Source organism: Orussus abietinus, unplaced genomic scaffold (assembly GCF_000612105.2).
Source record: "Orussus abietinus isolate OABI.00-Male unplaced genomic scaffold, Oabi_2.0 scaffold22, whole genome shotgun sequence".
NCBI lineage: Eukaryota > Metazoa > Arthropoda > Insecta > Hymenoptera > Orussidae > Orussus > Orussus abietinus.
Window position 1 is genome coordinate 577,157 of NW_019394596.1, and position 106,312 is coordinate 683,468.

General features: G+C 46.2%; 12 protein-coding genes and 1 long non-coding RNA gene across 22 annotated transcripts; 4 read left to right on the forward strand and 9 right to left on the reverse strand.

Annotated features, from left to right (window-relative positions):
* Nucleotides 1–2,062: 2,062 nt before the first annotated feature.
* LOC105702046 lies at nt 2,063–8,670 on the reverse strand. 3 transcript variants are annotated; one of them, XR_001104269.2, is made up of 7 exons: nt 8,582–8,670; nt 6,289–6,525; nt 5,841–5,987; nt 5,425–5,769; nt 3,985–4,904; nt 3,605–3,903; nt 2,063–3,505 (listed from the first exon to the last, which is right to left on the reverse strand). It is a non-coding gene; the product is annotated as an uncharacterized LOC105702046 (long non-coding RNA). The 3 variants fall into 3 exon arrangements; XR_001104270.2 differs by having other exon boundaries at nt 3,985–4,135; nt 4,780–4,904; nt 5,425–5,987; XR_001104268.2 differs by having other exon boundaries at nt 5,425–5,987.
* On the forward strand, nt 8,091–10,062 carry LOC105702045. Its single transcript, XM_012429275.2, has 2 exons — nt 8,091–8,555; nt 8,982–10,062. Exons 1-2 carry the CDS (start codon nt 8,410–8,412, stop codon nt 9,664–9,666), a joined length of 831 nt encoding a protein of 276 aa, XP_012284698.1. The 5' UTR covers nt 8,091–8,409; the 3' UTR covers nt 9,667–10,062.
* Nucleotides 10,063–10,357: 295 nt separating this feature from the next.
* On the reverse strand, nt 10,358–48,560 carry LOC105702044 (tyrosine-protein kinase Src64B). Of its 4 annotated transcripts, none has more exons than XM_012429272.1 (7): nt 48,245–48,560; nt 19,835–20,084; nt 18,724–18,915; nt 18,132–18,342; nt 17,543–17,796; nt 16,702–17,412; nt 10,358–16,216 (listed from the first exon to the last, which is right to left on the reverse strand). In XM_012429272.1, exons 2-7 carry the CDS (start codon nt 19,875–19,877, stop codon nt 16,002–16,004), a joined length of 1,626 nt encoding a protein of 541 aa, XP_012284695.1. In that variant the 5' UTR covers nt 19,878–20,084; nt 48,245–48,560; the 3' UTR covers nt 10,358–16,001. The 4 variants fall into 4 exon arrangements, with proteins under 4 accessions (XP_012284695.1, XP_012284696.1, XP_012284694.1 ...); XM_012429273.1 differs by having other exon boundaries at nt 18,784–18,924; XM_012429271.1 differs by having other exon boundaries at nt 18,724–18,924.
* Nucleotides 48,561–49,631: 1,071 nt separating this feature from the next.
* LOC105702049 (ubiquitin-conjugating enzyme E2 variant 2) lies at nt 49,632–52,235 on the forward strand. Its single transcript, XM_012429277.2, has 4 exons — nt 49,632–49,866; nt 50,297–50,439; nt 50,561–50,686; nt 50,756–52,235. Exons 1-4 carry the CDS (start codon nt 49,842–49,844, stop codon nt 50,894–50,896), a joined length of 435 nt encoding a protein of 144 aa, XP_012284700.1. The 5' UTR covers nt 49,632–49,841; the 3' UTR covers nt 50,897–52,235.
* Nucleotides 52,236–52,688: 453 nt separating this feature from the next.
* Nucleotides 52,689–55,379, reverse strand: LOC105702048 (cytochrome c1, heme protein, mitochondrial). The gene is made up of 9 exons (XM_012429276.2): nt 55,290–55,379; nt 55,093–55,210; nt 54,492–54,539; nt 54,164–54,312; nt 53,914–54,046; nt 53,651–53,815; nt 53,445–53,558; nt 53,162–53,296; nt 52,689–53,085 (listed from the first exon to the last, which is right to left on the reverse strand). Exons 2-9 carry the CDS (start codon nt 55,162–55,164, stop codon nt 52,981–52,983), a joined length of 921 nt encoding a protein of 306 aa, XP_012284699.1. The 5' UTR covers nt 55,165–55,210; nt 55,290–55,379; the 3' UTR covers nt 52,689–52,980.
* A 494-nt stretch (nt 55,380–55,873) lies between these two features.
* LOC105702038 (protein LSM14 homolog A) lies at nt 55,874–63,183 on the forward strand. Of its 2 annotated transcripts, none has more exons than XM_012429261.1 (7): nt 55,874–56,084; nt 57,092–57,246; nt 57,371–57,671; nt 58,477–58,711; nt 58,831–59,121; nt 59,451–59,627; nt 59,826–63,183. In XM_012429261.1, the coding sequence occupies exons 1-7, from the start codon at nt 55,964–55,966 to the stop codon at nt 60,148–60,150; spliced, it is 1,605 nt and encodes a 534-aa protein (XP_012284684.1). In that variant the 5' UTR covers nt 55,874–55,963; the 3' UTR covers nt 60,151–63,183. The 2 variants fall into 2 exon arrangements, with proteins under 2 accessions (XP_012284684.1, XP_012284685.1); XM_012429262.1 differs by having other exon boundaries at nt 57,371–57,566.
* A 181-nt stretch (nt 63,184–63,364) lies between these two features.
* Nucleotides 63,365–66,660, reverse strand: LOC105702041 (15-hydroxyprostaglandin dehydrogenase [NAD(+)]-like). Of its 2 annotated transcripts, none has more exons than XM_012429264.2 (7): nt 65,887–66,660; nt 65,118–65,284; nt 64,878–65,004; nt 64,665–64,771; nt 64,414–64,587; nt 64,163–64,317; nt 63,365–64,050 (listed from the first exon to the last, which is right to left on the reverse strand). In XM_012429264.2, exons 1-7 carry the CDS (start codon nt 65,888–65,890, stop codon nt 63,813–63,815), a joined length of 972 nt encoding a protein of 323 aa, XP_012284687.1. In that variant the 5' UTR covers nt 65,891–66,660; the 3' UTR covers nt 63,365–63,812. The 2 variants fall into 2 exon arrangements, with proteins under 2 accessions (XP_012284687.1, XP_012284688.1); XM_012429265.2 differs by lacking the exon at nt 65,887–66,660 and adding an exon at nt 65,471–65,868.
* Nucleotides 66,661–68,775: 2,115 nt separating this feature from the next.
* Nucleotides 68,776–71,820, reverse strand: LOC105702042 (15-hydroxyprostaglandin dehydrogenase [NAD(+)]). Of its 3 annotated transcripts, none has more exons than XM_012429267.2 (7): nt 71,551–71,820; nt 71,362–71,477; nt 70,999–71,125; nt 70,804–70,910; nt 70,376–70,549; nt 69,938–70,086; nt 69,690–69,834 (listed from the first exon to the last, which is right to left on the reverse strand). In XM_012429267.2, the coding sequence occupies exons 2-7, from the start codon at nt 71,452–71,454 to the stop codon at nt 69,690–69,692; spliced, it is 795 nt and encodes a 264-aa protein (XP_012284690.1). In that variant the 5' UTR covers nt 71,455–71,477; nt 71,551–71,820. The 3 variants fall into 3 exon arrangements, with proteins under 3 accessions (XP_012284689.1, XP_012284690.1, XP_012284692.1); XM_012429269.2 differs by having other exon boundaries at nt 71,592–71,819; XM_012429266.2 differs by having other exon boundaries at nt 68,776–69,834; nt 71,362–71,814.
* Nucleotides 71,821–72,324: 504 nt separating this feature from the next.
* LOC105702039 (15-hydroxyprostaglandin dehydrogenase [NAD(+)]) lies at nt 72,325–75,129 on the reverse strand. Its single transcript, XM_012429263.1, has 7 exons — nt 74,724–75,129; nt 74,333–74,456; nt 74,115–74,235; nt 73,857–73,963; nt 73,596–73,769; nt 73,302–73,453; nt 72,325–73,221 (listed from the first exon to the last, which is right to left on the reverse strand). The coding sequence occupies exons 1-7, from the start codon at nt 74,894–74,896 to the stop codon at nt 73,077–73,079; spliced, it is 996 nt and encodes a 331-aa protein (XP_012284686.1). The 5' UTR covers nt 74,897–75,129; the 3' UTR covers nt 72,325–73,076.
* An 80-nt stretch (nt 75,130–75,209) lies between these two features.
* On the reverse strand, nt 75,210–77,601 carry LOC105701934 (alcohol dehydrogenase 2-like). The gene is made up of 7 exons (XM_023432836.1): nt 77,439–77,601; nt 77,104–77,230; nt 76,917–77,035; nt 76,576–76,752; nt 76,347–76,510; nt 76,075–76,237; nt 75,210–75,921 (listed from the first exon to the last, which is right to left on the reverse strand). Exons 1-7 carry the CDS (start codon nt 77,544–77,546, stop codon nt 75,817–75,819), a joined length of 963 nt encoding a protein of 320 aa, XP_023288604.1. The 5' UTR covers nt 77,547–77,601; the 3' UTR covers nt 75,210–75,816.
* A 210-nt stretch (nt 77,602–77,811) lies between these two features.
* On the reverse strand, nt 77,812–94,565 carry LOC105702043 (15-hydroxyprostaglandin dehydrogenase [NAD(+)]). The gene is made up of 9 exons (XM_012429270.2): nt 93,114–94,565; nt 83,365–83,551; nt 82,660–82,775; nt 81,536–81,659; nt 81,309–81,415; nt 80,840–81,013; nt 80,593–80,747; nt 78,094–80,366; nt 77,812–77,841 (listed from the first exon to the last, which is right to left on the reverse strand). The coding sequence occupies exons 3-8, from the start codon at nt 82,750–82,752 to the stop codon at nt 80,252–80,254; spliced, it is 768 nt and encodes a 255-aa protein (XP_012284693.1). The 5' UTR covers nt 82,753–82,775; nt 83,365–83,551; nt 93,114–94,565; the 3' UTR covers nt 77,812–77,841; nt 78,094–80,251.
* Nucleotides 85,573–89,981, forward strand: LOC105702037 (kelch-like protein 10). The gene is made up of 10 exons (XM_012429260.2): nt 85,573–85,577; nt 85,907–86,110; nt 86,492–86,829; nt 86,980–87,311; nt 87,383–87,564; nt 87,922–88,133; nt 88,274–88,609; nt 88,682–88,804; nt 89,003–89,170; nt 89,503–89,981. The coding sequence occupies exons 1-10, from the start codon at nt 85,573–85,575 to the stop codon at nt 89,715–89,717; spliced, it is 2,115 nt and encodes a 704-aa protein (XP_012284683.2). The 3' UTR covers nt 89,718–89,981.
* An 893-nt stretch (nt 94,566–95,458) lies between the features above and the next one.
* Nucleotides 95,459–105,620, reverse strand: LOC105701935. Its single transcript, XM_012429095.1, has 16 exons — nt 105,538–105,620; nt 105,146–105,222; nt 103,591–103,804; nt 103,342–103,476; nt 101,743–101,772; nt 101,576–101,657; nt 101,282–101,476; nt 101,030–101,164; nt 100,718–100,958; nt 99,881–100,549; nt 98,954–99,795; nt 97,921–98,828; nt 97,293–97,494; nt 96,863–97,112; nt 96,548–96,775; nt 95,459–96,359 (listed from the first exon to the last, which is right to left on the reverse strand). Exons 1-16 carry the CDS (start codon nt 105,612–105,614, stop codon nt 96,154–96,156), a joined length of 4,491 nt encoding a protein of 1,496 aa, XP_012284518.1. The 5' UTR covers nt 105,615–105,620; the 3' UTR covers nt 95,459–96,153.
* Between the last annotated feature and the right edge of the window lie 692 nt (nt 105,621–106,312).

Below are 106,312 nucleotides of genomic sequence, written 5' to 3' on the forward strand. Positions count from 1 at the left end.
TTGGAAAGGAACTAGCCACGCGTCCGATAACAAACCTCCACCTCCTCCTCTTCCATCTATTGATAAGAAAAATCATTACCGGGAATAATCCTCGACAAGGCTAACTTGTATGCAATTAAGAATTCTCATTAAAACACATTGCATTTACCAAATTAAACATCCAGGGGTAGTCCTCAAGTTCCACGTTTGCGTCTCGTCATCCACCTACAAATCAATTCCATAGTTACTTATTTTTTTACGTCCGGCTCCGGCATTTCCCTTTAATATACGTGCTATAGAGGCCTACCTTTTCCTGCCATTGATCCCGGCATTTAACGTAGGTAGATCACATTTCTTCCCTAAATGCTCACCTTGGCTCAATGAAACCGACGGCGCCACCTTCGACTCGCTCCCCCGACTCGCAGGACACGCATCGTTCAGGGAACGCAGCACCCACTCGGTTATTTCCGTTTCCACCGAGCCGTCTAATATGTTTGTTGACAATAGGTCTGCGTTCTTCGGGAGCTGAAACAAAGCAAAACAGCCAGGCGTCTCGTTGAACCCGAACCCGAGAAAGTGTGTACCCACCGGCGCCGCTGGCGCCCCTGGCGGTGGCGTCGGTGAACCTCCCCCTGTCATCGGTCGTTGGCTCCGCATTCTCAGGAATCCATTACGTCCCTACTTCGGTCATTTAATAATTCCCTTATTCCGTCGACTCGCCACCTCCATTCCGGCAGATCGTGCTCTAACTTTCCTCCCCTTCCCGTAACTCGTTATACGGTTCACACGCCGTTAACCGCGAAGCCTCTTAAATAAGCCTCCGTTAACCCTGGAAAACAGCGATTTGCATATAATTTCGTTATTTAACCGTCCTCGGAAGCCGCTCGTCCCGTCAAGGGTAGTTCCCCTCGGTTATGCTTGCAAGTGCTCATTCAACGTTTAGCCGTGTGCTTTACCTTTCATAAGCCGTAAACCATAAATTACTTTCTTCTCGTCCACCTTTCCCCACTCGGCTCGTTTAACGCGCAGTCTCGTTCCCGTAACGTATGGACGCCGCGCGTGAAGAATCTCTTACAATGTTGTCGCAACTGTCCAAGGCGCTCGTGTGTCACCGTCGTGGACCACGACCGTTCTTAAGGGCGGGCAAGCCTTAGAGATTCGCCAACCGTGGCCATTAATACCATCGCAGATGCTCGGTTACGATTCCGCGAGGCGCAAAACCTCCCCGGATGGTCCTGGAGTCGTCCACCTTCCTAGAGACGAGCTCGTCCACTTTAAGGTGATACCAAAGTGTCATCTGGGCCGCGTGTATGAAACTTTCCTCCGAATAATTTCAAACTTTACAATGCGAATACGAAGACTATAAGGAAGGTCTTGCCACCCGTGAATTTCAATTGTTCTTTATTTAATTTATAAACATTTCTTTAAATCTAGCACAAAAATGTGAGATTTCATGAGTGTCAGGCGCTTCCTCACAACCTTCGTATTTCATGTGGTAATGTATGAAACGACTCGGTACGCCCAGTTCAGAGAAGAGTTTCATGAACGATCAATTCCTCGGGCGCCACTTTCGTACCGCCTTAAGGCCTCATTTAACTCCCTTAACGACGATCCTTGTACGATAGATGCGCTTTCTATAAAAGTATCACATACGTGACACCGCTGAACTCGATGTTGGGCTAATGAAACGGATCTTTAACGACCGGCTATCGTTCCCAATAACGACTTCGTAATAGCGCGGCGCCGTTAAATCGGGAAGACGTGGCCCTGTCCGTTTGAATGATATAATAACGAAACGCGCGAAAGGCGCGCGCATGCGCCTCGCGTAAACCGTCGACGACGTCGCCAGCTTGAGCGGTCCGAGCGATTTACGGCTAGTGACAAAATCCAGGATTCACGGGTATATGCCGACTCGAAGCTACGAATAGATCGCGGATGTTCTCGCCGACCGAGGAATCAATTCCGAGAGGACGTTGCGAATCCGCCTGAAGATCGACTGGGCGGGTTCGCTCTCTCATTGTTCGAAGCGGATTTCTTGCGGCGCTTCGATTGGATCTTAATGGGAATTTAAATGCAGTTAAAATAAGAATACGAATTTAAATGCATTTAGAATAAAATGGGAATTTCATACGATGGAGATTAACTGCCAAATGGCCATCGCAAAATCATATTTCGGATACTACATAATCAGTCTGCGGGCATAGGACGTCATTCCCACTTTAGAAGTAAATAACAGTGGACGTGGGAGCACGTTACTTAAATGCGATTAAAGTAAGATATAACGCAGGTAATTATGGTCAGTAGCGAAAGCCTGGACTCGTGGTCATCGGAAATTTTATCACAGGGACAGGACTAGAACATGATACAATAGGTCTGACGTATGCACGTGGTCTAAGGAAGTTCCAGCTTTCGCATCAGTTCGACAAAACCAAACGAGGAGGACGATGACTATGGTTTGCTGTGTGCATAGTCAGTTTCCAGTGCTCGCGTTGCACTTGTCTAAATATAATACGCCAGTTCCTTTTGTATTGGATGATTGCCCCGGTTCCAGTATCCGAACTATCGCGGCCAGCCCGCGAACCGAAACAACCGTCGAGCACGACGTCGTTTGTCTTTGGATTCGCTCCCAGAGATCACACTCTCGTTGGCCCAACGTCGTAGAGCCATTCGTACGGTACTAACATTCTGGCGTAACTTTCATTCTTCAAGGTGTCAGGAAATGGCATTAGACCGACGCGAGTAACGAGCAAGGCGCCGTTAGGTCCGCGTCTGGGAGAGTTCTGGCGTCTCATTGTTCCAAGCATAAATCCGATTCTGGGGATTCCGAGTGGCCTCTGAAGAGGATCGATGGGACCGTCCGGTCGGTCCCGGGCACGCGAGATGCACCGAGCCGCAATATTTCATAAAGGGGCCATCTTCGAGCAGGCTTGGCGTCTTAATAATTGGAACAAAGAGAATAATGCCCCGGCGTCTGGCGTCGGTTAGCGTACCCGTGGAACCTTTGTGCTCGGCTCGCTGCACTTCGAAATTGGCTCGGACTCTTTCTCGCTCCCGACGCCCCCGACGCACCTCCACCTAGAGGGCCGGTCGATCGTAAAATCGAAGTCAAAGGCGGGATTTACGCGTTCTAAAATTATGGACAGCCATGGTGTGTCGCCGAACGGCGCGAGCTCGCGCGTCGTTCCCGGTGGGTCCGACCTGGATCGCATTTCGGGGAACGACGGGCCTTCTTCTCGCTAGGAATCGCCTCAACGAGGTCTGCCGATGTCTCCCTCGCGGGAGGAATTCCTCCCGTCGTTCCCAGACCTCCATATGAGACTACATCCCGAACTGGCCGAGTGCCGATCGGGCCACCCGAAGAAAGTCCATCCGTCAGGTTTGCCCGGATGACTGTTGTTCTCCGAGACGCGTGACGATCTCCATCTCCAGGTGGACCCTCGTAAGTGCTACTGCGTGAATGATGCCATTACGTGCTTCGAGCTCGAGGTGGTCTTTCCTATATGCCGCCGAGCTTGGCACGTTCTCCCTGTAAATCCATACCCGAGTCCCCGTTGATCGAGATGGTATTACTTATTCCATGCAAGCTATGAACAATTCATTTTAATATGGAAATTAGAATAAATACCGGCCAACTTCGCTTTTTAATCCTGAGTGCTGGCATCCACCGACATCGTCCTGCCCACCGGGCGACCCTGTCCAGCTTCTCTCGGATATCCCTCAGGCTCCATCGGGGTCGCTCTTCTGCGAGTCTGGGAGTCGTCAGCTGGAAGGACCTGGGATTTCTTTACGTCTTCTTCTTCCTTTTCTTCCGCTTCTATGATGTCTCGTGGTCGAGAACGAATAACGAAGTGCCGGGAGGGGTCGCACTTCGGACACGCGTGGCTTCTCTTCAGGGCGTTCAGCTTCGAGTGGAAATTCGGGTAGCTGAGGAAACGAGAGTTGACGGCGTTAATTTGGGAAGGCAAGCGGCTCGTGTATTTGGAATTGCAGACATTTGACGTTTACCATGCGCCGAGGACTCCGCACCAAAGGCAGGCCGCGTATGCGCAGCTGAGGAGGGCCAGAATGTCGAACATTTCCTTATTGGATCGTCAGGTTCCATCTCGACATTGAACGGCGAATTTTGATCCGTGGGGCCGCGGGACTCTTATGGAATCTGAAGGAATAACCCACCGGAATTACAGCGAATCGCAAACAAACGAAATGCTCGAGCCTCGTTCATACCGTGATCCACACAGTCCCAACACTTAAGTTAACACCGACGACCGCTCCATCGCGTTCATACGGACAGTAATTCCTCCCGTATAATTTCTCACAACTCTATGACGATATGCCTCCTGCGCTCTTTTTGCATGGACGTGAAAGTATAAATTTAAGTATTCTCACAAGGTTAACGATGGAATTTCAGGCGTCTAGTAATGACTTCCTAAGGTACAGGAATTGTTTAAATTCTGGTCTTCTAGATTGGGATAAATTTAACACCATTGTCTCGCCGAAATAATTGCGCACAGTGGCGAACAGTGCAGGCAATATTAAGGAGACTCGAGTAAACAATCGTCCGCTCGTAAGGAGGCTAAATAGAAAATATATAATACAGTCGCAGGAGGTATTTGTTAGGTTAATGCGCATGATGAGGGCAGGGATCGAGCGTGTAACTATTCGCGTTACGGTTTCGCCTCTCGAGGCTGTAATTACGCGAAGATTCGTGCCAACGACTGCGGCCAGAATCTCGCGCCTCGCGGGAAGATGGCGCCGAATCTACAAAGTCTTAGACGGAAGTCGGGCCGTTCCGCTCGCTACCTCGCCTTCTCTTTGCTCTCGTGGTCCTCGTCCAATAAATCTTCCTCGCCGATGGTAATCCTCCGTGGAATTCCTCAGAGGGCGAATTCCATTGTCGCCATTGAGGATGATCTCGCGTCCCATGTCTAGAAAGAAAATCCAAAACGGTCAGTACAAGTCTTTCGTAAAAGTTCCGAAGACTTTACAATTTCTAAATATAAATTCTCCTTAATGTAAAGCAGAGACAGAGCATCGAGGAAATAGTCCCGAGTTTCGTGGAGCACCCGAAATACGCGAGACTCGCTCTGGAGCTTTCTTTTCTCATTTCTTCTTGCTCGCGGGTCTCTTTACGGTATCTAAATGACATAGACAAAGTTTATAATCCACTGTCATACATGCGCGCTGGGAAGTCGTTACAAAAGGTCGACTTTGTTCCGCGATACGTCAGCGACTTCCGGTACGGGTTAACCGCGTGAGCCAAAATGGCGGCCGCGTCGTCTCCTGAATTCGGCTCGAGTTCCGAATTCGCCTCGCCGGCGGTTCGAGGCACGACTCGCGGATTCTCGGTGATCCTATTCGTCGTTTCCTGCCGGATTACCAAGGAGAGGGCGCTCTCGGGCCGGATGCGATTAAATATAAATTTCGCATCGAGGAGAGGAAGCTCACCTTCCTCGCCCCGCCCGATCGGGCCATGGAGACCGCTTATTTTTATATTAAAGCTTGCGTCGCTGCCCCATGATGTCACGACGCCCTTTCCGAGACGCGCGACTTAAATCGGGCTGCGCCGGCGAGAAAGCTCTCCTGCGAGAAATTTACGATCCCTCCCTAGCCCGCATTTTGTCCGGTGCTCGTCGCCGTGCCACGACATCGGAGTAATTGCGTTAATGTAAGAGCCCCACGTTGACGGCTTTAAGTACAGCGGTGACTCGCCACACCGACGACGGGTCCATCCACGCCCAGAAATTCTCGGGAGAAGCTTCCGCGGCTTTCCGGCATCCTCCTCGCGCGTATCTGAAAAGTCGACCCCATAAATCGTACGATGCATCAACAATATTCTCAAAATGTATAAATAATAGATACACCTTCAGTACATAGCGTCGTGGTGAAGCAATAATTTTCAAGTCTTGAATATAAATTAGCAGACATTTTTTATCGACGAGGGGTCCATCCACGCCAAGAAATTCTCGAGAGAAGCTTCAGCGGCTTTCCGGCATCCTCCTCGCGCGTACCTGAAAAGTCGACCCCATAAATCGTACGATACATCAACAATATTCCCAAAATGTATAAATAATAGATACACTTTCAGTACATAACGTTGTGGTGAAGCAATCATTTTCAAGTCTTGAATACAAATTAGCAGACATTTTTTATCAATCTCTGAACGGCTTTCAGAATTCTACGGTATCATGCCGGAGTTTTGGAAAAAGTGAGCAAAAACATTCGTTCGCTTGTGTGTGTCAAATTTACGATGTACGGTGAAAATATTTTCTAATATACTGGCATATCTGAATAAAACTTCCACATACGAACCTGAGATTTCTCGCTGAGAAACTCGATCCCTGGCTGGCAGTGGTTTCAATCATATCTCGCTCTCGAAGCTCTTCGCTTTATCTAGGAAGTTGCCGTGACTGGCGAGTAGCTCTCAAGGAATTCGTAAATATTCCGCAGCTCGCTAAAATAAGGTACGGCCGAGAGTGCGGGGTTGAATCATCCGATATTCCGTGAGCCTTGCACGTAGCTTTTTTCATGGAGGATGGCGAAGGTACCCTAGAAAGATTAACATTAGCTTTTTGCATTAAATACCTATCCTGCTCCAGGCGAAACATTCGCGTCCACGCGATCGTGGAAAGTCTGTTTGCCACATATCGTAGCGATTAAAAAACCTTTTAACACGTGTACTAACATAGAAAAACAATATTCCGCATACGTGCATATCCATCTAAAAGTGAAGCTAAGCTTTCTTTGGCTTCGCTTTCGATGTTTGCATTTCGACTTAGTCTCAAATTTGATTTACTACATCCCGATAGCTCGCTCGCGAACCGTTTAGTAAGTAAAAAAAGGGGCGAAAGTTGCATATTGGCAAACGAAACGACCGCATGAAAATTTCGGCAATTCGTTTGCCAGGGTCTAAATCTGGACTTTGATGATGGACCCGACTGCCAATCTGTCGCCATTAAATCCTCTACGGATGGTTAAGAGGGATACGTCGTTTACTATCTGACTATTTGCGGTTGACGCTTAAAGCGCTAGTTTTGGACGCTCGTTGTGAACGGACCAGGTGTCCATCTCTTTGGGAGGCCGCTGTCACCCTCGAGATTTATGTCACTCAAGATTCTTTAACGAATTATCAGCATCTGGCTGCGGGACGATCTTCGTTACGCGTTTGGAATCCGCGATCCTCTGCAGAGTCTGCGATCTGGAATCCGCGAGCATTCCAGGTGTTGTATAAGAATGACGCACGCTGGAACATATATACGGCGGAGTAAAAAAATAGGATTTAGCGCTTCCGTCAGAAACTCCTTTGCCCCCCTAGATATTAATATCGTTGCTATTAAATGTAATATTCGTAGGACGTTACCGGTGTCATTCAAAAAGCTTCCTCGGATCCAAGTGGCATATCAACAGAGTATAAACTGTAGTTACGTAGGTTATTTAGGAACGCTTTTGGTATACATTACGGAAGTACTTAACGAATACTTCTAATAATACCCACATCCTCTTTTACTTTAGCGTTCTTTGACTTTTGAAAGTTGTCTGGCGCAACGCCACGATGCATCACATGGTGCTCTGGTAGGCGTCACTTCCGGTTAATTCGTTCTTGATATAGAATCGATAGAAATAATCGCAAATAAAGCACGATGTTTGAACTTAATGCTTTACTTCCTAAGGGGGTAATTATAACAACGATCTGGAAACCCGTATCGAATATGTAAAAGCATTTGTACTCTGATGTTGCCGTTAGCAAATAAAGGTTATACCAAATTCGAAGTTTAGCGCGTCGCCATGATGCCGAGGGCGCGCGCATGCGCCGCCCGCGAGGCTTTCTGGAATCAAACAGAAAGAAAATGACGGTGACGCGCAGTTACAGAGTTGAGTTGGGAGATTGCTCACGGGCAGGATCGTGCGATTATGGCGGGCTCGGTGGCTTAAAGCCACCACCGTCAACTGCCGCATGGTATTACCAGAGATGCTGGTATTACCATTACGAGTACGTGAGCCGCCAACGGCGACTGGTAGATGGTACCGCCATCGCGAGTGCGCGAGCTCCTATCAGAAATTCGTTGCGCCGCCCTTGGGGGCAAAAAACGATGAAAGCTAACGTACGAAACCAGAGGGCAGCACAGGATGCGATCGCACGATCCTGCCCGTAAGCAATCTCCCAACTCATCTCTGGCAGTTATCCGACGTCTCTTCGATAATCGATTGATTGCATAAAGTGTAGTCTTTCAAACCTTTCGGAAGGATCTTGTTCGAGCACGCGTGATATAATGTAACGGTGGTGGTGTGAGAGAGGATTAGTCCGGCAACTCAAAAGCAGTCCCAAGAGGCACGCGCCGTCGCGGCGACGCGACATTTGGCGCGTCCTCCATTCTAACCTATTTCGCGCGCTCGCCACTTCTCGAATCTTCGGGTAAGCTGTCAACGGCCCTAATGTCAACAGTACCCGAATGTCAGTACGTCATGTTTCGGCATGCTGTGAACCCCGGCTCGGTGAAATTTGCTATGATGGTCGACGACGTGCTCCCGGCAAGCTTGGAAAAACTGGAAATTGATCGGCTCGCTTCGACCTGCACTCAGTAAGTTGTCGAGTTCAATTACCAACCTTAGTGCGTCGCAATGCTCCCTTTTTACACGTTCCGGAGCCACTAAGCGACCACGACTGTATCTCTTCAGTAAGTGTTCTTTGATGAAATACTCATTATGTGAGGGATTGTAAACGGTATACGGTGACTTTACAAATTTTCGAGCGATTGATGTCAGGGATTGTTGGCTGTCCTAGTGTTTACGTAAATGAGTTGCCTTTTGTACTCTCCGTCCAATAATTATATTTAGATCCCTGGGTATAGGTAATCGTGTAGCGTCGATGTATCTGGAAAGCAATCGTCTTTGTTCGGGCTGGGTTATTTTAGTTTCCGTCTGTATTTGAAGTATGTTGTGAATATGTTTAGAGCTCATTTGAAGTACTTATGGGATTCGTAAGAAAATTTTCATTATTGTTTCAGTAAAGCCAAGAACGACGAGTCCAAGCCCTTGAATCCATTTAAAATGAACAGTAAAGGTCTTTCTACCGACTGCAGCCACCTGTTCCAACGAAGATCGATGCGCAATAAGCCGGTATCATCGATCGACGTCCCCCGTGGTGTCAAAAATACAACGAATTTCAAGCTACCTAAAAATGAAGTTCTAGACAAACCGAAGAAGAACTCTATCCTCAAAGAAGCTATCCTGAAATTAAACGATTCTAGTTCTTCCTGTCTGAGTGAAAATTTGGCGAGTACTTTACTTCAAGAAGCTTGTAAACTCAGTATTACAAGTAGAACTTCTAAAACGTTCGGTCATGGCTCTGTCACAAAGGACTTTAAAGCACTGAATATAAGCCAAGATTCTAGAAGGGTTAAAGACGACGCTAGCATTCAGGACACCTATTATTCGATTAGCTTCCAACGAGCACGTAGTAATACAATGCCAAGTTTAAAAAGAGGACCTGGTCCTGGTGGAGGCTCTAATAGTCAAGCAGACTTACAAAATGCAGTCGGTCAGCCCTCCAGTTCAAATACCTGTTCCGTACAAGCAAGAATATCGACTCCATCGTGTGACGTGACCATCGACGAGCTTGCAAGTTATTTCGACATTTTTGTCCATATTCCAAAGAAAATGTCGCACATGGCTGAAATGATGTACATTTAATTCTAATCCCTGAATGTCCTTAATGAGTTGATTGTATTGTGTGAGGTGCCAATCGCTCGTGTTACCTCTCATTGTCTTTATCCCAGAGCTAATACACATTTGCTATGATTTCTTTTTCTCTCTTATTTTGTACAAAAAAATTATACTTGATATCGAAGAAGTTGTACAAATGTCACTTGTGATAACATGGAAGTCAAATATCTGAAACTGACACAAATTAATTTGTCTTCGATAGTTGGTAACGTCGAATATCGATATGAACCTTTAGTTGTGGCACACTTTAGTAGTTCTTTACGTCTGTTCGTTCTCCTATATTTCTTTTCCCTAAAACAAAATAAGGGTCTTTATTTAAACAAATTTTGTATAATGAAATAAACATAAGCAATCTCGCAAGAAGTTCTGTGGATAGTTAGTCTTTTTTACATCTGATATATACATATCCCTACAGTAAAATCAAATACGGAATTAATGGCGAGTTGCTGTTAATCAATGCGATTCCTAGTATCGAAGGGAGCTCAAATCAGGGACTGGATTCTAAGGCGATAATTTCTTAGCAATTCGATAGAAAGTAAAAGTCCTAGAAAATATTCTCACGAGGTAAAGATCTGTCCCATAATCATAGTAGATCTCTGAACGATACTTTGTTATAGATATAAACTTTTTACTCGGATACCGAATAAAGATCATGCTGTAATATGATACATAATATATTGATCTGTATAGACTTATAATAATACAATAATACAAAGTAATCATTAAATTACTTAATAAGCTTTGGTACATAAACAATGACGACAGCATATATCGATCTTTATCTTAAGTATTAGTAAACCGCGCGCGTTGACACTAGGGACACTCTCGAGCTCGTAATTCAATGGAAAATATGTATAAGAACAATCGGATATCCAAGCGCTTCCAAAATGTTCATTATTTCGAAAACACAAGACTGCTCTTTACATTTTCAATTACCTTACGAGTCTCGAAATCGGGCAAACGCGGCCAAAATATTCTCTCCGCGTCTCTGACGTGCACGCCGTATGACGACCTCTATATATTGAAGAAGAATTATACAGCGAAACACGAGTACTTTGTGCTAAACGCCCCGACATATTATTATCCTCGTCGTAGGCCCCTCAATTAGAACGTCGGTATCAAAACTTGAGGTCTGTTTGCTATATATATCACACATTTGTCAAAATTTATCATTGAGCGAGCCCACGCCGAGACGGCCCTTGAACCGAAGACAGAGAGCTCGGTGTAGACTCGCGTCATTAAACGACGTTAATTGCCCACCAAACAATTAGTAACACCAGAGACTTCGGCACCTTGGAGACTCAGAGAAATCCCAAACGAGTCCCTCCACGGCTGGCGTGATTTAAAATGCATCCAAAATATTTTTCTATTCCGTAGAAGCGATACGAAACGTGGCCCGAGCGTTTGACAAAGACGGATCCGTTCGTTCCAAATTTCTGCTAGTATCTCCTCGGCGTGCCGAGTCTTATCTGGCCTATTTTTTTTTTTTAGTTCCTTTCTCTTTTCTTTTTCTCTTACACTCATTCATCGATTAACTCCACGAAAACGCTCACCCGAGTCTACACCTCCGAGTTCGGTATCAGGCTGTATATTGTTAATGTTAATACAGAGAGAGATATCAGCTTCTCTTAGATACGCCAAACGCGATTTATAAGTACTCTAGGTATGCGGTTTAGAATTTCCTTTTCTTTTCCTCTATTCTCGCCCTCGATGAAGGTCTCTTTCATCCCAAGGGACTCGCGACCGCGGGGAGTTTCGAGCACTTTGAGAATTTTTTTCGTCGGCTATTCTAAAAATGGCAGTAGAAACGTCGCTCCCTGGGATGAAGTTCGCCTTTTTACCTCTGTTTCTTTTTTTTTTTCCTTCGTTAAGAGAGAAAATCGCCTCGAAAAATTTGTCTGCTAGGTGCAACGGGGACTTCGGGTCGCCGGTCGTGACGATTGCGGTCATCGTCCTTATTTGTTGACGTGGAAAGATCAAAGGCGTATGCAAATGCGGTCGCGACTCGAAAGAACAGAGGCTCGATTCTTTAACTCGTCCGCCTCGCCATCCCTCCTGGCTTGTCCTTATATAATATCTATTTTTATCTGGGCACACGTTTCTCCGCGGATTATTTTCTCACTACGTCCTCAACAACTCAGCTGTCATGGACACCGTACATACATATATACGAATGCACAAAAACGGAGCGTATAAGGGAGATCGGTGCGAAAGACTCAACCCAAATCGATTCGATTGTACATAAATAATTACCTGGCGTATAAATTAGTCGAGTTAAATTTATAACCACAGCCTACGGTACCTAATGTTCGTAGGTAATGTTCAAGTAACGAGGCACTGTTCACTCGGCGTTAGAATAGCTACCTGAACGTTTGCATAAACACGCGCGGTAGTTATTACTTGTACTTTGATTCAATACCAGGAGGGAGGGGGTCATGAGCTCAAGATTTAAATGACAAGGGCCTTGGCTTTTCTCTCTTGACTTGGTATCTCTTCTGCGTTCACACATTTTTGTTCATCGAGTCGCTACTTCCGTTATACACTCTCTGTCATCGCCAACGCGTAGAAATTTTTGCGTTTTCCTGTATATACATAAAAAAAGAAAAAACATGTCGCCTTCGAGATTCTACATGAATGGGTGAAATGTGTCCTTAGATATATTAAAAACTGGGCGTCAAACGGCTGCCGGAAGGACGCGTCGAGTATATAACACAGCAACATCATTTTGGTCGGTATAAAACGTTCTTTCCTTCTCTCTTTTTTTTTTTTTCTTCCTTTCTTTTTATAGAAAAATTCTTATTGGACGTACGACTATTCTCTAATTGGCTACGCAGCCGCTGCGTAACGCGTCTTTTGTTTTTTCCCTCGACTCCGGAGATGGGCACACCGCTACTCCAGGAATTAACTTATAGAATGAAATAAAAAGCTTCAGAGGTAGCTGCTTGCCAATTTTTCCTAACAACTTTACATCACAGGACAGGCAACAATTCCGATTGTCTACTGAGGAGAATGATCTTTGATTACAAGTCGGATGGACGTATCTCACCGGAGGTCTTTACAGCGGGTTTCCTCGGGATGACACATCACGAGTAGAATCGACTTGGCAATATATCTCTCTGACAAAAGCGTCGCATCGATGGTCCCGCAATTGTTATCAGGTCCTCGGTAACAATGTACAAGTGCGCTCGCCTTGAGACTCATCGAGTAGAAATATTCCCATCTCCGCGTTAACCCCGCACAAACGATTAGTTCGTTAAGATCGTCATTCCACGTGGTGGGAATCTCTCGTCGGTCATCGAGAAAATTTCGGTCGATGGTCCTTGGAAGGACTTCTCTCGAGATCGAGCTTGGGCGCTCCTATCTCTCAACAAAGACCTCGTTTTCATCCGCGAAGGCTCCACACGTATTACCTATCCTACGACCTGCCCTAATCCTTATTATTCTTTTTTTTCCTCTGTTATTCCCTCGAGTAGAAAATGTACAATTCTTCGGATACTTTGTACGAGTAACATCGATGACTTAAGTTATTACGTTTTACGTTACCCAAGCGGCCCGAGGTGTACGGCATTGTTCGGACCTCCTTTACAGTGACACACGCACGCACACTTGCCCATTCACGCATTGCTCATCATTGCTCGTTATCAATCGGCTTCTAGTAACTCAATGTCTCGGCTCGCTCGGACGCAACGAACGAACCCACTTTTTCTGTTTTCTTCCCCCCCATTTTAATTTATGAATATCTCTTTTCCCATCCACAAGACGTCCCCGGAAAATGCTCTTACAGAGGCTGCGCCTTCCCCTGTTGGGAATATGTCTCAGGGAAACTGGGTCTATTTAAGCGAAACTGGGAAAGGAAAGTAGGAAACACGTAGGGAGCAGATATGTACTTTTTACACGGGATTAATTAGAGACTTCTGAACTCACGGAGTTTGCTCCCAATTGCTTTTTTGTTTCGGTTTTTCTTTTTCCTTTCGAAAAGTTTCCCCCGGTATTTTCCTGCCTCTGGCGGGAGATTCTGAACCGAGACGAGAAGGCCTACCAAAGGCGATCGGGGATTATACTCGGGGCAGTTATTAATTAATATTTCGGCGCGAGGCATCCTCTTAAAGGTTTGATTAAAAAGAAAAGAAAAGAAAAGAATTAAAATGATGTCTTTCGAGCTCTTCGATCAAACTGCTCTCTGCACCTGCGAGAGACAATCACAGCGTGGAATCGTATGGATATAATCTCTATGATAATTCATATTGTAAATGTTAAACTGGTAAAGAAAGAGAGGGAGAGAATGGGAATACCTCGGAAGAAACGCGGGTAAAGCGTTAAAACTAAAGGAGGCAGGCAAGAGCTGACGAAAAATCGGAGTAAAGGAAGTCTTCTTCGACGCCGACGAAGGGTGGTAGTTCGCGTTTTAATTGCCGAACAATCATCAACAACAGGCGTGAGACACGATCTCGCAGTCGCGTTAACTATTTTCATTTAGATTTACTTATTAAAATTGTAATTGTAATTAACGAGATCCTTTTAAATACAATGTACACTCGAAACGGTTCGTTGTTCGGCACTTAAATGACGAATACCACCGACGCTGTCCGTTGTCTGGCCAAAATCGGCGAAACAACTCAGAGAAACACGCCGAGCACGGATTCGATGTTTCCGCACGATTTTCATAACGAGTTAAGAGTTAATCGAATATTTCTATAATTTTCTAACGGCATGAAAATCGTGAAAATCCCGTTCAAAGTGCTTCTGGGGTGTTTTCTGAGGCGCTTTGCTTGTTTCACGTGCGATGTTTGTATGCAACGATACAAGCAGGCATTTCCCACGCGACATTTTTTTTTTTTTTTTTTTCCGCTGCCGGATCGGCCCCTCAGTCTCGAACGATTTTATCAACGGACTATCGGGAGTCCGATTGCTTCGAATAAAAAAATCATCGGCCCCGGCCGCCGCGAGATCAATGTAAAGTGGCTACGGGTTTACAATATGTATAATACGTAGACTTTACGCGAAATGTCGTCTTCATATATATACAGTGGCCGCCGTCTACTTGGCTAGAGCGCGGCCACGGCAACTAGTTTAATCTCTTATCAGTTAAAACGCTACGTTATCCATCGCCGGCTACTGCCGACTCTACTTTCTAAACACCATCTTACAATTAACAACTCTTCGCCCGAAGACCTTCGACTTCTCGCGCGAGATATTAAAAAAGGGAGACGCGGAATCGCCCTTGACAGTGCACTTTACATTAACTCTACCATCAAGGAACTCATTAAGTTCTGGATTATCATCGACGACCGATCGAAGAGTACTCCTCGGCCCTCCGTTAAATAAATCCAAGGCACCCGCGAGGGCCGTAAAATTCCTACAAAAGTCGAATTCCCAATATCCGGAAATTCCCTGACCCTGGAATTTAATATCTCAATCGACAGGGGTGCATCGATCGCGAAGGGGGCGGCATCCGAAAACTCGCCCTCCCGGGCGGTTCTCCAAATTTCCCAAAGAATTTCGATACGACGGAACCCGACCAGGGTGAACATCCTCTAGCTTAATTTCCAGTTAATCTAGAGACTACCTAGAGTATATCCTGGTATCCCAAAATGGCTGTACAGTCCGAAAGGTATCCCTGGCGACATTTCTCCTTAACCGAGGGTCTCCGTTTTTCCGTGTTCTTCCCTTTCCTTCTTTTTCTTTCAATAGCCTGCCGCCTCGGCTCGGCGGATACTCACGTCGGCTACGCGAAGAGTACTCCTGATGGCACCCTGGAACTAAATGTCGAGAACGTCAGCAAGGATCCCGGGACAGGTACCGAAGTCGATCCTCGATTTCTCCTCTTGTGTACGCTCTTCCGAGATATCCAAGGTCTTCGTCGACAAGGCTTACGGAGTTTACAAAGTGAATGGCACGCAACGTTTCGCCCTTCGACCTGCTCGCCGGAAGTGGTATTTCGTTAGAGTCCGGACCATCGATATCGGGTGCTCGAAGGCGAGGGGCGGATCTTCCATCCCCGGCTAATCCGGGGACCACCCTCCTGGAGCGATCCGGCATGTTCCAATTATGCTCCTGGTAGAGTCCGGGGATTGGGCTAGATTCTGGCAGCGTCTCGACGTCTTCGTCGCGCTCCCGGCGATGGGGTTTTGGGTCCCTTTGGCATCGCGCGACTCGGCGCGGCTTTAAGCGGCTCGGCCGAGAGCTGCCCCACTTGGTGCCCTTATTTAACAATAAATACCGTAGAACTCCATCGCACAGTTTACGTGCGCTGGATGGAAATGACCGTGCGGCACCAGATGGGTTTGCATGTGGACCGTGTATCAGTCCGTCGGCGGCTCGAGGTACGGTATCTCGCTGGTCACGTTGAACGACTCGAAGTAGTGGTTCAGGAACTCGAAGGTGGGCCTCTTCTCCGGACAGGCGTCCCAGCATTGCAGCATCAACCGGAAGATGCTGTCGGGCAGGGGGTGGTTAAGCGGCTTCGGCATCCGGTAGCCCTTGCCCACTTGCTCGATCACTTCTCGGCTGTGCATCCCTGAAACAAGGAACAAAGTTTAGGCAAATATTCCCCAGATGCGACCAGAAGAGAACATACTCTGAACTACTCCGCGTCAATTCAATGATTCGATTATTCAATTCGCAGGCCTAGGTTGTTCACACACACGCCAACGTTCTCGCCAAGGTAAGAGTCACTTAATCTACGAATATGTACATTCATGCGTGATACTCTTATATCAATGTGATATGAAAGGATCATTCTAGGATATATATACAAACGTTAAAATATCGATTTCATTTATCCCTAAGTGGAACCAAGGATAGATATTTTTTTTAAGAAGTGAAAATTCATGGGCATCGCGTTCTTCCTTGGGGCCTTCGTAATCACGTGCCGAAGTTTCGAATGATTCGGTCCACCCGGCTTGAGTTTTATAAATATTTTCACGTTGTATGTGTTTAAAATGACCCTTTCGTATCACCTTGATGAGCGGAATTCGACTCGACAGGTAACTCCGATCTTACCCGGGTAGGGGACCTGCCCATACGTGAAGAGCTCCATGAGGAGGATCCCGTACGACCAGACGTCGCTCTTGATGCTGAATCTACCATAGACGATAGCTTCCGGAGCGGTCCACTTGACCGGGAACCTGCTGCCCTGCTTTGGACAGTACTCGTCGTCCTCGATCACCCTGGCGAGCCCGAAATCGCAGATCTTGGCCTTGTTCTTCTCGCCTATGAGGACGTTCCTCGCGGCCAGGTCTCTGTGTATGAGCTGTTTGCTCTCCAGGTGCTCCATCCCGGAAGCTACCTGGGCGGCTATGTAGATGAGGTCCTCGAACTGCATGAACTTCCCGTCCCCGGTCCTCAGGAAGTCCAGGAGGCTCCCGTTGCACATGTACTCCTGGACTATGTAGATCGGCTCCTCCTTCGAGCAGACCGCGTAAAGCGCGACCAAGTGCCTGTGCCTGAACTGCTTCATTATGGTCGCCTCCTGGAGGAAGGCCTCCGAGGACATCGTCCCAGGTCGCAGCGTCTTCACCGCTACCTCGATCTTGTTCCGCCACTTCCCGTAGTAGACTTCGCCGAAGTTACCGTGGCCCAGCTTCCTGATCAGCTGGATCTCGTTCCTGTTGATCTCCCATTTGTCCCGCAGCTCTGGACCTAGGTCCCACATGTCCGGCTGCGGCTTCGGACAGGGCTTCGAGAGGACGTGGCACAGTCCTAGGGCGTTTTCTGAGGAAAATCGATCGAATCGGTCGCACCAGTTACCATTGTCTCTTTCATAAATCTATTAATATGTCATTAATCTCTTATAGAAACGGTGCGTCGAAGGATTGCGCCCCGGATAGTGGGATCTACTAACTACTGTACGCCATGACGAGGGCGGGTAACGTGGGGAATGTTTGATTGGTGGCGATGAAGAAGCCGCCGTTGTCCAGGGGCTTGATCTTGTAGTGCTTTACGTGATGTCCTCTGCCTTCTTCCCAGTCCTTCACCGACAAGCTGTATCCCCTGGGATTGTGCTCGCTCGGCCTCACCAGGAAGGTCCCACGGGGGTTCTCGTCCACCAGAAGAAGTTTCCCCGCCTCCTTTCGGGACACGTTCTCGAAGAACCAGCTGAAATGAGGACGTTACAAATTATTCCCACGAATGCACCCTTCCATGCATACGTATATGTACGCACGCAAGGGGATAGATTTGGCGCGGAACTCTACCGAGTTTCCGTGGAAAGGTCCAGCGCAAAACTGCAGAGGAGGGTTTCTTTGCCACCATCTAGGAGTTTAATCGCCTCTTAACATTCCCCTTGGCTAAGTTTCGTTCGACTTGGCGCTTTAACGCCGGGAAACTTCCTCTTAGGCACTTCGAGGTTCATTGCGTGGGCCTCAACTTTGGCACTTCAGGACCTTTCGGCCGCGATTCTTCAATTAACGCGGAGGCAGGGGGGCACTTACTCTTCGCTCTCGACGGATCGTTCCACGGCTACGAAGTTCCATGGTATCAGACCTTCCTGAAGAGTCGTCAAGTGCAGCACTTTCCACCAGTCCAGCTCCGTGTCGTCCAACACTTCCATTCGGTCCCCTTTGACGAAGCTGACGTCGGTGCTTTCCCGAGCGGTGTAATTGTACAGAGCGACGACGATTTTGTTAGCCCTCTGAGAGTGCGCTATATACGAGAGGGGAAATGCCAATAAAAATGTACTCCAAATCCTCTCGGTACCGATATCCATATAACGTTAGGTCGCTCCTAGACTAAGCTTACTGCCACTGTGCCCCGCTCGGTAATTTTCATTACGTGGCACTAATGTCTTAGGAATTAAACGCACGTGTAGCTGGGCTTCGGGTACATCGCGAACAAGTGCCGAACGAGGGACACTGGAAGCGTCTATGTGCAAAAGCTGTTCGACATATTTTTGCCCGATTAATTTAATCAAATCGGCGCGCTGTCGGGTAATGCGAAATTAAACAAAATCGACACGTTTACGTTTACAGCTGGACGGTGAAGTATTAGGGGCATAACGTTAACGTAAAAGAACTTAATACACACATGCAGACACAACAACAGGCGAGCTTGCTTTACGGGGTTGATGCGGTATCTGTATCTTACAGGGGGTAGGCCTCGGTCGGATAATATCCGCCCTGGCCTGAACTCCTCTCTGATTAGGATCGGCCGTGTACCGATCCAAGGACCCGCCATTGCTGTGCTTCGAGCTGAGTCCTGTATCCGCTTTCTTGTAACCTGAACACACTTCGATTCATTATGAGTTCGTTACAGGATCGTGCATCGTAACGTTGTCTATCCTAAACTCCCCCGAGAATTTTTCCCCGAAAACGCGGGCAAGCTCAATTTCCTACGACGCTACAAACGACAAAGAGATATCAAGGGGATGTAAAATTGTCACCTGACACACAATAGTTCATGAAACTTTTTTCTGAACCAGATACGGTGAATCGCTTCCGACATTGCTACCTGAAGGCGGCGACTATAAGGAAGGTCCTGACGCTCATGAAATTAAATCTTGTATACGAGATGTAAAAAATGTTTATGAACATATTTAACAAAAGTTGAAGTTCCTGGGTATTAGATCCTTTTGTTTTGTAGCCTCTGTATTAACATCGAGAGGCTTGAAACGATCTGGCGCACCTTGTTCGGAGAAAAGTTTCATCAATGAGACATCTTCGGCGTCACTTTTACGTCGATTATGCATTTAATTTAGGTAGACGGCGAAGATGAAAACCATGCCGTCAATTTAACTTGCCTACATTTTCTCTCCCTCTTCCTCGAGTCAAAGCCCAGGAAATGGTCGGCACCGATCCTGAGAGCAGGGATCTTATTCAGGGTCGATAAGAGAGTCATACACTCGGTACAAGTAATTCGTATTAAAAATGAGAGGAAGTCATGTTATCCACATTAGGTGAATTAAATATCGGAAAGTTAACTACCCCATAGAATTAGTAGTTTTAGTGTGCTTTCCATTACCCTAGACGTTTGCTCTTCCTTTTTTGGGGGGTTATTATCACCAGGATCGTCGAGCGAAAGGACTCGCGGAATCCTCCCCGTGATAAGGATAACCCCCCAGGAGCTTCGGAACTGGCCAGTCAAGCGATGTTAGGGTCAAAACCGAGTGCATTAAAGGGAAGAAAAGTGTAATCCTCACCAATGGGCTGTGGGTCTTGCCGTTTGCTGCAACACTTGCCCATCTTGAAGGAGGGTTTCTCTTCCCAGCCAGTCTTCTCCCCCGGATTCTGGAGCGGAGCTCTATCAGCGCGTCCGCGGTGGAGTCGCCTCGTTTCGCGACATCCTCCGAGGATTGACCTGATTACAGGAAGATGGGATCAGGGCTGGACCAAGACCGAAGGAAGTCCTAAAGCCTCCGGATCTCCATCTCCGAGAATGCTCCTCGGCACCTGTAAAAGGGAAACCCTTGATTGCAGCGATCTTAGCCTGCGATTTTGCCGAGCCGCTCGTAACTCCCCGGTGATTTCGCGCCAGGGTGCCTCCGAGCCCTGCGGCTCTACAAAGTACTTTTTACCCTCGACAATGATAAACAACAACCGTAAAATAACATCTCTCGTGCGAGTGCACTACGATTTAGCCTGCCAGGCCGGAGATATTCCGGTAATCGCGAGAACCGCTCTTATAACCAGATATGCCAACTCTACGGAGGAATATCGTATAACGTTGCATTTTATATATCGTCGCCTTAAAAAAAAAAATTGGACTCTAGTGAAAGGTGGGCTCAACATTTTTTTTCTTGTTTTTTTTTTTTGGTTTTTAAAAGCTCGTAGATCTCGGTCGATCCATAATTCTGGACACGGTGGAGGTGGTGGCTTTAACGACCTTCCGCGTTTGTTCGAGCTTTTCCGAAACTTTCGACTTGTCGCCGCTCCCGGTGCTCAATGAAACCACCCCTTTCATTCGCAGGTGGTCGGGGGTGGCGGAGCCGTATAATTCCCCGAACGAAACCAGGACGAAAACGGGAACGCTCCCGTTTCCAGGGCGACTTTTAATCATCGCCCCCACCTCGGCGAGGAATTTCTATCTAGGGGAGGAAACGATGCGACGAATCGTGGCGCATCCCTCGGTTCACTTTCGGGGAATCCCTCGCGAGATTCTCGATTTTTCCTATTTTTTTTTTCGCCCGAAAGAAGAAAAAAAAAGGGGGTACCATCAGGGAGAATTCTCGGGAGAATGAAATTTTTTCCGTGTACACCTGTGCAAGAGTGTCTTCTTGCCGCACCCCTGGCGGCACTTTCGTTGGACGATGCTCTCTCATGAGAGGTGAAAGATACCGACAATACCGGGGTGGATACCTCCGGGTCCTCCTCTGTTGCGCCCCGTTCAAGAGCGCTCGGGAGAGCGAGACAAGGAAAGCCGCATGCGGCTCTGCGGGCTCAAGAGAGAGAGGGCGAACGCGGCAGAGGGAAAGGAGCCGCGAAGGGCTTGGAGCGTTTCTGAAGAATCAATCGAGCGACCTCGCGTACGAGGGTTGCTCGTCCCCGAGTTTCGTTGGCACAAAGCCGAGGACTCGACCGGCCGGGGTGGAGGAGCTTTGACTACTTTGACTTTTTTAACAGCCGCCGAAATGCGCGCGAGAATCCCGCCGCTTTCTAAGGAAGAAGAAAAAAAAATTATATAAAAAGAAAAAGAAAAAAAAGGGAAATCAAAGGGCGCGGCTGTTCCGCCAGCCAAGAAGAGACTGGCAATAGTGGAGGGATAAATTAAATGACCCGGTGAAATATTAATGTGAATATCGAGATTTGCGATCGTAGATTAATGGTAGATGCTCCTTTTTTGTTTCAAGGGGAGAGATTCGAGGATTGGGGTTTTTTTTTTGTTACGTTTCACTCTCGGAAGATTTTATTCGGAAGAGGTACCGCTTTACGTGGGGCACGTTTCTTCGTCCTTGTTTCAATGGGAAGGGCCGGGAGTTCGTGTTTCAATAGTCAAAGGCACCCTCGGTTTCGTCGGTGCAACCCTCGGCAGAACTCGAGCGGGAACGGAGAAAAGGACTGCGATCGATTCCCAAATATTTGCCCCATTCTCATCCCCCAGTTGCGTGAACTTTAAGCTCTTAAAGCGCGACGCCCTCGACGTGGGGGAGGAGGACGTGGAGGACCCGGAGGATCCGCTTCCTCTGCGCACCGTCCGGGGGCTTCATCTTCGAGCAGGGATATATATCCGACAGCCAATACCTGCCCATAATAAAAATCTGCAAAAATACGTGCCCACTCGTACTACCACTAACAGGAGAGACAGCGATACCGATAAAAATGACGTTTCTCTCCCATAAATTCCTAAACCCAGACTCCTTACTTTGTGACTGAAAATGAAGAAAATAATTCCAAGTAACTCGTGATAGGATAACACTTTTCTTTTCCTTTTCTTAACCAGGAGAACGGCTCGAACTTCGGGCCAGGGTGGGTTCGTAAAAAAATTCCAACATTTTCCACCCCGGGGGGAATTTCTTTTTTATCCCATTGTTTCCACCGTATAGCGCTCCTTTTAAACGGTGCCCCGTCCTGGGAGGCATTTCCCTCGGAAAAAGGCTTTTACTCCTCCCCCGGGAACCCTTGGTTCCCACGTCGGCTCGAGTTTATGATTTTATAAGCGCACCGTGTCAGTGAGTCATCGGGGATGTCCTGCGATTTTCCCTGGCACGGCAACCTGCAATTTCGAGGTCGTAAGATCCTTTTCAAGGACCCGAACTGGTGGGGGCAGAGACAAAGGATCGTCCACCGGAAATAGGTGGCGACGATTACGCCTCGGAAGTCCTTTACATGGGATATCCTGTGGTCGAGGCACGCGAATCTTCCAGGAGGATTCATCCGAGCGAGTAGAATCTCCGCTCCATCGAGAGGATTTAAATAAAAGAGGAAAGTAAAGGGGAAAATTGTCCTAAAAGGAACCAATTTCTAGATCGATCTTTCCCTTTGCTCCAGCAAAATTCCACTCCCATAGACATTAACATCCTTAATCCACCCGGAGTATCTTCGAGTCCGCCGCATCGGATTTTCCGGAGCTTCCAATTAAATCCAGCTATCGAATACTCGATAGCTGGATTTAAGTGTCCACGAAGCAGTATGGACGTTTCATCGATGCAAACTAACCCTCCGTGGATTCGTTAGATTTTTTTCTCTCTCTCTTTTTTTATTTAAACGGGGTAATGTCAGTCCGCCATATTTGCATCCTTTTTAATTCACGTTTCTCGCGGTGCCTCCCCATGATTACGTTCTCGTGTTCCCTGGGTGTCCCGTTAATATCGACCTGACCGATCGATATTATTCCGATAGAAAAGGGTATAATAAATAGAAAAGTAAACAGAGTTGCGGAATAAAATAAATAGAGTGGAGTTTGGGCATGCAGGGGCAGGGCGGTCGATATCCATGGCGGTCCCCGCTTGCGTTTCTCGCTCCGCACCCGATGGGGCTTTTATGCGCCGGACAATACGCAGCATCGAACCACCGCCAGGGACAAAGGGAAATTCAAATTCGGTCCCGGGGCTCCTCGGGCTCTTCCCGAGCTCTTTCGCCGCAATTAAACGCGCGGAGTGGCCGCGCCACTGGAACGAGGTTAAGCCTCTTCTTCGAGCAACGCAGACCCCGCCGATCGCGCCTGGTCTCGTTGTCCTTTCCCAATGTTTGTTTGTCTCGCAACTAGCCGGGAAAACGATACCAGGGAAAAATCCAGAATCTAGGGAAACCGCCGATAACGGCGCTCCTTGATAAAAGCATATTTCAACCAGAAGGGGTGCAATCGAAAGGGGGAAATCGGGCGAACCGAGATCTTACGTAGCCTGGGATTTAATAATAAGAAAATATGATAAAATAAATAATAATGCGTACAACTAATTGTGTTAAATCGTAAGGGGTTACCGCGAGTGTCCGAGTCCTTTGAAAAATATTAACCCCAGGAGGCAGGCAGGTACACCCTGGAAATGAAATTCCCGACTCTCGGGTAATTTCCGGGAGTTTACTTGGATAATATCGTCAAATTGGAATTTTTCACCTAGATGAATGTTGTAGGGTTTACTGAGACGATTCCAATGACCTATGATTAAGTACGGTTTAGATGAACCGTTTAGGAGATAATGCGAGTCTAAGCAGAAGAGATCAGGTACCGAGGTGGAGTAGCACTCTTTCGCGGTCGGCGTTTCGATTCCACTCAAGGGCGAAAGTTTCAACGCGAGGCTCGGGGAAAACATTTACTCGGGCCACGTGGGAGGATGTCTACATAAATTGGAGGATCGCATTTCGCGGATATTAACAAAAATGCAGGCCTCTTTTTTTTTTTCAACGAGCTTGCACCGCTTGTACTCGCTCCAGGCGCTGCAATAATGCACTTTCTAACTTCCTCCCCACTCTCGAGTAGTCCGTGCAATTTGTGTCACGCGATGGTCTGTGACATACGATTTTCTCAGTCACGGCCTTCATTATCCTACAATGCGCGGTCCGTTGTCCGGACTAACGTGCCCTCGCATTGCGTGACCACTCGATTGATTATTGGACATTAGAACCTAATTGTTGCCTCTCGGTCGAGCTCGGACAGACCCATTGAACGAGTCCAAGAAATTCATTTTTCTCCCCCCCTCCAAGAAATATTAATAATAATATCCAAGACCCCCTTGAGAGTTGACAAAACCCTCCAGTTCTCTCTTCTACCATTTTTATTTACCGTGTAACTTTTCCCAAAACGTCCCCCACCAAGTTAATCCCATTTAATCGGCTTTATTGATTGCCTCGTAAAATCGACGTTTACAAAGGAAGATCCGCCCTGTAGATTTTCCAGGATCTTCCTTTCCGAAGCTCGGCTACAAGTGCAACGGCGATAAATCCCCAGGAGTTTTTCGATTTCGGTGGGGAGAAAAAACTGGGCCACCGTCAAGGATTGGATTTACGACGATTCCCTGAGAGTTTGGGTGGAGTTTCGGGAGGAGGGGGAAGGAAAGCACCCGGAAAAGGGAGCTCTTTTGCTTTCGGCTCCTAGACGAACTCGGGGAATTGCTGGAATCTTTCGACACGGGGTGGGCAAGCTCGAGGGATCGAAACGTCTCCAATTGGTCGAGAGCTTTGTTCTCAGGACTTCTGGGCCCTTTTCCTCGACGCTTCTCCGAGGCAAGAGTGCAGAAGCTGCGAAGGACTCTTTGTCCGCGAAGGAAGTCATTTCGCTTAGTGACACAAAGGGGAGAATTTTTAGGGGAAACGACCTCTCCTATGGGTTAAGCCCTCGATTTCGGGGCTGCACCCTCCTAGGGATATTCACCCCTAAGAACTGTTTCAGGGGCGGATCAGACATTATTGCTATCCAAGGCCGTCTATAGGTTCGACGCACCCTGCGCCTCCATTCCCAATTCCGCCACGTTTGGCTCCTCGAAGAAAAAAAAAAAAAAACATCCATTCGAATCGGAAGAGCGTTCTCCAAAATTGCGAAAAAGAAAAGAACGCGAGAAAATAATTAAGATATCCGCGAAGTAAAATCGACGTATATTCATCAGAGATATTTTAGTTTCCCCATTTAATATCCTACATCTCTGAGGTAGGGAATTAATTGTAATTTTAAGGAAATCTTATTCACCTAGCGGATTAATTTCGGTAACGAGGAGAAGTTGTAGAAAATCTCGCGTTATTTTCCCTCGTCCTTTCGGCCCTTAACACATTTATGGCATCGATCTTCCATCCGGCACGATTTATAAGTCCGCCGTTTCTGGGTCGAGTTTTCCCTTCGCGCAGTTTTTTCCCGATTTCCTTTTCCGAGCGGATGGATCGAGGCTGGGCGGAAAATGAGGCTCATTGGACGATTAACCTTCCAGGACGAGAGGACGCGCCTGGAGGTAGGGCTCTTAATTCCCCGAAAATTCCCTTTAAAATCCGCCAGGACAGCGAGCCGATTTCCCGGGGTATTTCGAGCCTCGGCCCGGCTTTCCCGAATCGGGCTCTCAAGTGACTTGCTCCAATTCGCCGAGGAGTTAAACGCTCCGATTCGAACCCTTTCCCCTAGATTACCCCGAGGTTCCAGCGAATCCCACCCGTTCGATCCACCCTAAAGTCTTCATTTCCCCCAGCCCCCGATAGAAGCCACTTATCACATCTGGATTAAAAACCCCTCCCTCGAAAAAAAAAAAAAAAAGAAAAAGAAACTTCCAAATTTACTCGGTATCTCGAGCTTACCTCCCAAACCCCTTCGATTTAACGAACGACGTGGTGATTTCAATTCCAGAAAGCGAATTGGGTCGTCGCCCACGAGGAGACGTCATCCCGCGAGACTCTCCAAGTAGGATATATCTCTCTTATTTTTTTTTCTCGGACTTTTGTATCGGTTTCCGATCGACCACGGTAGACAACGGAGGGTTAATTGAAATTCTACCGGCTCGAATCGAATTCGGTTGATTTAACAGTGATAGGTTCTGCCGTGCCTTTTCCCGCTATGTGGAATTTTCCTCGGGCCGGAATGGCGCCTCTTGCGCCTCCTCGATTATATGGAAATATGGGATTGTATGGTAATGTCCAGAAATATACGGTAATGCGGGGTAATATCTACCCGAGGGTCAATACGGAACCTGCGAGCCCGAAGAGCTGCGTTAATATCGGCCGGCTTGCAAATTACGTTTCTGTCCCCTCGGCGAGGGTTTCCTCCCGACTAGGAAGGCTCGAGGGGTTGGAACACCATGCCGTGCTTTCCCCGCAACCCCTAATTTTAGTCGAGCCCGGGGGGTATCCGAGAATACGAATATAGTCGGAAGCCGCTCCGAGTCGCCGTGGGGCGTCGCGACGCCCTTCTCGCTCCCCGTGAAAAATGAATCCCGCCGAGCGGACGGTAAGACTTCCCTCCTAACCCTCTGCGATCGACGGCGTAAGCGATATATTTTTTTTTTTTCCCTTAACTTTTTATATCTACCGACGAACGATCCTTAATAAAAGTAAATAAAATCCCTCGAGAGAAAGAAAAAATAAAATACCGATTTCTCCTACCAGAAGGAAACGGACATTTGATATCACCGTATCGATAAGGACACGTCCATCGTCCCTGTCTACAATGAACGCTGTGTCTCCCTCTCTAATTCCCCATGATAGTGCGAGCGATATGTTTATAGAACGTCGTTACTGATGAACAAACGTCGGATAAATAAAATCCCCCGAAGAAATACCGATTTCTATCCTGAGGGGAAGTATGAATTTAATATCACCTTAACGATGAAGTGATTTCGGAACGATAATTCGTTGAGTCTGACAGAGGGGAGTATTTCTTTTAAGGAAAAGGGAAACTTTCGCGGAATAATCTGCGCTACCTTCTGACCAATTTTCAGCCACTTTGAACGAGGTAGGTTTTATTCTGTCACCGTATCGACACACATCGATAGACCGAGTTCATCGGCTCTTGACGAGAGAGAAGCGCCGAAAAACTCACCCCGGAGGGCGAAAACGCTTCAGTGAAAATCCGATCGAGCTTTTCCACTAAAAATACAAAATTCGCGCGGCGACCGGGTTCTAAAAAAAGCACCTTCGCCGATAGCTACGACCATAACCGGGGCGGAACGGGGCCTGAAATATTTAAAGGCGACCCGAGAAGTACGCATTTCCCCCTTGGACTGACACGAGTATCTCGTACAGAAATACAGACACGGATCGATGGGAGATCTTCTGCCACTTCGAAGAATAAATCCGTGCCGTCGCGTCCGGAGGAAAATGGATGCTTGATACCACTCAATGATCCACAAAGATTATTCTAAGAGGTAATTTTTTCGCGGCTTAATATCCTTCGTATCCTGGATGTAATGCCTTGAGGAGCCGGAACAGCTTCTCTCAAAAAATTCCCCACGGGGTAAAGAGGTGTAAAGAGAAAGAAAAACAGCGAAGTCGCAGGAAGGTCCATTTCCCTGCAAGTCGGAATTTACGCCGGTCTGGCGAAATGGCAGCGAGATTGAAAATATCCTTTACCCTCGTTACGACCGATTATTACCGGTTGCCCTGTTCACGGTGATTCACGGCAGGGTTACTCTCTCGCCTTGGGCAGTTTCCCCTCGGGGAGCGGAATTAAACGTGCAAAGTGTACACTGCAAGGTGCACTCTCGGTAGCACAGGTATCCAGAGCCTATGAGAATCCCCGTGACGAAGGTGAGGAGGAATAAAAAGAAAAGGAAAAAAAAAAGAAAAAGAATTGGGCCGTTGCGCGAGATGAGTCACGAGGAGCCCTTAGGGACGTGAGAATAGCGCTAGTCGGTTCGTGACGTCGGAGCACCGGGACTTCACCTGGATGTACCTGGTTGTTACACCCATTCGGTTGTTCCATGCATCGAAAGGGGTAAAAATGAGAGGTAGGGATAAATTGAGGGGTAGGAAATTGCCACGAGACACTTTCCACGCCGCGGCATGCAACAGAGGCTCCGAAGGGACGCTATTCTCACGGCGCTTTTGGCGGGATAATTCCGATCGGCTACGAGGTAAGATGATGGGACGTCCAATAATTCGGCGGGCCATTTCTCCCTCGAAGGGGTTAAGTGTCGCTTTAAGGCCGCATTGACCCCTTAGGCCGACTAACGACGTCTATTCTTCGCCTCGGGAGAGCGAGCCTCCGTGACTCACGGATGTTCCGTGACTTAGTCACGTACCTCGTGCCGTCTTACCACACCTTACCGCACCTTCTCGCAGGTACAGAGTACCGACAAAGTGCCGACCGGGTACCCCGGCTCGGTACCCTTCAGGCACCCTCCGTCCCCTCGACTATGAGGCGATAAATAATAAATAAAAAAAGGAAGGAAGTATGAAACGTTTGCGGAAAAATTTAGAATACTAAGATACGAAGTGTAATTACAAAGGGGATCATTTTTTTTTCTGAGGAAATGATCGTAACGATTATTCTAAATCTATCCCGATATAGCTCGGCCGGTCCACTTTACTTTGGCCTACGTCACTTTGGAATCGATGCTCTCTTTCAGCGCGTGTCGCCCTATTTATAAGTTACACCGGTGTGTGACTACTTCTATCCCCCGTGGTGTGTCCGACTATCGTGAACGCGGTCTCGAAATATTCCCCGGACCGAAACAGCCCAGTTAACGCACTTGCAGCGTCCACATAACACCGACGTAAATGCAAGACAGCCCGACATGTACTTATCAACTCCGCACCCGACGTACCTTAAAATGTACGTCATGAAATTCGTTGCCGCTCCTCAATGGCGTTATCAATTCTCTGTATCGATAAGGTCGATCAAACGAAATTAACAACATTAATTTAATACCTAGAGCACTCGAAATAGGGAATCCGGGACCGCGGCTTTAATCAAAGAGCAAGACCTCCCACGTGCTCTCCACCCCTCTAGAGGAGATAAGGAGATAAGGAGTCGGCAGAGGATTTTTTACGAAGCATCCTCCAGCACCTCTGTAAACAATCCCCGGAAGAAAGTGGAAGGAACGAAAGAAAGTGTGGGGGAGAGGGGCAAAGGAGGCTTAACGACGCGAAAAAGGGCCACGCAAGGAGTCAAAGGGTGAGCCTCGTTTCTCGCGCGACTCCCCGGAGGGTAAAATCTTTTTAAAGCACTCCTTCGAGGGACTCACCGAAAGGGCTTGAGAGAAGGAGAGACTCCCACGCCGGGAACGCGAGAGCGAGAGAGACCGCGCGACGTGGAGCGACGTCGAGAGGCACCGTCGCCGTCGCGACATTCGTCGCTGTATATTTCCCCGAGGATGTTCCTCTCCCCCTGACAGCTCGTGTCTACACCCCAGGGAACTCCTCGTATATATTCGACGAGGTTACCCCGGAAAAGTTTACGGCGAGGCGTCATGGATTTCGTTAAATTTGACTCGTCGATCCCGACCCAAGAGAGTTAAGTTATCTCTCGAGGTCGCCGCCATCTTTTTCCTTTCTTTTTTAATTTTTCCCTCGAAAGAAAAAATCCTCTTGTCTCCCGAAAAATCTTCCCTGGCGATGATCGTTTCAATTTTTAGCGTAATCCAAGACTGGTCGGATGGCAAAAAATGATTAATTTTTCAATATTTTGCTTTTTGTTCAATCCTTGGACTTTTGTCAAAGAAACATGTCGACATCAATTGATACGCACTGGGAGAAAGAAAATGTCGAACCGATGAGACATTTGTCTGAACAGTGTCGAAGAAATATTTTCATAATTCAAAGAATAAAGATTAGACTCAGATATAGAAAACAAACTTGACTCGCGATGGAATTAATGTATTCATAGACGGGGCATTGTGCGTGCATGAATAGGTAGGTGCAAATTCCGGATGTACATACATATGGGTACACCTGGGATTACCACGTAACCCATGGGCATCCCTCTTCGGTTTAAGAGCCCCATCGTGGGTCCATTATGAATGCAAACGACGGAACAACCGTGGAAGGAGACGCTTCCTCGTCAGGTACGAGACTCAAGGTGTCTCATAGAGAGTACATCCATAAAGATCCCGTGAAAAGTGCGACACCGGTGAAGGTGCACGCTCTTAGAGTGGCGCATTGCGATTCACCTTTCGCCTGCATTTTTAAACCGCCCTTCACGTCCACACTTAACATACGTATCGAGGAAACTTCCTCTACGCATGTCTATACACATTGGACAAAAAAAAGGAAAAAAGAAAAAAAAATTCCCCCGATTCATCCAATCTATTGGATATGCCATTCACGTGGCTCGAGTATTTCCTTCGTACTCCTGCAACTGCCCCCTTCTACCAACGCTGATAAGTGATAACGAGTGCTCTCGGTTGCGCCAGTTTGGACACTCGAGATGTATGGGTCGATTACGTCAGGATCGAAATTGCAAGATGCGCAATTCGGAGCCAGATTTGCAGGAATTAAATTCCCCGAAATTATGGTTACATTTTTTTTTTCCCTTTTATATAAGCAGAGCAATTTTATATAGGACACTTGTACGGACGATAAAATTGGGGAAGTGTCGCTAGGCATGGTTGCAATTACAACGTTTACTGTAAAATATGTACCAGCTGGGACGAGGTGTGTTGGCACTTAATTTTTTTACAAGTTGTTTTATAGCCGTAATCGCGATTTTTAATGCCTCGCGCGTAATGACCGAAGGTGCAACGAGGATGGCTATTTATTTTGCACGCGCCCGAGATGACCGAGTCGATAAAAGTTTTGTAATCGAGCCTCCGATTGCGGATTCGGTTTCACATACGAACACGTAATGCTTGCAAGGAAGGTCCCCTTGTCCACTTTCTAAGTACTGATCGGAGATGCCACTCGCGTAGCTCGGCCATTTCCTCTGTACGCTCACATATTTTTCCAGGGGATCTAGTCGCATAGGGCGAAAAACTTCGGCCAGAGATCGGATTTCGGGAAATCCTTAAACTCGAGTTAGGGATTTTCCGAGTCGTCCCCGAGGACCGCGCAAGGCGAGGCATAACCGATACCTCAGCTGGAAATTGACCCAATCCGTGAAGTAATTTCGATTTCCGTATGTCCGGGAGAGTTCCATTTTCCAATTTCCTCTCCGCCGACAGTTCGCGAAATCGCCAATAAAATTGAACCGTTCCACCAGGCGTCGTTCGACAGGTGTTCGAGAAAACCGTCAGGCCGGGATCGAGTTGAAGAAAAGTGATATTTCGAAGGTAAAATCTGCCAGGGTCGTCCAGGAGTCGGTAAGTGCGGGTAAAATGACTTCAATCGAATTTGCAAGACCCGCCATTTTCCTGCAAATTAATCGAGTGAATTTATACCGAGTACCGATTAATTTTTCTCGTTTTAAGGACCTCCACGTCACAGCTAACCCTGGGCGTTGTTTGATAGGTGTTGGAAAAAATCGTCAATCGGTATCGAGTTGAAGAAAAGTGATATTTCTAACGTAAAATCTCCCAGGGTCGTCCAGGAGTCGGTAAGTGCGGGTAAAATGACTTCAATCGAATTTGCAAGACCCGCCATTTTCCTGCAAATTAATCGAGTGAATTTATACCGAGTACCGATTAATTTTTCTCGTTTTAAGGACCTCCACGTCACAGCTAACCCTGGGCGTTGTTTGATAGGCGTTAGAAAAAATCGAAATCGAGTTTGAGAAAAGTGATATTTCGAACGTAAATTAATTTCTCTCGTTTTAAGGTTCATCAGACTAGACTTAAACCACGAACGAGGAGTATCAACCGAACGGGAAGAAATGTCCATCGATATTTCGGGCTAGTTTCCATAACGATCTCTCGATTTGGACATCCGTATGGACTGTTTCCGCAGTTTTCGAGCAGTCCAGGTGAACTTCAGCCACGTTAGGGACACTTGGCGAGATAATCCCGGACATGCTCGGTGTTCCGGCGAGCGGGCCGACAAAGCTTTGTCAGGGCGAAATCGGGAAAGAGTTACGGGGCCTGGGGTCGAAGGGATTTCGGTGGGGCATTTCCTAAGACATAATTCGATCTGCCGATCGATTTCACGAGCCATTAGGCGAGTCGATGTCGCGAGCCGTCCCGGGAGATCCGCCGGCAATTTCGCCTCCTTAAGTTCCCTGGGACGAGAGATTTCGCTACACCTTTATCCGGGCCGGGTAACGAGCCGATTAACTGGCTCCCCGGGGCCAGTTTGACTTTTATTTTGGAAAACGTCAGGAAATTACTCGAAGCCCTGGCTCTCGTTATTAAAGAGACCGGACGGTACTAACCTATCGAATTGCACTTCTTCATCGTTACCCGAGGTCCAGAGGGACCGTTCACCCTCTAAGGGTCCCATTAAATCGATAGAAATTCGATACTCGTATAATTAAATCATTCTCTCAGAATTTCCAATTTTTCCTATCATCCCGATAACGGACATTCCCCTTGATCGAGAGAATTTCGATTAAGTTTGCGCCGACCTTTCGAAGGTGTACAACAATATCCTCGACTATGGTGTACAACAATATCCTCGACTATGGTGTACAACAATATCCTCGACTATCCTGCGAAATCCTAATCCCACTTTTTACCTACTAAGACCTACCTCACTATTTAAACCCTTTCTACCTTGTACATCCCACTCGGAGCAAAGTCCTACATTAGGCTTGCACGGATAAGAAATGGAAATATCAGTCGCTTTTAAGGTGATATGAAAGGGTCATTCCTATATACCTAAAACGTGAAAATTTGTATAAAACTTTTCTCCAAACTGGACGCACCGGATAGCACGTGATAATAGAGGCCCTAGGGAAGAAAGTGTTGCCGGTAAAATTTCATCTTCGATAATAAAATTTCTCTATTTACCTCGTACCATAACCAAGAATACGTATATTTTTATGAAGGGTACTTCATGATCACCACGTCCTTCCTCAGGACCTCCATTATCAGGTGGTGGAGTTTCAAAGGACTCGGTGCACCCAATCTGGAGAAAAGTCTTATCAATATGTTGACGTTTAGTATATGTAGAGCCCACCCTTTCATATCACCTTAAGGTTGAAAAAGGACCTCGTACGCCCTTCTCCCCATTATCTAAAGCCTCGTTAAAGCTTACAATATCCAGAAGCCTAGAAAGAGGTTCCAGAGCTCAAAATGCCTCTCCATTTCTGAAACGAGTTAAAATGGTACCTTCGTTTCCTTCGACCTTCTCTCTCTCTCTCGGGAGACAACGACCGAGTGTCGATTCTCTTCTGGAAATCGAGGTCCGAGGTGAGGAGGATTCCGGGTTTCTGGAGCACTTGGGCCACGCTTTAAGGGCAGTAACCTTTCCGGGCCGCGTCACATCGCGCCGCTCGATATCTCGAAAATGTTATTAGGTCGCGCTCGGGACTCGGCGAAGTGCCCGGACGCTCTTCTTCCGGCTCCTCGAGGGCGTCTTCGTGGTCGGCATCGAGGTCGAGCACCTCGGTCGACCTCTCTCCCCAGGGGAGATTTATTACGTCTCTCCCGTGCGGATCTCCCGCCTCTTGCTCTACCTGATACCAGGTCTCTCCGTATCTCTCTCAAACATCATTATTACGTTTTATCGTCCTACCTCGTCCACACGGAGCCGTGCTCCCGGACAGCCGAAAGAACCTCCCTCTCAGTTCCGCGCGACGTAAACACCGGGATGCCGAATAAACAATTAATTCCTTAGAACTGATAACGCAGCGGATAAGGGGGAGCGCCGATTCGGGGATAAAGCTATTGTCACGAGTGGCCGCGTAATCATGTTAACACTTTGAGCACCGTCGGCGCATGCGCGCGCCCGGAGAAAGAAGCTCGGCTCGCTCGTTACGCCGCTACGTACTTAAAGGGTTAATTGCGCGGAGTACTTCGGCGAGTTGTTTCCGCTGTTGTGCGGCTTGTCCTCGAGAGGAAGCACTGTAACGAGCAAGCAACCGATCGACCCCCGCGAGTAACTTCGTCCCTCCCAAAAAAAAAAAAAAGAAAAAAAAATGTAGAAACAGGGGAGATGAATTTTCCGAAATTCTACAAGCGCATACAACACTTTTTTTGCCTTTATCCCTCTCAAATGCGAATTTATCAATTACCAGAGTGTTCTAAATTGTCGTAAAATTGTCCTGACCCTTTCGTTTCTCATATCAGAGCCTTCGATAATTGTATATTGATCGAAATATGAGAGCTCGACGCCATTTTGGTTATGGGCTGTTAAAAAAAGTTTTCCAAAAATCCAAAATTTCAATGTGTCGGGACAATTCTTAAATGATCAGGAGTGACGTGTCAAAGTTTCGGACGGTTTGGTCTAATACCCTTAAAAAAAAGTGTATTCGAATCGACTGATTTGAAGGGGGTGTTTCACTTCACCTTAAGAGCATCCGCGGGGCTAGAAAATAGGGAATTTACATTTTCCCCGGAAATCCGGAACGAGGGATGCGATCGATCGATTCTTGCCCCGTTGTCGCGGCTTTTTGTGCGCACGTGGGCGTGCCCTGGTGCACGCGTGCACGCACATGCACGCGAGGGCGACGAGGCGTGCACAGGGCCGCGTCACCACGGCCGAGTGCAGGCTGAAACGCACATTTTTTCAAAGCCGACGTTGGCGTTGCTATCAATAGTTTGGTCGGCCGTGAAGTACCTAATCGACCCTTCGGAGCGGCTCGCATAGGCGCAGGGTCGGCGCGTTCAATAAATTTAAAGAGGATCTCGGTAACTCGGGACGGATCGACGCGTTCTTCCATTATTCGGCTCTACTTATCGCCGGAATATCGCTTTTCCCGCTCGTTCCGGCTGGTTCTACTGGCCTAGAAGCGACCTCGACACGTAACTGGAGCACGGAGGAGAGAAGAGGGCAAGCCCGGATATTTTCCTAGAAATTCCGGAAAAATCGACCACACTGAATTATACCACCTAGAAAATTTAGAAAATTCATTTAGACAACGGTCTACCCACTTCTTACGGCGATGCAATGCAGAAGTTTAGAAGAAGCTACGTTGCATAGAATTTTCACGGTACCAGGAACTTAAAGGGAAAAAAAAAAGAAAAAAAAAACAGGCACCAAAGTGGAGATAAAAGAATCTAACGGCGACTACTTGTGTATACAGATAAGGGGTATCCGCTTATTTTCCCTTGTCCATGGAATTCTGATGTACACGTGGACAGGCACAATGGCCATCTTGCACACGTGGTCCGTTGACAGTTCGGATGCTGTCAGACATCGATATTTAATTTTCTAGCCGACTCTTCGATCGCGTATGACGAGACAGACGAAATGTAAGTGCAGCATGTAGGGTGTACATGTATTATCTGTATGTAGTAAACGAAATACAAGCATCATATGGCGCATACGTCGGGGGAAATGTAAGTACCGTGTGTGTGGGGGTACACCACGTGTGCATAGAGCGAAATACAAGTATCGCACGGGTAGGTGCGTGTGTCAGTGCGCGTGTACATGGACGAAAAGAACGGGGTGCCGTTTTTCAAGGGGTCAGCCACTGAAATACGCCTCTCTCCAGGGTTAGGACCGAGACGGTGCTGCCGATAGTACATACTCTACCCTGAAGAGGGTCCTCGAGAGTCTCGACGCGCGGAGCAATGGCGTCGCCCTAGGCAGAGAAATCGGGAAAGGGGGATTCGGATGCAAGCGCAGATTTTACGGTAACGAGAGTGAGAAAAAGTCGCCGTGGGTCATGCCGTCGAAATTTCAGGTCTACTTCAGGTATTGCGGTTGATAATAAGAGAAAAGTGAAAGTCTACACCTCGCAAAACTCGATTGACCATGCCTGATTTTAATCGGCCGCAAACCGCTAATATGTACATTTTTGCTCTCGAGTATTTTCGGGACTCTAAGGGCGAGTAGGGTCTGTTGGGGACCCCAGAGGGAAGAACAGACCCGCCCGTGAAATTGCGTGCGATTCTCAGCGTGCAATTTTCGTCTCTGGACATCTGCTAAACACGTGGAGAGTTATCCTCCGTTTGGTGTTGAAGATGCATCCGCATGTTCGAGAAGATGGCCCCTTCCCAACCCGAGACCGATTCGCACGTCACTCCAAGGGCAGATTTTTCACTCACGCGAAAACCCCACGTTCACTTTTACACATTGCACCAAACATTTTTTTTTTTCTTTTTTAATAAATTATCTCCACGATTACTTCAGGCCGTAAAAAGAGCACCTCAAGATCGGAAACAGTCGAGTGTTTGGATATTAATAAAAAATGATATATCACCGCTCCGCCAGGTGACAATTAATTTCGCCCCGTGTACATCTATGACTGAGGAAGGCCAGGAGGCTCTTCTCTTTTTCGCCACTGGGTATCGATTTTTAATCAAATCAGGGCACTCCTGGAAGAATGCCTCCGACTACGTCACGGCGTTTGAGCATCTTCGTTTTTCCAGAGACTAGGAAAAACGTCTAATGCACGGAAAGGTATTACGGGAGGTGCTCTTTTACCACCCTTTGAGTGACGCCGCCAATCGAAGGGGTATTTGGCTCGAATCGATGCGTCCCGATTATTTCACGCAGTTCAATCGAGTGCCCTTGGAGATAGCACGAAAGGGTAATCATTATATCAAGCTCTCCCTCGAAATCGAGAATCTCGAGATCCTCTCGGGGATTTTCATCGGGACGGGGTCTCCCGGTGGGAATCCTCGACCCATCTACGTGTCACCAAGGTGTCTTCTTCCGGAATCCTTTCTTCGGGGTTCCTCTCTTTACTTCCTGTCCGCTGGAAAATACGTGACCCACTGACGTCATCCAATTTCCGCCGACAAAGGGCGACGGGGAGAGTTTAACGAAAATTCCTTCGACCTCGTTCCCTCGGGCTCGACGATTTAGGAGTGCTTCGGAGGTGGCTCATTGAGCTCCATCCCGACGAATCGCCGGCAAGGATTTCTCTCTCTTATTTTTTTTTCTCTCCTTTTTTTCATCCAAGTGCACTTTTCTCGCATTCAAGTCCCGGATCGATTTCAATTGTTCCGAGCCGTTCGTTTGAGATTTAGAGGGGGATTCGGAAAGCGATGAATTCCATCCCCGATGAAACCTGCTTAAGGATGTTCGCATAAAAATTCAGTGAATTGCTTATTCATCTGGGAGTGAAAATCACCCGATATACTAGCCTCGCAGGATTACCAAAATAAGTACAGGAAGGAGGATAAAAAAAAAGGAGGATTTCTTGGGAAAATCACGCGGAAGGAGTTGCCGTGTATGCACTGTGGAAAAAAGAAAAAGTGTCATTGAACCATGGAGATAGTTTTTTTAATCCATTAAGCACCTCTATGGTTAAATGGCAATTTTAATTTTCTCAGGGTGGACAACCTCCTTTTAAGAATTAATCGAGGGTAAATCGAGAATCCATAATGTCCGCCGTGGCCAATTCAAGATTATTAATTAGGGCGTTTAAAAATGCATAGTAATTCGTTAAGAACTGTAGTGTAACGCATGGACTAGGTAAAAGGCGTTAAGTCGCACTTGATGTTCATAGGAGGATCCTCGCCACGTTTTGGGTCAAACTCGGTTTTCAATTATCCTAGGAGTACTTGGAGGGGCGAAATTTCACGCACGGTCCTCGTTAAGTTCCACGTTCATAAAGTTACGAGACGGGGAGAAGGGTCGAGGTAATACCGCATACTCGCCACAGGGACACCCGGTACTGGCGGACGTAACACAATGGGATTGTCCATGCAACATGTGTTGCTAAGCATGTTAATGGCAATGCTAAGGGACTTACGTGCGCCCGCACGTGTGCCGCGCCCGTGAGAAAGAGCGAGAGAGCCGCATCGGCGGGAGAACCGGAGAGACAAGGACAGAGATGGAAAGAAAGAAGTGCGTGTTCCCGAAGCAAGAGGACTGGCACAAGGGTCAGAATTGAACGGGTCGAAAAGACCAGCTGCAACCCCTACTCTTCATCCATGCATTATTAAAATTATGGATTTTAAGCTCCCTTATAGAATAGTTGGAATTTTAGAAAAATCGTCATCTAAAGGATCAAGACATAAAGACGACTGAAAATGAAATAAAGAGGAAGCGTTTCGTATTTTTATATTCACGCTCCTTAGTCGCGATTTTTCTTAACTTTATTATCAGTCAATTGATAGGAGTAATTCTACTCTTCATCCGTGCGTTATTAAAATTATGGATTTTAAGCTCCCTTATAGAATAGTTGGAATTTTAGAAAAATCGTCATCTAAAGGATCCAGACATAAAGACGACTGAAAATGAAATAAAAAGGAAGCGTTTCGTATTTTTATATTCACGCTCCTTAGTCGCGATTTTTCTTAACATTATTATCAGTCAATTGACACGGGGGAATCCTGAAGAAAGGGTTGGCTTGACGGTGACCTGAGTTTTTCAATTTTGTTAGGGCAATTCGAGATCTTGACGGTATTATTTATTCGTGGGAAGAGAGGCGAGAAAGGGTTCGTTACGTGCCCTTTGTTACGTGAAAGAAAAATGAAAATGCAATTACGACCGGGTATCATTATGTCGTCGGTGAAAGAATTACTCGCTGACTGAGATGCCTGTACTCGACGCTTTCTATGGGGTCGATGTGAAGCAAAACGCACCCTTCAACGGTCCTACGTTTAGGGTGACGTCGAAAAAGCATTGAATACGACGGCTCGAAAACTCCTCCGAGTGAGATTTTGTTTCTCCCCTCAAAAGCGGTCGTAAATTCTCCCTCTCTCTCTCAAAAAAAAAAGCTAACCGAGAAGCCTCGTAAACCACTGTCGGGTTAAAAGAGACGATAATTTAGAAACTAGGAAAGATTAATTTTAAAATATAGCGCACGACGGAAGTGGTATTTTATTTCGAGGATTAATCCGGTGACCACCCAGTTTGGAGATAAGTTTCATAAATATTTTCACCTTCTCTTATGTATATTCAGTTATAATTTTTTCCCCGTAATAATTATATCTGATCGATTATTCCTCCAAGGTGGTCTCCGGAGGAGCTCGATTGCAGTTTTAATTTTCCATGCGGTAATTATATTTCATCGATTATTCCTCCTAGGGGGTCTCTCGAGGAGCCTTCCGGAGTTCTCGGCGCTCCCGGTCGGCCGGCAAAACTGCGCGAGTTTCCCGGGGAGTTCGGAGACCCGGTGAAAGTTGGCCGGGGTCGCGCGGCATCCCGGGTCGACCTGGGACTGCGGCCCGGAATATGCACAGGTCGTGACGATTCCCTCTACCGCTTCCGGGTTCGTTTTCGTTTAGTTGGACGGCGGTCCGGTCGAGCCGGCATAATGCCAGCGGCCCTCGGACCTAAGAGCCTCTCTCTCCCTCTTTCTCTCTCGCTCGTTCCCACCAACCGAGGCCCTCTTTGTCCCCGATAATTCCGCGGGACAGGGGGTAAAAAAATCAATAGTACATCCACCCCTGCATGTAGGACCCTGGCCGACACGGCGGCAACTTCCCTCCTGACGCTCTCCAATGCTCCGACACGTTTTCAATTCGACCGATCTCGGCATCAATTCTCCGAATATTCCGAATTTCTCGTCGGAAAAACTCGCTCTGGGATAAAAATGAACTGGGAGGCCTAGAATTTTGCGAATCTCTCGCCTGGAAAAATTCCTTCCCATTTCCCCGCGAAGAAAGCAGTCGCCCCGACCGTGCCTCCACCCTCCCCAAGGAAGAGCGACGCGACGCGTCGCGAGCTTTCTTCCTAATTTTCCCCACGTACCGACACTTCTCCCTGAATTAAGCACCTTTCCCCCACATTGCAGAAACTGTCGCCGCCACGTCGCGCACAATGGAGAGAGAGAGAGAGAGAAGGAAAGGGAGAGCTTTCCCTCTCGCCGCGGCGCCTCCACCCCCGGCGACGACAATAACCGCTTATTATCCTAGTGATAAGCGAGAACTAAAAACGCGGCATTGTTGCGGATACAAAACCGAGGAAATATAAATATAAACGAGAAGAACGAGGCGGCCCTTGGGCCGGAATTAAACGGAAATCCCTGTAAGGCGGAAGCGATCGAACGGCGGGACATTTCTGCGTCGTGCGCGATTGTGTAAACGGTAATTATAATAACAGCGAAGGAAATTAAACGCTTAAAATGAGGGAACGAGCCGGCAAGGTCTCCCCCCCCGCGTACGTTCGCCTCCGGAATTAAACGGAAATTCCTACACGGCGGAAACTCTCGGGGCGAACACAATCGCGCTTTCGCCGCCACCGCGACATTTCCACCCGGCGTGGTAATAACGACCGCAATAACAATCCCGGCAACAATAAAGCCGTTTAAACGTCCAAAGTGACGTAGGAAAGAACTAGGGACCTTTTTCAGACCCCCCCCCGTCGGGGTTGGATTAATCGGCGTTCCCCTCGCGTGGGCGGAAGTCGTCGCCACCTCGGCGGGGACAATCGCGCCCGGAAGGCGCGAGCTTTCCCGCCGACCGCGAGGCTGGGAAAGCTCGCCTGATAATCGATAAGCCGAGAGAGTCACCACCCGGAGTCTCTCGAATGCCGGCTTCTGCGAGCCGTTCTGGGAATAAACGTCGAAAGGAAAGAGACTTCACCCCTTCCGAAAGGCGACCTCCCCCGGGGGACGTCTTTTAGCCGGATTTCCTTCGGCTCGATTTCGTCCTCGAGGACGTCTGGATGGTTTATTGACACGTAAGAATGGCGGGTCTGAGTTCATTCCAAAGATCGAGGGAATATAGGTATAGAATTAATTAATAACTGGGGGTCGGTTAAAAAGGTAAGGTGAATTATAATGTTCCTTCCGTAACGAATCTCGAGTATCCTCGGTGTGGAATTAATTAATGATTTGGGGATTGGTTTTAATATATAAGGTGACAGTCCCTCGTTAAGTGAGATGATAACCGAGGAGGATAAAAAAATAATTATATCATTAGTGGAACGATTTAAAGGGGTTATGCCTGTGAAAATGTATCCAGCGAAGACAGGGGCGGATTTTTATTGACAAAACTGGCAATTAAATTCACCTTTCTCGCAGGTCTTGCTCACAACGGGCACGGGCATCGAGACGTGTCCCCCTTGCAGCTAAATCGAAGGTATAACGCCGGGTCTAATGGGGAATAAAATTTAAACACGACTAGAATTACAAGTAAAACCGGTACAGCCGGTATTACCCACATGGGAAAATTATGCGCGGCCTATACGGTGGGAAATACGGAATTCGGAATAGGCAAATCATACATTACGAATACATTATTGATACACACATCAGGCATACGCGTTAACACGCCGCGAATTAGTACCGCCTGCAATCTCCCCGCATATTATCTTATTTATTATCCGTGCCCGATATTGCGCATTGACTTGTAAAGACCGGACTCTTCAAACTGGTGCACGCGACGTCGACCTATCGACCCGAGGCCATAAATCTCCAGATCTACATATCGAACATAATTACGAAATTCAGTTAACGTCCCTCGGCTAACTAGAAGTCAATGTCGTCATTTAATAACATCAGGCCGTTTGGATTTTATATTAATTTAATCGCGCCCTCGGCACGGGTACGAATAAGAGGTTAATCCGGGAATAATATAAAGGTGCCTAATATAACATATTAATTGATATTAATCCCTTCCAGGTCGAGTCTACGGTTAGAACGAGGCTTGATATCATGAGTTACGCGCATTCGATATCGGGCTGGCAAAAAGAGGCGTTTAAAATAAAATTTCCCCCCCCCTTTCCGTCTCGCCGAGTGCTCTCAGGGTCCTAATGGACCTCGCGGCGCGACGCGTCGGTTATCCACTCATAAGGCGCATTCTCGCGTAACCGGTCATAGGATTCTCGCCCTAACGAGATCGAACGACAGCGACGGATTTCCCTCTCTTTTCCCCCGGAGATCAGCCGTACGCCCGGGGGGTCGTCCTTGCAGTCTTTCGGGGTTAACGACGCCTCTAATTGAGTTGCACTTACTCTCGGTTAAAGTGAACTTCATTGCTTTATTTATTTGACCCGATTTGATCCGCGCGCGGTGTCGGGGGGGGATACACAGAAGCGAAAGAGAGGAACGGATCGAGAAACCTCTCGGAGGGGACGGAGACGGAGTCTAAATCTTCTTGGCGACACTCTCGGTCGGGGCTTTGAACGGCCGCGTCCAGATTCGGGACGTCGAGTTCCTCGACCGGTTCGACGACACGAGAAAATGCAAATCGAGAGGTGCGCACGCCTTGCCCAAGATAGACGACCAGATCGGTTATTGCCGAGGAGAAATTTCCCCTGCGATCGTAAACTCCCCCCTTCACCCCCCCCCAGCCGACCTGTTTGCTCGTTGCGAAACGCGGAGAGTCGCGAGCTCGCGACGAGTATCCTCCCGCTCGGCGTTGGAAAGGAAGCGAACGAAGCGACAAAACGAGAATACCGACTGTGGATGGGGGAGAAAAACGAGGGAAAAAAAAAAAAGAAGTAAAAGAAAGAGAGAGAAAAAAGGAGAAAAGAGGAACGGGCGTTAATGGGACATTGCAGCACCGGCTGACGGGAGGACACGGCCGGCGGTGAGAAACTCGCGTCTGCCGAATTAAGGACAACCACCCCCTACCACCCCCCGCCTGGGGGGGTTGTCGCTCGTACAACTCGGCCTCGGAAAAGGACGAAGGAAAGTAAGATCTGGCAATCGAGAATCCGGCGTGTGACATGGAAATTGTAATGGCAAGTCTCTAGGCCAACCCTTTAACCGTGGATATAGGAAGGGGGTGGTATGTTTATGGGTATGTTCTATGCGAGGGGTTATTCACTTGGCAATCGGTGAAAACGGTTCTGCCTTTGATCTCGGGTGAGGGACAAGGTAACGAAGGACGTTCGGTCTTGAAATTGAGGCTCAGTGATAAGGGGGGATAAAAAAAAAGTGCCCTCCCCCCCGATAAGGGGACATTTGTAAGGACTTCAGCTGCCGGATACCAGACGAGAGGATGTGGCGATTAGGTGTCAATGGAGTTACCCTCTCTTATCGCATCCGGCGGCGAAATTAAATGCGATGTATCATAGTGGATAACAATTTCCCGGTACGGGCACCAAAAATATATCCCTTGGATATGTAGAAGGGGTGTAGCGACGTGGCCATTTTCCCGGGAGGGGAGAGTTACGCGAATGTAAGGACTCCTAATTCACTAATTGACACCTTAAGATGTCATTAAAGGATCATTCGATACACACGAGAGCGCGTCAAAGTCGTTACGAAACGTCTCTCCGAACGGGTGCACCGAGTCATTTGAAACTTCGTCACGTGATTGTGGAGGCCCTAAGGAATTACATATTTTTTTTTTGTTGTCGTTGTTGTCGGAAAAAGGAAATTTCACGTTCTTCCTCGGGGCCTCCACGGTCACGTGCTGAAGTTTCCAAGGATTCGGTACACCCGGCTCGGAGGAAAGCTTTTTATAAATTGACATTTCGATACATATGGAATGACCCTTTCGTAACGCCTTAAGGACACCTCTATTAATCCTAAAAGCTAAGTACCGTCCTTAATTTATGATTTATCCATAAATGGATCGCACGCCACGGCGTCCCCTTAAATACGCATCAGCAGTCGGACTTTTGTTTTCCTCCTCCAATTTTATCGAAACACGTCATAAGCACTTCGCTTCCTCTTTCGATATATATATATATTCTTGGAAGGCGTATCACGTAACCGCCGCTAAATTTTGTGAATTACCGATCCGGGGGGACATGGGATTTCTCGGGCGGCTGAAATTACGTCGCTGTGTTAAGCCATCGGCGGAAATAAAAAAAGAAAAAAAAAAGAGAGAGAGAGAGAAACAAGAAAAGTGTCCCTTTAGAGCAACCTCGGAGAATATCGCGCGCCCTGAATTCGCTCCGCGCCGGGTACGCGCGATAAGACCGGGGCCGATAACATCGCGATACGCGGCTTTAAAGGTAACGCTGCAAATTCATCGGGGATATGTTTGCGAAAGCACCGGAAGAGTATCTCGATAAAGTCCGAGAGGGAAAAGGCTAGCGGCTCCACAGCCGGCAAAGCTCAATCGACGACACAAAGTGCGCGCATCGACATCGATATATCGATATTCCGCTATCGCGGCGAACTCTTTCATCGTAATCCAATGCCGGGTCCGTCCGAAATGCGCGTCCAATCTGGGGAGGGAGGGGGGGAAATTCAATTTAATCCTTTTTGCGAGATAAACATCCGCGGCCGACAAAAATGGAACCTTGAGATGTAAAACTCTCTTATCACAAGAAAGGAGGAATAAATTCGCATACCATGAAAGGAGCCCAAAAAGTAAAACGCTTTTTTCTTCCCCTTGAATTAATTACCATTTATCCTTTTTTTTTTTACTTTTTTAATATCAACCCAATTCGCCCAATTTTATTATAGTTTAATGTCAGATGAGAAAGATACAATTGAGGAACATCAATAGTCACGCCTCATAGTTAGGGTTGAACGAGCGAGGGGATTTCGTGAAGTAGCGGTTGGGAATAATTCCGAATAATTGTTAATATCTAATCGCTCTCTTTGACATAGTTCCTCTTATATTTTCGAGCGTCTAAAAGCGCCGCCGTTAACATTGCCTCGCTTAAACGACCCGTTGGAACGATCCGTCACGTCGATGGTATCCGATGGACCAAAGTGCCGCTAAATCACACAGCTCGAGCTTAAAGTGCTCCAGATTCGGCAATTACTAATCCCGTGATGAAATTAACAAAAGGATAGGCGTAACGACCGGCTTCCTCCTTCGCATTTCCTATCCATTAACATCCTAGATCCATATACTCTCCTTCGGACCTTCCCGCGTGTACCTCGCGAAAAATAAAAATACAAAATTCCGCCATGACAAATGGTGAAAAGAAAAAAAAAAGAAGAAGACATTTTTCCCACACGACCATCAGAGTTTCATTTCTGTACTTCCCCCCACAGGAAGTGAATTCATCCCGATTTTCCGACTAAACGGACGGTTGCATCGATTTTTTTTTTTATTATATTAGGAGTATGCTTTTTATCGATCCGGGGAAGGAATCCGCGGGAACGCCGCGTCGTCAGTGTAGCTGCAGCTGCACAGCGACGCGGGGACGCAGCATCCCGCGCGCTCGACGCGCGGTTTCCGTTTTTTCTTTTTTTTTGCTTTTCAGTTCCCACTCTGTTTGTCGTCCCGGCGAACGATTGCGCGCCTATCTAAATGGTTCACTGGGGTAAGAGACGCGATTATCAGCTCTTCAAACGGCCCACGTTTACGATTATTGATACTAATATGCACCGACTAACGATTCGATCGTTAGAAGGCGCCGCACCGTAACGCGCCTCGTGCACGAGAGCCGAGCAGAGAAATAATTTACGGCGGTAATAAAAAGCTGTTAATTGTTTGAGCAGTCGGCAGGCCCTTGAAAATCAGCCAGCAAAATTCCTATTTGGCGGAAGGCATTCCTTTATTTTGTTTTTCTCCTTATTTCTCCCCGTGCAATTATACGAGGTACCGAGACCTACCCCAACGGCAATCTTCCTCGTCAATGAAATTCCACGTCGCTCGGTTTGATTTAACGGTGACGATAAACATTTTCGAGGCCACCGCAATTATGACTAAAGTAAGAGGGGAAACTTTTATTGGAAATGCAGCCCTTTGCTGGGGGTGGTTTTTCTACTTTTTTTCTTTTTTTTTTTATATCCTCGTACGAGTCTCGCTACGTGGAAACGGTCCGTCACGATAGGGTTTTACCCGGTCGTTAAAATAGAGGGAAAGAGAAATAGAAAAGCGAGGACGGGAAAAACGGGCACGGAGAGTTTAATACTCTGTCCCTCGAACGAGGTATTCCTCTTTTCCCTTTGTAAGAGCCGCAATCCCGTTTAATATGCACTTCACGGTAAATAATAAAGAGTCCATTATACAAGACGGGGTATATTTTCTCGATCCGCGGCACCGTTACGCACTCCTTGTGCCTAAGGTGTCTAAGGAAGTGTGTTGAATTAAAAAAGAAAGAAGGAACAAGGAAAAAAAATAAAGAAAGAAAAGAAATTAATGGAACAAAAATCGTACCGGAAGAGTGGAGCAGCCATGACGAGCGAAACGGATCCGGGGCACCTCGTTACTCGGTCTCAAAAGGAGGAAAATGAACGTTTACGTCGTACCGAAAGTTTTTCCTCTTTTTCTTTTTTCTTTTTTTTTCCTTTCTTTACACGTTTCCAGGATTGCTGCCACTTATGGAGGAGCGAGGCGAGTCGCGAGTGTATGCCTTCCGATCTTGACAAAACGGTCCCGAGGACATCCTTCACCTTCCGACCTCCTCCGACCTGGTGCCCCCCTCCCCCCGTTCGCCTCGTTATCAAAATACAAAATGTGGAAACGAAACACACTAAATAAATTGACCTCGTCCCGAGTTGTTCGTAAAGTTGTCATTACCGTAGAACATTTGAGAGAAGCGTCCCGGTTTCGTTCCCTCGATAAAAGATGCGCACACGAGGGACATTAAGGGGAAAAAAAAACAATCCGCGATTTTTTTGTCGTTTTTTTTTTTATATATCTGTGCGCTAAGGGGTTAATGGGATGTCGGGCATCCCGCGGACCGTTTTTCGACATTTACTCTCGCCGTTGACTCATTCGTATCCTCTCCGAGCCGTGAGTAGGCTCGTCGATTACCCTCGGCCATCTGTTTGCCGTAAGGACTCGTCTTCGACCAATCGGAGCCCTCGGGGGAAAAGAAACGACCAATCGGACGCGACATCCTGCCGCGCCGGGTTCACCGACACTTCCCTCGGGTCGAAAGAAATCCGGCAGAGCCAGCGCGCCAAGTACCTTACCCAATCCCGTTAAAAGTATTCACAAAAGTGCGCCCTTAGTACACAATGTTACGGTAGAACATATACATACATTTAACGTCCTCAAAGTAAACCAGCGTACGTTTATTAGAAATTTCTAAGTAGACTCATTCACTCGACGACGCCACGTTGCACCTTTGTGAAATTGCACGGTACAAATTAATGTGTACCAAACAAATTCGTCGCAGATATGCTTTATATAAATTAGTGCACCCTGTCCGAATAAAGCTCCCGACAAAAGTGTATTATATAATTGTAATTTTTTTTTCTCTTTTTTCTTAACGCGGTAGCATCACCTACGACTCTTCTCCTTTTCAGGAAAACTTCTTAAAGTGTAATCGTTAACCCCTCGATTTATTAAATATCGACTTTCACGGAATCTCACGGGAATTCAAACTCCCCCGAATCCCTCGAGTTTATGGACTGACGAAATGACAAAATTCTACAATTCTCAGATAGGCTTTAACAACAAACTCAAGGAAGAGGAGAAAAAGAAACGAGTCGAGCCTACACGCGAGAGTTTATCGACGCTGCCTGTAATCGAGTGGACCGATAGAGTCCCGCGCCAAGTACGCCGAGTATGATTACACAGTTATGATACGCTAATATCTTTTTTTTTTAATAAATAAATATATATATATATAAATCTCAAAACGTAACGTTAACCCAGGATCATCAAACACTTCGATAGGCTCGTTTCCAACTAGACAATAGAAATCGCCTGGCTCCCCACAATTTTCCGAATTCCGTAATTCTCCGATAATCTCGTCGACCCCCGCGTCCCGTTCTCCAAGGTTCTCTTTGCCAGCGAATGACTAACTCACGCAAGAAAAGAAACCAGTGGAACCGGCAGAGTTCATCGACGCTCCGCGCGCGTAATCAAGGCAACCGGTAGAGTCCCGCGCCAAGTGCGCGTCGCTCTTATCACTTTCCCGTATATCTGCCCTGAATAACCGTTCCACGTTACACGGTAAGCCTGAACCATAAGAAATTCCACGCTCAAATGAAATCGTCATAAAACAATGTAATAAATTCCCCCGTTCATAAATAATAGAATAAACGATCGCGATGTTCCCGCGCCAAGTGCACCCCGATCCTAGACACCTAATCCCCGGATTAAATTCCCTCCTTAAGATAGCCTAACGAATTCCATAATTTCCCGAATATCCCATTAACCCACATAATAAATCAACCTAGCCGAGACAATGAAAATCAATGTCCACCGTGTTCGGTTGCAGTTCAATATACACGTACGCAGACAGTTTCTCGATTTCTTCGTGGGACATCGATCCCGCCCCCCCCCCTCCCCCTCGCTCCCCTCCCCCACGGCAAGGATTCCGCGACGTCAAGTGACAGCTCTCTTGGCGGAGCGGAAACGCGAATCGAGTGGCGTTTCCGCGATCGCTAATCGCTAATTAACGCAAGAGCACCGACACCGGTGAGTGCCCGGTGACAATAGGCGTCGGGCCGATTCCATTCCGGGTTGGATTCGCCGACGGCGGCGGGACCGCGATCGTAGCTTCGTCCTTACCTGTCACGCCGTGGAGCTCTCTTCTTTCTTCATGTAATCCGCCGACTCGCAGGAGGGACGGAGACGGAGAGTGAGGCGACTCTCAGCGAGTCCTGTCGCACATCTCGAGGCGGCTCGCGTTCCGGACGCACGAGGCGCCCTCGATGGGGCGACGGACTGGCAGCGACTGGCAGGTACTGGCAGCCGTCACGGGAAGTAGCCCGGTGGAGACCTCCCCTCTGAGCCCTGCACCCTGAGCCGCCGCAGCTCCCCGGTGTGCTCGTCCACACTTCCCAGCACTTCCCAGCACTCCGCTGCGCTTGGCCCCCGAGGACCTGCTCTTGCGCAGCCGGCGCGATACTGACGACTCCCTCTTCCCCCCCACCACCGCCACCCACGCGGCCGCCATTGCGGCTAATCTCCCTTCTTCCTCGCCTAGCAACCAACCCGCGCTGGCCAATCAGCGCGCGCTTTCCCCTGGAGCCGCCCGTTAGACCGTACGACCACCCGTCGATGGTCTTTTGGATTCGGTTGGCCTCTCTTTGTGTTTTTGTTTACGCGTTATGAGGTACTTTGATTATCTCGATGCTATGTGTCGGACCCGAGAGTGGGACCGCTAATGCGAGGGGATGCGTATTTATGAATTATACGGAATTTATCATTTAGAATGATGTTTATTGCGGGTGAAACTTCCACCCGGGGGGAGGGGTACATACGTTATCTGGAGCTGCGTTGTTTGGAATGGCGGTGCGGGGGGAAATTAATTCGTTGTGCCGAAATTAGCGAGGTTTTGATTGAAAGGATGAGAAGGGGTAAAGCTTCGTAATTGTCTGGGTGGTTTTATGGGGGATCGTATCGATTTTACTTGACCGAGTGGTTAAGGTTTGTTAGGTATTTTATTACCGTCATCGAAGCCGCAATTTATTTCGGGGAACTTTGCGGCCAAAGCGGGATTTCTTTTTTTTTATTGGCGAAATTAAATATGCACGGAGCAGTTAGCGTTTAATGTGACCGAAGAAATTCACTGAAATGTATTTAGGGTAATGTATTAGATTTTACGCGGTTTATATTTTATTGTATCGTTACTTCTGCCATCTACCCGCAGTTTGAAGGACTAATCTGACGTCCCAGGTTCTGCGGTGCAATAGAGAAATTTATGGATTTATTGGTCTTTCTCCTGGAAAACCCTGAAAGAAGTTTCTTTGTTATTGGCGAGCCGTGCACTTCTTTGTAATGTCCGAAATGTCTCGATATTCTACCGAATACTCTTTTGCAAAGTTCAAAGGTTTCTTTTTTCTCGGCGACCCTCGCCCCATCTGTACGGAAGAACTGGAACTGATTTTAATCTCGATGACTTTCCAATAATGCGGTTGATCATCTCCGTTCTCTGTACTCTACGGCCCAGGCAGCCTCACGGAGGTTGGCTGAAGTTTTGCAAAGTGGTGTTAACCCTTCGAAATTTGACATTAATTTATCAGCTTAAGAGCTGGGTAATGTGGAGTTCCGCATTGGAATTGGCAAATTAATTTCAAAGTTGAAGCTTCTGCTACTTAGCCGGTACTGTTTGCGTGGTTTCCTGGAAATAACAAAATACTCTGGCCCGTAGAAATTCGGGATCATGGCGGTACCCACGGCCGGTGTTGGTGAGTACTTCCTCGCTGTTTTTCTCTCCTCACTATGCAGTTGCCTTTGAAACTATTTGCCGATAGAGACTCGCAGTTCGGCCTCACTTTTGAGAAAATTTCTTCGGCACGCAATATAGATAAAAAACTTAATTGACAGGTCAGCCTTATGTGCCACGAACCGTCACATTTCTACTTTAACACGTTATGAACCTACTTAAACGTGTGTTGAATATATTGCAGAAGCTTTAGATGCATCGTTAATTTTACTATTACGAGATTTCAGAATTTCTTAATAATTTAAGTATCGTTATATGGACTTCATGGTTACACAATTTCAATGAGGTTATCGGATGCTTCGTTCGATGAGCTAACCTGTCTGAACTAACATCGCTGTTCTTCCTTACGACATGTGAATTTAATGATTATGGCTTATGCTCTTCTTTCTTAGTCGTACCACGGAACTTTCGCCTGCTCGAGGAATTAGAACAAGGGCAAAAGGGGGTTGGCGACGGCACAATTAGTTGGGGTTTAGAAAATGACGACGATATGACCCTTACGCATTGGACCGGTATGATCATTGGACCACCTAGGGTAAGTTGCTGCCAAATGTTCTAAAATTTAGCTTATCATTGACATTTCCATTGATAATTGCTTAAGAATTAATAAAACGTTGATGTTTCTCCCTAATTGTTATGTCATTTATTCATTTTAGACTCCATATGAAAATAGAATGTACAGTTTGAAAATTGAATGTGGTCAGAAATACCCGGACGATGCTCCTAATGTTAGATTTTTAACCAGAATTAATATGAGCTACATCAGTGGTACTACAGGAGCGGTAAGCATAGTCCACATTAATAATTAAGGCTTCCGAGTATCGTCCATACTGACATATCTTTTGTAATAGGTGGATAATCGCAGTGTGCCCATATTAGCAAAATGGCAACGAGAGTATACAATTAAAACAGTTCTTCAAGAGCTCCGTCGTCTAATGACCCTGAAAGATAACATGAAGCTTTCTCAGCCACCGGAGGGCAGTACTTTTTAGCCTAACAACGTGTAAACCGTTCACCTCTTCCTTTTTAAGGTAGCACGAGGCAAGATCTTATCGAGGTACCAAATAATGTTGCGCCGGTGCCCAATGAAGACATACGTTAAGGATAACCACCTTTACGAGTAATGGGTGAAAACAGATTGGGAGATTGAATTGGTATGTTTAATTCGGTAGAACCAGATCCAAGGTTCCTGGAATTAACATGTACCATTTCAGAAGTGCTCGCTAGCGACCGTTTTTAGAATTTGTACAGTGAAACTCATTCTTCGATAAGAATGCTGTAACGATAGATTTTAAAATTCTATTTGCTACTATAGATAACATCTCACTTTCAACTGCTAATACTTGTTAGACTACAATACATGTTAACGAATTTAAATATACTAATTCAATCTCTCCAGCTTATTACAATATAAAACAAGAAGTCATATTTTGAACCTAAAAAACTGGAAACACAGATTGTGTAATAAAAGAAATAATCAGTAAGAAAATTTATGCCTTTGAAGTTTTTTAAATGGGGCAGTAAATGCCTATATTGTGGTACCAGCAATTACTTCTATTTATGCACCGGTACCCAATATGAATTTAGAACAATACTTCCGCTGTTGCTTACTGTATCTTACTGTCACTGTCCTCATTACATCTACTTGTACGAGATTTTACTCAATTCTTTCGTTTCCAACTTCTTTCAATCTTGCATCGTGGAAAATTGTAACAGCTGACTAATTAAACAACAAATTGGCAATATTATCTTCATTTTACTAATGGAGATAATATACAGTGCATACATTCAACTTACAAAAACATTTGAGAAATGTTTCCTATCTATATTTACCTATCATGGGGTATATCTTAAAAGCATCAATGTATTAAAATACAAAAACGCAGGAGCATGTAGTTTCTGATAAAACGAACTTTTGAGCGCAGCGCCTTTACGAACAGTTATTTGAAGCCTGAAAAGTTATTGTACTGACAAAGAAAGAAATGTCCTATTGCCTTTTCATTCAAAATGTTGCTTTTAATGTAAGAAAGAACGCTTGTACCCTCGCTTTGAATTTAACGTATACGTTTTGGTCGCATTTATAGTAATTCGTTAAACAATATATATAGGTACACGCTCAGTGTCTTGATTGACAAGAAATCAATGTTACTACTTTTGCGCCTTGACGATTCAAAAGTTGCAATTAGACACATAATTCAACAAATGTACATTTAAGAGTGCTTTCGTTCCAATGAATTATCTTGAGTACGTATTAGAAATGATTTTCTATTATAATACGTTCTAGTGAAAAAAGTATATATATATATAACACAATAAATTATTTGAAATATACAAATGCGTGAATCCTTTTATCCATGCTGGCATTGTGACGCTCATATAAAATGAATAATATAGATATCTTTTTTCCAAATCTTCATTTTTCTGTAGATCGAACCTGTAAAATTTCAATTTGTGTCGCAATAAAGGCATCTTTGTGTATTTCTTGTTATGCTTTGCTGTATCATGTAATTTGCGCGATGTTAATTAATTGTAGCTGAAAAAACAAAATTATAATGATTATAAATAAGTTTATCTATAATCATTTATTAGCTAAATTGTAAAGAGGTTTCAGTAGAATCAGCATACTTATTTGAACTAATACTCATCATGCTCAACATTATATAAAGATGTATACAATTCGAATTGTGTGTACATCGATCAATTTGATTATTAAAATTAATTAAATGTGAACATGTAATAAGGATACTTTTCATAGATGGCGAAGGTGCACAATTTACAGCTGTATAAACATATGGTTTAACGGTTTATTTTGACAAGCAATGGTGGTATTGCTTGAATTCATATATGTACATGGTACAAGTTGAATCATTTGGCGTCGATGATAATTGGACGTCAGCGGCTGGCGTGAAATTTTCTGATGGTGTTATGATGAGTAACGATGATAGCCCGACTTCGCCAACTGTCTCCATTTACTTCATATAAATTAAAAAACTACGATTGTTTCCCAGGCATGCAGCACTGTTCCAATAGTTTTTGTGGGCTAACGATTGAATCAATTTGCGACTTAAGTATTTGACTACTTCTTGGGAACATATGCTATCTTAGTGGTCTTTATAACAGACCATTTGTGTCGTTTAATGTAATAACAAACGCCTAGCATGATCGAAAACAATCCCATGACCTGAAAATCACAGAATATGATGTATCACGTACGTGGTACAGGATTAGTTTCAGAAATTAAAAAAAAAACCACTTACTTTTATAAACATCTGTTTTCTTTCATCATGTTCTCGGTTAGCGGTCCACATGAGGAATGTGGTGACATCTTTAGCTAATTGCGATGCGACTGGTGGTGTACCATCTTCATATTCCATCACTTCGTCATAAATGATCTACATGAAACACAATATTAATAACTAGAACGTCTGTGTTAAACAGTGTACAGTTTAATCCTTAATATATTTTATACTACTTAAAATTTAAAATTATTAAGAACTATTCCTAGTTTATGTTTATTAAAGACTCATTAGATTAACTTACTTGTCCCATACCGAGAGCCCCACCTGGGAAGTATGGATTAAAGGACATACCCTCTCTCACAGGTATGCCCGCTGGAGGGTCACAATATCCCGTCAGCAATGAGAAAACGTAATTCTGAAGGTAGAAAAGTTTCCTTGTTAATACAATGAATTTTTCGATATTTTGAAGAACATTGATGATTCAATAAAAACATATTAATTTCTTACCTCTCCATCATGCCTTGCATTGACCATGTAAGAGAGATCGGGTGGGTAAGCACCATTATTTGCAGCCCGTGCAGCCTCTTCATTAGGATATGGAGATGGTACATAATCAAATAATTTTCCAGATCGCATAAAGTATTCACCCGCTTCATCAGGTCCATCCTTAACCTAGTTAGAAAAAATATATGCACACGAATAAATAAATAAATACATATATATAACCACATATAATTAAAACATTTTTGCATATGAAAAAGTCAGTGCACCTGAATTTCCTCTGCAAGGGCCTTTGCCTCTGCTTCGGTGTGCGTTACACCTATAAGATGACGATAAGCCACATATTGCAAGCTGTGGCAGGCTGAACACACATTTTTGTACACTTCCCATCCTCGTCTCATACTAAGCATAGAAAAATCAAATTACATAACATTTAACACCTCAATCATCATAATAGTATGAAACATTATTCTTACATTACATTGTTCATTTATATGTTATAAAATAGTTTTAAAATACCTTGCATGATCTAAAGAATTGATTAAACCATAAAAGGACCAGCCATAGGTTGAAGGATGAGCCACTAATTCATCGGCTTTTACCGAAGTCTCCAAGGCATATACTAAGGCTCCTACTCCACCGGCTGCCACTCCCAAGCATGTCATTAACTAAAAATTGATTATAAAACCAAAGATTACTTAAAGCTGTTTTTACATTTTATTATATCAGAACATCATATTACAACTTACTACGAGGTTAAGCAGGAAGGGATATGGGATTAGTAGATAATGCTTAAGGATGGTTACAGGGTAAAGGTGCGTCCTTACGATTCCAAAATAACACCTACCGCTTTTCGACCCCTTGACCATCCTCTGACCGTTGAATAGTTACAGGCCTATAAACAATTCAATCATTGAAATATAGGTAAATTTCATACCCGTATTTGCATCGTAACGATGTCAATAACGGATAGTAAATATGTTCCAAAATAACATGACAGAGAATCTTGAATGAAACTTGTAAGCGTAGGACCGGTGGAGTATAGGAATCAATGCCAAAATGTCAGAATTTGCAATCACTTTCAGACATCAGATCAACTGCCACTTTTGGGTTGAAGCATGTTGATCATGGCAGCATCTTGATTTTTGGGACGAATCACTATTACATAACATGTGAGAACCGATCACCAGAGATTTTTGTAAATTTACACGAGACAGTCGGATACAACTCGAGATAGGAGAAAGGGGCATTTAAATCTTTAAATGTATGGATATCCGACAGAAAAGTGTCATAGCAGCCGACAAGATGGGTTGCTGCTCAATAGACTACTTAGAGGCGAACATAAGACGTTACCAAGTACTACAAGGAAAGCCGCAATTACCAACGGAATTTTCTCAAAGCAACTAGTGAACAGCTATAGAAACCGATAGGCGATTATATTAAGATACCTGATTAAGCAATGCTCCATTATTTGATTTTAGAAGACCAGACCCGCAGATCCTTCCTAACGAAGCCGCCATCTTGGCCAGAGGTGCAATGTGCAGGGGTCGGTAGTCAACAGTATAACTGCCATCAAGTAAATATTATTAAACGCAGTGTGGATCAATGACTTTATTTCAGATATTTAAGGAGGAATAATACATACTTTAATACCGCACCCTTTTATATCTTAAGTCTGTAGGAATATTTTCTACTAACAGTGGCAAGAGTCAAATTGCTTCCATCAAGCTTACCAACTTGCTACTTACGATCGACTCTTTCAGGTTATCCTAAGCCGGACGAAACTTGCTGCAAAAGGCTTATCTAAAACCATATTACAATACGCATCTAGCATGAAAAATTGTGGGATTGTCTTAAGAGAAATAGTTATCGATTATTTTTATGTAGATAATTTTTCTTTACCGTTATGTAAAAACTCAACGTCCATCAAATTTACTATCCCCAGCCCCCACCGCTTAAGCCGATTGGGGGCAATCGTTGTATCAATTCAAGGATTTATTTCGATCATTGGAGGACTGTTTCTTTATGGGGAAAATTTATTGATTTCGTTATTATTTCAGTTAAAAGACGTATACTTGATGGGTAAATGCAGAGAGATATTTTTCTAGGGTGGGCGGTTATAGATACGGCGAGTTGACGCCTTTTGGCGGGCTCTAATGGCGCGCGCGTCGCTCATGTGACTAGTTGGCTAACCTGAAGACGAGTCTGCGCATGCGCGAGTGAGTCGACCATATCGGTGTCAACTGGTGAGATTCGTTAGATGGTGTCGCGAATCCTGTAATATCACGTCAATCGCCGAGAGGAGGAAAAAGGTTCAAGATGAGCGCTGGAATGCCGGAGCTAGGCTCGAAGATCAGCCTCATATCGAAGGCGGATATTCGATATGAAGGCCGGCTTTTCACCGTCGATCCTCAAGAATGCACGATCGCTTTGGCCAATGGTAAGTCCGATTCAAAATGGATTCCGAAGTATCCATTCGCCGCAGCTACACCATTTCCCGGCTACGATGTCGCCACGTACACTCGCTTTATTCTCTCGAACTTCCCGGCTATTGCGTTTCCTCGATGTCCCTTACACATTTCGTATACATCCACCTTTCAGTTATCCTTACGAATACATTTGGAAGGACGAGGTAATGAGACAGGAAGGAAGAAAGGATTCGGTTATCGGGATTAGCCAAGATCGCGTCATCAATCGGGGTCACCCTAGCACCCCTTTTATAACGGATGTTTCCGTAATTCTCTGTGTTAACAAAAATTCAAAAGAAATTAGCGTTAGCATCAAGGAGAACATAATTCATTCCTCGAGTATTCCCGAACTGCCCAGCAGTTACCACCCTCCGTTGCTCGAAGGAAATATTTTGAAACGTCCAAAAGTTCTAAATCATTTTTACATCTAGTGGGTGGTGTAATTTTCAATTCAATCATTTTCTTTTATTAATCGTCTCGCAGTTAAATATTGTTTAAACTTCTAATTGGGCTAGATCATACATTGTCAACGTCCGAGACTGGGACATTTGGAGATTTTTGCGATTAGTTTTATTATTAGGTACAGCATTCCATGATTTTGTTCAAATATTCCAATTTCAATTTCGAGTGGGTATTAGCTAGATTAGCTAGAATTCCTTCAGAAGTATTTCAGAGGTATGCCACTTTTTTTGGTTAAGCTCTGTTTACAGTCTTGAAGCCGTGTCTCCTTGATGTAGCCGTTACAAGTACAGAAGTAAACACAATTATTATTTGATGTCTTGATAGGATTAAAGCGAATAAGAATAATAATGGAGGTGACATTTCTGAAGAATTAATCAAAATTAATGATTCAAGACTAACTTAAACTTAATACGGGAGTTATATTTCGATTAAACAAATTCTATCGATTGCAGACAATTGTGCGATTTATAGTTATGCTTAATTTTGAAAATTGATAATGATATGATATTTCTTACAGTGCGTTCCTTTGGAACCGAGGATCGGGAGACACAATTTCCAGTTGCTCCCCAAAATCAGGTGTACGAGTACATTTTGTTCCGTGGTTCAGATATAAAAGATATTCGAGTTGTTAATAGCGTCAGCTCGATTCCCAATGATCCAGCAATTGTGCAGGTAATGAATTCATTAATAAGTATTTTGATTGAGTGTTATACACTTATTTTGTAGTGATTATTTGTCATGTTTATTATAATTTCAGAACATAGAAAAATGATATATCTTTATGTTCTTCTCGTAGATGACAGTACAACCCAGCATGGGTCAGCAATCGTACCAGCCACAACATGGCTATGGACACCCAATGATGGGTCAAATGGGTCCAATGGGTGGGCAGTATGGTACACCATATGGTATGACAATGGGGGCAATGGGACCTGTTATGGGAATGCCTACTGCTGGTAGGGATCCTCGTGGACCCATGAATAAACAGCCAAGTGAGTTGAGCTTGGGTTCCACTGAATCCAAAGCCATCTCTGTCCCAAACTCTTTTATGTCGGCCAACGTCGACTTATTGCCAAAAGACCAATCTCTGGAAGATGGTAAACTGTTTTTGCTATATAAAATTCACTTCGCCAATAGCATGCTTGCTGCTCGTTCTTTGGTAATGCATTTCGCTTCATATTTTTCATTTTGCTCTGGCTTTGGTACACATTTTTGCATTCTATAGATAGTATATTTTGAGCATGGTATCCGCCTACTCGCATCACTTCACTTTCCTTATACTAGCTGTTAGAAACTCATTTTTCATTATGTTTTGCTTGCTTTGCTAAATAAATAGATGCTTTATATGGTTTTTCTCTCCTTAAATTCTATCGCTACTACTTTTATACCTTCATATCTGTTTTAAATCTTTGAAAGTAGAAAGTAGAAAGAAAGAAATCTATGAAGTAATTTCAATTACTAGAATTCATTGTACCGCTTTTTGCAAACATACATAATATATTATGTTCCTTTCAGGAATGTTCGCTTTAATAGTTTTCTTTATGATCGTATTGTTTTCTGTTACATATAATACTTTAATTTTTTTTTTCCTTGGCAAATGAAAACCTTTGTTATTTCAATTATCGGAAGCATGAATTGAATGTAATGAGTGCATTGTTTTGCACGCATCTATTACATGCATTGTGCAGTAATGCGTTATTACATAGCAACAACAGTTGGTCATGTAGATTAGATTTACGCAATAAAATCATAGAATGTTTATCGCTCGGTTTTGATGAAAACCTAAATGAATAAAAAAACCCATTTTAATGCTAGATTTCTTTGAAAAATGTTTTTGTAGATTAATTATATATTTGATGAGATTGGTTAGAAATCTAGTAATTAATTGCCATATAAATGCAGGTGTACTTGATCTGATAAGTGGAGGTTCACGCTCCACGACGCCAAATTCGTCCCTATTGACAAGAAAAAGCCCGACCATGGACCAAGGTATTCAAGTGGGCCACCAGCAGCAGCAACAGCAGCAGCAACAACAACAACAGCAGCAACAACAACCACCTAATACCAATGTTGGGAATAAAATGAATGATAAGACTAACGTTAGGCCAGTTCACCCTCAGCATCGCACTCGAGAAAGGTGACTATCAAATTAACCCGTACAATTTTTTAAACGAAATTTGCAATACCTTAAAGATACACAATTTAATAAGTTCGTTGTTTTGATTAAGTATCTGAAAATATATTGTATGTGCACAGTCATGGAACAGCACGAACCGGTGGTAACATGATGCAGTATAACGAAGAACATCGAGATTCAAGCAAACAAGACGGTCATATGCAAGGTCATCCTCAGGCTCCTCGTGGAGGTCCAGGTCGTGGAAATCGTGGTGGTTGGGTTGTACGTGGAAATGTTCGCGGTCGAGGACGAAACCGATATTTCATAAATGTCAATCCAGCGGGTAATGCTGGTACGAAGCCGAAAAATACACTTAAATTCGACAACGACTTTGACTTTGAGCAAGCTAACACGGAGTTCGAAGAACTGAGGTTTGTTACTTTTCATATTTATTGTGAAATTGTCAGTTTTTCGCATGGAAAGTATCGAGTTCGTATCACAAATCAATAGATGCGATAAACGCAGATTCCATGCAAAAGTAAATCATATGTTATTAAAGCTGACGTTGGTTGAAGTACCTGTTCAGTTTACGCTTCATATGTACAAGGTTTTTCCTCGGTCTTATTTTATATTTTGATAAATTTTATTCTTCCACACTAATATTTCTACTGTCATTCAAGATAGATATTAAAATCTAATTACAGTAAAGCAGTGACAATCTCCCTGGTGCAAACGACTGAACGTAATTTTATGATTTCAGGTCTCAATTAGCGAAGACGAAGATCGACGGGGCGGATAATGAGAAGAAGGATGATAGCGGTAATGAGACTGGTGCTGGGGAAGGAGAACCCGAGGAGGAGCCTGAAGTTGTTCACTACGACAAGACCAAATCATTCTTCGATAACATTAGCTGCGAAGCAGTCGAAAGAAGTAAAGGGTAAGCACATATAATCACAGTTTATCTCTGATTAAAAATTAATTGTCATCGCCGTTTTCAAATGATAATACGTTTCTCCTGAAGTAGACGTGACAGTTTCCGTTCTCTTCAAATCTAAGAAATTGGAAAAATCTGTCCGTAGTCTTTAGACGCTTCGAGTTAATCGTCAAATACTGAATCAATAATATCTGTCACCAGGAGATCTCAACGCACTGATTGGAAGACGGAGCGCAAACTGAACTCGGAAACGTTCGGCGTACCTTCTACTAGACGCGGGGGATTCCGTGGCCGCGGGTACTACAACCGCGGAATGGGCGGTATGTATCGCGGAGGCGGCGGAGGCGGAAGTGGCACCGGACCTTCCGGAATCTACCGAGGCGGCTACCGAGGCAACAGGGGCTCCAACCGAAAACCCGGGAACCAAGGCTCGAACAGCAATCCGACCAACCAGAATCGCACGACCAACGAGCAGCCCTCGGCGCAATCGCAGCAGGACAACCGCCTGATAACGGAGACCGCGTAAGCGCCGGCCAGGAACCCGGCGACGCGCCACTAATCCTAAGTATTCGTTAGCCGATAAGATTTTACAATACGCGCTCTGCCCCCTGGACTGATATGGATTCGAGTTTTGGAAATCGATAAATAGTGGTAACCTAACGGATTAATTTAGAGTACTTGCACGAACGTGGTGCGTTCACGAGGCGCTAGACTGACTAGCAGGCGCGATTTGACGGCGGGCGAGGAAGGACTCCGTTGGCACCCAGGACTCTCGGGAGAGAGCCCGTTCTTTAAGCGGTACCGAGTACTACCTTTGGATTAGATCCTTCGACCGGAAGGATCGTCTTTCGAACGTAATTTCTAACGCCCTCGGCGATCTCTCTCGCGGAACGTCAAGTCAATTAACCCGGAGGGGGAAGTGCCGAGAACTCCGAGCCAGTATTCCTCGCGCCGCGAGTCTCGATCGGTCGGCCCGGCCGATTTATTCACGAGGAAGATGTATTTTCGATGGACGCATCGCGGTCGATGGAACTTAGGGAATGGGCCAGAAGTCTTCGTTTCGTCTAAATCAAGATATGCACCGCCCAGTTTCGACGTGTGGGGTAGCGACTTCAATCGGGGAGTTACCGTTAACGGCGTGAATGCTGGACATTTCGGATCGCGGAGGGATCGCATCCGGGTGGCGGAAGTTACTGGGATCAATTTACGGCCGCGTCTGCATGCGAAACTGGAGTGCACTGCGAATTTTCACGAGGGTCGAGGCATTCGGTAGGCCGTGATTAACTAGGTGTCCGTCTTGCACGGCGTCGAAATGATACGCGAAGCTGCGCCAGAGAGCTTATACGAGTAACGAGGAGGGTTAACGTTAGGAGTCCAAATGGATTAAGTCTATCATAGTTAATACAGGTGAGTCTCGTGATGATCCGATATGTGCCGATAATAGGAGTCGCGCCTACGAATTCCGAATGAGAAATAGTGCTCGAAATGAGGAGACGATACGACTAAAGAATTGTAAAATTATTTCGAGAGTCGCGCGGGGGCTCACGTCGCTAGGGTCGCCTGCGATCTCGCCGAGGACCATCCGTGTATCATCGAACGCGGTGGAACGTCTCGGCTACTTCTAGGAGTAAGCATCGATTCCTTTGCTAGAATTACTCGAAGAAATTTCAAGTGGGATGTATAAGTGAGACGAGTCCGCGCGAACCGTAGCTCCATTGTCATTCGAGGGGCTCGATAATGCCTCGTTTCCATATACGCGGAAAGCACGCGGAATCAACGCGTTAAACTTAAAGCATTAGGCTGATTGGTTAAGCCCTCTCGGGGCCATTCCGCATCGACTCCGCGTGCTTTCCGCGTATATGGAAATGAGGCATGAGGGCTGCCTAAACTCGGGAACTGGACCCTGTGCGATTCAAGTTTCTAGTACAAGCTCGACCCCGCCACTGTTCAATTGTTCGTCCACGTACGCTCGGTATAATTATTCAGCCAGGTACACGTCCGAGCAAGGACGCGGACGAGAGAAGGCGAACATACGAATGTGGTCAAACGATCGAAATGCGAGAAACCTGCCAGGGATCGTTCGACGCGCCATCCGAGGCTGTCCGAATGCCATTCGCCAAGATGTCCGTTTATTGTCTCGAACAATTCCATTCATTACCGCGTGCACGTCCGAGTAAAAGGCATTCGTTCCGCCTCGCGTTTGCCTCGTACGAGTTCCCGTTCAGATGTGTACTCGGCTTTTTTTTCGTTTCTTTCCTTTTCTTTTTTTCGGGTGGGGGGCGCTTCCGTTTGACACGGAAATTTCTAAGCGTTTTGCCGCGCGTGCCCAGTGTGCGGATGTGGTCGACTCGAAGATTTGAATATTGCCTGGGCCGAATTGCACGTCCGTCATCGAATTTTGGGGGCCCGCTCGAGCTCGAGGTTCTCTTATGACAACCGTGCCCCTTGACCTCGAGGGATGTTAGGCTGGGAGGGAGGAATGAAATGCATCCTGTCGCCAGTAGATTAGGACAATATATTGCCAGGCGTATTCCGAGAACAGCCAGATACTTTATAATTATTTAAGATGATGACCGTATATCTGCTAAGGCGAAAAGAATTGTTTTACTTTTATATACTTACCAGAGGTTTTGATTTTTCTAACTGGAACACGCGTAATCGTTGTCTCCGGCCATGGTGGATATTTCCGTAAAGATTTCGCGCGGTGCACCGGTCTCGCAGCCATCTTCGCGAGTTTATGGTATATATACTATCGTCCAATTACGAGCGCCAGGACGTTCCGTTCGAGGGGGGGTAGCTTTCCTCGGGGAAGATCTTGCGGGATGCGCAACGCGTATGTATTCGTCGTATGTTATTTCTCTTTCTTTTTTTTTTTTCTTTTTTTACGGGGGAGGGAACGGAACGTAATACTGGTTCTTGTCATTGGGTCGAAGGGCGCAAGACTGCTTGGAGGTACGGAAAGCGTGAGATGGGTATGGGGCTCCCTGGAGGAGCCGATTCGGCGCTTTCGTATCTCGAGGTCGTCGACGACGCCTTCTGGGCGTTTGTATTTGCACGTTTGTATTCGGAGGCGCGAGCCCTGGTGTACACACGGTCGCAGGGAATCCGTGAATGATACTTATCTCGAGGCAGACATGAGCTAATCGGATGCACTGGGGAAGAACTGTACCGAGAGAAAGATTGCTCGCGGCTGTTATTTTTGTATGGCTTTCTGCACACGGGGTCCTATGCATAGAAATATTATTCGTACAGCTAGAGATTCAGTTGGTCATGTTACGAGGCGAGGAACCTCTCTAGGGTACGAGATGATACGAGGGTCGAATCAAGAAAATCGGGGTAAAGAAAAAGTGGAAGCACAAAAAAAATATAGTATGGAGAAAATATAAGCTTTAAGTTTCATCACGCAATTATGGACGGACTGGTATACAACGCGCGCGCGGAATAACGTGGGGTTGATGGAGAATACGATGCTCGCGATTTTCTGACAAAGGATGTTTTGTTTTGTACAGCGGATATTGTGATTCTCTCGATGCTGAATAATACTGAGATGATGAAATAATTCACCGGTCGTACTTATACGAGCACCGTCGATCTCTCGTCCCTTATCTCCTGAATATCGTGTCGTTACATTTCCCTTCGATTCTTTTTCATCCTATAACCGATTCAGTTGCTGGAGTCTCGAAGTTAGATGCTAACGTTATACCATTGAGCAGGGCGCGAGGGATGATTTACCTCTTATCTTCAAATATCTTTCAATATTTATTTATCTACGCTCTGGCGGGAGGTTGACGAAAGCTGTGTCATGGGAATTGTTGTTCGTTATCGATAAGCTTGGAACACAGCCCGGCGTGAGTGAATAGGTGATCGCCCTTCGTAGACAATAGCCACTAGCATGATTCATCGATGCGCATTTCCACATTTTCGCGGTGGATCGCGAAAAGTGCTCGATCTTCGATGTCTGGATACTCTTGGTCCAGGAGACGAATCTCATATGTATATCTTGTTGCCTCCCAATCCTTGACCAGCGTGAATCCTATCCTTCGAGGTCCTGGATCATGGAAGAGGCGATGTACTTCCAGAGAATGTTCCCTCGGGTCGACCTGGCGGAGTCGCCGCCTTCGGAGCCGCGTTTTTTCAATGCAGGCTCAGCAGGATGCAATTAGGCAGATTTGGCCTTTTCAGTCACTGTTACGCACAGCTCATGAGGCCCGTCCGCGTGTTGTCGCACTCTTCTCTGATGGGCCGACCCCTCGCAACCTTGTTGACCTCCTCGACGACAGTGAAATTATTCTTGTAGTGGCGTCGAAGGGTTCGGCAATCGGGGAAGTACACCTCGTAGGGAGGTTTGCCACTCTCGATTATCCAAATGCTTCCGGACTCTCCGATCCTTAGGACGGACATGAGTCCTTGACCCACGATGTACGGCCTGGAAGGAGACACACCGAAAAGTGAGTCGAGGTCATCGAATAGGACCATTTTGATGGAGGAAAAAAAAGAAAAAAAAATTCCCGCGATCTTTTACTCCATTGTGTACTGACGTTTGTATCGAAAACTGTTCCAGGTTCTTCACGAAGTCGGCCTTCATGACTCGGGATAGAAGCTTGTTGGGGCTCTCTATCGTCAGTGCGGTTTCCGTCAGGCCTGGGCATATCGTCAGGACGCGGACTCTGGTTCTCTCCTGGTGGAATGGAGCCTGGAAAGGATTTTTGTTGAAAAAATCTCGAGGGTTCAATGGTGCGTATGGACTTTCGTTGTCACGTGTCCGGACTCTTTTGTTGTCGCTTCTTACGGATAGAGAGAGGGAGAGGCCGATTATCGCGTGCTTAGTCGCTGTGTAGACTGGAAGTTGGGCGGTGCTCCTGTAGTCCACGTGTTGAGAGACGTTTACCAGAATTCCACCACGTCCTGCTTTATCTTTCCTCATGTATTCCATGGCTAGCATCGCGGTTGTCACTGCTCCACCCTTGAATAATCACAAGATCTTTCAATTTCCAGTCTTGTTATGGATTTTCTCATTTTTGTCATTCACAGGCTCCTTACGATGTTCACCGCGATCTCCCGTTCCCATCTTCTCTCGTCCAAGATGCCGGCGTTGTTCACCACGATGTCGATTCCGTCCATCGCCTTGGAAGCTTCCTCGAAAGCTTCTGCACTCGTGAGGAGAATTATTCATTCGCTTAATTCATTGTAGGGATAATGGTAATTGTTGGGAGAGTATGTAAAGCTAAGGAAAAAGGGTCTAGTCGGACTTACCGCTCATCTTCTCGTAGTTGGATACGTCAACCTGGATGAAGATCGCCTTATCTTCTCCATATGACTTCTCCACGGAATTCATCGCTCGTTTCGCTGCCTCTTTGTCGGTGTCCAGTATGGCGACCATCTGTGAAAGGAATCCTAAATTATTGTAACATCGGGATGTGCATAATGCCACTCTTGGTGGCAACGTTTGTGAAGAAGGGAATGGATGTTCTTCGATAAGTCGACGATACTCACGTATGCCCTGTGATGGAGGAAGTGATTGACAAAGGCGAAACCAAGTCCGGAAGCTCCTCCAGTAATCAGGATACTCTTTCCGGAAACGACTCCGTTGATCTCCTCGATCTCCTTCGCCTTCTCCGATGCCGACATCCTGCGACCTCGAACTGTGATCGACTCGGAAGCTGTCGAAGAATCGACGAAGTCGTTATCGGAATGAAATGAATTCATAAATATTTCATAATCACGAAGGGCCACCCGTTACTTTCCGAGCTAGAATTTTTAATATCGAATTACTCATTCCGTAAGGTCTCGAGTTACTCTTTCAAATTGCAATTAAGCACGCCATAGACCCTGATTTATATTCATACCGGATTAAAGTCCACCCTAGCGAGTAAGCCCAGATACGGAGAAAGTATCGCGGTTCTCTCTGTGAACGTTTTTCTCGACGTTTAACGACGCTTAGCGAAATTCTGCAACGAGCAGAACGACGAGGACGTCTCTCGATTATGACTGAACTTTGCGAGAGGTTCATCCGCGGTATTTATACCGGACTGAAGTCCAAGCCGGCGAGTCGTTTCTGTCTGATTACAGCTCCTAATCAGACTGCAGTCGTTGGAAAGGGGATTCCGTAAATCCCTGAAATTGCATCTTAGTCCTCGGAGTCGCTTAGATTAACTGGCGAAATTTTATATCGCTTTTCATCGAGGTCTCTCGGCCTGATTAAATGTACCTCTGGGTATGGATTTTCAATCTTATCGATTGGCGCCGAATTATTCGAACGTACCCATTTTCCTGGGGTCTCGATGATTCGATCGGTAGACCGTTTTACACGAAAGTTGAGTGGGCGACGTGGCTTGGATAGGACTGAACCTCTCCAGAGGCTGTCTTATGATATTTATACCGGACTGATGAACACGACGACTAGTCGCCTTTTGATTACAGCTCCTAATCGCACTTCGCCGGAGAACGCGTGTCGATCCCCAGAGAGGGGATTCTCCGCTTATGGAGCGGACCGATCTCTCGAGAACTCGAGACGATGCACTTCCTTCTGGGAGAATAAAATTAAAATAAGTCAGCCGTTTCCTCGCAAGGTCGCGTTCCGTCTTCTGCGTCTGTTAATAACCTTCTCGGACCATGGACTTTCTTCTGCATCAAGGAAATGGGGGGATCGATATCCACGATAACGACTCGATCTCTTGTCCCGCTTGAGCGGATCTTTTTATTCGAAATTATTTATGGTACCATTTAGCCCACAATTTGTGATAGCTAATTCGGTGCACTTGTTTCATATAAATTTTCTTTTTTTTAATCCTAAAATGCGCCCAAGTTAACTGTTAACTTTTATTCTCAGATTTCTTTCGTTATCGCCGTTTTTTTTTACCTCCCATGTCCTGAATCTTCGCGTTAAGTATTCCGTGCCGTTCGCGCAGGTTTTTATATGTACTTGGTAGTCCTGTCATTTTATGGAAATATAATCACGCGCTTATTGTTTTGCGAAACCTCGCTCGTTGCAGAACATCGTAAATGACTTTTCTAGGTGCCACTTTATCGCTATGAGGGAGGGTCTTTAAGGTCGAGTACTCTTCGTCGAATTTCAATGAGTCGATGTTCAATATTTTGGGTCATAGGTCATGATCAAGAATGAATCGTAACGCCAGCTACCCTCGCGTGCGTTTTCTACCGAATTTGGCGTCATTGCTCGATTTCCTTGAAAGATCGCGCGAATGAGAGGAGCGTGATATGAGAATGATCGATTGCAAAACGAAGGAAGGAGGCATTGAGTTTACACGGAGTGCAAAGTGGCGTTCGATGTAGAGCAATGACCGCAGAATAAAATCTGTGAGAACGATATGAGAGCATGATCTCAACCGGCGCCTTTACTCGCATAAACGCCAACAATGTTGACGAAAGCTGACAGGCTGGCTGATTGACTCTACTTCCATTTTTTCAAAGCAGAAAAATTTTCTTGCCGCAATTATCAGTGATGCGTAGAGCTACTAAATAAGGAAGCCAATTACTGGCAATAATGCAAGCGAATTGCTTCTACAGATGCGGTCATAGATTTTTTTTTGTTCATTTTACCAGATTAATTGTTCTCTTATATTCTGTCATATCATATGCAAATCAATGAAGGGTAGGAACGGCAAGTTCACGAAGCGTTAAGTCCAGATGAAAAATCATTTTTCGTAATGATTCACTGAATCTTTCGTATCTGGAGCAAGGCACGAGGCGATAAGGAAATGTCTGTACGTCGACGAAACGAATTTCCTCGTCATCGATGACTCTTATACCCACGTTACATGACCTCGATATCTCAGTTCAATTTGGCACGCGTGAAGATCCTTTTTCCGGGTAGATTTTTTCGATCGTAGATACGATAATGGAGAATGTTTAATGTTAATTATGAGTGACGATGATTGAAGTTAATCGTGGAGGAGAAAGAACACTCGTCGGATTGAGGCCAATCATTTAATAAACAAATTTTAGAAACGATTTTTTTACTAAATACAGGTTAAAGGGTTTTCTTTTCTTTTTCTTTGTTTTTTTTTTTGTACGAAAAAGAAACGTATTATAATTTTTTTTTTTTATATAATTTAAAAATTATTAATATACATAATCCACAACCATGAACTCGTGGGGTTGACATTTCTCGATGAAAACAGAATGGAGAGATAGAAAATGATCACATCGACGAATGTGGCCCACATTTCTCGCGATGCATTACGACGTCCTCGGGTGCGATTTGTCGGAGAAATGTTGATGAATATTCGATGAATTAGTAGTTCTCGAACCGGCTCGAACCAATCCCGAGCGAACTTTACCCTAACGATACGAATGAAAATACGAAGATAAAACGGTGCTGATCGAAGCGAGTCTTCTCTTTTCTCTGGGGAAGCTAGCGGAATTTCTAAATTAAACCAGCATTGTACAGAGACTCAACTGGGTGACTGTAATTAGTGTTAACAAGAGGTGGAAATGCCTGAACCTGGCAAGTGCTAAAATAATTAATTAAAACCTTTCAAGACTAAGGTGGAAGATTTTCAGGGATGCTGGTTCGGTCATGAGTTTTTCGGAATTCCGATGTGAAAGAATTCATTTAAAGTATGTCATTTAAATGAATTCTAAGGTTTTAGCCTTTAGGATAGGGCGCAGCAATTTTCTAGAATTAGTGCCTCGGTGGTATTCCGACTCGTGGTCTTTTTTGTGATAGTAAATATGGCGGCTCCTTATTTCTTGTTATAGAGCCACGTTTATCGCAGCAAGAGGTCCGTGATAAGCCGATAAAGAGATCAATTTAGGACCCCCTAAACTTCGACTGCTCCTGAGGAGGAACTACCGAAAGATCGGAGGTGATCGGGTTATCGGTCGATGCGATAGCAGCTTGACTTAGTTTTACCCTCTTCTACGGATTTAGTCTTCGTTCCCGTAGACACCGAATGACTTCGGAAATTACTGACACATGATTGGAGGCAGACATCAGAGAATTGATTAATTTGCCATGTTGATTGAGGATGTATTTCCGGAATTGCGTTGAATTTCTCTTGACCTCCTGATAGGTGTCTGGTTATTTTTCTTTATCGAATTGTAATTCCCTCCCGAGTCGTTATTTTTTAGATAATGACTCGGTACATGCATTGGCTAAGGTTAGGCGACGTAATAAATTAGCAAGCTCTTTAATAAAATACGAAACTTTTATTTCGCAGTCTTTGACTCGTCTGAACAATAGACCTCGCGCTTTAGAGGGGCGCAATAATGGTCGCGCGATATTCCTTGAAAAGTATTCTTCCATAAACGTCGATAAATTAAATTTAACGACTGAGCTCGTTGCAAAGTTCGGTTTATAGTGAAAATTCATTGCTGAACGTCTGGAAAAAAACTTCCACCTTGTTCGATAGAACTTTTCCGATGAATTATTAGAGCGACGAATTATTAAAAAAAAATGCTTTCTTTCGCCGATAACCGCGAAAATACCATTAGAGTTTATCGTTGATGTATGTGTTATCAGTATGGACGTCGCAAATCCAAACGCGGAAAATTACCGAGAACAACTTCGTAGAGAATTCACTACTAGGCTAACATTATTACATATAAATACTATTCAATATTAAGCTACGTTCTCTCCAAGACGATACGCGCGATACTTGCCACTCAGATTTCTTATCCACCAAAATATTTACAGTTCTCGCCATAATAGAAGACTTCGTCTCTTCAATGAGACATCATTACGATAGGACATATCCGCCTTATGCGATGTATTCCATTGCAACGATTACATAGAGCGAAACAATGCGGACTAATTAAAGTTCCTTCTACGCTATCGACCGATTAGAACCCCTAGAAACAGTCATAAAATATCCGCTATAACTTTCTCTAATTTCTTAAGAACGGGTTACGTCCTCCTGTCCTTATCAATTTTCAAAGTGCTATCAACAAACATAAGCTAGAGTTGTAATTACAATTAAAGAGCCGTAGGAATGAAATAGTACGATGCCAGGTGCCTAAATTTAGGACGGTTTCGAACCAATCGCGATGTTTAATCCAGCGTGAAATTTCAGGGATTACGAGATCTTGCGAGATTCGAAATATTTATAGAAACTCTTCTTTCATTTTGATGGGAAGAATATCCGGCAATTGTATCTCGTAAACTGGCTTTCCATGTTCGCTGACCCAAACGCTGCCGTTTTGGGCGCACCTTATCATGTAAACTATTCCATGAGCAACGCTTTCTGCCCTGAAAGAGAAAGAGCAATGAATTCGATAATCGTTTAATATCGACTCGAAGAAGTGAATTGTATGTAGAAATTTTTTCTAAAATCAATTCAAGGTGTATTCACCTCTGAGGGGGGATATTCTGCGTCATTCTGGCTAATTCCTCGAAGTCCGTTACTTTCTTCTCGTTGAGATTCTCCATCATAGGCGTTGCTGTCAATCCTGGGCACAAGACGATGATTCGAACCCCGGTCCTCTGATAGTGATAAGGTTGCTGAAAAAAAAAAACACGAGATTAAAGAATAAAGTAAACAGTTCTTGGCAGAGAAGTAAATTGATTTATAAGGAATTCATCATGTCAGATAAATGATTACAGACAGATGAGCTTTTAATTCTCAGCCAAGCTCTTGAGGGGGATGTCACGTGCTTTTATTTTGGAGTATTCAAAGCAATTGGATTAAAGGGCTAAATTTAACAGTCGAAACTCTGAAGGGCAGGTAGTTTGAGAGAGGGGAATAATCGGAGATGATAAGATGATAAGATGATAAAACGATCAAACTTACGGCGAAAGATCTGCTAAAACTGAGGACGGCGTGTTTTGTGGCGGAGTGGACCGGAAGTTGAGGAATACCGTCAAGTCCTAAGATGGAGGAAACGTTGACGATAACTCCACCTTTCCCTCCGGAGTCTTTTCCCATTTGTTGAATACCCAATAGCGTGCATCGTATCAGCGCCGTCTTGATAAGGAAATCAGTCTATTTAACCCGAATTATTCTTGATACTTAATTATCTCTAAATTAGTCTCTTTGCAACGACGGTAATTATCCGTCCCATGATTATGTACACAGAAAAGAAAGTGAAATTTTAATTGAATTTAAATCCACTTTCTTTTTCTTTTTAATGGATTTATATCCAGGGTAGTTTAATTCATTGAGATCCTTTTCGAATAGTAAATTTATTATTTCTATTCAACCAGACGGAAAGTACTTACGACATTAACGTCAATCGCATGGTTGAAGTTGATTTCATCGATGATACCGGCATTGTTAATAACAATATCCACTCCTCCTAGGGTGGCAACGGTCTCCTTGAACTTGGCTAAAAAATAACCCACGGTTCGTTACTCCCGAAAAGGGGATTCGTTTCACTGAATAACTATTCGTCTTGTTTTTCATTAATAACCAACCGTCGAAATCGCAGCCCTTCGTAACGTCACAGTTAACGAAAATCGCTCGTTTTCCCCCAAATTCCGAGTTCAGACTTTCCGCGACTACTCGGCCAACCGTCTCTTGAATGTCGAACATCACCACCGACTGAAATTGATTATAAACCAGACGATAATTAATTATCACGCACTGGAGTAGGCTGAACGTTATCGTAATCCTCGAGACTATGCACATTTAACAACGCGAATAAATCTGAAATATCGCAGAAAAGGACATTTGACGTCCACTATATTTTTTGTTTGCTTCCTCGAACTTGTTTCTCTTGAAAATCAAAATCTGATTTTATGTTCAATTACGCAATTTTGTTTAATTAATTCCTTCACCATGGCACCGTTGCGGAGAAGTTCCCTGCTGAAGGCCAATCCCAATCCACTGGCTGCTCCCGTGATTATCGCTCTTTTGTCCTTAATTTGCATCTTGATCTCTTATTGGCTCCTCCCTTAAGTTAAGAAAAATTCAGTGAGGACATTGAACTTCACAGAAAGTATACGCCGATTAATTCGTTCGCGCACAGTCGACACAAAGGGATGCTGGATCTGTTCTCTTAACGAACCCCCTTAGATAAAATCGTGGCACTCTTCGAAATTATCACAAAAATTGCTAATTGATCCAGGAAGTGGTATCCGAAAATACTGTCGAGCCCGACAAGCATAAGGGCATGGAAGGCGAGGATTTAAAGGAACTCTCCCGAGGGACGTCTTGTTCTTTGGGACTCGGGAGCGCAACTCGTTTCCCAAAGCTCTCCCGCGAAGTGATAAGGGAGAATCACATTTTGTCCCGCGACCTTTGACTTCCTCATTATCGATTCCCCGGTATGTTTGTGCAATCGATATCTCCGGCAATTTATTTTTTTACGACAGTCCCGATCGTCCACGCTCGGATGATCCTCGACCTCGAGGTCACTTCGCGAGAAGGAGCGAAATGCCCTGAATTTTCGGATAATTGAAAATCCACTTCCAACGGGATGATCTCGAGTGGGATCATTCCCAAACGTAGTCAACACGAATACGTCGAGAGGAAAAATAACAATTACGATCATTAATGTCATGAAATGTGAAAATCCTAAGCTGGAGTATTATCACTGAAAGTTGGACGATTTAAATTCTAAGTAAAAAAAATAAGTCGTTCAATTTCGGAAAATTGAATATCCATTTCCAACGGGATGATCTCGAGTGGGATCATTCCCAGACGCAGGCAATATGAATACGTCGAGAGGAAAAATAATAATTACGATCATTAATGCCATGAAATGTGAAAATCTTAAGTTGGAGTATTGTGTATGTACGTCGGGCGATTTAAATTTAAAGTAAAGATAAGTCATTAAAGAAAAAGTATTTTGACAGGGGAGCAAACAAGCTCCTTTGCTTGTGAGTAATTTCAGGAGATAGGGGAATATCAATTAAGCCAGTACACCATGTATTGGTGAGCTCTGATTACAGGAATCTTGAATGGTGGGGTCTCTCGAAGACGCCGGAGGATGGCAAGGGTCAGTGATAACACGTCGAACTTGCGAGAATTATTATTTATTGTTGCAATTCTGCGTAGTTAAAGGGAAACAAAGTCCACCGTGCGGATAAAAATACGCGACCCTACCGCCGCGCTCATTATTGAGGTAACAAATGGGCGTAAACATGAATAATTACCCAGTAAAAAGTAATCGAACCAAATTAAAATGGAAACAAGGAGATATTCCCATTTACGGTATGATTGTTTCTAAGCTACACGTATATGATTTTTTATCCGAACGAAACACGAAGGTAATTGAAGTTTCGGAAATTTGGCCTCAGAGATGATAACTTCATTAATGGCCTAATAAAGTCACTGACTACTAGGTAAATGCTCACTGTGGCAGACATTGAAATTTTCAAAAAGGTTCGCAGATACCTCGATCGATCGTGTACGCTTGTAACGTTTAATTATCATGAAATTACAATTGCGAGTTGGCAAGGTCGATTCAAATATGGCAAAATGGACATTTCAGAGCGGAGAAGTCAACAATCTATAATGTATCTTTCGCAAGCTGGATCGACAGGTCTCTTTACTTGAAGTTTAGTCCCTCCTTCATCTCGCTACACTCAAGGAACTTGATTTTACAAAGCGGCTCTTCGTTCTCTGTCACACAGACACATCCACTCTCGCAGTTTTTGATCATCCACAGAATCCCGTGGGATACGTCCTCGACTCTGAAATAGGATAAGCGGTGTCGATTAAAAATCCTTATTAAAAAAGGGGAGAAATTATTGCAAAAGCTCTCTCTCTCTACCGCTGATGTGGATACGAGGTCATCTCGTTGACAGCAAACTTCGGCTCGACGAAGCTCAAAAGCTTCTCCGAATATTCCGAGATCTTCTTCTCGCTAATTCCCGGACAAATTGTCATTACGGCGACCCCTGTTTTGTCGACGTGACAGGATTGCTGAAATCGTAAAATAAATCATTCGGCCCATTGTCAGGAAAATCATGAATATGTGAAATGGAGTGCCGGAAAATGTTTCAAATCTTATCCTTTTTTTTTTCTTTTCTTTTTTTCGGGCGGACGTATTTCATTTCATCTTTACCCCAAGACATCGACCGAATCCGATTAAACCGCAGTGCGTGGCCGAGAAAATAGGAGCGCATGCCAAAAGTTGCAACCCTGTCATCGATGACACATTGACGATGCATCCACCCTTGCCTAACTGTTCCTTGCTCATGAATCGCATGGCTATCAAGCAAGAACGTATTACACAGCCCTAAAAAAATAAATAAAACATGTAAGGAATTCCAGTCGGGTCGGAATTCTCATTTTGGTAGGCGTCAGGTCGTTTTTTGGTAATTACCATGTTAACCGCCAAACACTTTTCCCAATTTTTCTCGTCCCATGTCCCGCAAGTATTGATGACAATGTCAAGGCACTTGTGCGTGTCAATCATTTTCTTGAAGCATGCTGGAATAAAAAAGAAAATTACTCGATTGCGGTACCTCGTTTTTGACCGTACCCCAGGTACACTTAGAGTGTCTAGTATTTTTTACAACGTGTTAAATAGTTTTAGGCAAATTTCGGGTGAAACTGTGAACGCTACAAAGTGAATACAAACCTTCGATTTCGGTTTCCTTTGTCATGTCGCAGGGCAAGAAGGTGGTGTGTTCTTTCCCGCACTGGGATAAGAACTTTGTCTCTTCGGCCTTGGAGCAAGGATAGTCCATTACGCACACGTGCTGTGATATTAATTTCAGTCAGTAAGTTATTGATCCATTCAAGGCGATCGACTAGAAAATTGACTGAGAATTCAGCTCAGATTTTGCCTGTACTCACGGTAGCCCCATTCTTTAAAAGATCCTGGCAAATTGCCATCCCCATGTCGTTCATGCCACAGGTGATCAAGCAGATTGAGTCTCTAACCTTCATCTTGGAGTGATAAGATTCGCTGATAACGGGTCTGCAAAAATGAAAAGGAAGATACATTTTCCACCCTGCCAGGATTTTTCTTTCCCTCTATGATAGTGTGGTAAGATCAGAGTCGATTTTAAATAAAAATCGGCTACATTTGAAAATGACTTCATGCCAGTTCTCCTTTTTAAGAATAACTTAAATTTAATAGCAATTTATTTCTTAGGGCAATTGTGCCCTGCGTGTTCAAGGCGGATTGCGGGTAAAATTGAAGTACCGGAAAAAATCTCCCAGGCTCTTGTTATTGTGTACTTACGGTTCACTGAGGTATTGTTCGGCTGGTTTGTACGAACTGTTCCTAACGAAGCCCGCGGAGCTCCTTTTATGAAACTCTTTTACCTCACGGCGAAGATACGAATTGATTTGCGTGCAATTGAAAATACGGCGTCGCTGTTTCGACGGTAGATAACCCTGGATGCGGTCTTGCATTTATCAGGACCGATTCAGCGGCTTGGGTCCACATAACATACACTTTGTCGCTATCAAGCTCATACATATTGGCGAACAGGATTTGCATTAACAATTAATAAAGTTATCGGGATCAAGCGACCTGGAGATGCGAGGCCGCCATTTTCTTAACTATCACCTCCTGCTTATTTTTAAATAAACTTCTCGACTTTCAGTATACGAATGTAAAACGCCATTTCAAAGAGTACTGTTAATAGACGCATCAAGGTTTATTTAAGCAAGAATTTTTATAAACAAATTCTGTATCCTAAATGGGATGTAGCTCGAGACGGATTTTCGTTGTAATTTACAGTACCTATTGGATGTTTGCGATAATATGTTTTGTTTATGTGTTTAATCAAATTCTTCTTATCGTATTTAAATGACTCATTGACAAAGGGCTCCTGGATTTTTCGTCCTGTTTATGGCAATAAAGAAACCTTGCCAACCCACGTTTGATCTGCAAAGGAGGCAGATAAGTTCCGAGGCTGTTGTTAATTTAAAATAAGCTGGGGTCGCAGTTCAATGTTTATTTATCAACAGCGTCGTTAAAAAATCGTCGGGAAGCCTGAAAGTCGAGAAATGTTCCGGGAGGAAGAGGAAGGGAGAAACGGAATATCGAACTTTCATTCCGCAGAGTCGATTAAAATATTTTTGTATCAATAATTTGTCTTAACAACGATACTTGCTTCTTACTTGAACTCTCACGAATCTTGTTTACGCGAGCGTAAACCAATAATGTCACCGATTGCCAGGAATGGCGCAGAGCGGGAAAAATAATAAGACTCTCTATCTGTATTCTTGGAAATTTCAATGAGACAATTTTTTACAGTGGCGTTTCGCGTTGTGTATTTTCCTCGTTAAATAATTTTACAATGTTTTCTTCTTCCATCGTCATCGCATTACTTTTTGCGTTTCGGCGTTAATTCGCAGTTGGCGTTATCGCCCAGTGGACAAGTGTCTTCCAAAATTTCCGCACAATCAGGCTTTATTGTGACGGGACAGGACTGGAAAAAGTGAAATTTAATTTTTTTGTTAATAAACCTTCGTTTCCTTATCATACTTATTGGGTATGTACGGGTCAGGTAATGTAGCAACCTTGGAGGGGGAGATATGAAGTCTTAAACTATCGATAAAATATTAATAAAAAAAAATCCCACCTCATTGTCGTAGACCTTGGGATCGATTTTCTCGCCTTCCTTCGACGGAAAGTGAATCATCCTAGGAAGTTCATAGACACTTGGGGAACCTTCTACGAGCCATATGCTTCCATGTGTCGCCCAAGCCAACACGTGAGTGAGTGCTTTACCAATTTTCGAATGACTATAATTCACAAGAAGTATAACAATTCGTATCCACAAATTTGTACGATACGTTAAAGGCGAGAATTGTCGGCGAGGTTTCTATAAAATAAATGTTACGATTACTGTACTCTGTCGGAACGCAGGCATGATTTCCTGTTCCTTCTCGGTGATTCCCATTTTCTGAAATCTTCTTCCCTTCTGGAAAATCAGGCAGACCGATGCAATGAAATTGTTTATTAGCCGGACAAAGAGCGACGATGCGCACTCCTGTCTTCTCCTCGGGGAACTGCTTCTGTAAAAATGGAAGGAGCCTATCCTTATGAAATGTTTAAACTTCAAATACAGTTCCAAACGTACCGCGAGATCTCGAGTGGCTTCGATGGCAGGTTCTTTGAAGCAATAAACGGGCACAGGGTCCTGAGGGAATGCCATAAATCCGAGGATACTGGCACTATTGACTATCATCCCTCCAGGACCGCCATTAGGCGTCCCCATAAACTTCATCCCTGTTTGAACAGCTCTCGTGGTGTTGTCCTGTTGAAAATCCCTTGAAATTACCAAACGATCGCTTCATCTGCTCCGAAATGGTCCACATCGTCCGAGTTACTTTCAAAAGAAAAAAGAATAACGTGCCAATATTTTTTTTTTCTTCAAATAAATAACATATTTAAAATAAATAATAATAGAAAAAGTGTCACCAGGTTAGAGTCTTCTTTGGAGCAGAAAGCTCGAGGGGGGCGCCGCCCTTCGTGTTTGTCGAGATCGTTGAAAAGTATGTGAATGCCTTTGTGTTTGCACAACACTTTCCCTAAAATCCCTGCGAACGGAGAGATACATATTTTTCCTGAATTTCTCGAAGAGCCGAAAAATATTTCGTCTCTTTACCTTCCAACTGGCTCTCTACTCTCGTGTCGCACCTGAGATATTGTGCTCGATCTTTCCCAAAGGCGGAACAAAGCTTTCTCGCCGCAAGATGTCCAGTGTCCTCTCTGGAGTCGATTAAAACCACGCTCTGGAAGCACGATATCGCATCTCAATTAACCTGGTCTTCGTAAAAAAGGCAAAGAAAGGAATACTTGAATTCCCGTCATTCTCGAGAAATTCAAGATTGACCTGGAACTCTTTAAGGCCTATGGTGCTTACTAAGGCTTCATATTTTTACACATTCCCGAGGCTCGTTTAAATTCTATTCGTCAATACGTATTAAACCAATTAATTACTCGTGCTCCTTTCATTAACAGGTGATTTGCGGCGGCATACCCAACACCGGTAGCACCTCCGAGGACTACCGCGATCTTGCACATGGGCTCCAGGATCGGCTTTGCCATTTGTGCGCTACAAAAAAATCAAGGAAACACGCACGGCGTGAAAAACAATTTAATAAGTTCTATCGACTTAAGAGAATGCCGCATTAATCGCAGAAAAAAAATAACATACAAAGAAATCGACTCCTTTGCAATTTTCATTGAATTACGTTGAACTTCTTACCAGTTTCTCGGCACGACGATTTTGGTCCCTTCGTTTTTCTCCTTCCTCCTCGAGAAGAAGCCTCTTCTCCCTATATTTGCCTCGCCGTTGATTTTTCGCGCAGGCCAACGGCAGGTGTAAAAATTGCACGAGGAACTTAAACCGATCAAACAGTCCCGTTTATTGGGAGGTTAGTTCATTAAAGGCGACGCTTTTGTCGGGGGGGAATTAATTTCTGACGTTTGACAGGTATGCCCCCCTCCGAGGGGTCGATAACTCGTTAAGGCCCCCTCGAGGACGGAACTACTTTGCGCTCGTACCCTGGGACAATACTCCTGCCCGCAATGAAGGCGTTGATTGCATTATCCGGAAAAAGAGCCCGGCCTTTCACCGATTCCTTTGACTCACCTGAAAGGGTCCTTCAGGTGATTGGTCAAAGCAGGTGTTGCGCGCCGCAAGAGGGGCACAGAAAGCATCCTTTCTCCCTGGCCCTTTCCTTCCAGCAAATAAGACTAAAGGCCCACGAAGGAACGGGATTTAACTAAGAATTTGCCAAGGACTTTCGTCTTATCATTCTCTGATAGAGTACGCGCAAAGGTTGACAGAAAGCCGAAAGAAACAAAAGCATGGTCGCTCCAATGTAGAATGTGTTTCGGCGACCTTTTAGCGCGGTAATTCCGAGAGGAGGAAGGTTCTGGGTTCTTACCAAGCTGTGCATTTTATTATTAAGGCTTGCAACGTACATCTCGAGCAAATGATAACAGAACTAACAATTTCCTCTAGCTACGGATTTATAGTCCGTTGACGATTTACAATGACCTAACCGCGACTCCTCGTTCCCTTCGTCTTTTATACTTCCTCCCTCTGTGTCGCCCTTGTTGGTCACCCTCGAAGAGTCCTAATCGTGCGATAACCCCTTCCGATAAGGGAAGAACACCTTCCCGCCGGTGCAACGCAAACCTAGAAGCGAACGAATGCGAAACCGATGATTCCCCGTTTGCTTGAACCTGCCCGAAAAAACGAGGTCTTGCTATGAAAAAAGAAAAAAAAAACAATTATTAATAATCCCCTGCACCTGCACGTTCCAGCGAAACGAGAAGCTCGTTGCACAATTGGAAATCTAAGGAATTTAAGAGAATTATCCCCCTGCGGTTTACAGCTCGCCTAGCTAACTGCGCTAATCGGTTAAACCACTCTCGATCATTGGCACTGATCGAGATCGGTCAAAGAGTCGGATAAAAATAGCGAAGAATTCCTATTCTTTATATTTTCAGTTGTGCAAGGACCCGATCTACCGATCGTGGGTTGCAGGAGTTGAAGGGAAAAGGGTGCGACTTCGATGTCGAACCTCGAAGGGCGGAAGAGAGGACCCTTTGTTACGATAGGGCCCCCTCTTTTGTCTACACGTATATCTTTTTTTTTCTTACCACATTATCTACCCCCATTTTAAAATTCCCGCCCTCGGTTCGACTTCTCTCCGCCACCCTTCGCGCTTGATCTCGCTTAAAAAATGTATAAAAATTACGAGCACGATTGCTTCTGTGCGTTCGATCCTTTACGAGGTACCCCACGTGAAAATGTACCGATTGGATGTTCCTCCACTAGCCATTCCTTGATAATGGGAGTAAAAAAAAAAGAAAAAGAAGAAATGGTAATATCGATGCCTAATAGCTTATCAGAACCATATCTTTCAATTTCAGGATTTTCCGCTTTTGTGTAAGAGATTCATTGAGATTCATCGTCTCAGCTTCTAAAAGGACTTCCATGGGTCCTGGAAAGCTTCTCGGGGTATTGTGACAATTTTTCCCCGAATTATTAACATTTTTCTTGAACGTTTATATAATTTTCTCACGCCAGTGGAGAAGCACCCTGTGTACGTAATCGATAATCGTTACGATAAATCCACGCCGAATGTGTACTCGAAACCCGCCACGGATCGTGGCTATTAGGGCTGCGACTTTAAACGATAAAATTGTAATATGTTAATATTATCCTGAGGCTAAAATTTCCCAACGACGGGGTAAATGCGCTGGGGTGATTCCGTCCACCTGTAGGTACAGTCTATCGACCTAAGCAATTCTATCTGATAAAAGTCTTCGGACCGTATCTTTTCGCACCTGACCTACCCTCGTAGGTTGTGCATTCGGAGACAGTGCCGGGCAAAATACGATTTCCCAGTAAAAAACGAGATTTCCATTACATCTCTATTCCGCACCCCCATTCCACGTGGAAGTCCAAAGAAATGACCGATCGAGCTCTGAAACCCATCAGTCCAAATTGCCGCCTCGAAATACAGGGGAAACGGTTCGTTTTATCATTCCATTCTCCCAAGGCCTCTTCAACAAACGGTTTGTCAATAATGGAATTAAAATTCACCCCCTCGAAGACTCGAGACCGTCCATTCGACATTCTTCGCGTGGAATGAGAGCGTCGGGTGGCGTCTGTTTTGCAAGTGATGCCCAGCACCGATTCATAGCTGCTTATATGGACTGTCTTATATCATTTAGATATTGGTACGGCATTGTATTTGCAGTCAAGCGAGGAAGGTTCCCGTCGTGATTGCGACTTAATGCTTCGGGAAGCTTATCTCACGTGGGGGTTGACCATTTTCGACGACCCAGACGCTTCCACTTTTTCCCGTGCTCAACACTTGGATCAACGCCTTCGCCACGTGCTCGGTTCTGCGAAAGACAATTCATTAATGACCCTGATAAGTAATTGACAACTACGCGTTGTTTGTCGTCCTAAATGTTAAAAGGTCCGGAAAGTCGAGCATTTAAGTGAAGGAGAAACGGGGAAACTGCAGTTAACAATGTACCATTTAGTTAGACCGTCTCAATGATTATCGTCCTTGATCCTCAAGGTCCTAATGAAAAGCGATAAAAAGAAAAGAATAGTATAACTTACTTTTGAGGGATCGAGGACGCGGTGTCGCGACGCCAGGCGTCCTCGTATCGGGCGGAAAGAAGTTGCTTCGTGACGTCGCGAACCAGATTGCTGTCTGTCGCACTCGGACAAAGGGCCATCACTCTCACTCCTGTCAGATCCACGTGGTATTGGTCCTGTCAAAAGCAAACATTCGGTGTTACGAGAATCCGTCCATTGGGACATTATCGAGCCTCGGGGGCTATTTTTCGCCGTTTCTCTTCCTCACCCCGAAAGCTCTGGTAAGGCTGACAATGGCCGTCGTTGTCGCGGAATAAATCGGCACGCTGACATAAGGGTTGACACTGATATTACTGCCGGTGTTGACGACGACACCACCCCAGCCTCCTCTGTCAGTGCCCAGAAATCTCTGTGCCAAAAGCGTACCGCGGATCACCCCGTTCTGAAAATCGTAATCGTGGCCATTATTACTCCTATTTCATTTAATTCGGTGTCATAAAGCGTTCGCTGTCAATTTCTTCAGTTTTACCCCCCTTAAGGGGAGGATATGAATGCCACATCCTTCATGAAACTCTTTATCCTAACTGAGTGCACCGAGTCGTTTAATTTTTAACTTTACAACGTGAGAGGCTACAGGGAAGGTCCTGACACTCGTGGAACTTCATTTTCTTTTTTTATAAGAAATTAAAAAAATATCTATATATAAATTTACGTCGCCTTAATAGCAGGGAACTTACAAGGTTGATGTCTACTTCGAGCTCCCAAAACCGATCGTTCATGATGCCAGCATTGTTGATGACGATGTCGATGTGACCGAAAGTCGCAATCGTAGCTTGGAAAGATTCTGATGTTTCAGGTCCGATTATGTCGAACGTGATCAATCGAATCCGCACGTGAAATAAATTGAGAATGTTAAGATGGTGTCCTTAAATATGTGGGGGCCAGGAGTATCTTTCGAGCTTACCTTCGAATTGGGGATAATCGGTGACGTCGCATTGGCAAAAGATAACGCGATCTTTGCCATATTTCGACGCCAAATTGCCGACCACCTTCTCGCCCTCCTCCGTGTTAATGTCGCAGACGGAGACCTGGAAAAGTATATTCCTCAGAGGGAGGTCATCTAGTTGGGAAGGGTAATTCGAATTAGGAATTCTTTGGAGCCTTCCGATTAGCAAGAGCAATTTTACGAGCGCTATCTCCTCGAGACGAGGCCCTCTACCAAGGAAACTTTTCGAAATGAAATTAAAGCCCGCCCTTAATCGCTCATTTTCGTCTGAGATAATGAACCGGCGTCTGCCCCCCTCCCCTGCTGATGAGTTTCCTAACTCTTCACGGAGGTGGTAATAACTATCGGTTGGTATACTCGTAATGGTAATTTCTTTTACACCTTCGCACGGTGTACTAAAAAACATTCAACCGGAATACACGCAAGAATGGAACTTCGGCATAGAGGGTGCGTGGTTTATCTGCCCCTGAAAGAGTCTCCAGGAATCTTCCTAAGAAAGTGTTTGATAAGAATACCGAAGTGGGGCGAAATTTCTAGCCGGTACTCTCCGTCCAGAAATATCGTTTCTATTTCCGTCCCGAGGGAGCTCTTTCTGCCTAAAAGGCGATTTGCACCACGTGTGCCCCGAAACGACCTCGCTACACTTTCTGGAGATCTTATTCGGGAAATCCCTCATTTTTCTTTTTCTTTTTCTACTCGAAGAAATAATTTTACAAAAATAACTGAAATAATATTAATACCACCGGGGAAATTTTTTAATATCCCGGAGGGATCGTCATACGGTCCGTGTTGAACCGTGAAATGTCAGCTCGGTTTTTCTTACCCGTCCAATCGCGATACCGAATGGTTGGCTCGTTGCTCTATCATAAAGGAGTCTAACGACTTTATGAGAGTGATAAAAACGTACCGAGAGGTTCGCCAAGAAAAGGAAAAAAAAAACCTGGCACGAGTTGGAGGCTCTTGGCATCTTGGCCGAATTACCGGACCGATATGTTTGTACGTGTGGGTGATTAGATCATTTCCCGAGTTCTTCTCAGATTTATAGGGACGTTTGGGGGAAAATATTTAACAGGGAAAATCACCTTGGCACCTTGATCGAGCAATTCTTCGGCATATGCTCGTCCTATACCGGAAGCTGCACCTGTAACGAGGGCAACGCGCCCCTTCACTTCCATCCTCGATAATTCTTTGGGACTTTCTGAAACCGCAAAAGAGCTTATCAGTCCTGCCCATAAAGGTACCACACAACTATGTGTTCATTAAACTGAATTTTTGTAATTTTTTCCAATTTTTAAATTAAAGCAACTGCAACGAGTGAAGATTTTCAAAGACTCCATAAATCTCCGTAGTCTCTTCACCAGTTTCTCACTCATTTAAAAAATCATTATGCACAACGCACATGTAATTTTTTCTTCCTTAAACCGCCGCAACCGCGTCTGGAATTCTTATCAGCGCGAGGGGATAAAGCATTATTACGCCTTTTATCATTAACCACGTTTAAATTATCCTTATCCACTTCTTCCTCCGACAACATAAGAGCACAAAAAATCAATATGCACAACGCACATGTAATTTTTTCTTCCTTAAACCGCCGCAACCACGTCTCGAATTCTTATCAGTGCTAGGAGAGCAATCCGTAACGCGATGCTTCCTGGACAGGATTCCTGCACAAAATCCACTGCACTGTCTCCCTCTGTCTCGAAATCTCATGGAGGAGGAGGAAGTTGAAAAGGAGGAAAAAAATGGGAAATGCTCGACGCGTCCACCGGTGTCTCGGGGTGCCTTACCGTGGGCAGGGTGGCGCCTTGGCGTCCTCGCGGGAGCCTCTGATAAGGAGGACGACCTCGCCGATTCGCTTCTTTTCAAGGTCGGTGCTCGAAGGTCACCACGGTCCTAGGCTTTGGTTGGGATCTCGACAAGGTGTGGCTGGTGGCCACGGACGCACTGCCGGACGAGTGGTGTGACTGCTGCCTCCTGAAACGCACACCCTATATACCTAAATATTGATTGGGCCGTGAGCGTTGGTACGCGTGCAACTTGCCGGCAACGCGCGGGCACGCGCTTGTAATTTGTCTCTTATCGCGAGTTTTTCCATGATTTTTCTTATCCCGGGAGGAAGAAATGACATAGAGAAGTAATCCCCGAAAAAGAAAAGAAAAAATGGTCAAGTTGAAGAAATTTGAGGGGCAATTCGTCGCAATGCTCGGGCATGCGCTCGTAGTTTGTCTCTTATCGCGAGCTTTTCCTTGATTTTTCTTATCCCGGGAGGAAGAAATGACATAGAGAAGTAATCCCCGAAAAAGAAAAGAAAAAATGGTCAAGTTGAAGAAATTTGAGGGGCAATTCGTCGCAATGCTCGGGCATGCGCTCGTAGTTTGTCTCTTATCGCGAGCTTTTCCTTGATTTTTCTTATCCTGAGAGGGAGATATGACACAGAGGAGTAATAAATGGTGAAATTGAGGAAATTTGCGGAATATTTGGTAAATGTTACGGAGAGTTATCGATATGCAGGAAGGGTATAATAGGGAAAGTTAGTTCTACCATATCGGGGGAGGATAGCTCAACTCCTGCGGTGACAATGGACGATACGATAGCTTTGTAACTTTAATGGCATTTCAGGCACTAGAAATATGAGATACAGCTAGAGAGAAATAGGACAGGAAGTGATGGGAAATTTTTTCAGGAGTGACATTGAGAAATGAAACGTTTACCCGCGGTATTTATTCCCTTAATCTGCAAATTGTATCTTAAATGAATATAATTACGGGACAGAGTGAACGATATCAAGGGAACTCTGGGATTTGACTTGCGTATGTTCGTAGAGGGAAATTTAGTGCTAACAGGAGGAACGAAAGTTCACAGCCGGCGATTAATATAATATTACACTTTCAGCCGGATGTACAATGCGCACTGCGAGTACAGTCGAATTTCCGACATGAGTAATGGTAGGTACTCCTCCATCTGGGATTTACCGTCCTGCATTTAGGGACGTCCTCCGTCTGGTTTAATTCGCAATTCGTCGATCTCCCGACTCTACCCCTTACTAACATTTCCTCGTTTATAAGGGAAAACGAGTGCTCCTGCTCGCAGGTCTCGAGTTTTCCTAATTTTTCCACGGGAGAGGAAAAAAGGAAGACGTCGAGAACTCCGGGCTCGGAACTCTCGTGAATTTCGTTTCAACCCTGGAAACCGTACATCTATATTTCCCTCTTCCGTGTCCCTCCCCCTTTCCTCCTCTCCGTACATAGGTGCCCGTACAAAATGTACGTGTCTGCAACCTCCCTCGTCCTGCTCCATTTCCTGATGAGAAGGAGACTGCCGAGGATATCCCGAGGGACCTCGAGGTACCAAATGGAAGAAGTCCCTGCTCGAATTATGAAATCATGAGATCGCTCTTACGAGGATACCGAAGCTAGGTGCATCCACCGAGTGATATCCTCGTACTCGGGAACTTTTGCGGATCGAAGCCCCTGCCCGAGGTGGGGGATAAAAAACCTGCCAAGAGATTGCGAGAGGGACTCGGACGCGATTTAGGATTCTCCCGTGTGTACATTAACGATAAAAGGTTTGATTCATCCCTTAGGATCGCGAACAATCCTACCGACCAACAAGATCACTTTATAATTATCGCCGACCAACGACTTGTCACGTAAAATCACCTCAAGCTATAAGTGTCAACCTTAAGGCGATGGTACAAGGAAGGTCCTGAAACTCCTGAAATTCCCATTTTATCAAAAGTTGTTCATAGATATTTTTAACATTTATTATAAAAAATGAAACTTAAGGATCTTCTTTAAAGACTCCACATCCACGTTGTACGATTTGAAACGAGTCGGAAATCCAGTTCACCGAAAAGTTTCATGAACGATCGATCCCTCGGATGTCCCTTCCATGTCCCCTTAAAACCATCGATAATTTTTCACTCAAATTCTTCAAATTCTTACTTAAATATAAAATCTCTTTGGGCCGAAAATCGAATTTACCGATCGGTCAAAATGTCGTAACATGCGTTTGAATCGGTCTGAAACGTCCCTTGTAGAATCGTGTCGGATACGTAAATCGCCCTTTAATTCGGTCCTTGGGCTCGAAATGGAGGAGACATTCGAGCGACGCCTCTTTCGGACGTCGACTGTCACGCGGATTTCTGCGTCAGTCACCAGGTCCGTCGAGAGGTAGGCTCGAAATCAGGGAGAAAGCCGAGAGAGCCCTCGGATCGGGACTCGCAGGTGACTCGCAGGTGGGACTCGGAAGGTCCTCCAGGACCGCGACTCGCGGCCTCCCGCGGGACCCGGGTCGGTGCCCGAGTCTGGACTCGGGTTCGGGCTCGAGGTTGCCCTCGAGTCTGGACTCGGGGAGGATGGACGGCAGAATCAGACTCAGGAAGCTCTGGCGAAGCCGGACCTCGCGGGCCGCGGTCTCCGCTCCGAGGAACAAGCAGGGCAAGAAGAGGCAGAGTAATCGCACCAGGAGGTGCATGTGCCTGCCCTCGAATTACGCCCTCGTCGAGTTCCCCGTCGTCTGGTCGGAGCTCAGGTTGGTCCCCGAGATTCCCCTCCAAGGTTCAACATTTTTCATCCCGAACTTAAAGTGACATTAAAGAGTCAGCCTGTATATATATCCGAGAAGTCCAATCGTTGGTGCAAGTACTCTCCCAGTAGGGTGTACCGATTCGTTTCAAGTTTTCACCACGGGAATATGGAGGCCCTAAGGAAGGTCCTGAAACTCATGAGATTTGATATTTCATGAAAAATGGATTTATTCATCATGGACTGGAACCAAGACGTCCACGTTTTCGATGTTTGAGGCCTCTTGGAGGCTTGGAATCAGAAATGAAGAATTTCAGGACCTTGCTCGGATAATTTAGAATACCGTAGAAATGGAATATTACGGATTCAAGTGGGAAAATACTTCCAGGGCGAACCAGCAGCTCTGCGACGGGGCGATCAGGTGTGCCCAGGACAGGGTCTTCTCGGTCCACCGCGCCATCCTCTCGGCGGTGAGTCCTTACTTCAAGGCGCTCTTCACGAACAGCCTGAAGGGCGGGAAAACCGAAACCACGGAAGTGGCCATCACCGGGGTCCCCGGCGACGTCTTCGGCCTCATCCTGGACTACGCTTACACGGGCACGTGCAACGTCACCGCGGAAAACGTGGAGCAGCTCCTTCCTCTGGCCGACAGGTTCGAGGTCCTGGGCGTCGTCCAGCTGTGCTGTCAATTCCTCCTGCAGGAGCTCCGGCCTGAAAATTGCCTAGGTAGGTTAAATTCTATTTTTTGCGAGATTTCGCCCAGGCCACTTTGCCTCGCGGATTTCCCTAGGCCGGAATTTTTCCGCCTTGATTTCTCACACTTGTAGGATAATACGAGTTGCCTCCAGGATACGATTTCCCTTTTGCCCTGCGCAGGTATATTCAAATTTGCGCGTCACTACTTCTGTCGCGACCTCGAAGAGAAAGGCCGAAAGTACATCCGTCATCACTTCAAACAGATCCTGCAGGAGAGCGGGGAGTTCAAGGAGCTCCTCGCCGAGGAGCTGGAGGCGATCCTGAAGGATGACGAGCTCAATGTGCGAAACGAGGAGCTCGTCTTCGAGGCCGTGAAGACCTGGCTCGAGTGGAAGCCCGATGAGAGGAAGAAACACCTGCCGCACCTGTTGGGCTGCGTCAGGTTCGGCCTGGTGGGCTTCAAGTTCTTCACCGAGCGAGTCCTCGGGTGGAGCCACGTCGGGGACGACGAGGTCAGCCTCCTCGAGGTCCTTCGGTCCTTCGAGTCCTTCGACCCCAAAACCTCCTGATTATCCTCTCCTAGGAGTGCCTGAGAGTCCTTGGTCCAGCGAAGGCTTACCTAACCGAGCAAGAATCTCGTCAGGGTGGCGAGGCCGACCCCCGAAATCCCCTCACCAGGCCCAGGATCCCCTTCGAGATCCTCTTCGCCATCGGAGGATGGAGCGCCGGGTCGCCCACCAGCTTCGTCGAGACCTACGACACCAGGTAGGGATTTTTTTATCTCTCGGATAAAAAAATTAAATCCAGATTTAAGGCGATACGAAAGTGCCACTCGATGATAACAATGAAGCTTTGTATTAAAATGTAATGTAATTGGGTCCACCGTGTCTTTTCGCGTTCTCCAAAGTACTTAACGAGGTTCAACTTTTTTCCCCTTTCAATTTATTTCCGAACGTTTTTATCATCCTCTTAATTGGATTTCTAATAACGATTCGTCACTCTTGCACTCTTGCACATTTTGGATTTCATATACGTCATACTCCGTTTAAGGAGGATTCTCTTCGAGACCCTCTTCCGGGATCTCTTCTTATCGTCTGTCCGATAGCTTGTCTCCGATTTTAGGGCTGATCGGTGGTTTCTGTCCGTTAACACGGACGTGACACCCCGGGCTTATCACGGGCTCTGCGCCCTCGACGACTTGATCTACATGATCGGCGGCTTCGACGGCAACGAGCACTTCAACACCGTGAGATGCTTCGACCCGGTTACGAAGGAGTGGCGAGAAAGAGCTTGCATGTACCACGCGAGGTGTTACGTCAGCGTTTGCACCCATGGTGAGCAGTCGGTTAAATTTGCATATCGAAATCGGAAAAGAGGGCTCTTCGAGTCCTTTCCTCGAGGTCCCCGGGACTTCTTCTCGACTTCCTCTGGATCTTTCACCGTTTATGACCCCATGGGGAATTTCCAACCCCAGGTGGAAAAATCTACGCCCTAGGGGGGTACAATGGCCGCACCAGGATGAGCTCTGGAGAACGATACGAGCCCCAGAGGAACCAATGGGAAATGATTCCGTCGATGCACCGGCAGAGATCGGACGCCAGCGCGGCATCGCTTCAGGAGAAGATCTACATCGTGGGTGGGTTTAATGGACAGGAAGTCCTCAGTTCCGCCGAAGTCTTCGACGTGGAGACCAATCAATGGAGTTACATCCACTCGATGACGAGTCCGAGGTCAGGGGTCTCCCTGGTGGCATTTCGAGACAGCCTTTACGCCCTGGGAGGGTTCAATGGGTTCGCCAGGCTGAGCTCTGGTAACAAACTCATGCCCGAGTATCCATGTATGAGCGAAATGTCCTCTTATCAATTATGGGATTTAAATTCAGGGGAGAAGTACACCCCCAACAATTCCACGGACTGGCACGAGGTCACGGAGATGTTCACCCCCCGGAGTAACTTTGCCACGGTCATCCTTGACGACATGATCTTCGTGGTCGGCGGATTCAACGGTTGGTCCCGTCGTCCTTAATCCTGCCTACAATATTTCTAACGTCTCTTTTTTTATTATTTTAAGTACTGCCGATTTCTTTCCCACCTTCCGTCAGTATTCAAGGGACCGATAAGACCTGCGTTTCAATTTTTCGCGGAGTGGCTTTGCCTTTTTCTTTTTGTCTTTTCATCGTGTTAAGTGACCATTCGATCGACAGGATCCACTACAACTGCTTACGTCGAGTGCTACGACGCAGACAACAATGAGTGGTATGATGCCTCTCCGATGAACCTGAACAGAAGTGCCCTGAGTGCCTGCGTTATCGCTGGCCTGGCAAACGCACGCGAGTACTCCTTCCTCAGCAAAGCTCGTGACCTGGGGCAAGGTGAGCTTGAAAAGTCCGTACCTCGTGGCATGGCACGTATCCGTTCAAGTAGATCTAACCGAGATGCACTGGAATCGTGCCTAAGATGATAAGAGCTTTTAATAAGAGATAATAAGACCTTTTGAAAATCTACGCACCCTTATCAACGGACGCACTAAAAGAAAAAATAAAAACATTCACCTCAACGCGTATATATCGTTGCCTGAGTCATGTATAATTAGAAGAATTGATTGCGATTATTTTCCCCGCGATTAGAGAAAATTGGATAGATTGATCAAATAGGCCCGGAAGATGCGACGTGAGGCTGGGGATTAAAAAACGTCTAATTGCAGGCCAAGCAACCTCCAGGAGCCCCAGGAAACCTGGTCAGGGTGGCGAAGGCCCGGAAGTCAATAATATGGACCCTGGGGAAGATAATCCAGAGGCAGACAATCTCGCCGTTGAAGGAGATCCCGTCGACGGGATCGCCGAGGGCGACGACGTCCTCCTCGACGACGAGATCATGCAACTCGAGGAGTCTCTGGACGTCGACCAGGGGTTCGACTGATAACTGAGAATTCCGGCAAATGTCCTCAAAGTGAAGAGAGAAAAAGAAAGGAAAAAAAATCAGCAAAAACCTGAAGCAGGTTGCCAGGACTCGATTGCTTCCATCCTCCAGGACTTTAAGAAGAAATGGAGCTCGAAGAGTCCTAATGAAAGTTTCCGAAAAAATTGCAAATTTTCACCGACGCGAGGGTAGGAGGTTAAACGTAATGATAACGATAGGGCGGCTTCGTTTTGTGGAAAAGAAAGGGGAAAAAAGGAAGAAGAAATTGAGAGCCCCCTCCCCCGCGGAAGACACCATGGGTGTCGTATACATATATTTTTTATTTTATTTTATACGCGATGTACCGTATACCGTCACTTTTTTTTATTCCTTTCTTCTCACTCCCCCTTTTTTTATTATTTCCATGCGCTATTGCGGGGTTTAGAAAAAATCGACTGGCTTTCGTTCTGTGACTGTAAGGCGTTGGGGGGTCGTTTTAATCGATTGTCGAATTGGTTGATAGATTTTATCGTGCGATTTATATTACTGTACTTGTACTCATTCCGAGGCCGGAAGACCCGTGCGATGCACTTGCACGATCCGAGTACGTAAGGTGCGTTATGCCGTGAAATTTTACTCCTCTGTACGATAAAATTCAATTTTACAATCGCGTTATATTCTCGCCCGAAGGTGTGATCTTGCAGGTGCACCTGCCGCGTCTAGTAAGAGGTGAATAATACTCGGCCTGATATTTTAACCTGAAATAAAACGATGGGCTTGCCAAACTACGGTCGTCTCTAGTCTCCCGCGTCACTTGTGAATTTCTCACTGGGACCCGATTCTCGAATTCATACGATCAACTTTTACGTGCGAACATGAGGATTTCTTCAAAAACTTTCAAATTTTGACCGGCCTAGCAACTTCGCAACAATGCAAAAACTGTTCGTGGGAATTTATTTTTACGCGAAAGAAAAATCTGTACAAAATTGAGAATCTGCTCCCTGGTGGGACGACAACCGAACCGAATGAAGACACTCGACATTAATAATAATCACGACTTTTATTAATCTATCTCGTATCTGTATATATATCTTCGTGTATTTATACTTTATGTATATTGTATACATTGTTACTTCATCATTGGTGTTTCCCTTGTAGCGACGAGTGTGTGAGCCTTTTTTTCTTTTTTTCATTTCTCGCCTTCGTGAGCGCTCCGCGGAACCGCATCGAGTCGGCGCAATTTCCGGCGAGCCGAAAGCACCGGCTTCCGGTGCTCTCGGGGTCGCGGATTAGGAATCGGAGTCCTCGCGATTCTCTTCTCTCGACGTGTCGGAAATGCCCCGCATCGTGACAATATCTCGCGAGATCGCGAGTCGAATTAATCTCAAGAATCCAACCCGAGCTCGGGAAGCCCACTCGGAGGCATCCGGTCGATCTCGAACTCGCGGAACTCGATTTCATGCGAGAATCAGTACGAAAGTAATGCCTCGAGAGGTTCGAGCCGGAATTCCAAGCCTCCCGAAATTGACCCGGCCCTCTTTGCAGCCGAAGCAGCGAAATAATTGGCGAAAAAGCGCTAGAAAGAAATCCAGGCGAAATTCGCCCAGTACTTGAGATCCCCAGTGAAAAACCGTGGGGAGGGAAAACAAAAACCAAGGGAAAAGAAAATAGAGGAAGGAACAAAATTCCCGTGAGAACGGCAACGAGAGCGGCAGAATGAGTCGATCAAGGATTCGGGGGGAAAAAAAAAACAAAGAAAACGGGAAAGAAAAATGGAGAAGCTCGTCACTCCGTATCTCGGCTCGATCCTCGTCGAGCTAGTACTTTCGGCTTGGCGATAAATCCCTAGAAAATTGTGCCTTTCGTATATACCTAAACATGGAAAATAGAGACGAGTACAAAGTCAATTCGCAATTAGACGTCAATTACAATAATATATATATATATATGTATATGTATATACGTATATAACGATAGTTGAGCAAACAATAGGACAGCAATGAAAATTCCTTGAACCAGCGCATTCACCTCGAAAAGCAAACCGAAAGACTCTCGGATCAAGTTCTCGTTTGTGCACGCGATTTCGTAATTCCTTGATGCGATATATCGACCTAGCATTCGTTGGGGCAGTATCGGAGGTGAGGCCAGGGGGGGGGGGGATGATGATCGATTTTCGAATTCGAGAGAGCCTCGACTCTTGAACGACTCGGCGTATTTCGGATCTCGAAATTCGTAACTCGAATTTATTGTTATTAATCGACCGATTCATTTTTAGGGTGGCGATAACAGCACTGAGTATGCGCTCTGTGCAGTACCGTGTAGAAAAGAAATTATTGCACAGTGCTATAAACATTGTCTATCGTCCAAAAAGCATATACAACGATCTCACTCCCCGGTTTGCTCGGTAACTCAAGTGTGCTGTCATTTAAACCTGGGAAATTAATTGGAACTATTTTTTTCGATGCCCCGTACAGTCGTATACATTGTAATGATGATAAAGCGAGATCGTAATAAAAATGTTTTATACGAGATACGAGTTACGGAGCAAGAACGGAATGACCGTGAGAGACGTATTTAAACCATCGGCGGATTTTAAGAAAATGTGGAGGTCGATGATAACGATTTATCAGGGGTTACGAAGGTGTTAAGGGGCGCCCTGTCGAGGCGTTATCAACTCTGCTTTACATCGTTACGGGTCGACCTCTCGAGCTCGGCTCTGCTGCAAATAATGAGAATCGCATCTCGAAGGAACCTCGTCCATCTACTCGCGAGGTTTGATAAGGCGCTTATCAACGCGTTAACACTGTACAGCGTCTCGAGTACCGTAGTTGTAGTTCCGGTGTTGAACGTTAATATACAACCATAGGGAACATCGCGGGCAGAGTGGACATTAACGACACCGATGATGCTGCGGTCAACATTTAGGTATGCCCTGAGGGTTATCACTAATCTCCCGAAACCCTTATCAACAAGAATTGCGCGTTTACTCATTAAACCTATCCCCATGCCCGTGATTCGGTAAGATACTTTACCCTGTAAAAGGTGCACCGCTTTACAGAATTTAATTCACGTCGCAAGAGGATTGATGTTAATGACACGCCGCGAGGGGGGTAAAGAACTCATTGTTACCTTGCCGCGTTATATTCTTATCATACATATCAGAGTCGACGTGTTCAAATCCCCCGATGGTATCCCATAGTAAAAGCATGCGGCGAAGGCCAATTTACATCTCGGTCACAATAATGAGACCCTTTGGGGTCTAATTATACATTTCGGGGGTATCAGTGAGACCTATGCATCGACCGCAGCATCCGTCGACGCATCCGCGTCTCCCCGGTCGGCTAACATAATTCGGTATAATACAATTCAATAGATTGTTCTGAGCAATTGAGATCTAGTACTGGAGGGAATTCATACCTGAAACGTTAGTCAGTTCCTTCTCCCGTGTCCTGCGTACTTTCGCGCCTCCCTACTCCCCCCATCTCTCTGTACACCGTCTTTCTAAGCTCGCTCTAGGTGCGCGCAGGTGCACACAGGTGCATACGATGCAGACCGCACCGATTCCTGGCTGCACTTCCCACCTCCTCGAGTTCGACGCCTTCGAGAGTGGTCTCCGCTCAGGATGTCCCCGAGGTCGGCGAGGTTCTTCCCGTCCACGCACATTTATCACCCGACTCCTATCCTCTCTTCGTCCTAATTGATAACTTCGCCTCTCTCGCCGGCTTTCTCTCTCTCTGTCTCTCTCGCACTCGCGCGATCCTCGATCGCTCCCTCTCTCTCGCACTCGCACGCCCATCCGCACAGGTCGACGACTACGTGACCACAAGGACGCACACTTATCTGAGGGGATCAATTGACATACGTTTCATAACTTTCCTAATGACTCGACAGTGTGTCATGACGTGAGTTCTGCTTCGCTCTCTCCTTTCTTTTATCTGGTTTTCGTTTTCCCTATCACTCTTTTCTTATCTTTTTCTTTTTTTTTGTCCTTTATTTCTCTTCCGCCCGTCAGCGCGCCCGCGCGCGGCGCAATCGATCGTCCTTTTGGGGAATCGATTCGATGATCCCGATTTCTATCGATCGGCGCAACACCTCGATCGACGTTTCGGGAATCGATTCGATGATCCTGATTTCATCGATCGGCGCAATCGATCCTCAATTACCGCAGCGATGGCAATACGTACGCGCGAGTCTCGTTGCTGGGGTCTCGATCGCTCTTAGCTTGGTTTTCGAAATGATTTTCTAGAAATTCCGGGACTTTATCGATGGGTCCGGTCGACTCGCGACCGCGATCGATGTAAATCGAGTCGGACGATCGCGAGACCTCGGTGGGTCTATGTCATTAACCTGGTTAATGTATGTGGATATGGAAGTACTTAGGTAAACTATCGTGGCCACTCTGGCTTGCTCGAGTCATTGCTTCGAGAGTCATCGACCTTTCCGATCGATCGATCTTCGATCGATGCCCTTCGACGTAACGATCGCTCCCAGTGGTCGCGATGTGTCGATCTAGACAATGTGGAATGAAGATATTTCCGATAAAAAGTGAATTTTATATCGGGACGGGTGGAGAGAAATTCATTCCCGATATATCTCGATAGTCGAAGCGATGAACAATTATGAACGAATGAATTTATCGCGCAATATTTAGGTCGATAGCTTTCCGAACCAATGACTGCGAACTCTGCTTAATGGTGTCGTAAAGTCGTGCGAAAGCGAGGGAAAAAAAAAGAAAAGAAAAAAATGGAATACGGGATGCGGAATTGTTTTCCCCGTTTCCTTTTCCTTCTTCTCTTTTTCTTTTTTCTCTCCTATGATTTGACGGACACCGTTCGGCAGGATTTCCTTTCCCGGGCCACGGTGGCTCGATAATTCCGAAAAGGCTTCTTTAACTCGGGACTAATCTCCCAGAATGATACCGAGCTGTCGCCGAAACCGGCGGATTATCGTCGGGTCGACCGGCAAGACGTCAAATCAGCGAAGTCGGCGAGCGGACGCCATCTTGGCGTCTCCCACCTTTAAGGCGATAGAAAAGAATCATTCTATTCATATTAAACGTGAAATTATGTATGAAACGTCTCTCCGAACGGTGCACCAAATTCATTACTAACTTCGGCACGTGATTATGAAGGCCCTGAGAAAAAACGCGACGCTCGTGAAATGTCAAGTTCAAAGACAATATACGCGTCTTTGGTTCCAGTCTGGGATAGATGAAAGAATTTTTTATTGAACACTGAAATTTCACGACCGTCGCGTTCTTCCTTAGGGCGTCCAATAATCACGTGCCGAAGGTTTGAATGATTCGGTGCACCCAGTTTGGCAAAAAGTTAATAAATATTTTTACGTTTATATATGTACATATATGTATAAGTATAGAATGACCCTTTCATATCGCCTTAAGAGACTCGAACAACGGAAATAGGCCCCTTGCGCGCGTACGCACGGCACGAGTTTCCCGAATAAAGTGTAGAAAAAAGTGGACAAATCGTTGAACAATAATGTGCGATAAAAAGCGTAAATGTGCACGTGACGACAGCGGGCCGAGTGGTCGAGGGTCGTTTAACGACGGCCTCGCCTCGCGCCGCCATAAACGGATCTTAGAAAAGTCTCACGCTTCGATTCAGCGAATTTCGTCGCGTCATACGCGGGCCGGAGAGTTCGTTTTAATGTCCTCGCACTTATCCATACCCACTAGCCCGAGAGGATATCCCGGAGTCGCAGCATAAACCAGAGGAGTCGCCATCAAAGACCTACCGCGAGGAAGATGCCGAACAACCGGCACAATTCAAATCCATGACGCTACCCAAAACTGGGAGTTTCTCTCTCTCTCATTAAAAAAAAAAAGAAAAGGAAATTCAACTACTTAATTAACTATAACAGCCTCTTGAAGACCCTCGAGAGACCTTTCGCCAGGTTTACAGGATATCACGATGTCCTATGATGTTATCTAGTCAGATAAAAGGAACTGTCGATAACGCGGATGCCTCTGTATCGGGATAGGATTTTCCCCTCGGGAGAAGCTTCCTTTTCTCCGAGAAAGTATCGGGAAATCGGAGGGTTGACCAGTCCTGGGGGAAGAGTCCCCTTCGGGGTCACTCTTGAGTCGAAGGATCGCAAGGACATCCGCCAAGGACCCAGGATGCTGCGCCTCCGGAGGATCTTCTCGCTACCCTACGGACGCCACATCGCGGTCGCTCCGAATCGGTCAGGGCGATCACTTAACGAAGTAGACAACACTAGTTGAGAATTGAGCGGGTTTCCTCTGCAAGGTCGCGGGTTCGGTCTCCGAGGCGAGGGTCTTCGGAAATTCGGAGCCTCCGGTCCCCTCTTCGGGTCCGGGCCCGACGTCTTCGGCATCTCCAAGGCGCGATCTCCCGGCTCGATCGGACCAGCCGTCGAAATCGAATCGGAGGCACACACCGGGGCGACTCGTCCCGACTGAGGGAAATCACGTCCCTTATCTAAAGTACTTGAGGCCTGTCACCAAAAGGAACTTCTCGATGAAGAGCTCGGAGTCGAGGACGGCGATGTGCGCGGCCCGGCCGATCAGAGCGTTCGCCGTTGGCGGCAGGGCGTGGTGAACGTCGTACCTGACCAGACTCACCCCTGAGGCTGACATCACCGGGTACAATATATTGTTCACCATCTCTCGATATGCCGCACCTGGGGGAAAATGTATCAGAACGTTTCGGAGGGTATCGGTTGATTAACAACGGGACAACGTCACGACAAGGTATGGGCCGAAGGGCTAATCAGTGAAACCGACTTTCTTCTTTGAGAACCGATTGTCTTACATCTCGTATGGAAAACACGATGAAGAGGATGCCGAGGTTGGACTCGGTTAGGGTTACCTTGGTCCGAGAGATCCCTCACAGCGGCCTTGCAGAGCTCGATGCGAGCCGAGTGAAGAGGTACGTAGCGATCCTGGGCACTGCCGCAAAGCAGGACGTGGCGGAAATTCTGCAGGTTGCTCTTCTGGCTGAGCCGGAACATGAAGGACCTCCTGACGTCCGACGAGTCCTTCATCGCGAGCTGCAGTAGGGACCCGGACTTTTTCCACTTCTGCATGAACCACATGCCTGGAAAGCGTTAGGTACGTTTAACCTCCAGTTTACGACGAAGAGACGGGTCTTGATACTTGACTTTTCACCTGACACTTAACTTACCGGCGTTCACCAAGCCGCTGGTATTGTAGAGGGTTCCCAGGTGAGGCCCGCTGAGGCTGAGGAACGTGTGCAGACGAGGCAGAAGAGGACGCAGCTGAGGTCGCGTCAAAGCGCTGCGGATGATGATGGTCCCCAAGGAATGTCCGATGAAGCTGACCTTGGTCGGATTCAGCCCGGAAGTCTCGATGTGGTGCAGGATCTCCGCCACCAGCCGGTCGGTCATCGTGTCGAAGTCGGAGAAGGTGTCACCCTTGATATCAACGGACCCGATTAGCTTTAACCCCCTCTAACATGTCAATGACATGTCACAGGACTGGATAATTACTCCACAGGGCTATCCTCTCGGTATAGGAGATGAATACCATTTTGATCGCTTACTCTTATTTCTACCTCTCATCTATAAATATAGAAAAATTGATAATCAACCCACCTGATTTCTCTCCGACATCAAGAAGTCCAGGTGAGCCCCCGGAAGCCCCAGCTCCAGATAAGTCTTGACAAGGCGCAGGTCCGCGGCGTTTCCGTCGAGGCCGTGAACGCAAATAATGAGATGCGCACCTTCCGGGGAGAAGAGTCGATATTCGTCACTGATGTGGAAGTATGGCAAGGTCGAGGCCAGCGTCGGGTAGTCACTACGAGGCACAGGGTATCTTAGAGGACCGACCGACGACGGGGTCGGAAGGTCTCCGCTGCCAAGGGAGCGGGTGCGCTTAAGGAAACGCAAACGCGATTCCTTACGCTGTCTGATGGGAGGAAGAAACGAAAAGAACTTAAGAATAACGTAAACCCATTAAAAGCCGCGGAAACGAGGATAACTTAAGAATACCGTGTAATAGAAATTATAATTTAATATATGATATAAAATCAGGTCAACCTCACCAAGAAAAATAAATAAAGATCGGGATTAAATTTATATTTCTGTAATATTGAGAAAAGTTAAAATGCCGCTTAAAAATTCAAATAACCAAGGTGAACGAAAAATACTGCAAAGTGGAAGGGTATTACCAAGGCCTTTCTCGTCCCTCTTTGCCCTCCAGCAGGAAAGCGCCCAATCTCACCTGTAAATCTTCCCAGGGAAGCTGAGCTGACGCTTGAACTCCTCCTTGCATTTTTTAAAATTGATCACTTCGTCCTGAGTCGACTGGAGCAACTCCTTCCCCTCCTGGTAGCAGTCCAGGCAGATATCCCTGCCCCCGAAGGCGCTATCCCTGTCCTTGTCGCGGTCCTTGCTCCTCTGGGGACTGCAAGGAGCAGTTTTGTTGCGTTTCGGACTCCTGGTTCTCTTGACGGTCTCGTAGACGTGGTAGAGAGGGTTATCAATGGGCGCGGGAGGGTCTCGAAACTCCTCAGGGGGTGGCGGCTCGTCCTGGAACATCTTCGGAGGAGGTAGACGAACCTCCTCGTAGGAGTGCTCCAGGAGGTTCTCCTTGTCGGGCCTCTCCTTCTTGGGGACGATTTTAGACAGCTTTTGCCGCAGTTGCTCGCTGGACAGTTTCGCTTTCCGCTGTTCCGAGCTGGAGGTGTCTCCACTGCTTACCCAGCCGGAGCATTCGGAGGTCAGGTTGCTGGAGCTGGAGCTGGTAGCTGGACTGCTGGGTCTGGAGGATGGTGGACTCAGAGGGGTCGGGAGGATGGACAAATTGGTGGTGAGACTGTCTTTGCTGTCGCGGATGGGCATGCAAGGCAAGGACACCGCACTCCTAGGAACCACGACCTTGTTCTGGGCGACTGGTACGCTGGCGCACCTCAGCCTTTTCGCCCCAGGAGGTGGAACGATTCCACTTGACGTGTCCGAGACGGGAGTCACTCCATTGGTCGCTGCCCCATTGGTCGTCGCACAGGGCTCCATGGGAGATTTGATGGGCTCGACTTTGAGGATTATCTTATTGTTGTTCTCCACCTCGAGGACGTTGGTCATGGGCGGTGGCGGATGGCGAACCTTGGGCAGCGGAGCCGTGGCAGGGTCCTGGGAATTTTCATGAACGTCTCATTATCTTATTACCAAGGTCCTTGCACAAAATCGATCCAAAAACGTGGAAACGACCACGTAAAACGTAAGAGTTCTATGGTACATCATGGTTTTCTACCTACCCAACCCTGGTCCTGATACGCCGGAGGTGGAGGAGCCGGCTTCCTGGGCAGATGGGCACACTTCTTGACGTCCTCCTTGGGCCTCTCAGCTTCCATAGCTGGAGCCGAGTGAGGTCTCCTCCCGTGCCTGCCCTTCCGCCTCTCGGTTCTCTGTTCCGCCTCGACCTTAAGGGCGATTATCTCGTAGAGTGGTTCCGCCTCCATGGCCCTTTTCTCCCCATGGGCCTTGCCATACTTATCCCCGTAATCCGGGATCTCTATCTTGGAAGCTTTGCTCCGCCTGTCCTCGTCCCTTCTCCTATCGCGGTAAGACTCGCAGCAATCTTTCCTGTCGCTCGCTTCAGAGAGTCTGTCGGTACTTTTCGGCCTCTTCGGAGCGTCCACTTCTATCCTGTCCTCGCTGTCCTGGGTCCTTCCGCTGGTGCCATTGGTCCTGTAGAGGAAGGAGTCGATGGTGACCCCGGACCTCTTATTGAACGGGTCCAGCAGCAGCGCGTGTCTGTTCGCCGGCAGGGTGCCGTTCGGTTCCTTGGTCTCCCTGCTCCTTTGGTCCTGGGTCGATGTCCTCCCCGTCGTGTGGAATCGACGGGACTCCAGGCTATTCGTGTGATACTTACCGCCGGACTGATTGCCGTACTTCCTGGCATTCGCCCTGTACGTGGCCCTGTCGAGGGTGGCCGTGTGTCGCACTTGCTGGTCAGCAGGGAACCCTCCTCCGTTGGCGGTGCCCTTGCCAAGGTAGTTGGTCTGGTCGGTCTTGGCCGGGGCGAGTGGCTGTCGAGGCGCCAATCTGTGGCTCCTAGGCTCCAGCCTGATCCTCCTGGTGTCCAGAGAGTGGGTACCTGGAAGCAGAGGTGGTTGAACGGTCGGGAACGCCCTGGGAGCCTGGGACTCCGCGCATGGGGGCCGATCGTTGACTTCGAGTACCTTCGGCCAGAATACTGGCAGCTCTGCTCTCGGAATTCAAGCAACCCGCCAACTGAGCCAGGTCCAAGCACGACGGTACTGTCAGACTCTGATCGCGGGACTTGGAGGAGGGTCGGTAGCCGGGGAAGTGACCGCTCGGTGGCAATTCGGGGAACATGGCAGCGAGCAGGGACGTGATGGACGTCGACTCGCGCTCGACGTGGTCTCGACAGGACCGAGGCACGAGCATCTGCGTAGACTTGGCCCTGGGCAGGGTGACTACGGGGGTCGAGCTCAGGGATGGGTTCGGTGCCGAGCAGGCTTGCTGACCCGTGCCAGGAAATAGAGAGGAGCTGGACGGTACTGTCGATCTCGTGCGACCTCTAGAAGGAACAGTGGCCGGTGGTGTCACGTTACGAGATCCACCTCTCTGCCTGGGAAAGAGCTGAGTCGACGCCGACCTCGGCAGAGTCTTCGGGGAAGTCCTGGGCTGGAGAGGCACCAGGTCCGGGCCCAGCTGGTCCAGGGACTTGCTGTGTCTGGCCGGGAGCGCCGAGGGAGCCAACATCAGCCGGCCTTGGATGGATCCCAGGTCCTGGCAGGCACCTTCGCTCCTTGGGGACCAGACACCCATCGCCCGGGACTCCAGGATCGCCGAGATCCCGCAGCTGCAGTCGTCCATGCTGGGGACTGTCGAGAAATCCTCTAGAGAAACGGTTTATCGGACTCTCGTCGGGGCTAGGTTTGGGCCCGATGAGAATCGCTTGCTTGGAATCGAACTTGGTCGCGGCTCTTGGATCTCCTCGGGGTCTTGGGGGAACGAGGGGTTAGGGGTCTTGCCAGGTCGCTGGGCCTTACTGCTGTTTCTGTGTCGCTGCTGCATGTTCGCGTATTGGTCCTCGAAGATCAGCGGCAACGAGTGGAGGTCTCCGTCCAGCTCTGGACAATGGACCGGCAACGGAGGCAGGGACGCCAAGTAGCGAGATCTCCTTACGGCTTCGCTGACTGCTTGGTAGGATTGATAGTTGGCGTCGTAGCACCCGGCTGCCGAGGATCTGGGGTTCTCCAGGACGAAGAAGCCCTCCGCGAACCTCTTCACCTGGTGAACGGATGTCGTTCAAAAGGAATCGCTACCCTCTCCAACATCCAAAATCGTCATCGACTCCATACCCTAAGCTGGTGATGTATCCGAGCCAAGTGCTGGTGAACGACCTCGCGCCCGGAGAAGGCTTCCAAAAAATGCTGCCAAAGGACGATATTCTGGGCACACAGCTGAGCTATATCCGCCTCCTCGGTGTTGATCATCTGCAATACGTTTCCGTTTAGCCACCATCCGTAGACATCCGCGTGATTCTCTTTCCCTCCTCCCTGTCCAAACGATATTTCCGAGGACCCGCCAAGTTTTTTCAGGGTCGGACGAACCTTCGTTACTTCTTTGTGAGTGTTCTGGGCAAGTTCGAGGGCCCTTTGCTGCCATGGGGGAAGAAGTCGAGCCAGGTCCGCCAAATCGGTCAGCAGCGATTCGCGAGCTGCTAAAAGTAGCCTCGTCACTTCTTGCTGGACCAATCTCGCGTGTTGCATCCTCGTCGCCGAGCCGACGCATCGCGTCGTGCTCTCCTGCGGGAAATCCGACTCGTCGGTAAATCCGTATAAATGGTGCCGTTTCGGTGCGCCGGATAGCTGAAAGATAATGCTGCAAAAGATAAAAATACGTACGATGTTCCCGAAGAGGACGCTGCTATCTCCGTTCGCCGATGGCTGCTTCACCTGCAGCCAAGGCTTCCCTCCTCGTGGGGCGCTGCGATGGAAAAAGGAGAACGAAACGTGATTAAGGGATTGAAGCTGATGGTACAAGTTGGAAACTAATTTATCGGCCCACTCACCAACTCTGTACGTAGTGCAGGATGCTCTTCCTATCCCGGCATGAAACGAGAACGATATTTCATGGTAATGGGTTCGGAGAGACGAGAGGAAGCTCACGAGAGGGGAGAGAAATATTTAGGTTTTTTCGTCATTATTAATTTGGTAACGTAGTTGAAGGGGTACTTTGGTTGAAAAAGAAAATTAAAAAAAAAAACAGTATGTACCAGTCCGATATCATATAATCAAATTAAAAGCGACCCTGCTGCCGTGCCGTGAACCCCCATAGAGCCATTAATGTGACCACATCGCGTCCATAAATACACCCAGAAGTTTCCTGTTCCTTTAATCTAATTCCTGCCTGGTCTCCCGGTATTAACCGACTAATTTCCCACTGTGTCACTGACCCAGTGTACATTAACAGCGATTCGTTTCCCCTGACGGCAGGGCGCAAAGTAAAGTAATATTTATCCGGCCGACGTGTGGCGTGCCGGTAATTACGCCAATTTATAAAATTAACATTACACCCGCGTTAAAGTTATTTAAGGTAATCGCGAGTGACGCGGAAAATACCCCCGACCGGCGTGTCAAGAAACTAACTAACTAAAATTACGTCGACGGCTCTACATCGGGGGGGAATAAAAAAGAATAAAAATGATAAAGCGTTCCCATTACCGCGATTACAAACCCTGCCATCGGCCACGTCGATAAACATCGACCCCTCGCTTCCCGAGCCCAGTGGTACCTGCAAAAAGCGGCAATTACCCGCAATTGCATTAAGGCAAAGTACCGCAACTTGAACATCTCCGACATCGTCAATGCATATCGCGGTGATCACTTGCACACGTGCTCTCTCGCTCGTAATTCTCACCCCGCAATCGATGCCGGAGAAACCTCGGCTTACTTATCCGACACGACCCGGTAACGAGTATTAAGCCATGGGCCCACGTGTCGTGTCGTTAAACGACGTAACCCGCCATAATGCGACTCTAAACGCATTATTTTGCATAAATTTAAACGGCGTAAAATTCCCTTAACCGCTCTTACTGCTAGTACTAGCCTAGCAACATTTAGGACCGGTTGCACGAACCGGGATTAACGCAAAATATCACAATAATTAATTAATCTCGAAAATTGGGTGATCGACTCTAATGAATTAATCCCTAATCCCATAAAGAAATTTTCTTAAAATTGCAATTTCAGGAGTACCTTCTTTACAATCTGTACATTCGGGATGGGTAATTGGTAAAACTTGTCATCGGTACCGTTCTCCGACTTGTTTAACACCACTTCCTTATCACCTTAAGGATTCTATTTCAAATGTCGGGGCAACGGGCCCTTAGAGTAAATAGAAGGTCCAGACTGATAATAGAAGGTCTAAACTGATAATAGAAGGTCCAGACTGACTCGACCGATTCCGCCAAGTCGCCTCGCGACACGACACGTGGGTTCGGGAGATCCCTCCCTTTACAGGTGTCAGAGTAGGCTCGTATTGTTTCTTGCATCTCGGGTGCACCTCTTCCAACACGTGCCGGGATATCTCGTGGGGGGGGGGGCAAGAGCGGTTATCGGCTAATATCCGTAAATATTTCTCCCCCTCGGTCATACTCATCGACACCGACTTGATGTAGGGCTGGTGAAGAGCCACCAGGCAGGCGTGGATGGTGATGGATACCGCGGCGAGGTGGAAGTAATCGAAGAGCACCGGCAAGTGATAGTGAAGGCCCTTCGTGGGTGTGAAGTTGAGCTGCAGCGCTCTGGAGGAAGACAATGGACCGAACGGCCGTGAGAGATCGATCCCCCCGTTAGCCGGGTTAGACGGCCGTAACGATCTTCCCCGAGGAGACCGGGCCGACTAATTAGAGCGTTACCTCGACGACACGCAAGCCATGTTCCCCGGCTGCGTGGGCTCGCTGAACCAGAGCTCGACCCCCAGGTTGAAGTGCGTACGCGAGAGGGCCTCCTCGATCTTGTGACTGTGCACCAGGACGTGCGCCCGGAACAGGACCGACGTCCCCAGGGTTACCTCCTCGTTGCGGTACAGGATCTGGAAACGCTTGCTCGTCCCTGGAGCCTCCAACGAGTCTGGAAACAAAGGCCCGATCAGTCAATAGTCGATCGATCCGGTGCAGAATTATACCATACACGGAGAATAAATAAAAGCCTCAAAGTTGCTATCCATTAAAAATCCTTGTCATACTATACTCTATCAGAAATAATTATATTTATTGACACTTAGTGTGAAATAAGAAAAAGTGGCATAAATGAAAAGTCAAACTGTGCCGAAGGAAATCATAAGCGATCGCGTCACGTAAGAACCACGAGGGGTGATTAATCCTACGTGTTAATTATATCTTTAATACAGAGGTTTCGATTATTCCTACGCATTGTTTATTTTTTGTATCTCTTTTCCCCGATACTTTGACTTCCATCCATCGGGAGATACTCGAGAGGATGGAGCATCGCACCTGTCTCATCGAGCCTGATAAATACCCCACCAGGGTTGATTAATTTTCCACCGGGAACATCGCTCTGCAAATTAGAAGAGGAACCAGAGTCCAGCTCGGCGAGTGGATCCCGCGAAAACTCGTGAGTAAATAAACCAAGAGTAAACCCAAGGAGAATTATATTTAGCTTGACCAGGCCTACGTAGAACTGGGGCGGCATTTAAAAAATGATCTGCATCGGAGGCTGCGATCTGTCCGCACGGCCAGTGATTTAATAAAACCGATTGCTCCCCCTTTGATAAGTTTAACCTACGGTTAATGGTTTAATCTAGCGGACCCCGTCCCGTGGGTGCGGGGCCAAAATCCGTGAAAAATGGACAATCGAATTGACAATGGCGATTTAAGTTTATTTCATAGGGCTTGTTGCGTTTACCTCTTCTCGCTGGATATTTAGAATTTACTCCGGGAATAATGATACGCCTGGATAAGTGGGCCTAATCGATGTCAGATAGAGCAACCGTGTTATCGAGTCAGTCAACCCAGGTTAACTCTTCATACGCGAACCCGAGGACCGAATAGATACACCCATTACTGGTCGAAGTATATTTAGCTCGAGTAAACCTAGCTAGAACCAACGTGGTCGTTTTAACGGCTATAAAGTATAATATCTGGTGCATACGAGATGACACCGCCGTACCTCCGGATAAATTTGCGATAAATTTGAAAAAAAAAAAAAACAATCTCTAGCTTCGTGGTGAATTTCTATCCGATCCAGATTACCAGATCGACCGCACTTTTTATAAGGAGGAGGAAGAAGGACTTGCATCGGGAACGTGAAAAGCGTAAAACTGTAGAAATTGTCAGAATGAAAAAAAAAAAAAAAAAGAAATGAATTCGAGAAGTCGAAATCGTGCAACCCCCCGAATTAATATCTGGAAATCCGAGAGATGTGACCCTTTGAGGATAAAATTGGACTCACGGTTGCGCATCTGGTTGACTTCAACCTTGACCGGAAGCTTCGGCGACACCCTGAGGGCCGTGCGAATTTGATAGTACCTGAAATCAATGACGACGCGAGCGGTTAAGAGGCTGAGAAGGATTTTAATAATCGTTCCGCCAGATTCCCCGAGATTCCAAGCCGTGGGAATTTCGGGGTCCTTCGAAGAATAACTTTTAAAATATACGCAAAGCCATCCCCGCGTTAATTTCCGAGGAGTTAGAGCGACGAGTGCCTCCCTTCCTCCCAGCTGATACGCCGGTAAAAAATAAAACCTATTAGAAGCGAGGGCACATCGAGGGGTAAATAAAATGATCAAAATGGCACGTACTTCGCTCTTCAAATCCACGTCGAAAGGAGAGCGGCTTACTCACCCTCGCTGAAAGAGATCGACATTGTAGAACTTGCAGAGCTCGAGAGAGAACTCGAGGGTGGCTTGTAGATCGCTCATCTCTCGTCGAGTCGGGAGATCGAGTGGTCGTCTCTCTTTCTCTCTCTGTTAACACCGGGGAGCCGCTGGTCAAGCCCGAGGATGACCATTGCGCCGAGGCTCGTGATAAGCGGCTGAAAAGCCCAGGCCCGGTGGGCTGGAATCCTCCAGGAACCTCGACATCTTCTTCGTGGCCTGTTCACCCAAGAAGGCACTCTAAGTAATCACGAGACCGGACTCAAAGGGATTTTCGAATCCTAGATCAGACAAGGGTATTAAGGTGACATGAAAGTGGCATCAAAGAGGTCTCGTTTATGAAATTTTTACCCGAACCAGGGATACCGAATCGTTTGAAACCATAAAACATGAATATGGAGGCTTTAAGGAAGGTCCGGTCACCCATGAGATTTCAATCTTTTTTTTTTAATTCCTTCATAGGCATTCTGAACATTTTTTATGTCATGTCATGCCATGTATATATAATTATATATATAAAATGACCCTTTCGCATCCCCTTAAATCGGCACATCTCGACCGTAAAGGTCCCTTAAAGATGTAGAAAATTGCATAATTGCCCTGCAGTCGTAAATTACGAAATCTGGGAATTATCGGCAGTCGAACCCCGGGAAACAGAAATTCCGAGAGGTACCTAAATTAATTAAAATAGCATATTTCGACGAATACGAAGGACGTGAATAATGTACCTTCGCGAAATATGG

Excerpts from the sequence above, each read along its gene's own strand:
- LOC105702045 (XM_012429275.2), top strand. The coding sequence starts at position 8,410 with ATGTCAACAGTACCCGAATGTCAGTACGTCATGTTTCGGCATGCTGTG. Across the intron at positions 8,556-8,981 it reads CTCGCTTCGACCTGCACTCA|TAAAGCCAAGAACGACGAGT; the intron begins GTAAGTTGTCGA and ends TTATTGTTTCAG.
- LOC105702039 (XM_012429263.1), bottom strand. The coding sequence starts at position 74,896 with ATGCAAGACCGCATCCAGGGTTATCTACCGTCGAAACAGCGACGCCGT. Across the intron at positions 74,236-74,332 it reads TTTTAAAGAATGGGGCTACC|CACGTGTGCGTAATGGACTA; the intron begins GTGAGTACAGGC and ends TTAATATCACAG. Across the intron at positions 73,964-74,114 it reads AAAGGAAACCGAAATCGAAG|CATGCTTCAAGAAAATGATT; the intron begins GTTTGTATTCAC and ends TTTTTATTCCAG.
- LOC105701935 (XM_012429095.1), bottom strand. The coding sequence starts at position 105,614 with ATGAGCGATCTACAAGCCACCCTCGAGTTCTCTCTCGAGCTCTGCAAG. Across the intron at positions 105,223-105,537 it reads GTCGATCTCTTTCAGCGAGG|GTACTATCAAATTCGCACGG; the intron begins GTGAGTAAGCCG and ends CATTGATTTCAG. Across the intron at positions 101,165-101,281 it reads CTCACAAAGAAGTAACGAAG|ATGATCAACACCGAGGAGGC; the intron begins GTTCGTCCGACC and ends AACGTATTGCAG.
- LOC105702042 (XM_012429266.2), bottom strand. The coding sequence starts at position 71,454 with ATGCAAATTAAGGACAAAAGAGCGATAATCACGGGAGCAGCCAGTGGA. Across the intron at positions 70,550-70,803 it reads ATGCGATTGACGTTAATGTC|ACGGCGCTGATACGATGCAC; the intron begins GTAAGTACTTTC and ends TTCCTTATCAAG. Across the intron at positions 70,087-70,375 it reads GTTTTAGCAGATCTTTCGCC|CAACCTTATCACTATCAGAG; the intron begins GTAAGTTTGATC and ends TTTTTTTTTCAG.
- LOC105702038 (XM_012429261.1), top strand. The coding sequence starts at position 55,964 with ATGAGCGCTGGAATGCCGGAGCTAGGCTCGAAGATCAGCCTCATATCG. Across the intron at positions 57,672-58,476 it reads AGACCAATCTCTGGAAGATG|GTGTACTTGATCTGATAAGT; the intron begins GTAAACTGTTTT and ends ATATAAATGCAG. Across the intron at positions 59,122-59,450 it reads ACGGAGTTCGAAGAACTGAG|GTCTCAATTAGCGAAGACGA; the intron begins GTTTGTTACTTT and ends TTATGATTTCAG.
- LOC105702041 (XM_012429264.2), bottom strand. Across the intron at positions 64,772-64,877 it reads CAACTACGAGAAGATGAGCG|AAGCTTTCGAGGAAGCTTCC; the intron begins GTAAGTCCGACT and ends TCACGAGTGCAG. Across the intron at positions 64,318-64,413 it reads GCCTCTCCCTCTCTCTATCC|GCTCCATTCCACCAGGAGAG; the intron begins GTAAGAAGCGAC and ends AATCCTTTCCAG.
- LOC105701934 (XM_023432836.1), bottom strand. The coding sequence starts at position 77,546 with ATGGCAAAGCCGATCCTGGAGCCCATGTGCAAGATCGCGGTAGTCCTC. Across the intron at positions 77,231-77,438 it reads TGTTAATGAAAGGAGCACGA|AGCGTGGTTTTAATCGACTC; the intron begins GTAATTAATTGG and ends TCGTGCTTCCAG. Across the intron at positions 76,753-76,916 it reads CCAAAGAAGACTCTAACCTG|GACAACACCACGAGAGCTGT; the intron begins GTGACACTTTTT and ends GATTTTCAACAG.
- LOC105702048 (XM_012429276.2), bottom strand. The coding sequence starts at position 55,164 with ATGGCGGCTTCGTTAGGAAGGATCTGCGGGTCTGGTCTTCTAAAATCA. Across the intron at positions 53,816-53,913 it reads CCCTTGCAGAGGAAATTCAG|GTTAAGGATGGACCTGATGA; the intron begins GTGCACTGACTT and ends TTTTCTAACTAG. Across the intron at positions 53,086-53,161 it reads GAAAACAGATGTTTATAAAA|GTCATGGGATTGTTTTCGAT; the intron begins GTAAGTGGTTTT and ends TGTGATTTTCAG.
- LOC105702044 (XM_012429271.1), bottom strand. The coding sequence starts at position 19,877 with ATGGGCAAGTGTTGCAGCAAACGGCAAGACCCACAGCCCATTG. Across the intron at positions 18,925-19,834 it reads GCAAGACCCACAGCCCATTG|TGTGTTCAGGTTACAAGAAA; the intron begins GTGAGGATTACA and ends AATGAATCGAAG. Across the intron at positions 16,217-16,701 it reads TGGGCAGGTCCCCTACCCGG|GGATGCACAGCCGAGAAGTG; the intron begins GTAAGATCGGAG and ends TCCTTGTTTCAG.
- LOC105702037 (XM_012429260.2), top strand. Across the intron at positions 86,111-86,491 it reads GTCGTCTGGTCGGAGCTCAG|GGCGAACCAGCAGCTCTGCG; the intron begins GTTGGTCCCCGA and ends AAATACTTCCAG. Across the intron at positions 87,312-87,382 it reads GCCACGTCGGGGACGACGAG|GAGTGCCTGAGAGTCCTTGG; the intron begins GTCAGCCTCCTC and ends ATCCTCTCCTAG.
- LOC105702043 (XM_012429270.2), bottom strand. The coding sequence starts at position 82,752 with ATGGAAGTGAAGGGGCGCGTTGCCCTCGTTACAGGTGCAGCTTCCGGT. Across the intron at positions 81,416-81,535 it reads CGATTATCCCCAATTCGAAG|AATCTTTCCAAGCTACGATT; the intron begins GTAAGCTCGAAA and ends CTGAAACATCAG. Across the intron at positions 80,748-80,839 it reads GCCTTACCAGAGCTTTCGGG|GACCAATACCACGTGGATCT; the intron begins GTGAGGAAGAGA and ends TGCTTTTGACAG.
- LOC105702049 (XM_012429277.2), top strand. The coding sequence starts at position 49,842 with ATGGCGGTACCCACGGCCGGTGTTG. Across the intron at positions 49,867-50,296 it reads GGTACCCACGGCCGGTGTTG|TCGTACCACGGAACTTTCGC; the intron begins GTGAGTACTTCC and ends CTTCTTTCTTAG. Across the intron at positions 50,687-50,755 it reads TCAGTGGTACTACAGGAGCG|GTGGATAATCGCAGTGTGCC; the intron begins GTAAGCATAGTC and ends CTTTTGTAATAG.